Consider the following 144,179-nt stretch of genomic DNA (forward strand, 5'->3'; position numbering starts at 1 on the left):
GGCGTTTACCTAAAAATCTATTGAACTTCATTCATGGCTTCCCTCGGACGAAACACGGTTTTGACACTTTAAAAAAAACGATTAGATCGAAAGCACATTTCAGGCTATATATTCTGTTACGTCATACACCCACTACCATGCTTTCCACATTACAGGGAACTCGAGAAACAATCTTCCATAAAATTATTACATGGTTTGATACATTTTCCCTGGGTCTTCCAAACAAGCCTTAAATGAAAGCCAATGACTTTGGAGGGACAAGCTTTCACAGTGTTTCAAGTCTGTTGTGGTTGAACTGAAACCGTGCTTTCTCTCTCCCTCCAGGATGCATAACCATACATTTGAGCTGTGGTTGGTAGCTAGCTCCCCGGGGGATGGACTGTGGAGTTGGTGGATGAGAGGAATTGGAACCACAGCCCCATATTCGGTTGAGTTCTCTCCCTCTAGTCAGTCAGTCAGCTGCACAGCTGGCTGGGGGCACATGAGGTCTGTGTAGAGCTCGCTCTGTTCTGTCAGGGTACTATGGGCATGGTATGGAGAAAAAACAGAATCTGGAGAGGTAGAATTTCCTTTCAGGAGGCGGCAGAAATTAGTTCAAATCAAAATTACTTGTAGAATCAATTTGAACCCACTTCAACTACTATCAAACGTACAAGGTTTCATTGATTATAAATGGTGTAAAGGGAAAAGGTAAGAACTTCCCCTGATAATGTATGGTCCTAGCCATAGCCTATATGTGTTCTAAGGACAATGGTGCCCCATCAACCTCTGCCCCCCACATTGCCTCTGACCATGGCGTCATACTTAGCAGTGGGGTCTAATCTCCATCCCTAGGAGGACATGAATGTGAAAGCACTCTCCCTCAGGGTGGGGTATATGGTGGCATGGGGGAGGGACAAGGGTTACTCTGTTTTCAAATAGGAGCTTTTTTGATAGGCTACTTCATATAAAGGCATGTACAGTGTTGTTGCCCTCCTGCCCTTGTGGCTGTTCAAATTATGTATTGATTCCACAGAACAGGTACATCCCAAAAACAATTTTACACATAATGCGACATGGGCTGATTTTATAGGACAAATATTTAGTTAACAATTCAAAGTCAATTCAGATTGCAGTTCCTAATACTGGGTGTCTAGGCCTTAAGTATAGACTGCCAGATACTTTTGTTCAAATCAAACAATCAAAAGCAAATACATCAACGAGATGAATGCAAGAGAGAAAACAATGAGTGCCACTTTACCGGGGTAGCTCATTTAGTAAGTGTCAACAACCCAAGCCCTTGCCTATAGCTGACTCACCCCTCAAATAGACTGCCGAGTGTGGAAAGGACAAACAAACCTAGACCGCTTCATCATCTAGGCCAGTACAGTCTACCTTTTGGGATAACTCGAGGTAGAATGCTCTAATTTGACACTTGAAAGTTAATACCAAGAATAGGAGACCAGAATTTGCACACAAAGAGATTCACAAAAATGCTCGTTTTGAGTTTTGCCAAATTCTGACAGAATAAATCCCCTCTGTTTAGTGTGGATAATAACGGACCCATATTTGACCTATGTCGGATTGAGTTTACACCCCCCATCGTTCAAATGTTAAACGTAGATTGAGAAAGGGTTTACAATATTGCAGCATGTGTTACTTTTTGACCAACATGACCACAAAGGAATTCCGGATACAAATAGCATGGATACAATGACAAAGAGATACAATGTAACAATTCCTCATGTAGTAAGTTTATGGCACCTCTGTATGCATTCTTACTCAAGTTGTTTCCCTGTTTTCAAATAAACTCTATTCAAAAGACAAATAAGGGTTTGATCATTTCTGGATTGCTGTGGCGTTATAGAATTGCAGGACGAGAGCAATTACCGAACGTTACATGTTCATCTTAGTCTACTTACCGGGGGTCGATTTTGAGGAAACATTCTGGGCGCCGATTGCAGTTTTTTTTTTTTTTTATCTTCTTCCTCTTATGGGCAAAAATATTCGGACAGAAATTGAGAAAACTGTATATTGTCGCTTTCAGAGACGCATTTGGCCTGGTTTCAGAGGCGGTAATGACTAATGGGGCTCGGCTCGCTCACTCCTTGCTCAAGACTCCCTTTGTTCTGGTCTATCTCCAACCCACAGAAAAATAACACTCGATGTAGTAAAGATGCACCCAGTCCACGACTAGATGTTTAGAGTCCTCATGACTACGCACTTCGAATGAGTAGAATTTCACCTTTTCTTCAAGTAAATGGTCCCCTCCCCGGTGTATTCTCACCGTCTAGAATAAAGAGAAAATGTGGCTAGGTTGTTATATTATGTGGCTTCCGAGACGGAAACCATCACATTCAATGCAGTCTCTTTTGTCTCGTTGGTTGCTCTATAGCCTACTCCTTTCACTTCGCTTTCCTCTCACTCCCTCCTTCTTTTCTGATCCCTGCCTGATCTTCAATGGGACATAGCTACGAGTTGTTTTCTTGAGAGAGAAACATTTTCTAGACAGAATGATAAGGGAGTATATTTCTATTCCCATTGATCAAGCCAGAATTAGGCTACTTGATCAAGCCAGCCCAGGACTGGATCCAAGGTTTCTCATTTCTTTCCCTATTTATGAACAGCATTAATGACGGATTAATTCCTAACATTTTAAGGCCAAAACTGTTTGCTAGTGCTAAAACATTTAAGACCAATGACATACAGTTTGCCCATTGCTCTTGTATAAATAGTCTAATGATATTAGTAAAATAAACACCCTTGTTAATCTTCTCACCATGATTGTACATGTGCTACTCAAATCTGTTCATTCGTGTAGCTATATAATTGAAACCCCCTTTGTATTGTATTTTTTAGTAATTTGAGACTTCTATATTAACAATGCTATTATTTTATATACAGTAAGTGTACAATTGTCAATAGAAAGGGGGGATGCAATGGAATTGTTCAACGATTGAATGAAATCTCCACGTGGGGCTCGACCCATCCACAATCAACACTGATGCAAGTAACCAATGAGTATTCAGAATTCCCACGTGGGGTACACTGACCGTTTGTTGATTGGAGGATTCTGCCATCATAGTGCTCCAAACGTCAATCAAGTACACCGAAACGGCTGAGAGGACAATTTAACCCTTTAGACGTGATAGTGATAAAAAAAAGCAGAGTTGTTGGGGTAGACCTACAGGATCCAAATAGCTAATTTCCTCTCCCCACAAATCGTCTATTGTTGCACAAATCTTTAATGTTGCATAATATATCTATAATTGTATTCACACTGAATAGAAAAAAAGATTGGCAGGCCCTATGAGAAAAGTATATTCAAGTTCGGGGTCATGTTCATTTTTGGACATCTCAAATTAACAATGAACATAAGTAAAGAGCATTCCACCTCACAAACACATTTATTTAATCTAATAATTAGGTCATATTGCAAGTATTGTATTGTATTTATTAAGGATCCCCATTAGCTGCTGCCAAGGCAGCAGCTACTCTTCCTGGGGTCCAGCAACTTTAAGGCAGTTATATACAATTTAAGATATTACATGACATTACATTTCATAACACTTTTCAGAACACATTAAGTGTGTTCCCTCAGGCCACTACTCTCCTATCACATATATACAATACAAAATCTATGTGTACGTGTGTGTAGAGTGCATGTCTTATTATGTATATGTGTGTCTGTGCCTGTGTGTGTGTTTCTTCAAAGTCCCTGCTGTTCCATAAGGTGTATTTTTATCTGTTTAAAAAAATCGGATTCTACTGCTTGCATCAGTTACCTGACGTGGAATAGAGTTCCATGTAGCCATGGCTCTATGTAGTACTGTGCACCTCCCATAGTCTGTTCTTGTCTTGGGGATTGTGAAGAGACCTTTGGTGGCATGTCTTGTGGGGTATGCATGGGGGTCCGAGCTGTGTGCTAGTAGTTTAAACAGACACCTCGGTGCCCTGTAGCTCAGTTGGTAGAGCATGGCGCTTGCAACACCAGGGTTGTGGGTTAGTTTCCCACGGGGGGCCAGTATGAAAAATGTATGCACTCACTAACTGTAAGTCTCTCTGGATAAGAGCGTCTGCTAAATGACTAAAAATGTAAATGTAAAATTCAGCATGTCAACACTTCTTACAAAAACAAGTAGTGATGAAGTCAATCTCTCTTTTACTTTGAGCCATGAGAGATTTACATGCATGTTATTAATGTTAGCGCTCCGTGTACATTTAAGGGCCAGCCGTGCTGCCCTGTTCTGAGCCAATTGTAATTTGCAGAGGTCCCTCTTTGTGGCACCTGACCACACGACTGAACAGTAGTCCATGTGCGACAAAACTAGAGCCTGTAGGACCTGTCTTTTTGATAGTGTTGTTAAAAAGGCAGAGCAGCGCTATATTATGGACCGACTTCTCCCCATCTTAGCTACTGTTGTATCAACATGTTTTGGCCATGACAGTTTACAATCCATGGTTACTCCAAGCAGTTTAGTCACCTCAATTTGCTCAATTTCCACATCATTTATTACAACATTTAGTTGAGGTTTAGGGTTTCGTGAATGGCTACAGCAGGAGACCTATAGCCTATATACTGATAAGCTTTCATAGGCCGAATAATTTTAAACATGCCTCAGACAGAGATTTTAATCTTACATTATAAGATTTCACTGTGCATTGTTTGTTCCTTCAAAACTATTCTTTAAAAGAGGAAAAATCCTAGAGACATTTATTGGTATTCTGGTGGCATGACCCCTTTAGCAGGCCTCATAATTAGAGAGACAGATATTGAAAAAGCAATTTTCTGACAGTGGAAATCACAACCTGCCAGAGGTGGAAAATACAGAGAGAGAGAGAAAGAGAGAGAAAGAGAGAAAGAATTAGGGATGAAGGACGGGGGAGGGGGGGGTGCTAAGAAAGACGAGCCAGTGGGAGAGTTAGAGATTGAATAAAAGTGTGCAAGGGTGGTAGAAAAAAAAAAGAGAGTGAAAAAGGGAGGGAAAGAGAGGGAGGGTGGGAGAGAGATATTTTATTGCAATTTTTTCCCATGAATTTTTATGTAGCTTGCTGGTCTCCCTCCCAGGGTCTAGGATCACGTTTATTAGAAGAAAAAAAGTCATGAGGAATGCAATGTATTGCAGGCTGCTGCTTGGAGATGTTTCATGTAGGAGGCGGTAGGACGGGCAGCAGGGTGTATAGGTGGTTGTTTCGTGCTGGGGGAGGCTTAATAATAGATAATAGAATGTGATAAGTGAAGGACATATATTATTGCTATTGGCAGGTCAGCCCAGGGAGGGGTGATACTGACTGGGGTCTGATTGAGGCCTGCAGGTCCCAGTGCACTTTGGTCTCTAAAGCACAGCCCTCCTTTCACAAAAATGTATGCACGCATGACTGTAAGTCGCTTTGGATAAAAGCGTCTGCTAAATGGCATATTATTATAATTATTAATTCACATGTCCTCAGTCCTCAGTCACCACACCATCGTTATGGAAGAGGCTCTTTTGTTTTTAGGAAAATGTCTTGTTGAAAAGATACAAGGCTATACAATCAACTCAACAGCACTGCTTTTATATTACACGCACGCACACACACGCATACACACACACACACCTGTCTCCAAGTAATGGAAACTGCCTGCAGCATCCTTGTGGAACTGCATTTGGCAGGGCTTGTACCCAGCAGTAAAAGTAAGACAAACTACTACTTACCTATAGGCAAATATCAGCAGCCAAAAGAACATCAAGAGGGAGTGGTTGAATATGAGGAATTGTGAAGATGCAACAACCAGTTTTTTGTCTGCAAAAACACACATAAAATGACCTACAGATGATGTGAAATATATTGGCACCCTTGCACTTTACAATGGACTGCAATGGAGCATAATGTTCCGTTTTTGTATTATTTTCAAATGGATGAATGGCTATTTTTACCCTGTAGGCACATGTAACTTACCACAGGTTAGATAAATTACACAGTAAACGAGAATCATTGCCTCTAACCAAATTATTTTTATTTTTCTATAATTTAGTCCAGGCCAATTTTTTATTTTGAAGTGAAAATTTAAAAAAATTTGTTTTTATTTAATTATTGTTTGTCCTGTGCAGTTGTAAATAAAAAAATACACGTGTAAACACCAAAGGTGTGTTCAATTTCAACTTATTTTAGAATAAATAGTGAATTATGCAAGGGTGCCAATATATTTGACTGCATCTGTAGCTCACGTCACGTTTTCAACATCAAACTAGGCTGTTTTAGTACATCCCTCTCAAATGAATACAAATGATAAAATGAGATATCATATTGAACCAATGGGTGCTGGGTACCCCCCAATGCCCGCCACCCCCTCCCTCTCCTATTGTAGGACAGCATGGGGATGGCTTCTGCCCAGCATGGGGGTGAGTGACAGAGAGACAAGGCCACAGTGTTGTTGTGAGCCTCCCCCCAGCAGACAAGCCTGGTGTCAGCACAGAGACGGCACAGTGATTTATTGGTCTCTCCTCCCCTGGGAACCTCCCCCCATCCCCCCCTCCTCTCTCTCCTCCTGACCTCTGGGGGGAAAGAAGGGGTAATTACCCACATCAGCAGCCACACACACACACACACACACACGTTCATGCGGACACACACATACAGAGACACACGTTCATGCACTCATTAACACAAATCACAAAACACACACACACCTGACACAGGCTCAGGCACATTAACACCCGCAGGCATGTGTATCTGGGAACTTAGGAATTACACTGCTCTCCTTTCATGTTGCAGTCCCCACTCAACAGTTCCTCACATTTCTGATGCAGTACTGTATGTCCATACTACACTAGCAATTGAAACAGTAAACCACATCCACATCAATGACTTAGTTACATAAAGTCTAATGGTATGTTAGAGTGATAGAATGTAGGCTTTTTTTAAATATACTTGTTCGTTGTTCTTTGTGGATGTGAACACAAACAGCAGACATTGCTCAACCAAAAACAAGCTACGCATTTTCTCTTTGGAATAAACCATGTGCCACCATAAAAATATGATTCCCTTAGCTTAACAACACAATATTTATGTAATATGACTATGAAAATGTAGGCCTATTAAGATCTTTGAAGTGGTCATTGTCAATATCTGACATACTGTATTGCTCTCTTGAGCTCTCATGATGGCAATATTCTCTGTTTCTCTTGTTCTCTGTATGAACAAGATACCAGTGTATTTTTTCACATTGTAGCTTACCTTAATACAGTCCAGTGCGAAACAGTACCTTGGCATGAGCAATTCATATTGAATTCTAACACACTCTGCAGGAGGAGGATAACATTGACTTGCAAATTACATCAGCTTCACCCTACTCTGTCATTCATTACACACAGTAGTAGGCTTAGAGTGGGACCTGTTCTTTTCACACACCTAGAAAAACCTGTTCATGGCCATTCCCACCAATTGTGGTTTTAGGCTTATATTTGTCAAACCAATACAGTATCTCTTTATCTATGCACGTAGGCTACATTTAATATGTTTTTTGTCTACTAGCTACAGTAACAAGCAGATGAAAACACATTTGAAGATATAACATTTTCATTGCATTACCATTTGTCAAAGCTCCCAAATCATTCTGTTTTCACCTTGGTCACCACATGAGCATTCTTAGAAAGGAAGTCTGTCTTTGATGATGAGCAAAGGTTGCCGCCTCCCGTTCATTTGTGGCATTGCAATTGCATTGAAATGGAGGGGAAATGGTTTGTCAGCCACCGATAAATATTGGTTGGCTGGGTCTAACTACCCGCGCCCGCGCTGGGTAAGCGAATATAATAATCCGAAACAGATTTTTACATCTACATCATGTCCACATTTGATCAATACTATCATAGATCATCTTTATATTTCCTAATTTCGGTACACATGCGCAGCAAGGTTCTATGGTGTAATGGTTAGCACTCTGGACTTTGAATCCAGCGATCCGAGTTCAAATCTCGGTAGAACCTTCTTTTATGGAAAACGGCAACTTTGAATTTCCATGTGACGTGAAATATTATTAGAAGGCTAAACCATTGTTTTAAATACTATCCAGTTAGTAGATATCAGTTTGGTGTATGGTACACTATCCAAACACTGAATTATTCGATTGCTTGTTTTATATCTGTAAAGTTGTCTTATTTGTGATGTATAGAACCAAAGTATAAAAGCAAATTAAGTATAGCAGCACAAGTTTTAAAATCCATGCAACAAGCAGAATACCCATTCATTCTAATATGAAAATGTGACAGTTTTGCCGTTTCTCTGCTTCCCCTGCCTCAACAATATAGTACTTCCTAGCCAATACACACGAATACAACGAAAACGTATTATTTACTGGTGCTCACTATTATGCAAACCACATTTCTCAAACTGGCACCATGGGAAAATAATATATAAAGTATTGCAGTTATATATAAGACTGCAGTTATAAAGGTTTCCCACAAGGAGTCAGTATATTACAGCTGATAGAGGATAGTCTTCATTAGGCACAGGGCTTTGTTCACGGTCATCATACACACACAGCAGTGAATGTAAGAGAATGAACGAGAGAGATTAATACCCCAACCCAACCTCCTCTTTTACGCTGCTGCTACTCTGTTTATTATTTATGCATAGTCACTTTAACTCTACCCACATGTACATATTACCTCAATTACCTCGAATAACCGGTGCCCCCCCACATTGACTCTGTACCGGTACCCCCTGTATATAACCTCCCTACTGTTATTTAATTTTACTGCTGCTCTTTAATTTTTTCTTAAAAATTGCATTGTTGGTTAAGGGCTTGTAAGTAAACATTGCACTGTAAGGTCTACACATGTTGTATTCGGAGCATGTGGCAAATACAATTTAATGTACTCACAGCAGTAACCCTTACCTTAGCCCTAACCCTAGCCCATTCCCCCAGCTCCGTTCGAGACTATCCTATCAACAGGACCTGAAGAACTGTAATATCCTATGTTTCTCGGAAACTTGGCTGAACAAGTACATCGATAAAATACAACTAGCTGGTTTTGCTATGCATTGGCAGGACAGAATGGCAGCGTCCGGTAAGCTCAAGGGGGGTGGTGTGTGTCTCTTTGTTAACAACAGCTGGTGTGCGATCTCTAATATTAAGGAAGTCTCCAGGTTCTACATGCCTGAGTTAGAATACCTCATGATAAACTGTGTAGACCATACTATTTACCAAGAGAGCTTTCATCTATATTTTTCGTTGCTGTCCACCACAAACCGATGCTGGTACTAAGACCACACTCAACAAGCTGTATAGGGCCATAAGTGAACAAGAAAATGCGCAACCAGAGGCAGCGCTCCTAGGGGCCGGTGATTTTAATGCAGGAAACCTGAAATCCATTTTACCTAATTTCTACCAGCATGTCACCGGTGCAACAGAGGTGAAAAAACTCACCTTTACTCCACACACAGAGTCGCAAACAAAACTCTCCCTCGCCCTCCATTTGGCAAATCTGACCATAACTCTATCCTCCTGATTCCTGCTTACAAGCTAAAAATCACACAGGAAGTAACAGTGGTCCCATGAAGCGGATGCTAAGCTACGGGACTGTTTTGCTAGCTCAGACTGGAATATGTTCCGGGACTCATCCGATGGCATTGAGGAGTTTACCACATCAGTCACCGGCTTCATTAATAAGTGCATAGATGACCTCGTCCCCACAGTGATCGTATGTACATATCCCAACCAGAAACCATGGATTTACAGGCAACATCCTCACTGAGCTAAAGGCTAGAGCTGCCTCTTTCAAGGAGCGGGACACAAACCTGGGCGCGTATAAGAAATCCCAATATGCCCTCTGATGAACCATGAAACAGGCAAAGCATCAATACAGGACTAAGATCGAATCCTACTACACCGGCTTTGACACTCATTGGATGTGGCAGGGCTTGCAAACTATCATGGATTACAAAGGGGAACTCATCCGCAAGCTGCCCAGTGACGCGAGCCTACCAGATGAGCTAAATGCCTTCTATGCTCGCTTTGAGGCAAACAACACTGAACCATGCGTAAGAGCACCAGCTGTTTCCCGGACGACTGTGTGATCACGCTCTCTGTAGCCGATGTGAGTAAGACCTTTAAACCTCAATTACCTCGTACCCCTGCATATAGACTCGGTACTGATACCCCGTGAATATAGCCAAGTTATCTTTACTCATTGTTATTTATTTATTATTTATTATGTTTTACTTTTCTATTATTTCTCTATTTTATTTGATATTTTCCGTGTACAGTTATCGCCACACAGGGAGGATTGTTGGAAGAAAACAATGTTGGTTTGTTGGAAGAAAACAATGTCCTAAACATGATTTCATCATATCCATTCTTGCATATAAACATAATTAATTAGAGAGTGATCTAATGTATTCACATAGATTTGGGGTTTGTCGTTGCATTTTCCTTGCCATTCAGAAAAATCATTAACTAAACTATTACATCTTGACACTGGCATCCTGAGCCCAATTAGGGGGTCCTGCTGGCTGCTGCCTAGTAGTTCTCACCCAGTTGTCTCCTCCACAGTGTATCCATTCAGTGTGAATCCAACCTGGCACAGGAGCTGGACAATAAAGAACAACTACGTAGAAATATGGTAATGTCCTTTCACTCACTGTTTTCTGTTGTCTACTAAAACCAATAAATCCACACAGATACTAATAAATGAGCTGAGTCTTCTTGTCCCTCATCTTGATATCTAACTCCTCTCTGGACCCATGACGATCCTGGAGGTCAGGGGTGTCCCTTCTGACTGGACAAACCCAGTTCTGTGGACCCAAAGGGGCCCAAATATTAGTCCAAGTGAATCTGTATCAGTCAGCAATATTTCACATCCTTAATACGCAGAATGAATAATAACAAAAACAGACTAATGAAAATAATCAGTGGTAACCAGAGATTATCTGCTCGGCTGGGGAATGGATGGGGTCAGATCGGGTGATGAGAAAGTCAGTGTTATGATGTTGGACTAAACTCTTAAGTACAGTATCTCTCTCTGGCTGATGAAGGTCATTTTGACCTAAACGCCACCATCTTTATCTAAGGAGTACAGTATCTCTCTATTGAGAGAGTATCGTGTATCAAGCCTTTTGTTCACACTCAGCGGGCCTAGATGCGTACAATATTTTAGGAAGCACCTCTTCTCTATTATGGGAACTGGTCATGCTTAACAGAAACTGCAAACTACTTTGCTCTCTCAAGTATTTCTTCTTGGTGAGTTTGTAGTGTCTCGTTGAATATATACAGTTGAAGTCGGAAGTTTACATGCACATAGGTTGTAGTCATTAAAACTAGTTTTAAAACCACTCCATAAATGTCTTGTTAACAAACTATAGTTTTGGCAAGTCAGTTAGGACACATACTTTGTGCATGACACAAGTCATTTTTCAAAAAATTGTTTACAGACAGATTATTTCACTTATAATTCACTGTATCACAATTCCAGTGGGTCAGAAGTTTACATACACTAAGTTGACTGTGCCTTTAAACAGCTTGGAAAATTCCAGAAAATGATGTCATGGCTTTAGAAGCTTCTGATAGGCTAATTGACATCATTTGAGTCAATTGGAGGTGTACCTGTGGATGTATTTCAAGGCCTACCTTCAAACTCAGTGCCTCTTTGCTTGACATCATGGGAAAATCAAAAGAAATCAGCCAAGACCTCAGAAAAAATATTGTAGACCTCCACAAGTCTGGTTCATCCTTGGGAGCAATTTCCAAACACCTGAAGGTACCACGTTCATCTGTACAAACAATAGTACGCAAGTATAAACACCATGGGACCACGCAGCCGTCATACCGCTCAGGTTCTGTCTCCTAGAGATGAACGTACTTTGGTGCGAAAAGTGCAAATCAATCCCAGAACAACAGCAAAGGACCCTGTGAAGATGCTGGAGGAAACAGGTACAAAAGTATCTATATCCACAGTAAAACGAGTCCTATATCGACATAACCTGAAAGGCCCTCAGCAAGGAAGAAGCCACTGCTCCAAAACCGCCATAAAAAAACCAGACTACGGTTTGCAACTGCACATGGGGACAAAGATCATACTTTTTGGAGAAATGTCCTCTGGTTTGATGAAACAAAAATAGAACTGTTTGGCCATAATGACCATCGTTATGTTTGGAGGAAAAAGGGGGTTGCTTGCAAGCCGAAGAACACCATCCCAAACATGAAGCATGGGGGTGGCAGCATCATGCTGTGGGGGTGCTTTGCTGCAGGAGGGACTGGTGCACTTCACAAAATAGATGGCATCATGAGGAAGGAAAATTATGTGGATATATTGAAGCAACATCTCAAGACATCAGTCAGGAAGTTAAAGATTGGTCGCAAATGGGTCTTCCAAATGGACAATGACCCCAAGCATACTTCCAAAGTTGTGGCAAAATGGCTTAAGGACAACAAAGTCAAGGTATTGGAGTGGCCATCACAAAGCCCTGACCTCAATTCTATAGATAATTTGTGGGCAGAACTGTAAAAGTGTGTGCGAGCAAGGAGGCCTACAAACCTGACTCAGTTACACCAGCTCTGCCAACTTATTGTGGGAAGCTTGTGGAAGGCTACCCAAAACGTTTGACCCAAGTTAAACAATTTAAAGGCAATTCTATCAAATACTAATTGAGTGTATGTAAACTTCTGATCCACTGGGAATGTGATGAAATAAATAAAAGCTGAAATAAATCATTCTCTCTACTATTATTCTGACATTTCACATTCTTAAAATAAAGTGGTGATCCTAACTGACCTAAGACAGGGCATTTTTACTAGGATTAAATGTCAGGAATTTTGAAAAACTGAGTTTTTGGCTAAGGTGTATGTAAACTTCTGACTTCAACTGTACTGATGTTATTGACAAAGGAAGTCTGTTCACTCAATTGTCTTCCCAGTCTCTCTGTAACACTAGCCAGAACGTCTGCCTCAGGACAGCCACATAGAAAGCTATGATAACTATCCTTTCTGGCTCCATTCATCATCACTTTAATGAGGAAACAATCACTGTATTAAGTTACTCTACTCTTCCACTAATCCATCCTCTACCTTTTTCTATTCTTTAACTTCCATTTTCCTATGTGTTTTGTCTCCCAAATGTATTGTCTCCCTCTCCCTCTATGTGCCTCTCATCCTCTCTCCAAGCCTTTCTCCTTTTCCTCTGGGGTGCCAGAGCATGGGCACTGAACTACCCTACACTCTGCAGCCAACACACTCTGCAGCCAACACATTAGGTTTCCTCTCTCCCCTCCAGATTTCTGTCACAGGAAGGGACCTTGTATTTTCCAGGGGATCCCAGGTGGCTGTGCAGATTGCAGTAGACCCAGGCCTCCTGGTTCCCCATGTGGTCCCTCACTCACTCTGGAACTGGAACAGGCCCACTGCACCAGCTCAATAGAAACCAATAGAAACCCAGTAGATGTGATCCAGGCCTTTGCTACATGGAATTAGTCAAATATGGACAGAAGTAGCTAGTAAAGTCAACCATGATTTTGCCTACTGAGTTGTGGGGTTTGTGATTCTGTCCAGGGGCATTTCCTGTTAAATCCAGGGCAAAGTGTGATACTGCACCACAACCCACTGGGATTGACTATGATGTGTTAAGCAATATGATTTAGAAACAAGTCATACCATGGACTTTGGATTGTATGCAAGTTGTTAAAAGCAGATATTTTTAGACAGATCACTACTTTACTGAATATTGAGTAAGTGCTGAGTTTGTGTATTTGAATGATGGCATTCAATGAATGCTTACCCGTATGTCATTCCTCTCACCTCTCCTGCCCCAAAAGATAATTCTTCATAAAGCCAATCTAAATATAGTGTGACTTAAAGATAAACACATCTACATGATAAAATCTAGGTGGGTAAGTTCTCCTTTTCACCCATTTGGCAGAGACATACATCATGTCCCCACAGGATGAGATGGCTGAGATATGTATCATTCCCATACTGTATATCATCAGTATATCATTCACATGATGTTTGTGTACATTATTCTACATATAAACACATAGACAGCAACAGATCTGCTCATCATCATGTGGGATCAACAAATTAGGTATTATCCCATTAACCCGTGTATCCTTCCCTGTGAAATGACATAATCCCATTTCGAAACAGGGCTCTCTGCTGTATCCCTGCAGAGCCCCTGGATGTCTGTCACACATGGCCCTTGCCGCCGCAGGTCTCAGGTGCTGAACGTCTGCTTACCTCTCTGTGTCTGAGACGGTTGTTCCCAGTGACCCCGTAAGTCATCCACAGCTTTATAGATTTACGGGTGACAGCACACCCCACTGTGAAATAATAGTGCTTGGAGCCGCAGTCGAAGCGACAGTAACAGAGTGTGTATAAATATATTGTCAGGGCTGGGATACCTAGTCAGTTGCACAACTGAATGCATTCAACCAAAATGTGTCTTCCGCATTTAGCCCAACCCCTCTGAAGCAGAGAGGTGCAGGGGGCTGCCTTAATCAACATCATCAGCACCCATGGAGCAGTTGTTGTGGGTTAACTGCCTTGCTCAAGTGCAGAACAGCAGCTTTTTCCACCTTGCCGGCTCGGGGATTCAAATCAACGACCTTTCAGTTACTGGCCCAAAGCGCTTAACTGCTAGGCTACCTGCCGCCCCTGGGTGCCAGACGTCAGTGCAGCATTGACCAGTCAGGCCCCGGGCCTGGAGCACAACGCCTGTCCAAAGAGAACATGAACCTAGACTGAGACTGCTGCAGAACCCCTCTCAGACTGTTTACTCTCTCTCTCTCTCTCTCTCTCTCTCTCTCTCTCTCTCTCTCTCTCTCTCTCTCTCTCTCTCTCTCTCTCTCTCTCTCTCTCTCTCTCTCTCTCTCTCTCTCTCTCTCTCTCTCTCTCTCTCACACTAGGCCTGCTTGCTTGCCTGCAGACCGTTGCATGGTTTACTCTCCTTTCTCTGCTCTTCTCTTTTCCATTTTTGCTTATGGGGAAGGAGAAAACTCTCGCTCGCTACATTAGGGGACAGTTTGTATCTGAAATGGATGGTTTGTAAAGGGAAAGTCTGCAAATGCAATGAATGCTTCTGTAAAGCCTAGATATGAATTGAAAATACAAATGGGTCCCATGAGAATCAAAACATGGGTTAGTTTGCCCTATAAACTATGGAATAGATGGCTCCTGAAGTTTGGATGCATTCAGCTGTTTTACAGTCAAACCCAACTGGACGTGATAATAGGCTAAAGGATGTGATTATGCTCCATCACAGATGACTGAAATTCATTGAAGCTTCCTGAAATAGATGCAGTGAAATGGTTCAAAACCTGTTAATTAACATACTTGATAAAGAGCCATGTGGCTTTTCTGTTATGATAGTACATTTCTACTCTATTTCACTGGAGGTTTGATCAACTACTATTTGAGAAGGTCCGGTCACACACATTTCCTAGGTGGCAAAGGTACGGATTGATATTGTCTTAATCGGCCCCTCCCACCACCTCGCGACCCATGTGACCACAAACTGTTCACATCCCTCTTGTTGGCGAAAATAACATTTTGCAGTTTTTAAGCAAATTTCCTACAATCCTACACATTTTGCCATGGGGTGGCGAGAACATTTTGCAGTTTTAAAGCTAATTTCCTGCAATTCTAGAAATTTTGACATGTCTTATGTGTGTTTATATGATACCTGAGTGAGTCAACAAAATCAATGGGGGCCCCCAATGGCACATAATCCGGCCGTGATGAGTACAAGATTTAGATAGCTGGTTAGCCTAATTTACCTACCTAGCTAACATGGGCTAGTTAATCAACTGGACATTTCTGACAGGTTATAAATAGCTCTCTAATCTGTCAGTGAATGACATAACAAGAGGAAAACTGCCCATGCAATACCAAATTTCAAAATTGCACCTTGAGCGTTCTACTATTATATTTTAAATTAAATCGGGACCCGTGGTCCGTATTGACCTCGTTCTGGGTCCGGATCCGGACTGTGGTCCTCCTGTTGAGTATGGCTGGTTTAGAGAGTTGCAGAATGGAGTTATATGACAAATCGGTTTAAGGTCCAATGCAGCCGTTTTTTTAAAATCTCAATCTCAAATTATTTCAACTAAAATGGTCAAAAATAAACAAAAATAGCTTTTTAGCAAAGAGCAATTTCTCAAGCAATAATTTTGCTAGGACTGTCTTGGAGTGGTCTGAGTGGGGAGGGGAAACCTGAAAACTATCTGTTATTGGCAGAGAGGTTTGGAACTCTCTTTCTTATTGGTCTATTAACTAATTTACCCCCTGGTAATGTCACCAGGCAGCCAAAACTCCATCCCACCAAAACATGCTGAAATTTCAGGCGGTCTTTTCAAACAGCTCGTACACTAAAGGGGCATTATTATAATTCTCACAATTTCACAGTATTATTACAACCTCATAATGTGGAAATATATATAAAACACAGGAAAATCACGTTTCTGACTGCACTGGGCCTGTAATAATTGGATGATGGACCTAAAACTTGGTCAAATGGTTTGGAGAGAGAATACCCTTACAAAAAAAGATTGCAGTTTTGAAACTGCAGTAAAAGTGCAGTAACTGCAGTCGACTGTGGTATTTTGGACGCAGTAATTTCAGAATAACTGCACTTATACTCCACTCTAACTACAGTTTTTACTACAGTGTACTGCAGTTATACTGCACTCTGACTGCAATCTTTTTTCATAAGGGTAATACAATTTTATTGGATTAGAATACAATTTCAAGAGGATTTAAAGTATTGCCATCCATTACCAATGAACACAGAACATAACATAACAGTGAAAGGCTGCTATGGGGACAAGGCCACATGAGGGTGATGTCTTAGTGAGAGCCAGCAGTGAGACAGAGAGCTGCCTATAATAGTAGGTGGAAAACAACAGTGACTCAAGCAGTGGCAGCTCATTTTGTGGAGACATTGTAATTGGTAGAATGTGGAGCCAAGCTAAAAATGCCTCTATTGGATACAGCTTGAGAGAAGAAAGGATTTAACCATGACACCTATTGTCTACAGTTGGTGGTACATTCATTCTTAAATTTTTTGTATGTATTTATTTTTCCCAATTTGACCCCTTTTTCTCAAATTTCGTGGTATCCAATCCATAGTTACGACCTTGTCTGATCGCAGAAACTTCCAACGGGCATGCCCCGTCAAGCTCTGCTGCTTCTTATCACACTGTTCGCTTTACTCTTTTCACACCACTTCGAAACTGAAGTGACTTTTTCGTAGCAGGTTAGGAGAACTTATGCTGCATGTTAGGATAATTAACATAGCAGGTTAGGAGACTGAGGTTAAGGTTAGAAAAAGGTTTAGGGTAAGGGTTAGCAAAAATGCTCTCCTTACCCACATGACAAAATATTACAATTTACTATAGAATGCTACAGTTCTTACTATAGAATTCTGTAGTAAACTGTAGTATACTATAGAATACTATACTACACACTGTAGTATCCCTCGATAATGTGTAGTACTTACTATAGAATGTTGTAGTACACTGTAGAACGCTATCGTAAATACTACAGTATTATCCACACAAAAACCACTGTAGTAAATACTACAGTAATGTCCGCACAAACACTACAGTCCGCAAAAACACAACACTTTTCTAACCATAGTAAATACTACTGTATTTAATCTGCCCATTCCCCTCCCCCATATCGCAATTTGTGCCACCCATAAGTGAGAAACCCTACATGCCAAGTATAGACTATATACAGTGAGGGAAAAAAGTATTTGATCCCCTGCTGATTTTGTACGTTTGCCCACTGACAAAGAAATGACCAGTCTATAATTTTAATGGTAGGTTTATTTGAAAAGTGAGAGACAGAATAACAACAAGAAAATCCAGAAAAACGCATGTAAAAAAGTTATAAATTGATTTGCATTTTAATGAGGGAAATAAGTATTTGACCCCTCTGCAAAACATGACTTAGTACTTGGTGGCAAAACCCTTGTTGGCAATCACAGAGGTCAGACGTTTCTTGTAGTTGGCCACCAGGGTTGCACACATCTCAGGAGGGATTTTGTCCCACTCCTCTTTGCAGATCTTCTCCAAGTCATTAAGGTTTCGAGGCTGATGTTTGGCGACTCAAACCTTCAGCTCCCTCCACAGATTTTCTATGGGATTAAGGTCTGGAGACTAGGCCACTCCAGGACTTTAATGTGCTTCTTCTTGAGCCACTCCTTTGTTGCCTTGGCCATGTGTTTTGGGTCATTGTCATGCTGGAATACCCATCCACGACCCATTTTCAATGCCCTGGCTGAGGGAAGGAGGTTCTCACCCAAGATTTGACGGTACATGGCCCCGTCCATCATCCCTTTGATGCGGTGAGGTTGTCCTGTCCCCTTAGCAGAGAAACACCCCCAAAGCATAATGTTTCCACCTCCATGTTTGACGGTGGTGATGGTGTTCTTGGGGTCATAGGCAGCATTCCTCCTCCTCCAAACACGGCGAGTTGAGTTGATGCTAAAGAGCTTGATTTTGGTCTCATCTGACCACAACACTTTCACCCAGTTCTCCACTGAATCATTCAGATGTTCATTGGCAAACTTCAGACGGGCATGTATATGTGCTTTCTTGAGCAGGGGGACCTTGCGGGCGCTGCAGGATTTCAGTCCTTCACGGCGTAGTGTGTTACCAATTGTTTTCTTGGTGACTATGGTCCCAGCTGCCTTGAGATCATTGACAAGATCCTCCCGTGTAGTTCTGGGATGATTCCTCACCGTTCTCATGATCATTGCAACTCCACGAGGTGAGATCTTGCATGGAGCCCCAGGCCGAGGGAGATTGACAGTTATTTTGTGTGTCTTCCATTTGCGAATAATCACACCAACTGTTGTCACCTACTTACCAAGCTGTTTGGAGATGGTCTTGTAGCCCATTCCAGCCAAATAAACCTACCAATAAAATTATAGACTGATCATGTCTTTGTCAGTGGGCAAACGTACAAAATCAGCAGGGGATCAAATACTTTTTTCCCTCGCTGTATTGTGTTCCCTACGGGTTATAGGAAAGTGCTGAACTATCTGTTCAGACCCAGTCTTACGGAAAATGTGCTCTTTAGTATTTCTCCAGTCTGTTTCCTGAAGGAGAAGCCTCCACTTCTATGTCAAAGATAATAAAACAAAAATACTATAGTAAATACTACAGTAATGTCTGCAAAAACACTACAGTAAATACTATAGTATACTACAGTATATTACAGGTAGGTAAGTTAGGCTAACCAGCTATCTAAATCTTGTAGCTATCATGGTCGGATTATGTGCCCATGGGTGCCTCGACCCCCAGGGAGCCCCCATTGATTTTGTTGACTCTCTCAGGTATCATATAAACACACATAAAACATGTCAAAATGTGTAGAATTGCAGGAAATTAGCTTTAAAACTGCAAAATGTTCTCGCCGCCCCATGGCAAAATGTTTAGAATTGTAGGAAATTTGCTTAAACAAGAGGAATGTGAACAGTTTGGGGTCGCATGAGTTGCGAGGTGGTGGTAGGGGCCGATAAAGACAATATCAATCCGTACCTTTGCCACCTAGGAAATGTGTGTGACCGTGTTAACCCTTGCAAGGCTGCCGGCCCAGACGGCATCCCTAGCCGCGTCCTCAGAGCATGCGCAGACCAGCTGGCTGGAGTGTTTACGGACATATTCAATCTCTCCCTATCCCAGTCTGCTGTCTCCACTTGCTTCAAGATGTCCACCATTGTTTCTGTACCCAAGAAAGCAAAGGTAACTTAACTAAATGACTATCGCTCCGTAGCACTCACTTCTGTCATCATGAAGTGCTTTGAGATCATTTCACCTCTACCTTACCTGACACCCTAGACCCACTTCAATTTGCTTACCGCCCCAATAGATCCACAGACGATGCAATCGCCAGCGCACTGCACACTGCCCTATCCCATCTGGACAAGAGGAATACCTATGTCAGAATGCTGTTCATTGACTATGGCTCAGCCTTCAACACCATAGTAACATCCAAGCTCATCATTAAGCTTGGGGCCCTGGGTCTGAACCCCGCCCTGAGCACCTGGGTCCTGGACTTCCTGACGGGCTGCCCCCAGGTGGTGAAGGTAGGAAACAACACCTCCACTTCGCTGATCCTCAACACAGGGGCCCCACAAGGGTGCGTGCTCAGCCCCCTCCTGTACTCCCTGTTCACCCATGACTGCGTGGCCACCCACGCTTCCAACTCAATCATCAAGTTTGCAGACGACACAACAGTAGTAGGCCTGATTACCAACAATGACTAGACACCCTACAGGGAGGAGGTGAGGGCCCTGGCAGAGTGGGGCCAGGAAATTAACCTCTCTCTCAACGTCAACAAAACGAAGGAGCTGATCGTGGACTTCAGGAAACAGTAGAGGGAGCACGCCCCTATCCACATCGACGGGACCGCAGTGGAGAAGGTGGAAGCTTCAAGTTCCTCGACGTACACATCACTGACAATCTGAAATGGTCTACCCACACAGAGAGTGTGGTGAAGCAGGCGCAACAGTGCCTCTTCAACCTCAGGAGGCTGAAGAAATTTGGCTTGGACCCTAAGACCCTCAGAAACAGAGCTCTCTAGAGGGTGGTACGGTCTGCCCAAAGCATCACCAGGGGCACATTGCCTGCCCTCCAGGACACCTACAGCACCCGATGTCACAGGAAGGCCAAAAAGATAATCAAGGACATCAACCACCCGAGCCACGGCCTGTTCACCCCGCTATCATCCAGAAGGCGAAGTCAGTACAGGTGCATCAAAGCTGGGACTGAGAGACTGAAAAACAGCTTCTATCTCAAGGCCATTAGACTCTTAAATAGCCATCACTAGCCGGCTACCACCCGGCTACTCAACCCTGCACTTAGAGTCTGCTGCCCTACTGTATATACAGTGGGGAAAATAAGTATTTAGTCAGCCACCAATTGTGCAAGTTCTCCCACTTAAAAAGACGAGAGAGGCCTGTAATTTTCATCATAGGTACACGTCAACTATGACAGACAAATTGAGGAAAGAAAATCCAGAAAATCACATTGTAGGATTTTTAATGAATTGATTTGCAAATTATGGTGGAACTTAAGTATTTGGTCACCTACAAACAAGGAAGATTTCTGGCTCTCACAGACCTGTAACTTCTTCTTTAAGAGGCTCCTCTGTCCTCCACTCGTTACCTGTATTAATGGCACCTGTTTGAACTTGTTTTCAGTATAAAAGACACCTGTCCACAACCTCAAACAGTCACACTCCAAACTCCACTATGGCCAAGACCAAAGAGCTGTCAAAGGACACCAGAAACAAAATTGTAGACCTGCACCAGGCTGGGAAGACTGAATCTGCAATAGGTAAGTAGCTTGGTTTGAAGAAATCAACTGTGGGAGCAATTATTAGGAAATGGAAGACATACAATACCACTGATAATCTCCCTCAATCTGGGGCTCCACGCAAGATCTCACCCAGTGGGGTCAAAATGATCACTAGAACGGTGAGCAAAAATCCCAGAACCACACGGGGGGACCTAGTGAATGACCTGCAGAGAGCTGGGACCAAAGTAACAAAGCCTACCATCAGTAACACACTACGCCGCCAGGGACTCAAATCCTGCAGTGCCAGACGTGTCCCCCTGCTTAAGCCAGTACATGTCCAGGCCCGTCTGAAGTTTGCTAGAGTGCATTTGGATGATCCAGAAGAGGATTGGGAGAATGTCATATGGTCAGATGAAACCAAAATATAACTTTTTGGTAAAAACTCAACTCGTTGTGTTTGGAGGACAAAGAATGCTGAGTTGCATCCAATGGGCCAATGTGCGTCGCCCTATGGGACTACCGGCCACACTCCAGGACCTTGAGATGCTTCTTATGGAGCCACTCCTTAGTTGCCCTGGCTGTGTGTTTCGGGTCGTTGTCATGCTGGAAGACCCAGCCACGACCCAATAAAATGCAAATTAATTACTTAAAAATCATACAATGTGATTTTCTGGATTTTTGTTTTACATTCCGTCTCTCACAGTTGAAATGTACCTATGATAAAAATTACAGACCTCTACATGCTTTGTAAGTAAGAAAACCTGCAAAATCGGCAGTGTATCAAATACTTGTTCTCCCCACTGTACCTTTCTAGCTAATAGGCCATGTTAGAGTTGACACCTCTTCCAATTATGTGGGAAAGTCAAAATACTAAATAAATTGACTCTGATCAGGGTAAACACTGAAATGTTTTATTGTTACCCTAATACAGTGGCCTGAAACGCCACATTATGCTGGCTTGTAAAGTGATGTTTAATTCCTATTGGAATCCAGCCACTCTGGCTGTTAGGGTAACAATAAAACATTTCAGTGTTTACCCTACTCAGAGTCAATTTATTTAGTATTATGCTATGAGTCAGAATACATTTGTAATGACACTGGTAGGAGTAAACAACAATTGTAATTTTGATTCACCCGCAACCTGCATTCAGAATGACCGCCAGGGTTATTAGTAAGATTAATAAAAGAGACTACCTAAACCATCTAAACTGGAACAACCAGTGATGGGCATGGTTCTGAGTGATTTACTCTACACAGAGTGAAAATGACACAATCACCCTCAACTCTGGTAATTAACACCACCCCGGGGTTCTTATAAATCACTGTGTTAATTCCACTCTTTGCAGAGTTAATTTATCTCTTTCAGTAAAATAATAGAAAATCTGCTGTAATGACTCTCCATTATTTCATGTGTATCAGAAGTGAGGGAAGAAAGCAAGATCAGTAAGGAGTACTATAACTGCTATCAGTAAGTCAGACTACTGTCTGTGAAATGTTTGAAAGGGCACTGGTCTAACGGTCCTACTAAGATACCCTTTGAACTGGGCCATTTGATCAATACGGTCCTGTTTCAGTCTGATAGAAGCTAGTAGTTACTGAGTGTGTGTTGACAGTGTGAGAAGCACTCAATGACTTTCTCAAAAAGCAGTTTTCCTCGTCTTAAGCACTCAAACCATGAACTGCACGCATGGACATAAACAGAGACATAGCCCAATGAAAGCCGCAAAATAACAGCGTAGGCCAAGGCGAAGAGAGACAATATGAGGCTGCACTCTAACATGCTCCAGTGTTTGCCCATGCATTCCAGCTTGGGACCACATGGTCATCACAGTGTGTGTGAGTCTGACCAGAATGAGGTGTTCCGCAGGGTGCAGCCACAGTCCCAAACACTGCAGCCAGAGCCGATTCTCTATCTCAGATTTCTTTACTGCTTCCACAGCAGAGGTTTCTCTAACCCAGTGGTTCCCAAACTAGGGTTCATATGAAAATGGGGTTGAAGGGAGAATTTACTAAATCCTGAAAAAAATACATATACAGTGCATCGGAAAGTATTCAGACCCCTTGACTTTTTCCACATTTTGTTACATTACAGCCTTATTCTAAAATTGATTAAATAAAAACATTTCCTTACCAATCTACACACAATACCCCATAATGACACAGCGAAAACAGGGTTTTAGAAATTCTTGCACATTTATTACAAATAAAAACAGAAATACCTTATTGACATAAGTATTCAGACCCATTGCTAGGAGACTCGAAATTGAGCTCAGGTGCATCCTGTTTCCATTGATCATCCTTGAGATGTTTCTACAACTTGATTGGAGTCCACCAATTGGTAAATTAAATTGATTGGACATGATTTGGAAAGGCACACACCTGTCTGTATAAGGTCCCACAGCTGACAGTGCATGTCAGAGCAAAAACCAAGCGATGAGGTCGAAGGAATTGTCCGTAGAGCTCAGAGACAGGATTGTGTCCAGACACAGATCTGGGGAAGGGTACCAAAACATTTCTGCAGCATTGAAGGTCCCCAAGAACATAGTGGCCTCCATCATTCTTAAATGGAAGAAGTTTGGAACCACCAAGACTCTTCCTAGAGCTGGTCGCCTGGCCAAACTGAGCATTCGGGGGAGAAGGGCCTTGGTCAGGGAGGTGACCAAGAACCCTTCCAGAAAGACAACCATCTCTGCAGCAGTCCACCAATCAGGCCTTTATGGTAGATTGGCCAGACGGAAGCCACTACTCAGTAAAAGGCACATGACAGCCCGCTTGGAGTTTGCAAAAAGGCACCTAAAGACTCTCAGACCATGAGAAACAAGATTCTCTGGTCTGATGAAACTAAGATTGAACTCTTTGGCCTGAATGCCAAGCGTCATGTCTGGAGGAAACCTGACACCATCCCTATGGTGAAGCATGGTGGTGAGAGCATTGCTGTGGGAATGTTTTTCAGCGGCAGGGACTGGGAGACTAGTCAGGATCGAGGGAAAGATGAATGGAGCAAAGTACAGAGAGATCCTTGATGAAAACCTGCTCCAGAGTGCTCAGGAACTCAGACTGTGGTGACGGTTCACCTTCCAACAAGAAAACGACCCTAAGCATACAACATAAGAGTGGCTTCGGGACAAGTCTCTGAATGTTCTTGAGTGGACCAGCCAGAGCCCGGACTTGAACTTGATCGAACATCTCTGGATAGACCTGAAAATAGCTGTACAGCAACGCTCCCCATCCAACCTGACAGAGCTTGAGAGGATCTGCAGAGAAGAATGGGAGAAACTCCCCAAATACAGGTGTGCCAAGCTTGTAGCGTCATACACAAGAAGACTCAATGCTGTAATCGCTGCCAAAGGTGCTTCAACAAAGTACTGAGTAAAGGGTCTGAATACTTATGTAAATGTGATATTTCAGTTTTTCTTTTTTATACATTAGCAAAAATTTCTAAAAACCTGTTTTTACTTCTCATTATGGGGTATTGTGTGTAGATTGATGAGGGAAAGAAACGATTTAATCAATTTTAGAATAAGGCTGTAATGTAACAAAATGTGGAAAAGTCAAGGAGTCTGAATACCTTCCGAATGCAGTACCAGCCCAAAGTTTGGACACACCTTCTCATTCACAGGTTTTTCTTTACTTTTACTATTTTCTACATTGTAGAATAATAGTGAAGACATCAAAATTATGAAATAACACATATGGAATCATGTAGTAACCCAAAAAAAGTGTTAAACAAAAAAAAACATATTTTATATTTGAGATTCTTCAAATAGCCACCCTTTGCCTTTATGACAGCTTTGCACACTCTTGGCATTCTCTCAAACAGCTTCACCTGGAATGCTTTTCCAACAGTCTTGAAGGAGTTCCCACATATGCTGAGCACTTGTTGGCTGCTTTTCCTTCACTCTGCGGTCCGACTCATCCCAAACCATCTCAATTGGGTTGAGGTCGGGGGATTGTGGAGGCCAGGTCATCTGATGCAGCATTCCATCAAATCAAATCAAATCACATTTTATTTGCCACATGTGCCGAATACAACAGGTGCAGACATTACAGTGAAATGCTTACTTACAAGCCTTTAACCAAGAATGCAGTTAAGAAAATAAAACATTAAAATAAAATAAAATAATTTAAAAAAGTGTTAAGAAAAAAAATATAAAAGCAAATAATTAAAGAGCAGAAGTGAAATAAAATAACAGTAGGGAGGCTATATACAGTGGGTACCGGTACAAAGTCAATGTGCGGGGGCACCGGTTAGTCGAGGTAATTGAGGTAATATGTACATGTGGGTAGAGTTAAAGTGACTATGCATAAATAATAAACAGAGTAGCAGCAGCGTAAAAGAGGGGTATGGGGTGGGTGTGGGGGGGTGTGGGGGGGGCAATGCAAATAGTCTGGGTAGCCATGATTAGCTGTTCAGGAGTCTTATGGCTTGAGGTTAGAAGCTGTTAAGAAGCCTTTTGGACCTAGACTTGGCGCTCCGGTACCGCTTGCCGTGCGGTAGCAGAGAGAACAGCCTTTGACTAGGGTGGCTGGAGTCTTTGATAATTTGTAGGGCCTTCCTCTGACACCGCCTGGTATAGAGGTCCTGGATGGCAGGAAGCTTGGCCACAGGGATGTACTGGGCCGTACGCACTACCCTCTGTAGCGTCATACCCATATCACTTTCCTTCTTGGTAAAATAGCCCTTACACAGTCTGGAGGTGTGTTTGGTCATTGTCCTGTTGAAAAACGAATTAAAGTCACACTAAGCCCAAACCAGATGGGATGGCATATCGCTGCAGAATGCTGTGGCAGCCATGCTGGTTAAGTGTGCCTTGAATTCTAAATAAAGCACCCCCACACCATAACACCTCCTCCTCCATGCTTTATGGTGGGAACTACACATGCAGAGATCATCCGTTCACCCACACCGTGTCTCACAAAGACATCGCGGTTTGAACCAAAAATCTTCAATTTGGACTCCAGACCAAAGGACAAATTTCCACCGGTCTAATGTCCATTGCTCGTGTTTCTTGGCCCAAGCAGGTCTCTTCTTCTCATTAGTGTCCTTTAGTCGTGGTTTCTTTGCAGCAATTCGACCACGAAGGCCTGATTCAGGTCCTCTGTAGCTCAGCTGGTAGAGCACGGCGCTTGTAACGCCAAGGTAGTGGGTTCGATCCCCGGGACCACCCATACTCAAAAAATATATGCATGCATGACTGTAAGTCGCTTTGGATAAAAACGTCTGCTAAATGGCATATTATTATTATTATTCACACAGTCCCCTCTGAACAGCTGATGTTGAGATGTGTCTGTGACTTGAACTCTGTGAAGCATTTATTTGGGCTGCAATTTCTGAAGCTGGTAACTCTAATGAACTTATCCTCTGCAGCAGAGGTAACTCTGGGTCTTCCATTCCTGTGGCGGTCCTCATGAGAGCCAGTTTCATCATAGCGCTTGATGGTTTTTGCGACTGCACTTGAAGAAAAGTTTTTGAACTTTTCCGTATTGACTGACCTTCATGTCTTAAAGTAATGATGGACTGTCATTTTTCTTTGCTTATTTGAGCTGTTCTTGCTGTAATATGGACTTGGTCTTTTACCAAATAGGGCTATCTTCTAAAAGTGTACACAGAGAGACATTTGAGCGGCGAGAAAATGGAAGTTGTGCAAATTGCCCGGGATCTACTAGATTTGATGTACCTAGCAACACATAAAATAGGCGAGATACAGAGACAGAGAAGATGCCCGCTACAGGTTCACAATGGTGGATGTAGGGGCATACAGCCGAGAAAGCAATGCTGGAGTGTTTCAAGAGAGTTATTTTGGGTCAAAACTGCTGCAGACGACCCTCGATTTACCACCACCAGCTGTCCTGCCAGGTACCACAAAGCTAAGTCCTTATGTTTTCCATGCTTCATGTGCCGAACAAGCCAGCAGCAACATTTCTGGAGTAGCCTTTCCACCGGCATCTCCACTGCAGCCCTTGTTTCTTTTCTTTGCCTTGACAAACTTTTCGTGAATCCTACCCCACTTTTTTTTTTAAGTGGTTGGGTCGGACCCCAGTGTCTCCGCAATCGCCCTCAATGAATGGGCATTTACATGCCAGTTTTTATATAATGCATGGCTAGAATTGTAGTGATGAAGGTACTTCTGTACCTCATCGGTCAATCGATGCTCGAAGTTGTCGTTCGCCATGTTGAGTTTCGGGCTGAATCGAAAATAAGAACAACTTGAGTCACCCCTACAGTTGACCAATCATGGACGAAGGCCAGCTGAACCTTGGCTGGCCTAGAGAAAAAATGCTGTGTGCCCGAACAGCCGACAAAGCCGAACACAAACGTCACAAAATGTCATCATAATGTGTGCACAAACTGTTTCGGTTGGGAAGCATGCGGCCGCCTTTATGCTCTCCCAATGTGCGTGAGCTGTGAGGTCCGAGATGCCCATGCATTGACTTTTGTTTGCTATACAGTGGCTTGCGAAAGTATTCACCCCCCTTGGCATTTTTCCTATTTTGTTGCCTTACAACCTGGAATTAAAATGGATTTTTGGGGGGTTTGTTTCATTTGATTTACACAACATGCCTACCACTTTGAAAATGCAAAATATTTGTTATTGTGAAAAAAAAACAAAAAAAAAACTTGAGCGTGCATAACTATTCACCCCCCCCAAAGTCAATACTTTGTTGAGCCACCTTTTGCAGCAATTACAGCTGCAAATCTCTTGGGGTAAGTCTCTACAAGCTTGGCACATCTAGCCACAGGATTTTTCCCCATTCTTCAAGGCAAAACTCCTCCAGCTCCTTCAAGTTGGATAGGTTCCGCTGGTGTACAGCAATCTTTAAGTCATACCACAGATTCTCAATTGGATTGAGGTCTGGGCTTTGACTAGGCCATTCCAAGACATTTAAATGTTTCCTCTTAAACCACTTGAGTGTTGCTTTAGCAGTATGCTTAGGGTCATTGTCCTGCTGGAAGGTGAACCTCCGTCCTAGTCTCAAATCTCTGGAAGACTGAAACAGGTTTCCCTCAAGAATTTCCCTGTATTTAGCGCCATCCATCATTCGTTCAATTCTGACCAGTTTCCCAGTCCCTGCCGATGAAAAACATCCCAACAGCATGATGCTGCCACCACCGTGCTTCACTGTGGGGATGGTGTTCTCGGGGTGATGAGAGGTGTTGGGTTTGCGCCAGACATAGCGTTTCCCTTGATGGCCAAAAGCTCAATTTTAGTCTTCTTCCATATGTTTAGAGAGTCTCCCACATGCCTTTTGGCGAACACCAAACGTGTTTGCTTATTTCTTTCTTTAAGCAATGGCTTTTTTTCTGGCCACTCATCCATAAAGCCCAGCTCTGTGGAGTGTATGGCTTAAAGTGGTCCTATGGACAGATACCCCAATCTCCGCTGTGGAGCTTTGCAGGTCCTTCAGGGTTATCTTTGGTCTCTTTGTTGCCTCTGATTAATGCCCTCCTTGCCTGGTCTGTGAGTTTTGGTGGGCGGCCCTCTCTTGGTAGGTTTGTTGTGGTGCCATATTCTTTCTATTTTTTAATAATGGATTTAATGGTGCTCCGTGGGATGTTCAAAGTTTCTGATGTTTTTTTAGAACCCAACCCTGATCTGTACTTCTCCACAACTTTGTCCCTGACCTGTTTGGAGCACTCCTTGGTCTTCATGGTGCCGCTTGCTTGGTGGTGCTCCTTGCTTAGTGGTGTTGCAGACTCTGGTGTCACGGTTTCGGCCGAGGCGGCCCCTCCTCCTTGTTCGGGCAGGCTTCGGCGGTCGTCGTCTCCGGAGTACTAGCTGCCACCGTTCGATGTTTCATGTTTGATTGGTTTTGTCTGTTTGTCACACCTGTTTAGTGTTTAGTCTCATTAGGCACCCTATTTAGTTCCTTGTGTTAGGTCAGGTGTTGTGTGTAATTGTTTTTACGTCAGTCGTGTGTTTCGCTCGGTTGAGCTTCTCTCCACTGCGCTGGAGTATTTTCGCACAGGTTTGTGCGCTGTTACTATTTCGCCTTCGTGCGTATTTTCGCCTTCGGGCCAGTTGTCCTTTTGCCTTGGTTTTGGCTTTAATACAAGTCTTTGGATTATCGTTCTGAGTCCTGCGTTTGATTCCACCACTACACCTACAGCACGCCCTGACAGAATTACACACCTACCATGGAATCAGCAGGAGCCGAAGCAGGACAGAGCGAGACTGGAGGCCCAGGTTCGGGAACAACAGGACCAGATCCTGCAGATGGGGACCGCCCTGCAGGAGGTGATCACCACCCTCCGAGGCTGGGGTACGCCTCCACCGCCTCCCTCCCTGCCAGCACCATCGGCCAGTCCGCCCATTCCAGCGCCGGAACCTCGAGGAGTCCGACTCTCTCTCCCGAGGGCCTACGACGGAACCGCGGCTGGGTGTCAGGGATTCCTCCTCCAGGTGGAGCTATACCTGGCCACCGTGCACCCGGCACCTTCGGGGCATGAGAGCGTGTCCGCCCTGATCTCCTTCCTGGCCGGGAAGGCGTTGGAGTGGGCCAACGCGGAGTGGAGGAAGATCGACGCCGCGACTATTACCTACGACGAGTTCTCCCGCCGCTTCAGGGCGGTGTTTGACCATCCCCCCGGAGGGGAAAGCGGCGGGGGGAGCATCTGGTCTTCCTCCGGCAGGGGAGGAGGAGTGCCCAGGAATTCGCTCTCGAATTCCGTACTCTAGCGGCAGATGCAGGGTGGAATGATCGGGCCCTCGTCGATCTATACAGATGTAGCCTACGAGAGGACGTCCGTCGGGAGCTGGCTTGTAGGGACACCAGCCTCTCTTTCGACCAGCTGGTCGACATGTCCATCAGGCTGGATAACCTACTGGCTACCCGCGGACGTCCTGCGGAGGGTCCGTCCATTTCACCCTCCAGCGCCTCCGAGCCGTGTCCCATGGAGCTCGGGGGCGCTGGCGCTAGAGAGAGGAGGAGTCGGCAGGCTAGGGGGTCCATCCACTGCACCAACTGTAGTCGGGGAGGACACACCGCGGCTAGGTGCTGGGGATGGCCTCCTAGGGGAGATGACGACAGGTCCCGCACTGGGGATTCCCTCCAGGTGAGTAGGCGCCCCACTCACCCAGAGCTCACTGTTGCCCATTTTTGTATGCCTGTGCGTTTTCCACAGGTAGCACCTCATTCCCAGCATAAGGCGCTGGTAGATTCAGGCGCGGCTGGGAATTTTATTGATAAGAAGTTTTGTTTAGCGTTAGGGATTCCCCTTATTCCTGTTGATGTTCCTTTCCCCGTTCATGCCCTAGATAGCCGTCCGTTGGGTACGGGCTTAATCAGGGAGGTCACGGCGCCACTTAGGATGTGTGCGCAGGGGGATCATCAGGAGATGATTCAGCTGTTCCTGATTGACTCTCCTGCGTATCCGGTGGTGCTGGGCATGCCCTGGTTGAGTACCCATAACCCAGCTATTTCGTGGCAGGAGAGGGCTCTGGTGGAGTGGTCTGCTCAGTGTGTGGGTAGATGTTTGGGCGTTTCCGTAGGGGCTACCTCGGTGGAGAGTCCAAACCAGGTGCCCGCATTGCACGTTCCCCCTGAGTATGGGGATTTGGCTATTGCGTTTAGTAAGGCGAGGGCGACGCGGTTGCCACCCATAGGCAGGGAGATTGTGCGATAGACCTCCAGGCAGGAGCTGCGCTCCCACGGAGCCATGTGTATCCTCTGTCTCAGGAGGAGAAGAAAGCTATGGAGATTTACATAGACGAATCTCTGAGACAAGGATACATACGGCCTTCCACTTCCCCTGCGTCCTCGAGTTTCTTTTTGTGAAGAAAAAGGATGGTGGTTTGCGCCCGTGCATCGATTACCGTGGTCTCAATCAGATTACGGTGAAGTACAGTTATCCACTCCCGCTGATTGCGACCATGACTGAGTCGTTGCATGGGGGCGCGTTTCTTCACAAAATTAGATCTCAGGAGCGCGTACAACTTGGTGCGCATCAGGGAGGGTGATGAATGGAAGACAGCCTTTAGTACCACCTCGGGCCATTCACGAGTATCTGGTCATGCCATACGGGTTGATGAACGCTCCGTCAGTTTTCCAATCATTCGTGGATGAGATCTTCAGGGACATGCAGGGGCAGGGGGTGGTTGTGTACATTGATGACATTCTCGTGTACTCGCCTACCCGTGTCGAGCATGTGGCCCTGGTGCGTAGAGTGTTGCGGAGGCTGGTGGAGCACGACCTGTATGTGAAGGCAGAGAAGTGTCTGTTTTTCCAGGAGTCGGTCTCCTTTTTGGGTTATCAGTTGTCTGCGTCAGGGGTGAAGATGGAGGTAGACCGGGTGTCGGCCGTGCGTAATTGGCAAACACCAACCACTGTGAAAGAGGTGCAGCAGTTTTTGGGGTTTGCAAATTACTACAGGAGGTTTATCCGGGGTTTTGGACAGGTGGCAGCTCCCATCACGTCTCTGTTGAAGGGGGGTCCGGTGCGTCTGCAGTGGTCGGCCGAGGCGGACAGGGCGTTTGGGAGGCTGAAGGACCTGTTTACCTCGGCCCCGGTGCTGGCGCATCCGGATCCCTCTTTGCCGTTCCAGGTAGAGGTGGAGCGCGTCAGAGGCCGGTTTAGGAGCCGTGCTTTCACAACGGTCTGGCGCGCCACCTAAACTCCGCCCCTGTGCTTTTTATTCTAAGAAGCTCAGTCCGGCGGAGCGGAACTATGACGTAGGGGACAGGGAGCTGTTAGCCGTGGTACAGGCTCTAAAGGTGTGGAGGCACTGGCTTGAGGGGGCTCGACACCCTTTCCTCATTTTGACGGACCACCGTAACCTGGAGTACATCCGGGCGGCGAGGAGGCTGAACCCTCGCCAGGCAAGATGGAGTATGTTCTTGACCAGGTTTACTTTTAAAATCACGTACATCCCTGGGTCACAGAATGGCAAGGCAGATGCGCTGTCTCGGCGGTATGACACGGAGGAGAGGTCCGTGGAGCCCACTCCCATACTGCCTGAGTCGTGTCTGGTGGCACCGGTAGTGTGGGAGGTCGATACTGAACTCGAGCGGGCGTTACGCACCGACCTAGTCCACCACAGTGCCCGGAGGGTCGGAAGTACGTTCCGCTCGAGGTTCGGGATCGATTGATCTATTGGGCTCACACGTCACCCTCCTCTGGACATCCGGGTATCGGCCGGACAGTGCACTGTCTTAGTGCCAAGTACTGGTGGCCCACGTTGGCAAGGGATGTGAGGGTTTATGTTTCCTCCTGCTCGGTGTGCGCCCAGTGTAAGGCGCCTAGACATCTGCCTAGGGGTAAGTTGCTACCCCTGCCCGTTCCACAACGACCATGGTCCCACCTCTCTGTGGACTTTATAACAGACCTTCCCCTCTCCCAAGGGAATACTACTATCCTGGTCGTTGTGGACCGGTTCTCGAAGGCCTGTCGTTTGCTCCCCATGCCGGGTCTTCCTACTGCCCTGCAAACTGCCGAGGCACTGTTCACCCATGTGTTCCGGCACTACGGGGTACCCGAGGACATTGTGGCTGATCGGGGTCCCCAATTCACCTCCAGAGTCTGGAGAGCGTTTATGGAACGGTTGGGGGTTTCGGTGAGCCTTACCTCGGGTTACCACCCGGAGAGTAATGGGCAGGTCGAACGTGTCAACCAGGATGTGGGTAGGTTTCTGAGGTCATATTGTCAGGGCCGGCCGGAGGAGTGGGCGAGATATGTGCCCTGGGCCGAGATGGCACAGAACTCTCTCCGCCACTCCTCCACTAAACTAACCCCTTTCCAGTGTGTGTTAGGGTACCAGCCGGTTCTGGCACCTTGGCATGAGAGCCAGATCGAGGCCCCTGCTGTGGATGAGTGGGTGCGGCGCTCGGAGGAGACGTGGAACGCTGCACACGTCCATCTGCAGCGAGCCATCCGTCGACAGAAGACGAGCGCCGACCTCCACCGCAGTGAGGGGCCAGTGTACGCACCTGGAGATCGAGTCTGGCTCTCAACCAGAAACCTGCCCCTCCGCCTGCCCTGCCGGAAGCTGGGTCGGCGGTTTGTGGGGCCTTTTAAAGTCCTGAGGAGATTGAACGAGGTGTGTTACAGGTTACAACTGCCCATTGATTACAAAAATATTAACCCCTCGTTCCATGTGTCTCTCCTCAGGCCGGTGGTAGCTGGTCCACTCCAGGACTTTGAGATAGAAGAGACTCCTCCGCCCCGTTGGACATCGAGGGGGCTCCGGCGTACACTGTTCGGGCCATCCTAGATTCGAGACGCCGGATGGGGGTCTCCAATATCTCGTGGAGTGGGAGGAGTGCGGCCCGGAGGAGCGGTGCTGGGTGCCCGAGGAGGGACATCCTGGACCCGTCCCTTCTGACCGAATTCCATCGTGGTCATCCTACGCGCCCTGCTCCGCGTCCTCCTGGTCGTCCCCGGGGGCGGCGCACGGCTGGAGCCGCGCGTCAAGGGGGGGGTACTGTCACGGTTTCGGCCGAGGCGGCCCCTCCTCCTTGTTCGGGCAGGCTTCGGCGGTCGTCGTCTCCGGAGTACTAGCTGCCACCGTTCGATGTTTCATGTTTGATTGGTTTTGTCTGTTTGTCACACCTGTTTAGTGTTTAGTCTCATTAGGCACCCTATTTAGTTCCTTGTGTTAGGTCAGGTGTTGTGTGTAATTGTTTTTACGTCAGTCGTGTGTTTCGCTCGGTTGAGCTTCTCTCCACTGCGCTGGAGTATTTTCGCACAGGTTTGTGCGCTGTTACTATTTCGCCTTCGTGCGTATTTTCGCCTTCGGGCCAGTTGTCCTTTTGCCTTGGTTTTGGCTTTAATACAAGTCTTTGGATTATCGTTCTGAGTCCTGCGTTTGATTCCACCACTACACCTACAGCACGCCCTGACATCTGGGGCCTTTCAGAACAGGTGTATATATACTGAGATCATGTGACACTTAGATTGCACACAGGTGGACTTTATTTAACTAATTATGTGATTCCTGAAGGTAATTGGTTGCACCAGATCTTATTTAGGGGCTTCATAGCAAAGGGGGTGAATACATATGCACGCACCACTTTTCCGTTATTTATTTTTTAGAATTTTTTGAAACAAGTTATTTTTTCCTTTCACTTGTCCATTACATGAAATCCAAATTAAATTCAATTTAAATTTGTCACGATCGTTTACGAACGAGAAGGACCAAGGCGCAGCGTGATATGCATTCATATTTATTTACAGCTAAACACACGACAAAACAACAAACGAAACGTGAAGTCCAAGGTAGCATACAAACAACATACCTTACACAGAACAAGATCCCACAACTAACAGGTGTCAAAAGGCTGCCTAAGTATGGTCCCCAATCAGAGACAACGAGCTACAGCTGCCTCTGATTGGGAACCACACAAGCCAACATAGATCTACACATTCTAGATCTCAACATAGACAATCAACATAGCACAACACGACACAGAAAATACACACCCTGACTCAACAAATGAGAGTCCTCAGAGTCAGGGCGTGACAGTACCCCCCCCCAAAGGTGCGGACTCCGACCGCGCCACCTAAACATAACAGGGTAGGGGCCGGGTGGGCCTTCCACCTCGGAGGCGGATCCGGCTCCGGGTGTGACCACCACTTACTCTCCACCTCCCCGTTGCGCCCCTGGTCTGGTCTGGACCTCGGCGCGCTGCTTCCCCTCTCCTTCCTCCCACGAAGTACCAAGCCCTGTCTGGACCCTGGTGTGGGAGACCCCGAACCTGGAGAGGGGCTGACGTCTGGGTCTGGACTGGAACTGCTGACTGGAGCTGGACCCGACGACGGTGGATCGAACTGCTCTGGCTCCGGAGTGGAGCCGCTGACCGGAGCTGGACTGGACCCCGGTGGAGCGGATTGCTCTGGCTCCAGAGTGGAGCAGCTGACCGGTGCCGGACCAGGCACCGGTGGAACAGGCACGGGCCGTGCCGGACTGGACACACACACCACTGGCTTGGTGCGGGGAGCAGGAACGGGCCGGACCTGGCTGATGACGCGCACCTCTGGCTTGGTGCGGGGAGCAGGAACGGGCCGGACTGGGCTGACGACGCGCACCACTGGCTTGGTGCGGGGAGCAGAAACGGGCCATACCGGACTGGCGACGCGCACCACTGGCCTGGTGCGGGGAGCAGGAACAGGCCGTGCTGGGCCGGGCTGGCGACGCGCACCACTGACTTGGTGCGACGCGCACCACTGACTTGGTGCGAGGGACAGGAACAGGTCGGACCGGGCTGGCGACGCGCACCACTGGCTTGGTGCGAGGGGCAGGAACAGGCCGGGCCGGGCTGGCGACGCGCACCACTGTCTTGGTGCGAGGGGCAGGAACAGGCCGGACCGGGCTGGCGACGCGCACCACTGGCTTGATGAGAGGAGCAGAAACGGGCCGAACCATACTGGGAACACGCACCACTGGCTTAGTGCGGGAAGCAGGAACGGGCCGGACCGGACTGGCGACACGCACCACTTGATTGGTGCGAGGAGCGGGACTGGGTTCCTTCATTAACCCCCGCTCCTTCTGCTGCCTAACCAGCTCCTCTCGCCGGGCCTCTACACTTTCCTTCTGCTCCCTCTGAACCAATGGCCCCCCTAATCTGGTGGCCTCCTCTGCTAAACAGCGGAACCGCTCTATCGCGGCCTCCCACTGCCTCGTCGTCCACGGCGTGAGCCCCCCCCCAACATTTTTTGGGGGATTGTCTCTCCCCCGTGATCATGGCCTCCATCCCTCTTGCCAGACTCTCGCTCATCTCCTCCCAAGTCCATCCTCTCTCCTCGTCACGCTGCTTGATCCAGGATTGGTGGGATCTTCTGTCACGATCGTTTACGAACGAGAAGGACCAAGGCGCAGCGTGATATGCATTCATATTTATTTACGGCTAAACACACGACAAAACAACAAACGAAACGTGACGTCCAAGGTAGACAAATAACATACCTCAACACGGAACAAGATCCCACAACTAACAGGTGTCAAAAGGCTGCCTAAGTATGGTCCCCAATTAGAGACAACGAGCTACAGCTGCCTCTGATTGGGAACCACACCGGCCAACATAGATCTACACATTCTAGATCTCAACATAGACAATCAACATAGCACAACACGACACAGAAAATACACACCCTGACTCAACAAATGAGAGTGCTCAGAGTCAGGGCGTGACAAAATTACAGGTTGTAATGCAACAAAATAGGAAAAATGCCAAGGGGGATGAATACTTTTGCAAGGCACTGTACATGTCGTGGGATGCTATTCACAAGGACATATTGTTCTGTCTCACGATTCCCGAGCATGAAACGGCACAGGGGATATTCAGTGTGCTGCGTGGCTATATTGATGAAAAATAGATTCCATGGGATCGAATGGTGGGCTTTTGCACAGATGGGGCTCCATCTATGGCAGGGTGGCCGGCAGGCCTCTGCACTCTAACTGTCCCACACGAGTGATGACTGCTCACCTCCAACGCTTGGAAGAGCACTTTGACTGTGTTCCTGGCTCAGTTGACATGCAGGTAAGTGAAATCGAACAGCAGATCGAGCTGTCATTTGACCGAATGCATTCACGGGTCACTACAGAGGAGTTTTGGTTCCTGACTCAAAGGGAATACCTTGCCGTCTCCCTCTCAGCATTAATGCAGCTTTCAAAACAACTGGGAACTGGGAACTCGGAAATCTCTGACTTCCAAGTTCAGTGCGTTCAAGACAACTGGGAGCTCTGAAAAAAATGGGGAAAATCGTTTTTGAATGGTCAACCAACTCGGAATTCCAACTCGGGGCTCGGGCCTCTTTCTAGAGCTCCGACTTTCCAACTTGAAGATCACTGACGTCATGATTTGACCTCGTATTTTTCGGAGTTCCCAGTTGTCTTGAAAGCACCATAAAACTCATGGTACACTTCGCCAGCTCAAATCTGTGTGAAGCCAGATTCAGTGCTCTCGTCTGCATTAAAACCAAATATCGATCCAGGTTGGATATGTCAGCAGAGATGAGATGCGCACTGTCGACCACGCCCCCTGACTTTGAGAACCTCCAACATGACATGCATCATTACATTTACATTTTAGTAGACGCTCTTATCCAGAGCGACTTACAGTTAGTGAGTGCATACATTTTTCACACTGGCCCCCCGTGGGAATCAAACCCACAACCCTGGCGTTACAAGCGCCATGCTCTACCAACTGAGCTACAGGAGGCCCTTCTCATTAGTGGTGGTGAGATAAGATACATTATGTCAGACTAATTTGCAATTGACTGTCATAGCCCCATATTAAAAGTATGTGATGGTGAGTTGAGAAGACAATCAGAAATACTGTTAAAACGTTTTTCAATTGCCTGCCATATTTGAAGATATCAAAATGAGGTCATGGGCCAAAAAAGTTTGGGAACCACCGCTCATTTGAGGAGACACTTTTCACCATGTCCTGAGCCATTCACAGAATCCCAACTCCTGGACCATTTATGCCTTTGGAGCTAAGATGGGTTTTAAGGAATTGTGTGAATTGCTGTGTTATTAGTCATGAATTACTATTATGATGCCTGCATTTTGGATTAATATTGATATTTTTATAATAAATGCACACCTGCAAGGTTAGCACAGTCATATTTGTCGAGACGTTACCTCCAGTCAGATCTGTGAATGTTCTTATTACAATGCTGAATAAGGGGTTGAAATGTCGTAGCACTTCAGCTACAGGTCGGTAGCCTCTCACTCATTGCTCGGAAACACAAAACAAGTTAAAATTTAATTAATTAATATAAATTTAATATGCCATTTAGTAGACGCTTTTATCCAAAGCGACTTACAGTCATGCGTGCATTTTTTTTTTGTGTATGGGTGGTCCCGGGGATCGAACCCACTACCTTGGCGTTACAAGCGCCGTGCTCTACCAGCTGAGCTACAGAGGACCACTGTATATACATAAGCAGGACTTTCGAAATAAGTGACTAATATTGTTTTAAATGAGGGGTGACTGTGGTGTTCAATTGAGCTGCCAATAAGACTTGCAAAAATGTTTATTTAAATATAAATGTGTGTGTTCATTTTTATTGAGACGTCCCATTCTACAGTCCTTCTCCATGAGGGGGTAGGGGAGTCTTGCTCAACCTCTCCCAATCCCTGGCACTTGTTTTTAATTAGTCTTGTTGAAAAGCCAGGGCTAAGTCAAGGGGGTTTTGTACTGAACTTGTAAAGCAGGACAGAGCTGGGGCTATGAATCAGCCACGCGACAGGATGTCTCCAAGTAAGAACCACGTAAATCATGGATCTGCCCAGTTGAGCTATATTCACACCATGCATAGCATCCCATGCGAAGCTTTGGGCTCTCATACACTAATCACGCACAAATCAAACGGATAACCTCATATTGCTACTGCTATGTCAAAATGGTCCGAAAATGTCAGTTGAAGTGTCCTAAGGTGTCCTGTGAATAGTTAGCATCTCCAAAGCTGTACTCCATCACAAACAAAGATAACAGAAACCCAACAGACATTCATGATTGTGACGTCCCTATTCATCTCATTAATGTACACAGGATAAACTGCCTACAATGGCTAGTGAAAATACTAATGGCCAAGTGCACACAAACAGCGAAGAGGACACGGAATAATCTCTAAACAGACACTCCTCACACAAGAATAGGAAATCAGACAGGAGAACCATGGTAGTAGCAGAACTACTGGAATTCCCTTACTCGTGGAAGGAAGGATGTCAGGCTCATAGGGATTTTATTTCTATGGTCAGGCTTTTCCCTCTCCAAACAATAGACCCATTAAAGCAGATACCAATATTTTATCAATGGATGAAAAGGAGTTACTATGTACATCTGTGAATTAAACCAAAAGTTACATTAATTTTTCTATGTCAATTTCTGAGTGAGACCTGCCACCTCGTATGTCAGTGCAGAGGGATTGGAATAATCAAGAAGAGAACAGCTGGCAATCATGATTACTATAAACAAGCTAGCTGGAACATGTCCAGACTAGATGGCAATGATTTTCTACCCTCCTCATCACGATCTACAAATCACTCAGAAACAATGTGACATCAGTCACAAGCCCCACTACCTATCCCATACTTGTGAAATATGTGTTGCAAGAGTGAAACCAGCGTGGCATCTAATTATTTGATTACCTAATGACCGAATGAGTTCATTGGAATGCAAACGTATTTAATGTGGAATGGAATGTATGACAAATGATGTGTCAAGATTATGCATTGTATTAAGATTAAACCTTGATGAACGCTACCATGAGACCTTCCTGACAGGTCACAGTTTGTTTAACAGCTGTTTAGTTAATATGAAAATATGACATTGAAACATCTTCATGTATATTTGGTATTTATTTAGAATCCTTTTGTGTATACATAAACAGCTATGGGTAGATGAACAGAACAGCATAATGTTTGACATACAGAGAATGGCCAACCAGGATCTATTCTAAGGCAGCAATCCTCTAATGGAAATAGTTTGATTACATATGGAACACACACACACAACACCCAGAACAAGGCTAACCCAGAACATTGCCTTTTATGATGGAAACCTGGAGGTGACTCAAACACCATAACATTTTCATACTATTGTTTCATGGCTAAATTTGGGCTGGGGGATTCAGTAATACACAGGTGAGACATTAAACAACAACAACACTCCACTGAAGCTGCTCCAGGTGGTTCTCATTTCTAGAATTCAAAGCAGTCTTTAAAAGTCTGGAAGTCCATAGGGACCGTGTCTCCGCAGGAGGCCCTTGCCATTCCACTGTCACAGGTCACTTCTCAGAGTCGGCTCTCTGAGCCTCACAATCACTACCAGGTGAGCCTCTCTCTGCCAGAGCTGACTGATATGTCGTCAGTCCTCCTGTGCCAAGCAGGGCCAGGCCGGACATAGTCACTGTACAGGAGCAGTTCTTCACAAATTAGCTCCATCAGTCCACACAGGAAAGGAAAAATCTTTGAACTTTGCACAGAACAGCATTACCAGCTTGCAACAAACGACTCGAATGGTAAGCTGTATCATTACAACCCTTAAAGGCTCATGCTAAGGCATCTGGTTCGTGTTGTGAACTTGGAATCTGATCTATTTGTGGCAATCTTAAAGGGCACTAGTCCAAGGCGGCACTGGTTTGATATGGGCCACAGAACATTATGTACATGTGAGAAAAATAACAACATACTTATATGCATATTTACACACATTCTCCATGCAGTATGAAAAATGTCACAATATTAGCAGATACAGTATTTGTGGCTCATAGTGGCTAGCAGGGGTGATCGTGATTGCAAAATACCTGAACAGCGCTAGCTTAATAGACATTTCCAACCTTGAGAATAAAGTAATCTATAATTAAGCAATAACGCACGAGGGGGTGTGGTATATGGCCAAAATACCACGGCTAAGGGCTGTTCTTATGCACGATGCAACGCGGCGTGCCTGGATACAGCCCTTAGCCGTGATATATTGGCCATATACCACAAACCCCCGAGGTGCCTTATTGCTATTATAAACTGGTTACCAACATAATTAGAACATTAAAAATAAATGTTTTGTCATACCCGTGGTATACCACGGCTTTCAGCCAATCAGCATTCAGGGCTCGAACCACCCAGTTTATAATAGAAAATAAATTAAAAGGCCCTTCCTAATACCTTCAATTCTTATCAATGGAGCAATGTTACGGTTAAATCAGTGATTTCTTTATAAATTATATATAAAAATATAGAGAGGCCAGAATGTCCATAGCTAAAAGCTGAATTTCTCATTTCCAAATTCTAAAATCTTTATGCCAAACGTTTGCAGTGATTGTTTGTGATCTAGTGGTATATCACTCTTGAACATCCAAGGAAAGCTTACACAATCAACATCAACATTTCTAATTCTCTGCAGTCCATTTCACATAAGTGAAACATTCAACATATCAATCCAAAACTCCCACTGAAATTCAGATTACTCATACGACGAAGGTGCACGAAAATGGGACTAATCTAGACATCTCCGAGAACGGTCTCTTTCTTTCTTTGTAATCTGAATGTTTGGTACTCTCTCCTAATCTATTGTGTAAAAGAAAGTTTCAAAAAAACATATACAAAATTTTTTGTGAACATCAACCATGATAAACATTCATGATAAAAAAAAGTCCTCTCCCATTCATGGGGAGAGGGAGTCATGTCTTCGGAAGAGGGCTGGTGCACCCAGGCCATAGAGGGTTCTGGCATTGTGTGCTGCCCCCTCAGTCAGCCCAGTGGTTTGTGGGAGTTTGTGGTGAGAGTGGTTGACATAGTCTGGGGGCCCCTGGGTTGGCCCCTCTCACACAGGCCCTGGGTAGCTGTAATGATTGTTGTGCTCTGCACCTGCCATCTGCAGGCTGGGTTTGTGCTCCAGTTCCTCGCTCTCAGCCGTCTCTGGGCTGGAGCAGCGGGGAGGACGCTGCTTGAAGAAGTCTGATACGTAGCGCACCTGTAAGGAGAAGAGGAGGGAAATAGTGTTGTTCAGACAAAGTGAGAGGACCAAGGGCAGATCTGGAAAGTGTGATTGTATATGTCTGGTTGTGGAGGGCACCATGCAGCTGCTCCACATCTGAGAGGAACACACAGAGCGCTGCATAACCCCTCCAGCTCTCTAACCAGGCCAGAGACATCATAAAACATTGGGTCTGGGAGGGTCCCTAATTGCACACAGAAGTCTGAAATACGAATCTTGGCTTCGCTTTCCAATATGAATCACCCACGTCTCTGAGACTTCCAAAAGGCATTGCTGAAAGAGGTTAAATCAAAACAGGGAAGTAGGAACAATAAAAAGCCAGCAGGCAACACTCACGTTGAGGATGGCAATGAGAGCGCCTTGGAGGAAGCCCACAAGAACATCGCTCCAGTGGTGTTTGTAATCAGACACGCGGGTGTAGCCCACGTACACCGCAAAGGCCACCAGGAAGAACTGGATTGTGGGTCGGAGGAGTCTTGCCCACTTCGCCCTCAGCCTCGCCTGGACATACAACTAGAGTGAAAGAGAAGGAGGAGATATTTTAGTTCTCTCATTAGTAGAGCTGTTTCTGTAGACAATTTGCCTTTACTGCTGATTGAGGTCATTAGTGGTTTAACCATCTTACCAAATAAGGCAATGTTATTTGACTGTAAACTGGCCCCAGTTACACTAAGTCTACCATCATGCCTCAATGAATGTCTGAAACACAGCATTTGTTAGTAAATGTTTATTTCATGTAAACAGTGTGCGAGTCCATTCTACAAGTGGCTATGTAGTATGAAAATGTATGCACTCACTAACTGTAAGTCGCTCTGGATAAGAGCGTCTGCTAAATGTCTAAAAATGTATTTTTTTTTAATGAAAGCATGTTGTTTAGCTATTTCACAATGCTAGCCATCACATCATCAGTACATATAAATACAGTACAGTCGTCAAATAAAAATGTAAATGGCAAGAATGTATCTTTAAATCAACTCCCAAGCAAAAACTGAAATACGGTATGCTTAGAATCGCATAAAGCGTGAAAAGGTGTTGAATGCTGATCTAATTTATGCCTACGGACTGAAAACCCTTTTCACAGAAGAGGAGAGCTGCTGCCAGAATGTCTATCTGGCACATTCATTCCTTTGGGCTGCTACCAGGCTCCTCCTGTAGTAGGTGTGTAAGTTGGCATCCATGCATGCCCCCCTATCACACATACACTCAATCTCAGCATTCAACACTGTAGGACACTTGTAGGGAGCTGGAGATATGAATCACGCATACTAGGGAATATCAAAGGGCCTGTGACATGACTAAACAAAGCAGAGGGAATGAATGACTAATTGTTTTGATTGGCATTGAGGACCGGCCGTCTGCTCGAGGCGCCTGCCTGCTCTGTCTGTCGGTCCATAGCTCCATACACAATGACAAGGCCCAGGGCAGTTGAACTGGATAACTAGAAACAGAACACAGGCCTTCATCTCCGGTCAATAACAGTCCAGTCCAGCAGGGCATTAGCCTGTGTGTCCAAATTCCTCAGCTTAACCTTTGCCTTGCCCTTATATGAGCACAATCCCTCTCTGTGAATCCTGTCCTATTCTGCCTTTCATATACAGTGGGGAAAAAAAGTATTTAGTCAGCCACCAATTGTGCAAGTTCTCCCACTTAAAAAGATGAGAGAGGCCTGTAATTTTCATCATAGGTACACGTCAACTATGACAGACAAAATGAGATTTTTTCCCCCAGAAAATCACATTGTAGGATTTTTAATGAATTTATTTGCAAATTATGGTGGAAAATAAGTATTTGGTCAATAACAAAAGTTTCTCAATACTTTGTTATATACCCTTTGTTGGCAATGACACAGGTCAAACGTTTTCTGTAAGTCTTCACAAGGTTTTCACACACTGTTGCTGGTATTTTGGCCCATTCCTCCATGCAGATCTCCTCTAGAGCAGTGATGTTTTGGGGCTGTCGCTGGGCAACACGGACTTTCAACTCCCTCCAAAGATTTTCTATGGGGTTGAGATCTGGAGACTGGCTAGGCCACTCCAGGACCTTGAAATGCTTCTTACGAAGCCACTCCTTCGTTGCCCGGGCGGTGTGTTTGGGATCATTGTCATGCTGAAAGACCCAGCCACGTTTCATCTTCAATGCCCTTGCTGATGGAAGAGGTTTTCACTCAAAATCTCACGATACATGGCCCCATTCATTCTTTCCTTTACACGGATCAGTCGTCCTGGTCCCTTTGCAGAAAAAACAGCCCCAAAGCATGATGTTTCCACCCCCATGCTTCACAGTAGGTATGGTGTTCTTTGGATGCAACTCAGCATTCTTTGTCCTCCAAACACGACGAGTTGAGTTTTTACCAAAAAGTTCTATTTTGGTTTCATCTGACCATATGACATTCTCCCAATCCTCTTCTGGATCATCCAAATGCACTCTAGCAAACTTCAGACGGGCCTGGACATGTACTGGCTTAAGCAGGGGGACACGTCTGGCACTGCAGGATTTGAGTCCCTGGCGGCGTAGTGTGTTACTGATGGTAGGCTTTGTTACTTTGGTCCCAGCTCTCTGCAGGTCATTCACTAGGTCCCCCCGTGTGGTTCTGGGATTTTTGCTCACCGTTCTTGTGATCATTTTGACCCCACGGGGTGAGATCTTGCGTGTAGCCCCAGATCGAGGGAGACTATCAGCGGTCTTGTATGTCTTCCATTTCCTAATAATTGCTCCCACAGTTGATTTCTTCAAACCAAGCTGCTTACCTATTGCAGATTCAGTCTTCCCAGCCTGGTGCAGGTCTACAATTTTGTTTCTGGTGTCCTTTGACAGCTCTTTGGTCTTGGCCATAGTGGAGTTTGGAGTGTGACTGTTTGAGGTTGTGGACAGGTGTCTTTTATACTGATAACAAGTTCAAACAGGTGCCATTAATACAGGTAACGAGTGGAGGACAGAGGAGCCTCTTAAAGAAGAAGTTACAGGTCTGTGAGAGCCAGAAATCTTGCTTGTTTGTAGGTGACCAAATACTTATTTTCCACCATAATTTGCAAATAAATTCATTAAAAATCCTACAATGTGATTTTCTGGAAAAAAAATCTCAATTTGTCTGTCATAGTTGACGTGTACCTATGATGAAAAGTACAGGCCTCTCTCATCTTTTTAAGTGGGAGAACTTGCACAATTGGTGGTTGACTAAATACTTTTCCCCCCCACTGTATTCCCCATTACTCCTGTTTCAAATGGAGAGGTATTGCATCAGTTGACTATATTTGAGACTGCTGAATATGAGGGTGTGTGTGTAGTTTACTCACTGCTAGAAACAGCATACAGTACATCCCAAAGGATGAGTGGCCCGAGTAGAAGGACAACCTGGAAAATAGAAAGAAAACAAATATGTTGTTAAAACCTTTTTCTGTCATGGCTGTGTGGAGGCTACAGTTGATCTATTCAGTGTGTTTCTACCATAGCATAAAGCAGTAGTCACCAACCCTGGTTCTAGTGAGCTGCAGCATATGCAGGCATTGGTTCCAGTACAGCACTAACCACTGGCATTGAGCAATGCCCACATCAACAATATTTCCCTGACGCCCTCTACCTCAGTAACTACCTGGACTCAGTGACGTCCCGAGGATTGCCGGTGCAGTTGATCTCCAGCACGTAGCCTTTGCAGACCTTGGGGTTGCAGACGGCCATGAAGTTGGGCCGAGGGCGTCCTATGGTGAACTTGGCCAGGTCCGTCAGTGATTGGCTGACAGCTGCCCCGAACAGGAAGGTACCCAGCACCTTGTAGAGTGCCGCCACGTACCCATTGAACTCGGAGTTAGAGTGGATCCTCTTACTATAGACAAGGTAAGCCTCTCCTGATGATATCTATGGGAAGAGAGAAAGATGATTAAATTACATCCAACACTCCAATATGATATCTGGTTTGGTCCACTGGCTGCTTATAGAAACGCCTGTTTGTGAGACTGGTCTGGGAATCAGTGTAGACAGACGTTATTTAGCTCACCTATGTGTCAGAGAGGAAAGTATAGGGAGGGACTTACAATGATGACAGTGCAGGAGATGGTGACTGCAGCCAGCAAGCCGTGGGTGATGGTGTCAGGTTTGAGGGGGTACTTGATGTCCTCATCGTCACAGTACACACCCCTCTGGTAGGGCCGGAACACAATGGACATGATGAGGAAGGGCAGAGCGGCTATGAGAAGAGAAAAATGACAGGCAACTCGTTAATTCACTTCAACTGAGAGAATTTTATAATGCTCGCAACACTGATATGCTCCCATTGATGACATCATTTCATACACTTTTTTTCCATCCAGCACCTGAACCAGCAGGATGTGAATTTCATTTTCTTATTTTCTTCTTTCATTAATTCACTTCAACTACCAACATTGACTTTTCCTATAATAAAAGGTGATAAAGTACACCGGGAATAATTGATGATAATGCTGTTGATCCAAGCTAATATACAAAGATTTTATGGCAGCATTCCATCTGTGAAATAACAGATATTTTCAATTTCCAGAAAACCAGACATTACATCACTATTCAATCTGGGAGGTGAAATGTTTCTTCAAGGTTTTCTGAGTAGCTTTTTTCCTCCTTTCCTGAAGACCTGTTTCAGTGGAACAATGCTATCCTGAAAATATACCATATTCATAGCCCAGAAAGGCACAGCATACCGAAGCAGAGCTCAGCACACATTGATGTAGGTTGTGAAATGTCATAGTACATCTGCACAGTAAGGGATTAAAAAACAAACAGTAGACTCAGATGTACACACACACACCCTTCCCAGTGCACCTCCTTAGAAGACTGACTGATGTGGTGGTGTGCACAAACGAGCCCAATATAGCCGCTCAAGGTTACTGAGTGGATGGAAAATGTCCTTGAGACGTTCGGAAATGTCTTCAAAACCACACACACTCAGGACATGTCTGATGCCTGATGCAAAGCCACAAACACACCATGAGGAAGGCATTACACGTTCGTTACTGCAGTTCCTGTTGATAAACTTAATGGATAATGCTCTTCCTTGTCTGCAAATGAAAACAGATATGTAAAAAAATACCTCATTGGCACAACTGTTAGGAATGTGTTTTTTCTCTTCTCCTACAAGCCTGGAGCTCTTGTGTGTAAAACCAGGAGTGGAGCTAAGACCTAGGGCATATGTGTGAACTCTCTCCCCACCCTGAAACCCTCCAGTCAGCTCCCCTACCCAGCATGCAGGCAGCCTTGGGCGTATGGAAATGCCATGAGGCTGCATACTAAATGAAAGAAAAATACATACACTGAAAAATGTTGTTTCAAAAGTATACATTTCTCTTTCAACCCCATCCCGCCTCCCTTCTGAAGCACGTCTGTTAATGACATAATTCCAGGTCAGTTTCCAGGCAGAGTAACAGATAGAGAGCCAGGAGAACGATGCCACACTGAGAAACGAACTGATGAAAATAATGATGTTGGATCTTAGACAGTGCTAGTAAAGCTGAGGCTCTAATGGGCAGGGTTTCTCTGCTCTCTGAAGACATCTGTCTAGCTTATGGCTGTACAACTCTAGTCTTTAAGCATTGCAGTCCTTTTCATTTGTCCCTGGCAGGCTGGCAATCATAGATTGGTTTGCCGCCAAGAGGTCAACACACTTGCACCGCAAGGAATGTTCTGGACAAACTCAATTTAAGGTGGTGAGGACACATTCACTTGGACAAGGAATAAGCTTGAAGAAGAATAGGATATATCTATCTACCTCTATGTAGTGTGGTCTGGTTGACATGACTAATACCTCACGAGATGAGGAACGGCATTGTCTGGTTACATTTGCATGGCTACGCAGAAAATGTGCCTACTAACTAACTGACACCTTCCTCCTCTAAACAAAGAGAGACATTGGCTGTGTGGAGGATGCCAAGGACAACAGTAAACACTAGAGCCTTTGTGTTCCTCGGAGAATGAACAAATGGCTACAGGATAAAGACGTATCAGTGTACACTGTGTCAGACCGTCTAACCTTGCTAGTAGGTTTCAGACAAGACAAAACACACAATGAGACAGACATTGGAGAGAGAAACCTCAACTGGAGATACAAGCTGAGATTCACACAAGCTACAGTGCCTTCAGAAACCTTTTCCACATTTTGTTGTGTTACAGCCTGAAAATTGATTACATGGAGATTGTGTCACTGATCTACACACAATACCCCATAATGTCAAAGTGGAATTGTTTTTAGAAATATTTACAAATTAATAAAAAATGAAAAACTGAAATGTCTTGAGTCAATTCAATCCTTTTGTTATGGCAAGCCTAAATAAGTTCAGGAGTAAAGATATGCTTAACAAGTCACATAATAAGTTGCATGGACTCCCTCTGTGTGCAATAATAGTGTTTAACATGATTTTTAAATGACTAACCCATCTCTGTACCCCACACATACAATTATCTGTAAGGTCCCGCAGTCGAGTAGTACATTTCAAGCACAGATTCAACCACAAAGACCAGGGAGGTTTTCCAATGGGTCGCAAAGAAGGGCACCTTCTTGTTATTTATATGGGGGATACAATCTTCCCAGCTCTGCAGATTTTGCTGTGAAGAGACATAATCATTAGATCATTTGTTTTGGTTCTGTCCATTTGTAGCTTGTTTTTGGACACAGGTCCAGGAATGGCTAAAGGATTGCAATATTTACCTGGAGCTAACCTTGCAGATAGCATTACTGGGTGATCTGAAAAGTCATAGTCAATCGATCAATAATATAATAATACTTTTAGCAAAAATGTTTATTTTTAATTCACAATCTGTAGAAGCAATGAGAATAGAAAGGTTCAGAACTTTTGTAAAACATCACAGTACGGTTGAAATATATATGGCAAATAGAAATCCTATATGGATGGTGTTAAGAGATAGATGGGAGGCATTGAATGGAGTTGAAGGATGGGACTAATAACAAATAACAACAAGATAACTAATAATGTAAGCATACTGTGTCCATAATAAGTATATAGGTTGTATGTTGGGAGCTATTGGGAAAGAGCACAGTTAGAAAGATATGGCATATAGAAGCAAACCGGATGGACATCATGAAAATGATCGGAGAGGTTGAGAGTAGAAGAAGTTCAGGAGCAAAAACAAAAAAAAACAAATAAAATAGAATTATTGTAAAATTGACCGTGTCCATAAGGTGTAGATAGTAAGTATAGGCTGGAAGTAGAGGCCTGGGCATTGTTGTTCACTAATTTACTCCAAGTAGGGAAAGGATGGCGGGGTTGAAAAGTAATAAAGGGGAGTATATATATAAAAAACATGGGGGATTGGAAGTGATGCAGACAATTACATTGATAGAAGTTACAATCTATCTGCAATATTAAGCTGATCGACCCCCATAAAAAAAATATATATATATAAGGGCACCTACTGGTAGATCGGTAAAAAAAAAAGCAGATATTGAATATCCCTTTGAGCATGGTACAGTTAATAATTACACTTTGGATGGTGTATCAATACACCCAGTCACTACAAAGATACAGGCGTCCTTCCTAACTCAGTTGCTGTAGAGGAAGGAAACCGCTCAGGGATTTCACCATGAGGCCAATGGGGACTTTAAAACAGTTACAGAGTTTAATGACTATGATAGGAGAAAACTGAGGATGGATCAACAACATTGTAGTTACTCCACAATACTAACATAAATGACAGAGTGAAAAGAAGGAAGCCTGTACAGAATAAAAATATTCCAAAACATGCATCCTGTTTATATTAAGGCACTAAAGTAATATGGCAAAGAAATGAACTTTTTCTCCTGAATACAAAGCGTTATATTTGGGGCAAATCCATCACAACACATCACTGAGTAACACTCTTTATATTTTCAAGCATGGTGGTGGCTGCATCATGTTATGAGTATGCGTGTCATCGGCAAGGACTAGGGAGTTTTTTAGGATAAAAAGAAACGGAATAGAGCTAAGCACAGGCAAAATCCTAGAGGAAAACCTGGTTCAGTCTGCTTTCCAACAGACACTGGGAGATTCACCTTTCAGCAGGACAATTACCTACAACACAATGCCAAATATACACCGGAGTTGCTTACCAAGACGACGTTGAATGTTCTTGAGTGGCCTAGTTACAGTTTTGACTTAAATTGGCTTGAAGATCTATGGCAAGACTTGAAAATGGCAGTCTAGCAATGATAAACAACCAACTTGACTTGAAGAATTTCTAAAGAATAATGGGCAAATATTGTACAATCCAGGTGTGCAAAGCTCTTAGAGACTTACCCAGAATGACTCACAGCTGTAATCGCTGCCAAAGGTGATTCTAAACATGTATTGACTCAGGGATTGAATACTTATCTAACCAAGATATATTAATGAAAGGTTAGGATTTTTCTTCCTCTGACATTACAGAGTATTGTGTAGATCGTTGACAAAAAAGGACAATTTAATCAATTTTAATCCCACTTTGTAACAACAATGTGGAAAAAGTAAAGGGGTGTGAATAGTTTATAAAGGCACTGTACATCTACTAAAGGGTCTGTTGCGTTGCTAGCCTTCTGATATTAGTTCAAGAGGAATTTATGTTTATTACATGTAAATGCAAGCACCCACCATTATGAGCACCACAGATCAGACGGCATCACCACCAAACAGGTGCCACTTAACTAGCTGATATTCCATATAGGAACAAAGTGGCAACCCTTCGTTCCCAACCAGCACCAACCATTATCGTGTGTGTTTGTCAACACCAGCAGCTGTAACCCACCTGCCAGCCTCTCCATGTTTCCCACCAGTACAGGGCTGTTGTGGCAGTGTTTACACAGTGGTAGAAGGCTTTGTGAGGGAATAGAACCCCAGAATAAAAGTATCAGTGCCCCCAGGCCCTCAGCACCTCCATCCTGTCTGGTGGTGCCATAAGACAATGTGGCCATCCATAACATCCTGGGACATTGGACAAGTGTGATGAGGCTTTTGGATGGCAATTCATTGACCCTACATCCTGTCTCCAGCTGGCACGGGCAAAGTCAGACAGAATCACACCAGAATGTCAAGGAACAAATGTCTCTGGCTTCCTTTTCCTCCTCCAAGTCCACACAGTGCTGGAAGTGAATCACAGAAAGAGTGGAGGAGAGGAGGTTTGTGTTTCTTAGCTATTGTGACTATTCCTCCATCTCCGCCAGATCCAGTGTCCACAATAACATATGTTTGGTTTCTGGAGGAATATTTTGCCATTGTTTTGTTCCAAACATCTGAGCTGAGTGTAACTTAATCAGGATAGGCTGATGAGCTCTCTGGAGGACACTAACTATCATCACCATTTCACTTCTGAGTTCATCATACAAGTCACTTTGAACGTTTCTACATATTATTGATCTTTCATAATGTAACTTGCTTGGGATTAGCACCAGCTGTCAAATTCTCTGTAACATATTCAGAAAAACAATATTTACCCGGGAATATACATAGCCATAAATGTCTAATAAAAATAAACTTGAGGGCTACTGTGTGCAAGGCTGTCATTACTGTACAGTGGGAAATGTTTTAGACAGAATTACATGAACTCTGTCTCCACACACACACAGCCATTAAATACAAAATCCTATTTGGTAGGTATGTTCACATTTTGCAGGCAATTGAAAACAGAATGGAAATGCTGGCAAACTCAAGGCTTATTGACGCCTGTATCCAGTTTACCTAGCCCATATGAGTAAACTTAGAATACATACACCAAGTATTGTGAGCCTGAACACTGGTCTGGACCCCCAGCATGGTGGAAGTCATTTTTAAATGGTTTGTTTGTGCTTGATGCTGTGTAACAAACACCCTGCAGCAATTGCACTGCTTTTAACACAATCTTACAGAGTAGTCGGTCAGGACCATTAGTAGTGGCTAAGTGGGAGAAAAATGTGATGCAAATTATGATAGTAAATGTCAGTTGAAATACTGGTTCCTGTAAGCTGATAGATGGAGGGAATGTCAAAGATGGAAGGAATGTCAATTTAAAATAGATAAAAGGAGTAAAAATATAGTTTCAGGGCAGAGCACATTAACACATAGGAGGGGAGAGAGTCAGAGTTGAATCTGAGACAAGCAATCATAACTCAAATCTTTGTGCAAAACTCTTCCATTAATATCAATGCATGAACGTTGCATATAGGCTATCTCAAGTTTGGATCTAGCACTTCATTCGATAAAGAGGCAACCATCATTTCCTTCACGCTGCCATTAGAGTAGGTTGGGTATAAATCCCTGAATGCTTTGCCATGGTGAATGGTGTAGGCAGTGCACCTGGCCTAAAATGACACCCTCCAGGATTCTTAGGCTGTGTACATCTTTATTTTTGTACACATAACGCTGCATTTATACTGCAGACACATCACTTTAACAGATGAGACAAATCTAAAAGTCACTATGAAAATCTAGTCTGGTGTTGTAAAGTAGGGGTGTCTAATAAACCTCTACATAGGATATCTGACAGACTTCCAAGCCTCTGAGCCCCAAAAACATGCACACAGACAGACACAAACAAACACAGCCACACTGACAGGCAAAAATAGACAAAGAAATAGGTCTCCAGAATACCACAAGAACATTTCACCGCCCAAATTGACAGTGCTCAAGAACTGCATCTTTACAGGAGGAAAGAAGGGAACTATGTATTTTAACCGACCAAATGAAAGTCCTTACGGGAAAAGGTAGAATAATAGATGAAAGCAGGTTTGAAGGGGAGTGTATTCGCTCCATGAGGACCATGAAACACCTGACTCTACAGTTGGAAGGAAATTAGGCCCTGCTGGGAATGCTGCCTGTGAAATATCTCCTATTTGAGCCCATTATTAGGCCTTTTGAAGTCACAGGAAGCAGAAGTTCACATTTCCTGCCTCAGATTAAGGAACCCCATTTGAACAGCTTTTAGTCACACTTTGAGAAGCTAACACTCCCTTTTCTCCTCTACCTTCCATTTACAATAATCTACAATGCTTCTCCTAAAATAGGGCCTTGGGGCACAGAAATACAAGAGAGGGGAGGCAAATGACTCTTGAAGACAAGTGAGGGTTTAGACACAAACACATGGAACAAAAGCTTAAGTTAAAGCTATCCAGCACCTGCTCAATGCCATTGGATATGCATAAGAGATAGAGAGGGCTTAAGCTACCTGGCCTCTCTGAGCTGAGCAACATAAATTAATTAAATTCCATCACACCACTAATTCCTCTCCTCCTTTGTGCCCTCACTCTCTTATTCAGTCTCTCCATCCCATTCACTCTCGATCATTCCTTCAATTCAAGTGTCCTCCCACACTCTCACGCTCTGTAAATATAGAGGTCTGAATGGAGCCAGGCTTTTTTTAGACAGCTGATTACATGGGATGATTTGGGCTACAATCTTACTGGAAGCTGAGAGCCACTGAAATTCATCACATCCTCTCTCTCTCTCTGCACAATGGAGGGCAGGGTTGGGGTCAATGTCCTTTCAATTCAGGAAGGGAATACAATTTCCAGCAAAAGAACCAAAGAGTCTTCATTGAAAAAACATGGCTCTTTTCAAATCTTGCATTGGAATTTAAATGTATGCCCTGAAATGAGTGAACTAATGGAGGGGTCAGAGCCTGGAATCAAACACCTGGATCATTGTACTACCCAACTCATCTGGACCACTGATTTAATTAGAAAAGCATCCTCCATCTGATACTTCACTGACACCGCACTATAGACCGGGCCTCTACCTGCCCTTTACTCTGTGGCACCTGCACTGCTTTATGGACGCAGTCGGACAAAATTATTAAAACATCCAGCCTGGGATTTTACTGTACTTTGTGCGATTATTTTAGGCCTAGCTGATTCATCTGATGTGATATTCCCATGTGTGACCTGACTGGTTCAGACTGGAGAGAATGCATTCCTGCAGGGTCACAGCTGGGCCATGTGCTAGAACACTCTCTGCTTTATTTAGACTGGATGGTCTGTCTTTCCACACTGTGAGGGTCATCTTGTGACTCTTTCTCCAGCCGCTCATCTCTGTCTCTCAATTCAGTGCCTCTACTCTCTTTCTCCTTCCTCCAGTGCATCTCTATGCCCTTTCCTCTTCTGTCATCATGCCAATACTATCCTCTCGCTCTGTCTCTCCATTTCTCTCGTTCTTTTTTCACTCTCTTTCACACACTGTGTAGTGTGTGGACCAGGGCCCTTCTCCCAGCCCCACAGTCGACTCTGCTCTGTCCTCTCCACTGGCAGGCTAGACTGACTAATGTGGAAGGTATGTGCTGGGCGTAAAACCTCTGCATTTGGATCTGGAGTTCTAATTCACACGAGGAATGCCCAACTTCCCCAGTCAGTCACACCAAATCCTGCTACCCTTTGCTTTATAATGCCCCGGTTTCTCTCTCGCTCTCCTCATCATTTTACGCATTCTGAGCACCAAGTAGTGCGGATGGAGGGTAGTTAAATCTGGCCTGGGGAATAGTCAGACTTTTGTTAGATCAAACAAATAGATCAGAACACACATGTTTTGATTATATATCTGGGAGCTAAATATGTTAGTAGGCCCATGGTATAAAAAACGTTAAATCCCTAAAATGTAGATGTTTATATGGCCATATATTGTGAAATCTATGTTGTAATACTTCACCACACAAACCCATCTAAGGGTGTTCGTCCACCTCTTCTGTTTATTGAAATGTCTTCAGTTCCCATAACAGAACTGCCCTAGGATAACTATTTCCTGTGCTGTCACCAGTACATTTCTCAGTGAGTGGAAACAGTTTGAGAACTCATGACAATGCCTTTTCACATCCCAACTGGATGAGAATCCTGAATCCCCGGAGACAAGCTACATAGTTTCCTTTACAAGCCTCCTTCAACCACTTGAAACTCCAGGGCAGTCAGGTCAAAGAACATGGGAACATTTTATTGAGTCAAATATTTTCCCCAACATTTATTTAACATGAATAGATAAGCTTCCTTACAGATGGCACTAAGATTAAATGCTATAAAGTTCCCTTTGTGGCATTCATCAAAGGAGAAGGCACACTGTGAGTTATTCACTGATAGCACAGCATTTCCTACACTCACTTCCTTGGTACTGCCAGGGATACTCTGCTTTACAATGCTGTGTCTTTGAGTAAGCGAGAAAAAAACATGACAAATCTCCCCAAGTCCCATGGTAAACCAGATGATTCCTCCTCGTGTCTCCTCAGTAACCGTGTCAAGTCCCTGGGGGTCCAGTAGTCTGTATGTGGAGACCTAACATGACTGAGTCATACACTCACTCATATCCTCTCTCCTCTCAGCTGTCGCTGTGTTTGATTAGTGTACAACAGCAGAATAAAAATCACAGCAGGAAAAAAAACATAACCCTCTAGAGAGTGTGTGGTGAGATTAACCTCTGTCTTGCTGGGGAGGCAATTTAGTCATCATACATTGCTCAGAACACACTTTATTCAACAGAGTGCACAGAGTACAGCTATAAATGTAGACCATGTTATTCTGCTCTGCTGGCCTCTTTGAAGAGCTACCTATGAAAACTTCAGTCAGGGAGAAGTTAACCCCAGCCCTTCCTCTGTGCAATGAGCCAACACCCACTGTCTATTTGTGCTGAGTGTAGGTTTACACAGACAGAAGAGAGGGAGGGAGAGAAAGAGGGAGAGGGTGAGAGGGGTGGGAGTGAGGAGCCTATATTAAATGTCAAAATCAAGCCTAAAGTAGGGCAGATATTTGAGTATCCCCCAAAACAGGTAACTACAGATGACTTGCTAGCCGCTGAGGCCATCTAGGACATAGCCAGAGAAAGAAATCTCTCTGAAGCATAGCGTCTTGTCTGAGGAACATCTAATTCCACAGTGAAATCCTGGCATGGGTGTTCCCTGGTTGTAAAGCAGGGGGCTTGAGACCTCCAACTAGTGACTTTGAACCTGCCTCTTTGTCATTACTAATCACACACCTCACCTACCTTAAAACGTCCAATGCAGCCGTTTTTTTATCTCAATATCAAATCATTTCCGTGTAACAATGAAGTACCTTACTGTGATTTTTTTTTTTTACAATTTGAATTGAAAACAGAGAAGAAAAATGCTTCTTAGCAAAGAGCAATTTCTCAAGCAAGAATTTTGATAGGACTGTCTGGGAGTAGTCTGAGTGTGGAGAGGAAAACTGAAAACTAGCTGTTATTGGCAGAGAGGTTTGGAACTCTTTCTTTCGGGTCTATTAACTAATTTACCACCTGGTGATGTCACCAGGCAGGTCTTAACTCCATCCCACCTAAACAGGCTGAAATTTCAAGCAGCTTTTTCAAACAGTGCTTACACTAACAGGGCATTATCATAATTTTCACAGTATTATTCCAACCTCATAGTGTGGATATATATAAAACACAGGAAAATCTTGTTTTTGACTGCACTGGGCTTTTAAGAACACACCAGCTGTTGATAGTTTGACCTGGGCTAGGCACTGGGCAGGATAAGCAATTACCCACTTTATTGCTCTGTGATCACATCTAGCTTAGTGTAATGTCATTTAAATGTAATAACAGCCTACACTTATTGACACATGATAAATTGCAAACCTTCGTTTGAAATGGAACACTGAAGGTTCCAGAATATTCCTGAGTCCTGGTCTGAGAGCACACCTGCAGAGAGGCCATGCAGAGAGCTAACCCTGGAGAATGGATAGCACCTCTTTGTAGTTCTGGCTTGTTACCATTCATCCACACTTCACAGTAACCTTCTAATAATTAATCTTCAGACCACACCACTGCACACTCCCTTTATATCAACTTCAACACACCATGGTAGTGATTCAGTTTTATTCTTAATTCTAACAATGTATTTCCTACGGGAAAGCCAGGAAAAACATTGTTATCATAGTATTGCTATGGAATTGGGCAGTGGAGTGCATTTCAATACATTTTTGTGGTGGAACTAAGGCCACACCATAACTGGTGTGTTCAGTGCCTAAAAACACTTATTTGTTAGGATCAGAAGAATGGATTTGACTTACTTCTCCTTTCTTTGGAGGGTGCATGGGGTGAGGTGGGTCATCTAAATTTGACCTAGAGATTTTAAGCCAAGGCTTGTGACATGGTGGGCTTTAGAGTTGATTGGGGAGCCAGCGAGACTCTCTCTATCTAGCAGTCGGTCTGATGTTCTCACTCCTGGAAAATCCCATGGTGGGATAGATCATATCCTGAAAGCCTGGAGATGCTGCCCTGGAGCAGGTCCCAACAACATTACCCATTCTGCGCTCTCCTCTCTAGGGCCCTATAAAATCCACGATGCAGAGAATTTGGACGTAATCACGCATTAAAACGGAATTCAACAATATAAAAAACATGTATTGAACTTAGTAGGGAATCAACTAAATGTATTGAAAATGAATTAATTTGGCCAAGTTTATCATAAGACATGAACAGAATGCATCAGTGATTTGTATTTCTTGCAACTTTCTGAAGAGGCAAGGATCATTTCCCTTGTCTGTGTGGTGAGCGTGACTACCACTTTGTGTAGCCGTTAGCGATGATGCTAACAAAAAGTATTCTGGTAGATGGAAAGGCTTTCCCAAAAACCTTCTCAATTAAATGTTAACTACAATGTAGCCTATGCTTACTGGCAGAATGATATAATTATTATTTGCATCAATCCAGTGGTTATTTGTTTTGCAAACTCTACCATCACAAAACACTGCTAAACAACAGCCTCTTGCACACAATAATTAAAGGGTAACTACAGCCCAAAACAGAAATTGATCAAATTCTTCCAATACCTTAAAAGTAGTCTCCTGGTGTGGTCTAAGCATGGTTGTGGACTTAGAACATCCAATTTAGTTGTTTTTCTATTTATAAAAGTGTGATTTTGAGAGCGAAAACGTGAAAATACTGGGGGAAATGGAAACCTTGAAAAACAAAACGTAATCAGGCAAAATATTAAACTGATTTTATAGGCCCCTACCTCACACCACACCACACAAAAAAAAAACAATGCAGGAATGTGCCGCCAAAGGCCAGACCATTACGAAATCATAGTCTGCCAATTGTAAGAGAAGTTATCAGTTTACAGTTATCATAGCCCCCCATCAAAGGGACTGATTGGGCCTGGATGACATGGGCAATGTGCTAAATAATAATGGGGAAGTCAGAGTGGATGATTGTTGGATGTTGACAATGACAACAATCTATGTATTTATTTAGCTTCACCTCAAATACAGTGCCTTCGGAAAGTATTCAGACCCCTTGACTTTTTCCACATTTTGTTACGTTACAGCCTTATTCTAAAATGGATAAAAAATATATTGAATTCTCACCAATCTACACACAATACCCCATAATGACAAAGCGAAAAAAGTTTTTTAGAAATGTTTGAAAATGTATTACAACTTTAAAAACAGAAAAACCTTATATACATACACTACCAGTCAATAGTTTGGACACACCTACTCATTCAAGGGTTTTTCTTTATTTTTACTATTTTCTACATTGTAGAATAAAATATATTTTATATTTGAGATTCTTCAAAAACCCACCCTTTGCCTTGATGACAGCTTTGCACACTCTTGGCATTCTCTCAACCAGCTTCATGAGGTAGTCAACTGGAATGCATTTCAATTAACAGGTGTGCCTTGTTAAAAGTTATTTTGTGGAATTTATTTCGTCTTAATGCGTTTGAGCCAATCAGTTGTGTTGTGACAAGGTGGGGGGGGGGTATACAGAAGTTAGCCATATTTGGTAAAAGTCCATATTATGGCAAGAACAGCTCAAATAAGCAAAGAAAAACGACAGTCCATCATTACTTTAAGACATGAAGGTCAGTCAATACGGAAAATGTCAAGAACATTGAACGTTTCTTCAAGTGAAGTCACAAAAACCATCAAGCGCTATGATGAAACTGGCTCTCATGAGGACCGCCACAGGAATGGAAGACCCAGAGTTACCTCGGCTGCAGAGGATAAGTTCATTAGAGTTAACAGCCTCAGAAATTGCAGCCCAAATAAATGCTTCACAGAGTTCAAGTCACAGATACATCTCAACTTCAACTGTTCAGAGGGGACTGTGTGAATCAGGCCTTCATGGTCGAATTGCTGCAAAGAAACCACTACTAAAGGACACCAATAAGAAGAAGAGACTTGCTTGGGCCAAGAAACACTAGCAATGGACATTAGACCGGTGGAAATTTGTCCTTTGGTCTGGAGTCCAAATGTGAGATTTTTGGTTCAAACCGCTGTGTCTTTGTGAGACGCGGTGTGGGTGAACGGATGATCTCTGCATGTGTAGTTCCCACTGTAAAGCATGGAGGAGGTGGTGTTATGGTGTGGGGGTGCATTGCTGGCGACAATGTCTGTGATTTATTTAGAATTCAAGTCACACTTAACCAGCATGGCTACCACAGCATTTTGCAGTGATACGCCATCCCATCTGGTTTGGGCTTAGTGGGACTATCATTTGTTTTTCAACAGGACAATGACTCAACACACATCCAGGCAGTGTAAGGGCTATTTGACCAAGAAGGAGAGTGATGGAGTGCTGCATCAGATGACCTGGCCTCCACAATCCCCTGACCTCATCCCAAACCATCTCAATTGGGTTGAGTCGGATGGCAGAGTAAAGGAAAAGCAGCCAACAAGTGTTCAGCATGTGTGGGAACTCCTTCAAGACTGTTGGAAAAGCATTCCAGGTGAAGCTGGTTGAGAGAATGCCAAGAGTGTGCAAAGCTATCATCAAGGAAAAGGGTGGCTACTTTGAAGAGTCTCAAATATAAAATATATTTTGATGTGTTTAACACTTTTCTGGTTACCACATGATTCCATATGTGTTATTTCATAGTTTTGATGTCTTCACTACTATTCTACAATGTAGAAAATAGTAAAAATAAAGAAAAACCCTTGAATGAGTAGGTGTGTCCAAACTTTTGACTGGTACTGTACGTATTCAGACCCTTTGCTATGAGACTCGAAATTGATATCAGGTGCATCCTGTTTCCATTGACTATCCCTGAGATGTTTCTACAACTTGATTGGAGTCCACCTGTGGTCAATTCAATTGATTGGACATGATTTGGAAAGGCACACACCTGTCTCTATAAGGTCACACAGTTGACAGTGCATGCCAGAGCAAAAACCAAGCCATGAGGTCGAAGGAATTGTCCGTAGAGCTCCGAGACAGGATTGTGTCGAGGCACAGATCTGGGGAAGGGTACCAACAAATGTCTGCAGCATTGAAGTTCCCCAAGAACACAGTGGCCTCAATCATTCTTAAATGGAAGAAGTTTGGAACCCTTCCTAGAGCTGGCCGCCGGCCAAACTGAGCAATCTGGGGAGAAGGGCCTTGGTCAGGGAGGTGACCAAGAACTCCAGAGTTCCCCTGTGGAGATGGGAGAACCTTCCAGAAGGACAACCATCTCTGCAGCACTCCACCAATCAGGCCTTTATGGTAGAGTGGCCAGACGGAAGCCACTCCTCAGTAAAAGCCACATAACAGCCCGCTTGGACTTTCTCTAACGACTCTCAGACCATGAGAAACAAGATTCTCAGAAAAAAATAAACCTGCTCCAGAGCGCTCAGGACCTCAGACTGGGGTGAAGGTTCACCTTCCAACAGGACAACCACCCTAAGCACACAGCCAAGACAACACAGGAGTGGCTTCAGGACAAGTCTCTGAATGTCCTTGAGTGGCCCAGCCAGAGCCCGGACTTGAACCCGATCGAACATCTCTGGAGTGACCTGAAAATAGCTGTGCAGTGACGCTCCCCATCCAACCGGACAAAGCTTGAGAAGATCTGCAGAGAAGAATGGGAGAAACTCCCCAAATACATGTGTGCCAAGCTTGTAGCGTTATACCCAAGAAGACTCGAGGCTGGAATGGCTGCCAAAGGTGCTTCAACAAAGTACTGAGTAAAGGGTCTGAATACTTATGTAAATGTGATATTTCTGTTTTTCTATAAACTAGCTAAAATGTCTAAAAACCTGTTTTTGCTTTGTCATTATGGGGTATGGTGTAGATTGATCAGGGCAAAACACTATTTAATCAATTTATGAATCATGTGGAAAAAGTCAAGGGGTCTGAATACTTTCCGAATGTATTGTAACTGGAACATTTGCACTGCCCTATAATTGATATAAATTTATTCATTGATACAACCTGCACTTTAAAATGGCCAGCCTGAGTTCATATTGAAGTAATTCAGTATTGAAGCAGCTGGCCTGTCAAGCACATACAGTGAGGGAAAAAAGTATTTAATCCCCTGCTGATTTTGTACATTTGCCCACTGACAAAGACATGATCAGTCTATAATTTTAATGGTAGGTTTATTTGAAAAGTGAGAGACAGAATAACAACAAAAAAATCCAGAAAAACATATCAAAAATGTTATAAATTGATTTGCATTTTAATGTGGGAAATAAGTATTTGACCCCTCTGCAAAACATGACTTAGTACTTGGTGGCAAAACCCTTGTTGGCAATCACTGAGGTCAGACGTTTCTTGTAGTTGGCCACCAGGTTTGCACACATCTCAGGAGGGATTTTGTCCCACTCCTCTTTGCAGATCTTCTCCAAGTCATTAAGGTTTCGAGGCTGACGTTTGGCAACTCGAACCTTCAGCTCCCTCCACAGATTTTCTATGGGATTAAGGTCTGGAGACTGACTAGGCCACTCCAGGACCTTAATGTGCTTCTTCTTGAGCCACTCCTTTGTTGCCTTGGCCGTGTGTTTTGGGTCATTGTCATGCTGGAATACCCATCCACGACAAATTTTCAATGCCCTGGCTGAGGGAAGGAGGTTCTCACCCAAGATTTGACGGTACATGGCCCCATCAATCATCCCTTTGATGCGGTGAAGTTGTCCTGTCCCCTTAGCAGAAAAACACCCCCAAAGCATAATGTTTCCACCTCCATTTTTGACGGTGGGGATGGTGTTCTTGGGGTCATAGGCAGCATTCCTCCTCCTCCAAACACGGCGAGATGAGTTGATTCCAAAGAGCTCCATTTTGGTCTCATCTGACCACAACCCTTTCACCCAGTTCTCCTCTGAATCATTCAGATGTTCATTGGCAAACTTCAGACGGGCATGTATATGTGCTTTCTTGAGCAGGGGGACCTTTGCGGGCGCTGCAGGATTTCAGTCCTTCACGGCGTAGTGTGTTACCAATTGTTTTCTTGGTGACTATGGTCCCAGCTTCCTTGAGATCATTGACAAGATCCTCCCGTGTAGTTCTGGGCTGATTCCTCACCGTTCTCATGATCATTGCAACTCCACGAGGTGAGAACTTGCATGGAGCCCCAAGCCGAGGGAGATTGACAGTTATTTTGTGTGTCTTCCATTTGCGAATAATCGCACCAACTGTTGTCACCTTCTCACCAAGCTGCTTGGCGATGGTCTTGTAGCCCATTCCAGCCTTGTGTAGGTCTACAATCTTGTCCCTGACATCCTTGGAGAGCTCTTTGGTCTTGGCCATGGTGGAGAGTTTGGAATCTGATTGATTGATTGCTTCTGTGGACAGGTGTCTTTTATACAGGTAACAAACTGAGATTAGGAGCACTCCCTTTAAGTGTGTGCTCCTAATCTCAGCTCGTTACCTGTATAAAAGACACATGGGAGCCAGAAATCTTTCTGATTGAGAGGGGGTCAAATACTTATTTCCCTCATTAAAATGCAAATCAATTTATAACATTTTTGACATGTGTTTTTCTGGATATTTTTGTTGTTATTCTGTCTCTCACTGTTCAAATAAACCTACCATTAAAATGATAGACTGATCATTTCTTTGTCAGTGGGCAAACGTACAAAATCAGCAGGGGATCAAATACTTTTTTCCCTCACTGTATACTAGAAAATGCATTGAATGTGGAAAAGAGGCACATTCTTTGAGAGATTTTGGGCAGACCAAATAGAGGAAAATAGGGATTAAGGGGGCACACACATGCATATCAAACTTCCATAAAAAAACATTGAGCTTTCTGAAACTCTGTCAAATCATGCAAACACAGTCAGTACAGCAGGAAAAGGCCAATCATGGGAATGAGAATTATCAGTGAACAATGCAAAACCAATAACAACGATAACAGCCGTGGTGTGTGGGTGTAATCTGAGTTTGACAGTTGTCAAACTCAAACATCAAGCGCGTCACTTGTCAAGGGATCACTACAATATAAACCCAGCTACCTGGGGCGTGAAATCTTTAACATTCTAGAAATGGAGTTTATTCGCGTTGGGTCTGAATATGCAAACCTAAATGCTGCGATCACAAAATTCGGTGTCCACGTCACCAACAAACTATCATGGTCCAAACACACCAAGACAGTCGTGAAGAGCGCACAACAACACCTTTTCCCCCTCAGGAGACTGAAAAGATTTGGCATGGGTCCCCAGATCCTCAAAAGGTTCTACAGCTGCACCATCGAGAGCATCCTGACCGGTTGCATCACCGCCTGGTATGGCAACTGCTCGGCATCTGACCATAAGGTGCTACAGAGGGTAGTGCGTACGGCCCAGTACATCACTGGGGCCAAGCTTCCTGCCATCCAGGACCTATATACTAGGTGGTGTCAGAGGAAGGCCCCAAAAAATTGTCAACGACTCCAGTCACCCAAGTCATAGACTGTTCTCTATGCTACCGCACGGCAAGCGGTACCGGAGCGTCAAGTCTAGGACCAAAAGGCTCCTTAACAGCTTCTTCCCCCAAGCCATAAGACTGCTGAACAATTAATCAAATGGCCACCCGGACAGTGTTTTTACACTGCTGCTACTCGCTGTTTATTTGCTTACCGCCCCAATAGATCCACAGACGATGCAATCGCCATCACACTGCACACTGTCCTATCCCATCTGGACAAGAGGAATACCTATGTAAGAATGCTGTTCATTGACTATAGCTCAGCCTTCAACACCATAGTACCCTCCAAGCTCATCATTAAGCTCGAGGCCCTGGGTCTGAACCCCGCCCTGTGCAACTGGGTCCTGGACTTCCTGATGGGCCGCCCCCAGGTGGTGAAGGTAGGAAACAACATCTCCACGTCGCTGATCCTCAACACTGGGGCCCCACAAGGGTGCGTGCTCAACCCCCTCCTGTACTCCCTGTTCACCCATGACTGCGTGGCCAAGCACGCCTCCAACTCAATTATCGAGTTTGCAGACGACACAACAGTAGTAGGCCTGATTACCAACAATGACGAGACAGCCTACAGGGAGGAGGTGAGGGCTCTGGGAGTTTGGTGCCAGGAAAATAACCTCTCACTCAACGTCAACAAAACAAAACAAAGGAGATGATCGTGGACTTCAGGAAACAGCAGAGGGTGCACCCCCCTATCCACATCGACGGGACCGCAGTGGAGAAGGTGGAAAGCTTCAAGCTCCTTGGCGTACACATCACTGACAAACTGAAATGGTCTACCCACGCAGACAGTGTGGTGAAGAAGGCGCAACAGAGCCTCTTCAACCTCAGGAGGCTGAAGAAATTTGGCTTGGCACCTAAAACCCTCACAAACTTTTACAGATGCACAATTGAGAGCATCCTGTCGGGCTGTATCACCGCCTGGTACGGCAACTGCACCGCCCGCAACCGCAGGGCTCTCCAGAGGGTGGTGCGGTCTGCCGAACGCATTACAAACTACCCGCCCTCCAAGACACCTACAGCACCCGATGTCACAGGAAGGCCAAAAAGATCATCAAGGACATCAACCACCCGAGCCACTGCCTGTTCACCCCGCAATCATCCAGAAGGCGAGGTCAGTACAGGTCCATCAAAGCTGGGACCGAGAGAATGAAAAACAGCTTCAATCTCAAGGCCATCAGACTGTTAAATAGCCATCACTAGCACATTAGAGGCTGCTGCTGCCTATTGAAATCACTGGCCACTTTAAGAAATTGAACACTAGTCACTTTAATAATGTTTACATATCTTGCACTACCCGTCTCATATGTATATACTGTATTCTATAATATTCTACTGTATCTTAGTCCATGCCGCTCTGTCATTGCTTGTCCATATATGTATATATTCTTAAATTCCATTCCTTACTAGATTTGTGTGTATTAGGTATATGTTGGGAAATTGTTAGATATTACTTGTTAGATATTACTGCACTGTCGGAGCTAGAAGCACAAGCATTTCGCTACAACCGCAATAACATCTGCTAAACACGTGTATGTGACAAATACAATTTGATTTGATTTGATTACCCCACCTACATGTACAAATTACCTCGACTAACCTGTACCCCCGCACATTGACTCGGTACCGGTACCCCCTGTATATAGCATCGTTATTGTTTTGTGTTACTCCTACTTATTTTTTACCTTAGTTTATTTAGTAAATATTTTCTTAACTCTTTCTTGAACTGCATTGTTGGTTAAAGGCTTGTAAGTAAGCATTTCACGGTAAGGTCTACACCTGTTGTATTCTGCGCATGTGACAAATAAAATTTGATTTGAAGTATAAAAACTTTGGGAACCATGCCATTCTGAAGAGGTTTATTCTATCTGTAAGATTTATAGAAAGATTGTTCCATTTATATAGATCTGCATTCATAGTGTTGAGTAATGGAATAAACATATCTTTATACTGTATATTTGTTGTCACTTATTAAGCATCCTAAGCATTTAATATTTGTGTGGTCCACTTAAAGGATTGCTGTAGATGGTGAGTTTATATATATACACACAGTGGGGGAAAAAAGTATTTAGTCAGCCACCAATTGTGCAAGTTCTCCCACTTAAAAAGATGAGAGAGGCCTGCAATTTTCATCATAGGTACACGTCAACTATGACATACAAAATGAGAAAAAAAAATCTTTATTTGCAAATTATGGTGGAAAATAAGTATTTGGTCAATAACAAAAGTTTCTCAATACTTTGTTATATACCCTTTGTTGGCAATGACACAGGTCAAACGTTTTCTGTAAGTCTTCACAAGGTTTTCACACACTGTTGCTGGTATTTTGGCCCATTCCTCCATGCAGATCTCCTCTAGAGCAGTGATGTTTTTGGGCTGTCGCTGGGCAACACGGACTTTCAACTCCCTCCAAAGATTTTCTATGGGGTTGAGATCTGGAGACTGGCTAGGCCACTCCAGGACCTTTAAATGCTTCTTACGAAGCCACTCCTTCGTTGCCCGGGCGGTGTGTTTGGGATCATTGTCATGCTGAAAGACCCAGCCACGTTTCATCTTCAATGCCCTTGCTGATGGAAGGAGGTTTTCACTCAAAATCTCACAATACATGGCCCCATTCATTCTTTCCTTTACACGGATCAGTCGTCCTGGTCCCTTTGCAGCACAACAGCCCCCAAAGCATGATGTTTCCACCCCATGCTTCACAGTAGGTATGGTGTTCTTTGGATGCAACTCAGCATTCTTTGTCCTCCAAACACGGCGAGTTGAGTTTTTACCAAAAAGTTCTATTTTGGTTTCATCTGACCATATGACATTCTCCCAATCCTCTTCTGGATCATCCAAATGCACTCTAGCAAACTTCAGACGGGCCTGGACATGTACTGTCTTAAGCAGGGGGACACGTCTGGCACTGCAGGATTTGAGTCCCTGGCGGCGTAGTGTGTTACTGATGGTAGGCTTTGTTACTTTGGTCCCAGCTCTCTGCAGGTCATTCACTAGGTCCCCCGTGTGGTTCTGGGATTTTTGCTCACCGTTCTTGTGATCATTTTGACCCCACGGGGTGAGATCTTGCGTGGAGCCCCAGATCGAGGGAGATTATCAGTGGTCTTGTATGTCTTCCATTTCCTAATAATTGCTCCCACAGTTGATTTCTTCAAACCAAGCTGCTTACCTATTGCAGATTCAGTCTTCCCAGCCTGGTGCAGGTCTACAATTTTGTTTCTGGTGTCCTTTGACAGCTCTTTGGTCTTGGCCATAGTGGAGTTTGGAGTGTGACTGTTTGAGGTTGTGGACAGGTGTCTTTTATACTGATAACAAGTTCAAACAGGTGCCATTAATACAGGTAACGAGTGGAGGACAGAGGAGCCTCTTAAAGAATACGTTACAGGTCTGTGAGAGCTAGAAATCTTGCTTGTTTGTAGGTGACCAAATACTTATTTTCCACCATAATTTGCAAATAAATTCCTTAAAAATCCTACAATGTGATTTTCTGGATTTTTTTTCTCTCAATTTGTCTGTCATAGTTGACGTGTACCTATGATGAAAATTACAGGCCTCTCATCTTTTTAAGTGGGAGAACTTGCACAATTGGTGGCTGACTAAATACTTTTTTCCCCCACTGTGTGTGTGTGTATATATATATATATATATATATATATATATATATATATATATATATATATATATATATATATATATATAATTATTTTATTTATTTTTTCTATTGCCATTATTTAGTTTTTTTCCACATTCATTTTATATCCTGAGATTTTAGAGTATTCTGAACATATTTTTTAGCAAAGGGGAGATTGAGTTTACAATATTGGTCAGGTATATGAGGAGATCTGCAAAAAAGTTTAGTTTATATTCATGTTTACCAATAGTGATATCTGTTACGTATGGGTCCTGTCTAATTATTTTTGTAAGCGGTTCAATTGCTAGTGCAACAGGAGGGGGGAGAGAGGTCATTTCAGACTTGTGTCCCTTTCTAAAGCAATTTAATCAGATAAAGTATTTGTGTATATTTTTGCTTTAGGACATTTATATAATATTTTTATTAAATTAATTATTTCAGCTGAAAAGTTGAAAGCTTCCAAAGTTTTGAATAGAAAAGGCCATTCAAGACGGTCAAAAGTTTTTTCGGCATCAATAGACATTATTGATAAATCTATATACAGCTCTGGAATAAATTAAGAGATCACTGCAAAATTATCAGTTTCTCTGGTTTTACTATTTATAGGTATGTGTTTGGGTAAAAATAACATTTTTGTTTTATTCTATAAACTACTGACAACATTTCTCCCAAATTCCAAATAGAAATATTGTCATTTAGAGCATTTATTTGCAGAAAATGAAATGACAACTGGTCAAAATAACAAAAAAGATGCAGTGTTGTCAGACCTCGAATAATGCAAAGAAAATAAGTTCATGTTCCTTTTTAAACAACACAATACTAATGTTTTAACTTAGGAAGAGTTCAGAAATCAATATTTGGTGGAATAACACTGATTTTCAATCACAGCTTTCATGCGTCTTTGCATGCTCTCCACCAGTCTTTCACATTGATGTTGGGTGACTTTATGCCACTCCTGGCGCATAAATTCAAGCAGCTCGGCTTTGTTTGATGGATTGTGACCATCCATCTTCCTCTTGATCACATTCCAGAAGTTTTCAATGGGGTTCAGGTCTGGAGATTGGGCTGGCCATGACAGGGTCTTGATCTGGTGGTCCTCCATCCACACCTTGATTGACCTGGCTGGGGAACATTGTCAGAGCAAAAGGAAGCAAGTTTTCTTCCAGGACAACCTTGTACGTGGCTTGATTCATGCGTCCTTCACAAAGACAAATCTGCCCGATTCCAGCCTTGCTGAAGCACCCCCAGATCATCACCGATCCTCCACCAAATTTCACAGTGGGTGCGAGACACTGTGGCTTGTAGGCCTCTCCAGGTCTCCGTCTAACCATTAGACGACCAGGTGTAGGGCAAAGCTGAAAATTGGACTCATCAGAGAAGATGACCTTACTCCAGTCCTCTATGGTCCAATCCTTATGGTCTTTTGCAAACCTCAGCCTGGCTCTTCTTTGCTTCTCATTGATGAAGGGCTGTTTTTTGCCATCCAGCTGGTTCTATTGCAAGAGGATAGTGATGTCCACAGCAGTGGTTTTTATACTTTTCCTCGTTAAATAAGATTTGGTTCAGGTGATCACCTAATCAGTACCTAATTCAGTAGAATGAGGTGTGCCTGTGTTGGAATTCAACAGACACTGGAATGGAATGGCTGTCATACATGTAGAGATGCTGATTTAAGAATAATTTGCAGTGGTCTCAATTTTTTCCAGAGCTGTATATTTTTTGTGCGTATTGTATTAAACTGAAACAAGTTATTGTATTTGTAAGTGTCTATTTTTAATAAACCCTGTTTGATTTATATGTATCAAGTCTGGTAAGACGTTTGCCATTCTATTGCTTACAAGCTTTGTTATTATTTTATTGTCACAATGTATTAAACTTATGGGTCTACAATCAGTAGGGGACTCTCCAGATATTCCTGGTTTTAACATAATTGAAATAATCGTTTGATACATGGAACTAGGAAGTATTGAATTGAGTGACATTTGTGTTGTCATTTGTGTAAATAGGGGAAAGCAATCAATTCCTGGTGCTTTTCTCTGCGCTAATGTTTTAACAGTATCTAATATTTATTTTTGGGTGATCTCTTTTTAGTGATTATTTTTTGTCTGCTGATAATTGCTTCAGGGTTGTTGAGTCTAAAAAGGCTACAGGATCCGTCCAACTGTTGTTTAATTCTGATTTATATAAAAGTTAATAGAAGCTTTTAAAATTGTCATTAATCATCTTGTTATTTGTAATTACCGCATTTGTAGCTTTATCTTTTAAAATCGTAACTGGTTAAGTCAAATCAAAATCTGATCTGTGAATTAATTTGTAGTGTATTAGTTGATGATTTAAACTTCGGGAGGACATTGGGATATTGTTCCAGACTCTTTTCCAATATGTAGTTTGTTTGCAGTCTTTAAGATCTGTGTTTCATACCGTAACTATTCCCATTGTAGATTTTTTTATATAGATTAGATACAAAACTTCCACTTGTGTTCTGGCTACCTAAAAAGTGGCTGGAATGGGAGTGGTTGACTCCATAAGTGCGCATAGCGGTTCTTAACAGCAAATAAATAAATACAAATGACGAACCAGGTAAATTATAATTATTTTTTTTAGGTCATGAAAGGATAATAAACCTTCATCATTCATTATGTCTGAAACTTTATGAATTCCTTGTTCAGACCATTGTTTAAAAATAATAAGTTTCCCTCCCAAAAGGTAGGGTAATTTCTAAATATTGGTGTTTGGGTATGCCATTGCACTTCCCAATTACCCAGTTTTTTGATTTGTTGCCAGGTCTGTATTGAGTGGGCAATGATTGGTCCAAACTGAGTACAGCAAAACTTAGAGGATATAAGGCAGAGAATGGTACATCTTTCAATGTAAATGGTGACACAATATTTTCCCTATGTCCAACCAAGGAATACATTTATTTTGATCAAACCATTTCTTAAGTGGGCGGAGAACTAGAGACAAAGCATGTAACTTGAAGTTGGGTAAACCTAGATCTCCAAAACCTTTGGGTTGCTTGATCGTAGTCATTTTAAATTCTGGGACGTTTGCCTTGCCATATAAAATTCAAGACTGAACTTTGAATATTTTCCCAGTACCCTAATGGCGTGGGCAAAGGAAGCATGCTAACAAAGAAATCTAGGCTAGGCAAGACATTAATTTTCACTATCGAAATTCAACTTCATAAAGTTAATGTTAGATTAAACAATCTGTTGAGATCTGCTGTAATTGCAGTTGTGACTTGTTTGTAGTCCTTCAAACTATTTTATGTACAGAGGGAAAAATGTCAATGCCCAGATATTTAAAATGGGTCACAATTGGTATCTTCGATTCTATATTGAGATTGAACATTGCTTTGTTAAGTGGGAGCAGAGATGATTTAGTGAGGTTGATCTTATAACCTTATATACAGTCGTGGTCAAAGGTTTTGAGAATGACACAAATACTACATTTCACAAAGTCTGCTGCTTCAGTTTTGATGATGGCAATTTGCATATACTCCAGAATGTCATGAAGAGTGATCAGATTAATTGCAATTAATTGCAAAGTCCCTCTTTGCCATGAAAATGAACTTAATCCCCCCAAAACATTTCCACTGCATTTCAGCCCTGCCACAAAAGGACCAGCTGCCATCATGTCAGTGATTCTCTCGTTAACACAGGTGAGAGTGTTGACGAGGACAAGGCTGGAGATCACTCTGTCATGCTGATTGAGTTAGAATAACAGACTGGAAGCTTTAAAAGGAGGGTGGTGCTTGAAATCATTGTTCTTCCTCTTAACCATGGTTACCTGCAAGGAAACCCGTGCCGTCATCATTGCTTTGCACAAAAAGGGCTTCACAGGCAAGGATATTGCTGCTAGTAAGATTGCACCTAAATCAACCATTTATCGGATCATCAAGAACTTCAAGGAGAGAGGTTCAATTGTTGTGAAGAAGGTGTCAGGGCGCCCAAGAAAGTCCAGCAAGCGCCAGGACCATCTCCTAAAGTTGATTCATCAGGGCACCACCAGTGCAGAGCTTGCTCAGGAATGGCAGCAGGCAGGCGTGAGTGCATCTGCACGCACAGTGAGGCAAAGACTTTTGGAGGATGGCCTGGTGTCAAGAAGGGCAGCAAAGAAGCCACTTATCTCCAGGAAAAACATCAGGGACAGACTGATATTCTGCAAAAGGCACAGGGATTGGACTGCTGAGGACTGGAGTAAAGTCATTTTCTCTGATTAATCCCCTTTCCGATTGTTTGGGGCATCCGGAAAACACCTTGTCCGGAGAAGACAAGGTGAGCGCTACCATCAGTCCTGTGTCATGCCAACAGTAAAGCATCCTGAGACCATTCGTGTGTGGGGTTGCTTCTCAGCCAAGGGAGCGGGCTCACTCACAATTTTGCCTAAGAACACAGCCATGAATAAAGAATGGTACCAACACATCCTCCGAGAGCAACTTCTCCCAACCACCAAGAACAGTTTGGTGACGACCAATTACTTTCCAGCATGATGGCGCCCAAGAAAGAAACTGATTAAACAGCATGATCATTACATAGGCGCACCTTGTGCTGGGGACAATAAAAGGCCAATCTAAAATGTGCAATTTTGTCACACAACACAATGCCATAGATTTCTCAAGTTTTGAGGAAGCATGCAATTGGCATGCTGACTGTAGGAATGTCCACCAGAGCTGTTGCCAGAGAATTAAATGTTAACTTCTCTACGATAAGCCGCCTCCAACATCATTTTTAGAGAATTTGGCAGTACGTCCAACCTGCCTCACAACCGCAGACCATGTGTAACCATGCCAGCCCAGGACCTCCACATCCAGCTTCTTTACCTGCGGGATTGTCTGAGACCAGCCACCTGGACAGCTGATGAAACTGAGGAATATTTATGTCTGTAATCAACCCCTTGATGCGTACAATCACATATTTGTGACCATTGTTGAGTGGTCCGGCAGCGTACCATCGCAAATATGTGATTGGAACAGTAGCAACAGAACGTATAATGCAACAAGCGTGTGTAAACAGCATTGTTGTCTGAAAAGCATCTAAACAATGTTTTCTACAGATGGGAAATAAAGGTCTTCACAACTTTATTCCTCAATTTCACTTTTTATTGTAAAAGATAAATGCGAACTTCATCATCCAAGCATCACACAGAACACATCCAAACTCATTCCATAAAATCAGTCTAAATGACAGGTTGCGCTGACAAAAAACAAAACATAAGTTGTCGACCTAACAGCTAGACTTGTTTACAATGTACCACATCTCTGGTGAGCACAAGGGAGAAATGTAATATTGTTTAGAAAAGAGATGCGTGTCAGCTAAGCGAACAGCAGCTAAATTCTTTATGATGGGGGTTCATTTCATTTATGGGGGGTTTTCAAGTCCATGGGGGGTAGAAATGGGGGAATGTATCGTGGGGGATATGATGCAGGAAATATTACTATGATGGGCGATTTATCAATAAATGGGAGGCAAACACAGGAGAAGTTTATAAGCTAAATAAAAATAAAACTCCTGGAAAGGGGGGTCTGAGCTGGCAACAATGTGGTACTGTAGTTACAATCTGATGCCGCATTCAAAACAACTGGGAACTGGGAACTCGGAAATCTCAGACTTCCGTGCGTTGAAGACAACTGGGAACTCTGAAAAAAACGAGCTCCGACTGGGAAAAATAGTTTTTAATGGTCATCCGACTCGGAATTCCAACTCGGGAACTCGGGCCTCTTTCTAGAGCTCTGACTTTCCGACCTGAAGATCACTGCCGTCATGATTTGACCGCGTATTTTTCTCATCATAAATCAGTATAACCTTAAAAAAACTGGTGACCAAGAACCCGATGGTCACTCTGACAGAGTGGACAACCATCTCTGCAGCCCTCCACCAATCAGGCCTTTAAGGTAGAGTGGCCAGACGGAAGCCACTCCTCAGTAAAAGGCACATGACAGCCTGCTTGGAGTTTGCCAAAAGGCACCTAAAGACTCTCAGACCATGAGAAACAAGATTCTCTGGTCTGATGAAACCAAGATTGAACTCTTTGGCCTGAATGCCAAGCGTCACGTCTGGAAGAAACCTGGCACCATCCCTACGGTGAAGCATGGTGGTGGCAGCATCATGCTGTGGGCATGTTTTTCAGTGGCAGGAACTGGGAGACTAGTCAGGGTCGAGGCAAAGATGAACGGAGCAAAGTACAGAGAGATCCTTGATGAAAACCTGCTCCAGAGTGCTCAGGACCAGGTTCACCTTCGAACAGGACAACGACCCTAAGCACACAGCCAAGACAACGCAGGAGTGGCTTCGGGACAAGTCTCTGAATGTCCTTGAGTGGCCCAGCCAGAGCCCGGACTTGAACCCGATCGAACATCTCTAGAGAGACCTGAAAATAGCTGTGCAGCGACGCTCCCCATCCAACCTGACAGAGCTTGAGAGGATCTGCAGAGAAGAATGAGAGAAACTCCCCAAATACAGGTGTGCCAAGCTTGTAGCGTCATACCCAAGAAGACTCGATGCTGTAATCGCTGCCAAAGGTGCTTAAACAAAGTACTGAGTAAAGGGTCTGAATACTTATGTAAATGTGATATTTCCTATATATGTGATATTTCCGATATTTCATAAATTAGCAAAAATGTCTAAAAATGTGTTTTTGCTTTGTCATTATGGGGTATTGTGTGTAGCATGATGAGAAAAAAACAATTTAATCAATTTTAGAATAAGGCTGTAACGTAACAAAATGTGGAAAAGGTCAAGGGGGCTGAATACTTTCCGAAGTCACTGTACATACGGTATGCTACAGTATAAACGACAACACGATATACAGAAAATAAGGCACTTACTTTGATAGGAACGCACACACCAAAGTTATTATTTGTAAGGAAAACAACAAAGGCAATGCGGACACCAGCCAAGGGGAAAATGTTTGTGCAAGGCCTGTTCTGACTAGAGATGCACAAATGTCTTCATACTTGATCTGGGGAAACACTGGGGAAGTGCTGGGGCTCTCGTCTAAATTAAAAGTTCGTCCGGCTCAGTAAAGCCTCAAATATAAATTGTCCGCAACAGTGAAATGGGCTACTTCTTATGTGAATTAATGAGGAGGTGGAACACACCTCAATTCAAACTGTTGTTAGAAAATAAAACTTGTTAGAAAATAATTTGAAATTGACAAGTTGAAACATTGCCTATAGATAATTAGCAGGTAGCGTGTCTTGGTTTGAGGGCAGTGCGGGTTAACAGTCCTGTTGCGTAACAATCACATTTTGGAACAGTGAATGCATTCGGACATCACGCGCATAAAGAAAAGCTCACGCTGGGGCGAACATTAGAGGTACGTGGAACTCACACGTGAAAAAAGCCCTTTTGTGGGGAAAAACTCATTCTGATTTGCTGGGCCTTGCTCCCCAGTGGGTGGGCCTGGCTCCCAAATGGGTAGGCCTATGCTGTGTCCCTGCCCAGTCATGTGAAAGCCATAGATTAGGGCCTAATGAATTTATTTCAATTGACTGATTTCCTTATATGAACTGTAACTCAGTAAAATCGTTGAAATTGTTGCATGTTGCGTTTATATTTTTGTTCAGCACAGATGCACTAACTGTGATGAAAGTAATATGTAATCTATCCTTAAATGACCATTGATATTGCGTTATAGGTCTGAATAATTTGAATATGTTTGGAGGAGTGCATCTTTGGTAACCGGACAAGAGGCGCTCTTTGGAAATGGGGATGGATACAAGCCGAATGGAGTAGCCTTTGAAATCACTGCAACACTTAACAAAGAGCTGCAGTTCGTTTCAGAACGGTTGGCAAGGAATAAGTTAGTCCTAAATATTTCAAAAACTAAAAGCATTGTATTTGGGACAAATCATTCACTAAACCTCAACTAAATCTTGTAATAAATAATGTGGAAATTGAACAAGTTGAAGAGACTAAAACTGCTTGGAGTAACCCTGGATTATAAACTGTCATGGTCAAAACATGTTGATACAACAGTAGCTAAAATGGGGAGAAGTCAACAAGGCAGGTCCTACAGGCTCTAGTTTTGACACACCTGAACTACTATTCAGTCCTGTGGTCAGGTGCCACAAAGAGGGACCTTGGAAAATTACAATTGGCTCAGAACAGGGCAGCACGGCTGGCCCTTTCCGCACATCCAAAATAATAACAGGAGCTGGCAAAAATAATGTACAATAGCCTACATAGATAAAAAGGAGATGCCCCCAAACTTCTTTTAATAAAGCTTTGGTGATTAAGATTTATTTCTAAGCGGTCTCATGAGCCAAAACATTTATGATAGTCTTGACTCTTGGCGAATGCATTGGGCAGGACAAAAAAACCCAGCCTTCATTAAGAGGGGAGGCTATGCTTGGTTTTTAATCAAAAAAGTTGTATGTTTCTAAATATGAGATTTACGGGCACAAAAAGTAAATCTATCTTGTTCCATGTACATATGGGCACTGTGCATCACGGCTGGATAGGCTGCGCTTCCGCTGTCAAAATCCATGCCATAACCAACCGCGTTCCCGCTAAGACCAGCTTTTGGTTGGTCTTAAAATATCCCCACCAGCGCTGCCTGAAATTGGCACTTCGGTGCACGTTTTTAAAGACCCACCTCAGACATTGCCACCCATCCCACCTCAGCGCAAGCGAGCTCATTCAAGACAGGTAAACCCGAGAAGCCGGTGTTTGGAGGATATATTGGCACGGGTGTTCGCAGAGGGGCGGCAAACCGTGCCATTATCACTTTTACACAACGGGTTACCAACATATTCAAATAATGATTGACATATTTTCACTAAAAACTTTATTTTTATATATTTATTCATACTACAGTGGGGGAAAAAGTATTTAGTCAGCCACCAATTGTGCAAGTTCTCCCACTTAAAAAGATGAGAGAGGCCTGTAATTTTCATCATAGGTACACGTCAACTATGACAGACAAATTGAGAGAAGAAAATTCCAGAAAATCACATTGTAGGATTTTTATGAATTTATTTGCAAATTATGGTGGAAAATAAGTATTTGGTCACCTACAAACAAGCAAGATTTCTGGCTCTCACAGACCTGTAACTTCTTCTTTAAGAGGCTCCTCTGTCCTCCACTCGTTACCTGTATTAATGGCACCTGTTTGAACTTGTTATCAGTATAAAAGACACCTGTCCACAACCTCAAACAGTCACACTCCAAACTCCACTATGGCCAAGACCAAAGAGCTGTCAAAGGACACCAGAAACAAAATTGTAGACCTGCACCAGGCTGGGAAGACTGAATCTGCAATAGGTAAGCAGCTTGGTTTGAAGAAATCAACTGTGGGAGCAATTATTAGGAAATGGAAGACATACAAGACCACTGATAATCTCCCTCGATCTGGGGCTCCACGCAAGATCTCACCCCGTGGGGTCAAAATGATCACAAGAACGGTGAGCAAAAATCCCAGAACCACACGGGGGGACCTAGTGAATGACCTGCAGAGAGCTGGGACCAAAGTAACAAAGCCTACCATCAGTAACACACTACGCCGCCAGGGACTCAAATCCTGCAGTGCCAGACGTGTCCCCCTGCTTAAGCCAGTACATGTCCAGGCCCGTCTGAAGTTTGCTAGAGTGCATTTGGATGATCCAGAAGAGGATTGGGAGAATGTCATATGGTCAGATGAAACCAAAATATAACTTTTTGGTAAAAACTCAACTCCGTCGTGTTTGGAGGACGAAGAATGCTGAGTTGCATCCAAAGAACACCATACCTACTGTGAAGCATGGGGGTGGAAACATCATGCTTTGGGGCTGTTTTTCTGCAAAGGGACCAGGACGACTGATCCGTGTAAAGGAAAGAATGAATGGGGCCATGTATCGTGAGATTTTGAGTGTAAACCTCCTTCCATCAGCAAGGGCATTGAAGATGAAACGTGGCTGGGTCTTTCAGCATGACAATGATCCCAAACACACCGCCCGGGCAACGAAGGAGTGGCTTCGTAAGAAGCATTTCAAGGTCCTGGAGTGGCCTAGCCAGTCTCCAGATCTCAACCCCATAGAAAATCTTTGGAGGGAGTTGAAAGTCTGTGTTGCCCAGCGACAGCCCCAAAACATCACTGCTCTAGAGGAGATCTGCATGGAGGAATGGGCCAAAATACCAGCAACAGTGTGTGAAAACCTTGTGAAGACTTACAGAAAACGTTTGACCTGTGTCATTGCCAACAAAGGGTATATAACAAAGTATTGAGAAACTTTAGTTATTGACCAAATACTTATTTTCCACCATAATTTGCAAATAAATTCATTAAAAATCCTACAATGTGATTTTCTGGAGAAAAGAAAATCTCATTTTGTCTGTCATAGTTGACGTGTACCTATGATGAAAATTACAGGCCTCTCTCATATTTTTAAGTGGGAGAACTTGCACAATTGGTGGCTGACTAAATACTTTTTTCCCCCACTGTATTTCATCCTTCCACAAGATATATTCCTGACACAAATCTAGGGTTGCTACTCAAGGAGGCTGGTCGTTCGTTCTATCGGTTCCGTTGCCAGAGACGCGACCCAGTCGTTCAGTCTTTTTGTTCTGCATCTATGGACGCAACCCAGTCGTTCGTTCTAAAATGTTCCATTGCCATACTGGCTGCCAACATTCTTATCCCTTGCTTGCTAGCTAGCCAACTACGGCTAACTTACAGTCACATCAAACAGTGCAGCCAGAATAACAACGAAGTAGCTGCACTTGCATTTGTTTAAGCTGTTTATTTGGATACATCCTTAACAATGAGCTAATGATGCATGATTTCACCTGGCATAGAACATGTGCTCTCTCGTCAGGACACTGTTGTTCGAGAGCTAGCCAACAACACAGCTAACACAATCACTTCAAACTAAAGCTGGAAAGACTTCAAACTAGCTGCACTTCGTTTCGTTTGACCTGTTTTATATTGATAGTTCTTTGTATATATATCCATAACAATTATGCCGATTCATGACTTCGACTGGCTGAGAAAAGCTGCCTGCCTGTCTGTCTCATCCCGACATGTTCATCACTATAGGACAGCTGGAGATCGAATTTGAATATTGAAACAATGTTGTAAATGTCAGAGACTTACAGCAAGGTTTATACAAATCTCCGATATTGAAAACAAAATGTTAGTCTAAAAGAAATGTGAGACAATGTCTAGATGCTTTTTATAGTGGAGATCAAGTTTATAAATTGCCTGGCTGGGCTGATGAGAGAGTGGATTGCGCGGTCAGATGGAACAGAGTAAATAGGCATTTTAACGTCATAGATTTAGCTGGTGGTAACTTGTGGAATAGACACCTGCTGGAATGCAGTTTTAACCCACTAGCATTCATGATTAGACCACCCGTTGTATAATTGACAATAAAGGAATGGTCTCTTGGAAACATTTCTTGCACATCACTGGTACGTTCCTATGAAAACGTTAGGTAATGACCTGAGACTCAAAGGAAAGTGCTCTAACGTTGTGTGAACGTCTATTGTTAGCTGGGTGGATAACCTTTCTATTTTACATAAATTGGTACTTAATCTGTCCAAAACTCAAATCACTATGCTATCGAGGCACATACATAGGTCTGGCTTGTGTAGGCTATAGAATCGTTTCTATGTTCAAGCACAGTGTGAAATTGATGCACTGTAGCTACTGTAGGCTACTTACCTACTACCACGCACAGCACGTCCACCAAGACATACATCTTCTTTTTTCTCAAATCCATAATTGTTCTTCTGTTGATAGAGGCTGCCAGTTGATCAGACACGTGTTTGGAAACTTAGTTTACGAGTGCTGACATCGAGTCCGCTGAGTAAAAAACGTATGCAAACAGCCAACCTGTATTGCGAGTTCTTCCGGAATTTAAGCTACTTTCCTACCTGCCCACAGATGTTGACACCTATATGTGCAATTTTGAAGTCCGAAATATGTCTTCCAAACTCACACTAGTCATCTCAATCGGCGACAGTGTTAAAATCTTACCCTCATATGTTGGTTGTAATGACAGGCTTGAAAAAGGAACCTTTTACAGTAGTTGAGGCGTCCGACAAGCCAACACAACCCTCCACGCCACAGATCCCTCCTTCCCACTTCCTTGCAGTTTTTTACTCCCACAATCTGACGTCGAATAGTAGTCCTACATTTTCTGTGCCAAGTTTGAAAGTAAGAATTCACACTGACAGCAATAATAAAAGAAAGCTGAGCAGAAGTCAGCCTTGCTGGTGGTAAAGCAGTTCGTTTGTCAGAGTAGCTTACAGTGGACAGCAGGTGATTTGTGTGGAGGCGGATGTACTTCACTGTATACTGTGTATTGATTGATAAATGTGCCATACAACTTTGGGGATATTTAAGAGCATTTCCATAGATCAGTGTAAATTTACTGGGAATTTTGGGGAAACCCATAGCACTACATTCATATTGACACGTGTGATAAATATTTTTTTTATATCTTTAATGAGTTGTTATAGGATAATGCCTCGAGAGCATTCAAGGCAAGTAATAACTTACTGAATATATCACGCCAAACATGGCATTAACAATATCTTATATTCAATCATGACATAACCTAAATCTATCCACTCTAGCCAGTAGGCTAACGTTACAGACCTCAGCAGGCACCCATTGGAGCTGGGCGATATGAACAAAAATCCATATTACGATAAATTACCTGAATTTATGCAACAACAATAAATAGGATACGTTTATAACATGAATGTGCACCGGTTTTATTTATTTATTATCCTTTAAACTACTACTACTAGTTTGATGGTTGTAGCCATCAATTGTCCCATCACCCATATTACCAAACTTATTTCATTTAAAACTTCACATTTCTCTAGTATAGGCTACTTAACGTAAAGAACGATATCAGCAAAATGCCTACGATAAGTGATCGGTATGGTTGGTGTTGATCATTTTCGGTTTATCGTCCCAGCTCTACACCCCATGCATTGTCAATACTGCATACTTGGATAATATTTGCATATATTTCCATGCAGTGCCTGATCCTTAATTCAGTAGGCTATACAGTATTTAACAACATGCTATGCTCCAACTCCTGTAACCACTGCTGAAAGTGCAAAAAGCCCCAGGGATGCTGACTCACACATGACTGGAGTTGGCCGGTTGACGCTGGGTAGTAAAAATGAAATTGGGTCCAAATGTGACATTAGTTGTGGGCATTAATCAAAGGGGGGTGGACCCATGCTGAGTAATGGGCCTCAGTATGTGGAAACGTTAATACTCTGCGACAACAGGACAAAACTTCCAGTCTTACAAATGCAAAGGGGTTTTACAAATCCTGCTGGGATTGTAGAATTAACATGACCAAGCAACAGCAGGACTCCAAGGAGCTGGGATAACTTAAGTGTTTCTGTTTCTTCATTAGCACTAGACCTAGGAGTAGACTTATGTTCTAGCCTGGCATGACACCCTACTAGCCTCTCTTATAACACAGCAGCTCCGTAGATAAAAACTACAGTAGCTACATACCAGGAGTTAGACATGCATCAGTAGATGAGACGATATTTCAGCATATATTTGTAAAGTTTATATATAGAACATATGATACATATATTTTGAAGTACTTTGCATGTGGCCTTTGCCAGAAAGCACAGTAAGACCCAATGAAAACCTCAGTGTGTTATAACAGAAACAAACTCAGGACATCTGATAGAAAAACAAAGAACAGTAAAAACAGTTTCACAATATAGCAGCCTGGGATCAGACATCCTAAGAAATGGTACTATCACTTATACTGAAAAAAATACATAAATACAACATGCAACAATTTCAAATATTTTACTTCAGTTCATATAAGGAAATCAGTCAATTGAAATAATTGAATTAGGACCTAATCTATGGATTTCACTTGACTGGGCATGGGTGCAGCCATGGGTGGGTCTTGGAGGGCATAGGCCCACCCACTTGGCAGCCAGGCCCACCCACTGGGGAGTCAAGCCCAGCCAATCAGAATGAGTTTTTCCCCACAAAAGGGCTTCATTATAGACATAAATTCTCCTCAGATTTTTTTCTGCTCATGAAACCAACACTTTACATATTTTTGTTCAGTGTACATTCAAAATCAATAGGTTTCTGCCCCCTACTGGGTGAGTGGGGACAATGGGGCTGTATTTGAAATGGTGTTCTCTCCTCTTTGAGATTCTGAAAAATTAAAAGAATCACTTTAAACATGTAGTATTGGTTAGACTAACAATAGCATTAAAGTGCAATACAGAGTAATCACTTAAAATAATGTTTTCAAAAATGAGTCCTACTCTGTGTAGTTTTCTTTTGACTTCCAGAGATCTTCAATTAGAGAATTTGTCTACAGATATGTGCAGTAAATATGTGTTTTTCCATTTTGTAGTGAAGTCACATTTTGCTATCTGGCATATAAAAGTACCCACCCCCTCAGTGAAAAAGACTGTGGTGTATTTTGTCTCGGAGTTCCAGGTTGACAGGCTACTATGTGCGGGGTCAGGGACTTCAGAAAAGAGATTCTGCTTTATCCTGCAGAGAACAGACACTGTTATCAGACTCACAGACTAAGTGGAGGCCAGTCTGCAGTCTGCTGCTAATCAGCCAGGGAAACATTTGGGTCTGGCAGAATGCAGCAGGCTGATAAGACATGGGGAAGAGTTGCACTGCAGGCCATCTCGGCTGCTCTCTCTGTGGCTCTCTCACCTCTGTCTCCACTGTAGGCAGGTCAGCAGTATCAGGATGGTGAGCACAGCAGGAATGGAACACAGCAGGATGGTGTCCACTGAACCGATGCCCTCTGGATTGGAACACACACACAACATACAGACACACACACACATATGGATGAACACACACAAACACATGTACAAGGGCACACAAACACACACAAATGAATGCACAACTGTCCACTCCAATGGAGGTAAGTCAACAGAATAGTCGCTGCCTGTCTTAGTCCTTACCTACAGCCATTGGACAATCATGTGGATCCTACACAGTCCAGACAAACCACTCAACTGGTACTACAGCCGTTCTCCTGGCACAACTACAACCTCAGGATTTCCTCTTCAATCTGAACGTAGAGGCTGTAGCTGCAGCTGAAGCCATGCCTCTGCTCCAGAGGAACAGGCTCCCACTGCAGGACAACATCACTTCTGCTCAGGTCCTGCACCACTGGCTTGGGGCCAGCAGAGGGGGCTGAAGAGTCAGTGTAAGAGGGTGAGTATAAAGGTGTACAATACAGCCACATAAAAATATATTAATTATGGTGACAGCTATTGACAAATCAATGAATGAGCTGAGCTAAAGCCTAGGATATACAGTAGGCTTGTGTTGTGTGTGTATTTTACCTCCTTGCCTGGTGTATGCTTGTACTGAGAGCTTCTACCCAGTCTCTGCACCATACTCGCTACACCCGCAATAAATCAAATCAAACTTTATTTGTCACATGCGCCGACTACAACAGGTGTAGACCTTACCGTGAAATGCTTACTTACAAGCCCTTAACCAATAATGGGGGGGTGTCAATGTAAATAGTCTGGGTGGCCATTTCATTAACTGTTCAGCAGTCTTATGGCTTTGGGGGTAGAAGCTGTTAAGGAGCCTTTTGGTCCTAGACTTGGTGCTCCGGTACCGCTTGCCGTGCAGTAGCAGAGAGAACAGTCTATGACTTGGGTAACTGGAGTCTTTGACAATTTTTTGGGCCTTCCTCTGACAGTTTATAGGTCCTGGATGGCAGGAAGCTTGGCCCCAGTGATGTACTGGGTGGAACGCACTACCCTCTGTAGCACCTTACGGTCAGATGCTGAGCAGTTGCCATACCAGTCGGTGATGCAACCAGTCAGGATGCTCTCGATGGTGCAGCTATATAACTTTTTGAGGATCTGGGGACCCATGCCAAATCTTTTCAGTCTCCTGAGGGGGAAAAGGTGTTGTCGTGCCCTCTTCACGACTGTCTTGGTGTGTTTGGACCATGATAGTTTGTTGGTGATGTGGACACCAAGGAACATGAAACTCTCGACCCTCTCCACTACAGCATGTTCGGCCCGCCATTTCCTGTAGTCCACGATCAGCTCCTTTGTCTTGCTCACATTGAGGGAGAGGTTGTTGTCCTGGCACCACACTGCCAGTTCTCTGAGCTCCTCCCTATAGGCTGTCTCATTGTTGTCGGTGATCAGGCCTACCACTGTTGTGTCGTCAGCAAACTTAATGATGGTGTTGGAGTCGTGTTTGGCCACGCAGTCATGGGTGAACAGGGAGTACAGGAGGGGACTAAGCACGCACCCCTGAGGGGCCCCAGTGTTGAAGATCAGCGTGGCAGTCGTGTTGTTGCCTACCCTTACCACCTGGGGGCGACCTGTCAGGAAGTCCAGGATCCAGTTGCAGAGGGAGGCGTTTAGTCCCAGGGTCCTTAGCTTAGTGATGAGCTTTGTGGGTACTATGGTGTGAAACGCTGAGCTGTAGTCAATGAACAGGATTCTCACATAGGTGTTCCTTTTGTCCAGGTGGGAAAGTGCAGTGTGGAGTGCGATTGAGATTGCGTCATCTGTGGATCTGTTGGGGCGATATACGAATTGGAGTGGGTCTAGGGTATCCGGGATGATGCTGTTGATGTGAGCCATGACCAGCCTTTCAAAGCACTTCATGGCTACCGACGTGAGTGCTACAGGGCGGTAATCATTTAGGCAGGTTACCTTCGCTTCCTTGGGCACAGGGACTATGGTGGTCTGCTTGAAACATGTAGGTATTACAGACTCGGTCAGGGAGAGGTTGAAAATGTAAGTGAAGACACTTGCCAATTGGTCCACGCATGCTTTGAGTACACGTCCTGGTAATCCGTCTGGCCTCACGGCTTTGTGAACGTTGAACTGTTTAAAGGTCTTGCTCACATCTGCTACCGATAGTGTTATCATACAGTCTTCCGGAACAGCTGGTGCTCTCATGCATGCTTCAGTGTTGCTTGCCTCGAAGCAAGCATAAAATGCATTTATCTCGTCTGGTAAGCTCGCGTCACTGGGCAGCTCGCGGCTGGGTTTCCCTTTGTAGTCCGTAATAGTTTTCAAGCCCTGCCACATCCGACGAGCGTCAGAGCCGGTGTAGTAGGATTCAATCTTAGTCCCGTATTGCGCTTTGCCTGTTTGATGGTTCGTCTGAGGGCGTAGCAGGATTTCTTATGATCGTCCGGATTAGTTTCCCACTCCTTGAAAGTGTCAGCTCTAGCCTTTAGCTCGATGCGGATGTTGCCTGTAATCCATGGCTTCTGGTTGGGATATGTATGTACGGTCACTGTGGGGATGACGTCGTCGATGCACTTATTGATGAAGCCGATGACTGAGGAGGTATACTCCTCAATGCCACTGGATGAATCCCGGAACATATTCCAGTCTGTGCTAGCAAAACAGTCCTGTAGCGTAGCATCCGCGTCATCTGACCACTTCCGTATTGAGCGAGTCACTGGTACTTCCTGCTTTAGTTTTTGCTTGTAAGCAGGAATCAGGAGGATAGAATTATGGTCAGATGTTCCAAATGGAGGGTGAGGGAGAGCTTTACATGCGTCTCTGTGTGTGGAGTAAAGGTGGTCTAGAGTTTTTTTCCCTCTGGTTACACGCAGACTGTGTGGTGAAGAAGGCGCAGCAGAGCCTCTTCAACCTCAGGAGGCTGAAGAAATTTGGCTTGGCACCTAAAACCCTCAAACTTTTACAGATGCACAATCGAGAGCATTCTGTCGGGCTGTATCACCGCCTGGTACGGAAACTGCACCGCCCGCAACCGCAGGGCTCTCCAGAGGGTGGTGCGGTCTGCTGAACGCATTACCGGGGGCAAGCTACCCGCCCTCCAAGACATCAACAGCTCCCCGATGTCACAGGAAGGCCAAAAAGATCATCAAGGACATCAACCACCCAAGCCACTGCCTGTTCACCCCGCTATCATCCAGAAGGCGAGGTCAGTACAGGTGCATCAAAGCTGGGACTGAGAGAATGAAAAACAGCTTCTATCTCAAGGCCATCAGACTGTTAAATAGCCATCACTAGCACATTAGAGGCTGCTGCTTCCTATTGAAATCACTGGCCACTTTAAGAAATGGAACACTAGTCACTTTAATAATGTTTACATATCTTGCACTACTCATCTCATATGTATATACTGTATTCTATAATATTCTACTGTATCTTAGTCCATGCCGCTCTGTCATTGCTTGTCAATATATATATATATATTCTTAAATTCCATGACTTACTAGATTTGTGTGTATTGGGTATATGTTGTGAAATTGTTAGATATTACTGCACTGTCGGAGCTAGAAGCACAAGCATTTCGCTACACCCGCAATAACATCTGCTAAACACGTGTATGTGACAAATAAAATTTGATTTGATTTTGATTTGATTTGATGTGACATGCTGGTAGAAATTAGGTGAAACTGATTTAAGTTTGCCTGCATTAAAGTCCCCGGCCACTAGGAGCGCTGCTTCTGGATGAGCATTTTCTTGTTTGCTTATGGCTTGTTGAGTGCGGTCTTAGTGCCAGCATCGGTTTGTGGTGGTAAATAGACGGCTACGAATAATATAGATGAGAACTCTTGGTAGATAGTGTGGTTTACAGCTTATCATAAGGTACTCTACCTCAGGCGAGCAATACCTCGAGACTTCTTTAATATTAGACATCGTGCACCAGCTGTTATTGACAAATAGACACACCTCCGCCCCTTGTCTTACCAGAAGTAGCTTCTCTGTCCTGCCGATGCATGGAAAATCCCGCCAGCTCTATATTATCCGTGTTGTCCTTCAGCCACAACTCAGTGAAACATAAGACAGTACAGTTTTTAATGTCCCGTTGATAGGATATTCTTGATCGTAGATCCATTTTGTTTTCCAATTATTGCACGTTGGCCAATAGAATGGACGGTAGCGGAAGTTTACTCACTCGCCTACAAATTCTCAGAAGGCAGCCCGACCTCAGCCCCCTTTTTCTCCGTCTTTTCTTTACGCAAATGATGGGGATTTGGACCCGTTCCCGAGAAAGCAGTATCTCCTTCGCGTCGGACTCATAAAAAAAAATATATTTGTCCAGTGCGAGGTGAGTAATGGCTGTTCTGATGTCCAGAAGTTATTTTCGGTCATAAGAGACGGTAGCAGCAACATTATGTACACAATAAGTTAAAAAATAAGTTACAAACAATGCGAAAAAACTAACAAAATAGCACAGTTGGTTAGGAGCCTGTAAAACGGCAGCTATCCCCTCCGGTGCCACATCTGCTAAATATGTATGTGACCAATAACATTTTATTTTATTTGATACTCAGGCCTCACCGTCTAGCTGTAGCACAGCTCCGGCCACACGCCCTCTGACAACAATGGGTAGGTATTTGGTCCAGTGGAGGCTGGTGACTTAAAAAACTTAGGAGGATGGGAGACCCACAGTATAGGTGCGGAACGCACGGAGACGACAAAGCATGTTTAAAAAATCGAAGACTAATTATTTTAACCTAAAGCATTTACATTTACATTTTAGTCATTTAGCAGACACTCTTATCCAGAGCGACTTACAAATTGGTGCATTCACCAATTTGGACAACCACATTACAATATATATATATATTTGTTTTATATTTTCTTTAGTTTTTTTTATTTGTGGTGGGGTAAGGGGGGGTAGAATGATTATTTTATCTTATCCCAGGTATTCCTTAAAGAGGTGGGGTTTCATGTGTCTCCGGAAGGTGGTGAGTGACTCCGCTGTCCTGGCGTCGTGAGGGAGCTTGTTCCACCATTGGGGTGCCAGAGCAGCGAACAGTTTTGACTGGGCTGAGCGGAAACTGTGCTTCCGCAGAGGTAGGGGGGCCAGCAGGCCAGAGGTGGATGAACGCAATGCCCTCGTTTGGGTGTAGGGACTGATCAGAGCCTGAAGGTACGGAGGTGCCGTTCCCCTCACAGCTCCGTAGGCAAGCACCATGGTCTTGTAGCAGATGCAAGCTTCAACTGGAAGTCAGTGGAGTGTGTGGAGGAGCGGGGTGACGTGAGAGAACTTGGGAAGGTTGAACACCAGACGGGCTGCGGCGTTCTGGATGAGTTGTATGGGTTTAATGGCACAGGCAGGGAGCCCAGCCAACAGCGAGTTGCAGTAATCCAGACGGGAGATGACAAGTGCCTGGATTAGGACCTGTGCCGCTTCCTGTGTAAGGCAGGGTCGTACTCTGCGAATGTTGTAGAGCATGAACCTACAGGATCGGGTCACCGCCTTGATGTAGCGGAGAACGACAGGGTGTTGTCCAGGGTCACGCCAAGGCTCTTTGCACTCTGGGAGGAGGACACAACGGAGTTGTCAACCGTGATGGCGAGAGCACGTGGTGCGGAGACAGATTCTCGCCACACCACCTGGTAGGAGCGACCTGTCAGGTAGGACGCAATCCAAGAGTGAGCCGCGCCGGAGATGCCCAACTCGGAGAGGGTGGAGAGGAGGATCTGATGGTTCACAGTATCAAAGGCAGCAGATAGGTCTAGAAGGACGAGAGCAGTGGAGAGAGAGTTAGCTTTAGCAGTGCGGAGAGCCTCCGTGACACAGAGAAGAGCAGTCTCAGTTGAATGACCAGTCTTGAAACCTGACTGGTTTAGATCAAGAAGGTCATTCTGAGAGAGATAGCAAGAGAGTTGGCTAAAGACGGCACGCTCAAGAGTTTGAGAGAAAAGAAAGAAGGGATACTGGTCTGTAGTTGTTGACATCGGAGGGATCGAGTGTAGGTTTTTTGAGAAGGGGTGCAACTCTCGCTCTCTTGAAGACGGAAGGGACATAGCCAGCGGTCAAGGATGAGTTGATGAGCGAGGTGAGGTAAGGGAGAAGGTCTCCGGAAATGGTCTGAGGAGGATTCAGCAGGGAGGAGAAGGTGGCAAAGAGCTTCCTAGGGTTAGAGGCAGATGCTTGGAATTTAAAGTGGTAGAAAGTGGCTTTAGCAGTAGAAACAGAGGAAGAAAATGTAGAGAGGAGGGAGTGAAAAGATGCCAGGTCCGCAGGGAGTCTAGTTTTCCTCCATTTCCGCTCGGCTGCCCGGAGCCCTGTTCTGTGAGCTCACAATGAGTCGTCAAGCCACAGAGCAAGAGGGGAGGACCGAGCCGGCCGGGAGGATAGGGGACATAGAGAGTCAAAGGATGCAGAAAGGGAGGAGAGGAGGGTTGAGGAGGCAGAATCAGGAGATTGGAGGGAGAAGGATTTAGCAGAGGGAAGAGATGATAGGATGGAAGAGGAGAGAGTAGCGGGAGAGAGAGAGCGAAGGTTGCGACGGCACATTACCATCTGAGTAGGGGCAGAGTGAGTAGTGTTGGAGGAGAGCGAGAGAGAAAAGGATACAAAGTAGTGGTCGGAGACTTGGAGGGGAGTTGCAGTGAGATTAGTAGAAGAACAGCATCTGGTAAAGATGAGGTCAAGCGTATTGCCTGCCTGCCTTGTGAGTAGGGGGGGGGGACGGTGAGAGGGTGAGGTCAAAAGAGGAGAGGAGTGGAAAGAAGGAGGCAGAGAGAAATGAGTCAAAGGTAGACGTTGGGAGGTTAAAGTCACCCAGAACTGTGAGGGGTGAGCCATCCTCAGGAAATATAATAAAGACATTTATAGTACAATATTATGGGGAATGGGAATGAGAGGGCTACTTAACAGTGATGGAAAGGGATCCCAGCAGTGATTGAATGGGGGTATGAGGCATGAGTTGAGGTGTTCAAAGGCTTGACCAGTGCAGGACAGGATTTGACTGGGAAGACAAAAAACAATAACAACACACTACACAGTTAGACAAAAGAGTTAAGAATGAGTTGGTCCAAGCAAGGAGTAAAATAATTTATGTGTAATAATGTGATTGTGTATATGACTCTACATACAGTAATGAGGTAAAATTGATAGGGGTACTCACAGTGCTTGGAGGGGAAACATTAAATGTGCCAGTGGATGAGCGGGCACATGAGACGTGGCTTCAATTCATGTCAGGAGAAAGTTGACAATGGTAGTGGAGTGGAGTAGTCATCACCTCTTAAATCAGGGTACAGGAGGGGACTTAGCTGTAAATACAAATAGCAGATACATTCCATTACAGCTGCGCCCTCGTAGGTTTGGACAACAAGTTTCTCTATTAAGTTAAATTTAGACATCTCAAAATGCATAGTCAAAACACAGACTGCGGCACATCTCGCCCACTTGACACATCAAAGTAGCCAAGGAAACGTTCCTGAATAAAGCCCAGTTCATCCACATACCTGATGATAACTGACAACTGCAAGCAGACTGGTGGCAACATAGGTCCCAGAGCGGTGGGGCAATTTTTACCCTCTGGGGCCTGGAGTTTTTCCTTATATGTTAACCTAAGTAGGAAAACTCTGGACCCTATAAGGTCTGACAGTGATTAATCAGTTGTAAAATGTTTTATATGGGCTATGATGGGACCATTTTCCTAATCAGGTCACATGGCTTTAAAAAACTCCTGTTGTGAAAACCCTGTCAAACTGCAGCTACCTTATATTTGTTAATATAAATTATATATTTAGACTAGATCAGGAGGGTGATTCTCTACCCAGACACATAGACAACAACTGATAGACAATAGAACTCACAGGGCTGAGCTTGCTTTGTGCATGTTTGCATCATGCAGGCCTATGCAACTGTAGGCCTTATAAAAAATGTACTCACATCTGTCACCACTATTATGTCGATTGATTAATTCCAGTTAATCATTTTGGATTAAAAACGTACAGGCAGCCTAGCCTGTCTAATTTTGAATACAACCTCAATTTGATCACGTTCACATTTTCTCCTGACACACAAATGGACTATAAATACATAACGTTACCAATTAGTTTACCCTGACCAGATGGACAGGGCGCATAGGCTGTATGTAGATGCTCTTATTCGTAGCCTACAGTTGATCTGACTGAAAAAGAGTCTCGTTTTCATCCCATACAGCATGCCAGATTTGTAATGTTTAGGTGTAGCCTAGGCTGCTGCAACATTTATGTCATGAGTTTTTGCTTGTCTGACCGGAGTGATTAACGTTATGTGTTATCATCTTTGCTAAATAAATACCGGAGGAAAGTGGAAAGCCTACTTGAGTGCACGCGAAAAGAATGCGGTGCGTCAACCTCTCTCTTTAATCTAACTTTTAATGGATGATGCAATGGAAGCTATCTAATCATTCGGAATTGCTTTCGACATCCCAGAAAAGACAGTCGAAAGTTCGATATGTTCACCAAGTAAAGCATCGTAACGTGCAATTACCGCTGCAAGCTCCTTGTAGTTGCCCTTGTTGACAGAACTTTCCATCTCGTCGTGTCCTCTAAAAGCAAATTGTTGCATGTCCAAAAACGCAGTGGTGATGATAAGCCGCTTGAGAACATCCCCGTTTCGCAGTTTGAATACGCAGACCTTCGCTATAATCGATGCAGCTTTTTCCCAGAAGCTTGAATCTGATGTGGGCATTTATATTCTCCCTGCGTTTGTTTTGCCGTTTAGCTGAACGATAGATGATCTTCAGATCAACTATCACTCTTCACCTTTATCCAACAATGTCACCAACCTTCTCAACACATAGAACCCCCATGATGCTCTGTGGCACAATCCCAATACAACACACTAGGTTCGTTCTCTGATCCTAATTCTATGATTGGATGGACAACATATCAGTTCATAATGCAAAAGCTTTGATTGGTTGGAGGACGTACTCCGGAAATGGTCATAATTACCATGTATGTCTATGGAAGGGGGTGAGGTCTACGAGCCTCTTAGGTTTTGTATTGAAGTCAACGTAGCCAGAGGACGGAAGCTAGCTGTCCTCAGGCTACACCATTGTGCTACCCCAGACAGTGCTGTTGAAGTTGCTGTAGACCTTCATTGCAAAACAGTGTATTTTAATCAATTATTTGGTGACATATGAATATATTTAGTATAGTTTAATCTAAAAATGATAACTTTTTTAATGTTTCACTATTTAAATTTTTATGACATTTCTCTGAGGAGGATGTTCCTCCTCTGAGGAGCCTCCACTGTCGCACATTACTCCCACCCATCTTTAGAATGTCATTCCATGCAACAACAGATACTTGTCTGTCAAGTCTTTGTACATTCAACACATACTGTAAAAGGTAGGGCCCCGAGTTTTTCCTGATCACGTCAGCAAATAGGGCCTTGGGTGCTGGGAGATCATACCATCAGTAAGACATATGTATCATTGTACATAGCATACACATTGGACACAATACAACTAAAACTATCCAAGAGTTTCTGGGCATTTGTTCAACTTCATATCATGATATACACTCCTGCACAATGCTATCATCTTAATATGTTGCAATGGTATTGACGTCAATGGTCAAATATAGTCCAAGTCTGTACCTGTGTCTGTGGTGCTGGTGCTGAGGGTTGATGGTAGCTGGAGGAGAGATGTCAGCAGTGTTGGACATGCTCAGTGTGCAGGAGCAACGCTCAGGGGGTAGGGTCAGGTGACAGGAAGTGTCGGACACACTCAGGGCATTGCAGTCCCCTGTGTGCAGTGAATTCTGGAAACCCTCAGTACAGCAGGACATGATAAACCACAGGACTGAGCATTTCACCTGACTCCTGGGTGGGGACTGCAAGACACAAAGACAACAACAACTCAAACTGAATGTTTATAGAATACGCATATAGACACTTTACAATGAAATGGACCTGAGAGAGCAGAGTGACTAGCCCTAGCATAGTGCCACCTCACCTTCCACAGCAAAGTCACTCGTCTCATGTCTGCCCCACCTACAGGCTGAACGGTCCTCCAGAGCTGAGGGACAGTAGAGGGTGCTAGACGGGAGAACACAATCAGATGGTACAAACCTCACTAGTATCCACAACACACTCATAACCACATCCACTCATAAACCTCGCCACTCATGTATAAAATATTCATGCACACTAATGTGTTTATCTAAGCAGACCATTCCTGCTCTTATTTACATATGACGTATGGTCTGCCAGACTACATTTTCCATTAGCACGTGCAGTCAAGGAGGAAGCACCCTATGGCCGACTTTGCTTGGTTTCCAGCCTCACCTTACACGTGCTAAGGGAAAGGAACACTGCCACAGTGGAGGCTGCTGAGGGGAGGCGGCTCATAATAATATCTGGAATGGAGCGAATGGAATCCAACACATGGTAACCATGTGTTTGATGTTGTTGATACCTTTCCACTAATTCCGCTCCAGCCGTTAACACGTGCTCGTCCTCCCCAATTAAGGTGCCACCAACCTCCTGTGCACTGCCACTACCTCACTCTCCAACCAAGGATCATTCATCGATCATGAATTGCTGAGCAAACTGAAGTGAAGAGGAAATTCCACAACCCTTGAATTTCCTCTTCCTTTCCTTTTAATGTGCTAGAAATCAACTGCTGTTCTTAACAAGCAGAACGATACTACTTGAGTCATTTGAAAAGCCACACATCTATATGGGGTCAATAGTAGGGCACCTAGGGTTTATCAACTGTTTTGGATATTGATGTGATAAAAGATTTTCCCAGATCATTGTTCTTTGACCCTGAATCGTCCTAGTAACAAAGCACACTATGCTAACAATAGAATGTTATACTCTATATTCCCCCCTTTTTTTTTTTTTTTTACTAGAAGGCATATCAAACCTTCATGTCACATGTTTAACGATCCCTTTCCTCTCTTTCCTTTTTTCTGGGGCATTCGAACCCATGCTGCAGTGGTATATGTGTTATGGTCCGGAGGCAGCAGCTTAGAACACTAGAGGCTAGACAACCCTAGGCCACCCTTTCCGCTCTTTTTCCATCTCTCCCCCATTCTCTCACGTGCCACCTCTGTACACTGTTGTTGTGTCGTGCTCCAGTTGCTGAGGTTACTATGGTATCGATTAACTTCATGTCCTAAATACAAAGCGTTATGTTTGGGGCAAATCCAACACAACACATCACAGAGTACCACTCTTCATATTTTCAAGCATGGTGGTGGCTGCATCATGTTATGGGTATGCTTGTCATCGGCAAGGACTAGGGAGTTTTTTTTTAGGACAAAAATAAATGGATAAGAGCTAAGCACAGGCAAAATCCTAAAGGAAAACCTGGTTCAGTCTGCTTTCCAACAGATACTGAGAGATAAATTCACCTTTCAGCAGGACAATAACCTAAAACACAAGGCCAAATATACACTGGAGTTGCTTACCAAGACGACATTAGATGTTCCTGAGTGGCCTAGTTACACTTTTGACTGAAATTGGCTTGAAAATCGATGGCATGACTTGAAAATGGCTGTCTAACAATGATCAACAACCAACTTGACTTTTTAAAAGAATAATGGGCAAATGTTGCACAATCTTGCCCAGAAAGACTCACAGCGGTAAATTCTGCCAAAGGTGCTTCTACAAAGTATTGACTCAGGGGTGTGAATACTTATGTACATTATATTTTTCTGTATTTAATTTCAATAGCAATTAGCAAACATTTCTAAAAACATGTTTTCACTTTGTCATGATGGGGTATTGTGTGTAGATGGGTGAGAAAAAACAACAATTTAATCCATTTTAATATAAGGGTGTAACGTAACAAAATGTGGAAAAAGTCAAGGGGTCTGAATACTTTCCGAAATGCACTGTATGGAGGAAAAAACTGACAAAAACATAACGCCAACACATGAATTTAATTTATTTTTATTCATTTCTTGTTTCATTTAACATCGTTGTCATGTATTTGTAAGTTTTATGTGGACCACAGGAAGAGTAGTGTGCAGTAGCTAATAGGGATCCTAATAAACCTTTCAGATTCATACTGTCTATAAACACCATTATATACTGTATATATACAGTGCCTTCAGAAAGTATTCACACCCCTTGACTTCTTCCACATTTTGTTGTGTTACTGCCTGAATTTAATTTAAAATTGATTAAATTGAGACTTTGTGTCACTGGCCTACACACAATACCCCATAATGACAAAGTGGATTTATGTTTTTAGAAATGTTTACAAATTAATAAAAAATGAAAAGCTGAAATGTCTTGAGTCAATAAGTATTCAACCCCATTGTTATTGCAAACCAAAAAAAATAACTAGCTTAACAAGTCACATAATAAGTTGCATGGACTCACTCTGTGTGCAATAAAAGTGTTTAACATGAGTTTTGAACGAGTACCTCATCTCTGTACCCCACACATACAATTCTCTGTAAGGTCCCGCAGTCGAACAATGAATTTCAAATAGATTCAACCACAAAGACCTATTGGTCTATTGGTAGATGGGTAAAAAATTTAAAACACAGACATTGAATATCCCTTTGAGCATGGTGAAGGTATTAATTACACTTTAGATGGTGTATCAATACACCCAGTCACTACAAAGGTACAGGTGTCCTTTGTAACTCAGTTGCTGGAGAGGAAGAAAATTGCTCAGGGAGTTCACCATGAGACCAATGGTGACTTAAAAACAGTTACAGAGTTTAATGGCTGTGATAGGAGAAAACTGAGGATGGATCAACAATATCGTAGTTATCCACAATACTAACCTAAATGACAGAGGGAAAAGAAGAAAACCTGTACAGAATAAAAATATTCCAAAACATGCATCCTGTTTGCAATAAGGCACTAAAGTAAAACTGCTAAAAATGTGGCAAAGAAATTAACTTAATGTCCTGAACACAAAGTGTTGTTATGGGTATGCTTGTCATCGGCAAGGACTATGGAGTATTTAGAAACAGAATAGAGCTAAGCATAGACAAAATCCTAAAGGAAAACCTGGTTCAGTCTGCTTTCCAACAGACACTGAGAGACAAATTCACCTTTCAGCAGGAGAATAACCTAAAACACAAGGCCAAATATACACTGGAGATGCTTACCAAGGCAAGATTGAATGTTCCTGAGTGGCCTAGTTACAGTTTTGACTTAAATCGCCTTGAAGATCAATGGCAAGACTTGAAAATGGCTGTCTAGCAATGATAAACAACCAACTTGACAGAGCTTGAAGAATTTAAAAAAGAATAATGTGCAAATATTGCACAATCCAGGTGTGCAAAGCTCTTAGAGACTTACCCAGAAAGACTCACAGCTGTAATCAATGACAAAGGTGATTCAAACATGTATTGACTCAGGGGTGTGAATAATTATGTAAATGAGATATTTCTGTATTTAATTTTCAATACATTTGCAAACATTTCTAAAAACAGGTTTTCACTTTTAATCCCTTTTGAATTCCGTCTGTAACAAAACAAATTGTGGAATAAGTCAAGTGGTATGAATACTTTCTTAATGCACTGTACATATTATACACATCACACTGTATACATGATATAGTCCTACAGTAACTGACAGATTGGAAATGACAGTGGGCCACCCACCTGCTCCTTTGTGCTGTACTGTAGCTGGTAGACCAGAGCACCAGAGGAGATACGGTCCTTGGACACAGGGAAGCTGGAATTTGTAGTCCACTACAGCTCAGGCATCTGGGCCTGCCTTTCACTGCTGACAGACTGAAGCTTGAGAGGACTGGGGTGGGCAGCTTCACTGGGGGTAGAGAGAGATGTAAATATGTAAAGTAAGATGTGTGTTAAACATGTGTGTATAGACTATTGTATTTGACACTGTGTATTACCTGCGTCTATTGTAACGGCTGGAATGGAATAAATTGAGTGGTATCAAACACATAAAACATATGGAAACCACGTGTTGACCTGCAGTGTGTAGCGTGTGTCTGGGGGAGAGCCCTGTCCAGGTGTCCAGTAGCAGGTCACATTGGCCCAGGCCATGAAGACACACTGAGGCTTGCTAGGCCTGAGGGAGAACTCTGCATGGATCAGAGGGAAAAGAGAGGATATAGATGATTAAAGGTGTGTAGAAATAATGTTTCACTATTAAATCACAAATGGGAAGAGCACATTCAAAATCATCTGTTTTGATCTATATATGTTATTGCTTGCCATTGGCTGAACAAACCACAGCTCTCCCTTTAGAGAGAGCTCTCAAGAAATACCAACAAATTATAGCCCTTTCTGATATACTCCCGGATGTTACTGTGCATTCCTTACTAATCTATTTATCTATCTAGGCTATATCATTTATATATCCAGGAAGTCATATTGAGATTAGCTAATCTCTTTTCCAAATCAAATCAAATCCAATTTTATTGGTCGCATACACATATTTAGCAGATGTTATTGCGGGTGTAGCGAAATGCTTGTAACAAAGTTGTTTAGGAGCCAGAAACAGAGCGGCCATGTCTATCGGCGCTATCAAATGAGACCTATATCCTGAAAGGTCAAGAGATCAACATATGAAAAATAAAACATAAAAAAGCAATACATTACAAAATGATTAAAAAAACACACACACAATGAAAATAAAACAATCAAAAACAATTGCATTCCTCCACAACTAAGCTCTGAATTCATTTAAAGGGGTAATCTGTAGTTTCTACAGTACATCCTTTTTTAAAATTAATAATATATACCCATTGATTCTTGAAGAATATAACTTCCAGACCCAAAATATAACCTTGTTTTACTTGTTTGTTTGTGTCGTCAGTCCTTGTATCCATAGCTCTGTCCATGAGTTTGACATTGGTCACATTTCTCCAGCCCCATCCCTCAGCTGTTTACCAAATCAGTGACAGGGTGATGCTTCATTATTGTTTGAACTGCAGATTGGCCCTTTAAACTGTCCAATCTAATTGTGATCTTGTAGGTTATCGCAGAAGGGGAGGTATGGTGGGAGCTTCTGAAGAATCCCCTTATAAACATGGCACTATTATATTTTTGGGGTCGTTCCACGATGGACCAGAACTACTGTAATAAAACAGACTGCTGTAACCTAGCCTACTTCAGGTTAGTGAGGGTCCAGCCTACACTCTGATATAAGAAAAAAACAGTGTCAAGAGCACGTGTGGAGGTAGCAGCATGCTAGTCAATCAAGGGCTCTTAAATAGCTAGTCTTTTTTTTTTACTTTAATAAGAGAAGCAAGACTTGTTCCAACTCCCAATGTCTGTAGACACACCACTCTAAAATGTTATACAAACTCTCACCTGAAGTGGTGCAAATATGAAGTCCAACAAAAAGAGCCACTAGTGCCAGACTCCTATCGTCCATCCTGGAGCAAAGATGAATCCCTATCCCTCCAGCACCCCGAGTCTGCCTATCTGAACCCTCTCATTCACCTGAGATATGGGTCATAAGCAGCTTGTCTTGCCTGTGTAAACAAATCTCAACACGCCTCATTAGAAACGGGTCCGCTACCACGAATGGTGTCCTCTGAGAGTCACACGGCACAGAGCTCTGTGTAGAGATGTGTTACAGTCCCAAGAACATTACTAACTCATCCTGTTCCCTGGCTTTTCCCCACCCCCCAGTTATGACGGTGTCCTGTAGTAGCCTCTCATATAGTCAGCCAATAGCCTACACATGCCAAGTTCACTATCTCGTTTATCAAATTGTGGGTCACATATCACATTAGAAAAACAATGTATGGGAATTGGTGGATGCCAGATCCCTCCCTCATTTCCTAATGAATGGTTATTGCTCCTTGCTAGTGTTCACCTGCCAGTTACTTAATCACTTTCCAAGGAATGAAGAATAATTAATGAGTTTACCTTTGAGGAAGCAAGCCTGTAATTTCTTGCTTTCTGTTGCGTCAGTTAACCTACCGCAGAGTTCAAATAAATCAGACCCTATTTCAAAAGAATGTAATGCAGAAATGTACAGTATATCCAGTTGAATGTGAAGCCTGGTTATACCGTAGGCATAGTGTAAGGCCAGTACCTGAGTGCTGTGGAGATTTGTTTCAGTATGTGTTATTCAGCTACTGGGTTATTCAGTGAGTTCTGGGTTAGCCAATTTGCTGAAAAACGTATACCCAAATGGAGATCTCCACGGTGCAGTGGGTTATTCAGCTACTATACTGACACCTCACAATCACAGGATATGTACACCCAAAATAATGTGGGCCTATTTGGGTATAATCTTAGTTAACCCAGAATTAAAATCTTGCATAATTTGGTCAGATACATAGTCTGTCCACAAGAGATTAATGTGGGTACAATGTTCTTGTAAATTGAATTAAATACTGAAGTCTCTTTCAACAGATTTGCACACAAGACTAGGATTCAAGTACTGGTGTGTGTGTGTGTGTGTGTGTGTGAGCAATGACCTTCATTAATTGTCAAAATCTTTAATATTTCCTTTTGTATTTTTTTTTTTTACAAAATATAATAATTATAATTACAAACCAATATAAACAGAAGCAGTACGATATAAATGCTAAAAAATAATAAACAAAGGCAGTGCTCCTACTCCCCTTCCTGCCTCGATAGTCAACGTCCAGAACGGTTGAACAAAAACATAGACGGATCTAGAACAGCTCAGGTCAGAGCAGGGAGTAGAGGAAAACCCAACCTATAAAAAGAGAAAATGGGGAATAAATAAAGGCATGGAGTTTTCCTGCCGTCGGGACAGAGAGCACAGGGGACGGATTCTCTCCCCCTCAGTAGGGGGAACAAAGCAGGCAGGCAGGCAGGCTCTCTCTTCAGACGAAGTGACAGCCGAGGTCCTCTAGTGGCAGGATACTGTAAAGCATCAGTGAAACCTGGGGTCTGTTCAGGAGGGTGCAACGGTACGGAATTAGCAAGCGTGTTAGCTCTGTATATCACATTCTCCCTCTGCAACGTTCATAACGTTTCACCCTTCTGAACACACCCCTTTTGGGTCGATGTCCTTCAATGCGGTTGGGCTTTTTCAATGACTGTTGTCGGATGTGTGGTTCGGGGCAATATTCAACCCTTAATCACACAAAACCTGGAGTTGAAATACAGGGAAGAAGCCAGAGTCTACAGTACCTGTGTATTCAGTGACTTACCTACAGTAGCATGTACAATAATGCGCAAAACACAGGCTAACGTGCCTACCGTGGTTATCAGGCAATTGTGTGAGTTTGGTACTGTACAAGACCTTTCAAACGTCAACATAAACTGGAAAGAGAGAACACAAGTACCCCCTTCACAAACTCAGGTTTCTTATTGCAAACCTTCCAATGAATACCTGAACAACTGGGACCAAAGAACAAGAAAATAAAAACATTGTGACAATATCAAAAGCATTGTTTCATGGTATTCCTATACAGATCTTTCCTTTTAAACATACTGTATACAAAACCTTCTATTTCAGTTGTAGATGTTCAAGAGAGGTGGAACCTCTCACAGTGAACCAGGGAGGCTGATCCTACCTAAGAGGTCCACAGTCAGAGTGGTGATAAGTCATACAAGTGCAGACTGAACCCTGCTTCTAAAAACAGCCTTATCAGAACTGATAGAGAGAGGGAGAACATCTCTTGTGGACATACTGCTATAATACAGCATCAAGGACTCCAGGTCATGCTGTCTGTCTGATGCTCACTGTTCCCAGTAAACATTGGGAAATCAGTGAGGGAGGTTAAATCACAGTCTCTAGTTCTGCTCTGGACGAGGAGGAGGCCACTGCAACAAACATCAGGCTAACTGTTTTGGCCTTGGAGCCATCAACGAGCCTACCTGCTTTTCCAGTCCCAACATTATCGAAGAATTCTCTAAGAACTGGGAACGTCCCTGTAGAACTACTGCCTTTCCAGAACAGACAGGTAGGTAAGCCATTGTGCTTGCGAGCAGTGGGAGTCCCCCTAGTAAACACTCTGATACAGGTAAGCCCCATCGCCCCGCAAAAATATAGTTTCTCTCCTGGGGAGCTTCACACCATCACGTGTGAGCTCTGGTCCAAGTTAGCTTCAACTGGCAGTACTTAGAAGTACAGACAACCCAGGCATTATTGGAATGTTCTCAGGGTAAAGACATCCTTCTTCCTCCCCTCACTGAGTGAGAGAGCGGGAGTGCTGGACGGGAGGGGGGCACAGGGCCGAGGGACACAGGTAACTACTGATGGCCCCAAAGTCAGAAGTGACGGAGACGGATGGGGCGATGGCAGTCAAGGGTGGGGGCTGGGGGACGGAGGGCAGGGAGAAGTCCACATGCAGCCTCTGAGAGGCCCCACCCTCTGGCCCCATGGACAGGCCGTCTGGAAGGAAGGGCCCCAGCTGCAGCTGGTAGAAGCCAGAACCCAGGAGATGAGGCTCCGCTGGGGAGGATGTGGGGCTGCCGCAGGGCCAGGGGGAGGGGTGGAGCTGGGCAGGGGGAGAGGTGGGACTGCGGACCGGGCTGGGACAGTTCAGAGAGGGCTCCTGCTGCAGGTCCTTCAGAGAGAAGTGGCTAAACAGCTGCTCCCTCGGTGGGCTTGGGCTGGGACAAGGAGCACCACACAGCTCCAACACCTCCATCCGCAACTCAGCATCTAGACAAGGAGAGAAGAATTACTAAAGAGGGACTTGAACAAGCACTACCTTAATGGTAACCGACAGAGCATCACTGGCATTGACATTGGGCAGTGGTTCCCTTTTTCCCCCCTTAATGTTACAATCAGCTCTATACAAAATGTTAAGAGTTTCAGACAAAGTACAATTTAACAAAGCTGGTGAACATGGTAAGATAATTAGAACATTATAATTATTAAAATAATGTAAATAAACTATTCATCAATCATTTTAGGTTACAATTCAGAAAGTCTTGAGAAGAAGCCAATACAACATTTCTCAAATGCTAAGCCTCCAATAAAATACTGTTAATGTATTTTAGATTTCATACTTTCAACTTTCTGGCCTGAGAATCATAATGCCCTCAAAAGTATTTAGGAAAAGAGCCTCTAGTTCTGACCTCATGAAAACCTGGTCTCATATTTTTAATCAACAGCAAAAACAGGAACAGCAGAAATTGGAGGAACATGAGGATGTTTTGAAGGCACTGTAGCTGAGACGTTTCTGTGAAACTGTAAATAAATAAAAATCTCACCCTTACAGGAAATAGACTAAATGTAGTATGAACTAGACACAAATGTAGTATGAACTGGCTGAATATGTCTGCCTGTTTGCACTGTGCATCAAGGACTCCAGTGGGGTTAGTATAAGCTAGGTAGGTCAGACACAGTTTGGCCCAGAGGGTTGAGTTAGTGAAGCTTGTCCCCAGACCCCCCTAAACCCCATCCCTCTATCTCTCTGTCTGTCTTTACCTGGTGGCCCTGCCTGGTTAGAATCTTTACCTGGTGGCCCTGCCTGGTTAGAGTCTTTACCTGGTGTCCCTGCCTGGTTAGAGTCTTTACCTGGTGTCCCTGCCTGGTTAGAGTCTTTACCTGGTGACTCTGCCTGGTTAGAGTCTTTACCTGGTGGCCCTGCCTGGTTAGAGTCTTTACCTGGTGGCCCTGCCTGGTTAGAGTCTTTACCTGGTGGCCCAGCCTGGTTAGAGTCTTTACCTGGTGCCCCAGCCTGGTTAGAGTCTTTACCTGGTGGCCCTGCCTGGTTAGTCTTTACCTGGTGACTCTGCCTGGTTAGAGTCTTTACCTGGTGGCCCTGCCTGGTTAGAGTCTTTACCTGGTGGCCCTACCTGGTTAGAGTCTTTACCTGGTGGCCCTGCCTGGTTAGAATCTTTACCTGGTGGCCCTGCCTGGTTAGAATCTTTACCTGGTGGCCCTGCCTGGTTAGTATTTACCTGGTGGTCCTGCCTTTTTAGAATCTTTACCTGGTGGCCCTGCCTGGTTAGTATTTACCTGGTGGTCCTGCCTGGTTAGAATCTTTACCTGGTGGTCCTGCCTGGTTAGAATCTTTACCTGGTGGCCCTGCCTGGTTAGAGTCTTTACCTGGTGGCCCTGCCTGGTTAGAGTCTTTACCTGGTGGCCCTGCCTGGTTAGAGTCTTTACCTGGTGGCCCTGCCTGGTTAGAGTCTTTACCTGGTGGCCCTGCCTGGTTAGAGTCTTTACCTGGTGGCCCAGCCTGGTTAGAGTCTTTACCTGGTGGCCCTGCCTGGTTAGAGTCTTTACCTGGTGGCCCTGCCTGGTTAGAGTATTTACCTGGTGGCCCTGCCTGGTTAGAGTCTTTACCTGGTGGCCCTGCCTGGTTAGAGTCTTTACCTGGTGGCCCTGCCTGGTAGAGTCTTTACCTGGTGGCCCTGCCTGGTTAGAGTCTTTACCTGGTGGCCCTGCCTGGTTAGAGTCTTTACCTGGTGGCCCTGCCTGGTTAGAGTCTTTACCTGGTGGCCCTGCCTGGTTAGAGTCTTTACCTGGTGGCCCTGCCTGGTTAGAGTCTTTACCTGGTGGCCCTGCCTGGTTAGAGTCTTTACCTGGTGGCCCTGCCTGGTTAGAGTCTTTACCTGGTGGCCCTGCCTGGTTAGAGTCTTTACCTGGTGGCCCTGCCTGGTTAGAGTCTTTACCTGGTGGCCCTGCCTGGTTAGAGTCTTTACCTGGTGGCCCTGCCTGGTTAGAGTCTTTACCTGGTGGCCCTGCCTGGTTAGAGTCTTTACCTGGTGTCCCTGCCTGGTTAGAGTGGCTGTGTGCAGTGTGCTCAGGGCTTTAAGAGAAAGCGGGGCGTTCGTCTGCGACGGGGTCGGCCCTCCTCCTCTGCAACGCCATGTCAACATAGACAAACATACACACAAAGCAATGGGAAAACACAGACACATAAAACAATATATAAAAATGCTTCAAATCATATGTTAATAAACACCACCCATCAAACTGAGGCAAACAATGTAATCAAGACAATAAATTATAAGACTCAAGTAAGACAGAGAGACCAGTGGATATGGGGTGATTTGGCATGACGTATCTTTGAAATGGTACAGCAAGTGGGTGGATGCCTGCGACTTCAGAGGAGAGGGCATACGACTATCACTTATGGTTCTAGCTAACTTTTATGACCTCAGTCCTTCAAACAAGCTGTAGTGTTTGTGGTCTGTCGGTCTCAGTAAAATTATCTGGGGCAGGAATCAGGGCCGGGGCAGGAATCAGGGCCAGGGCTGAGGTATAGGACTGGGGCTGGGACTAGGGCTGGGGCTAAGGCTAGGGACCAGGGGTTACCTTGCTTGTCCAGGTCCATGACTGGTGGGGGTGAGTGGGGCTCAATCTGGGAGCACCCCTCCATCTCCCCAACCTCTCCATTCTGCTCTTCATCCTCCCTGGAAGACACAACATAGTAGGAAACTCATGTAAACAGTCCCAACTGCACATGAACTTGTCCAAGAAGAACACTAATTTCCGTTCTCGGTTTCAATCTCCCAGCATGATATCAGCTATACATAATAAACATCTCTAGTCTGAAAATAATGACAATGAGGAGGTTATATTGTTTACTTGTCTCTACACCTCTACACACATTCCTGTTCTGATAAAGATGATGCTGTCACATTCTCATCATGGTAAAAGACATGTCTGCTGTGTCCACATTGTGTTCGGATGTCCTTTTCCTGCGCTATATTTCAATAATATATTCTGAGAACAGTGCCATACCAAGGAGAAGATCACGACAACAACAACACGATGGGGGCATGTGCTAATTTAGCTGGCATTTAAATGCAGCCTGAGTGTCAAGTCTAGACAGGGTCATTGAGATAGACCGTCTCATATCTGCAGTGCTACTTACATGTTCCCTGACTGCAGACTGTACTTCTTGCGACCCAGCTTGGTGGTCTGCTGGGTAAAGTACTCATGGCGGTCCGACTTCTTCCACATGTAGTAATACTCCACACACTCCCCCACCGACCGTGTGCGTACCTGACACGTAAACACAGTTTGGTTTGATGTTTGCTGCAGTATGGAGATCAGTGAGTTTCCTGTCTGATCAACGCAGACAAACAGGTTTGCACAGGTACACCTCAGGTTATGTTGAAGCAGCTGTCAACATTTGCATTTAAGTGGTAATGTATGATGCCAGTCAAGGTCATGACAGAAAAACAGAGAATTTCAGCTTTGTAGCAAATCAGGTTTTCTCCCCAAACCTGACGCTAGAAGTTTCTGTTCTGCTCACCTTATTGGCCTGAATGAGGTGGAAGTTCTTCCCATGAACTCGATAGCCATGTTCAAAGTTTCGACACTCCTCCTCGCTCCAGGCACACAGCTCCTCTGCACAGAACACAACAGCAGTTAGGTGGGAATGGAACCTGAACAGACTTAAATTAATCGTAACTCATATTACAGCCATATTACAGTAGCCAACCATGTGAAATCTATTCACCCCATAAGCTCCACAATGTTTGAATGCAATGATTTCCATTATTTATATTATAATACCGCAAGACAATGAATCATTTGGCAGCCTACACAGGTGCGGGCTCAATAGGATACATTTTCACCTACACTCCCAGATTGGATGTGCGCAACGGAAATGCAGGATCAAAAACCTGACAGACCATGGCCCATATTCAAAAAGGGTTTCAGAGTAGGACTGCTGATACGAATAAGATAAGACTCTTTGTGAATACGAGCCCTGGGATTTAGCCTAAATATTTGACCTCGGCCAATATATAGTATGAGTGTATTTTCAAGTTGTTGGTAACATGGGTTCATGGTAGGTCTATCAAATAATTGCATTTCCAAGGGAAAGCAGAGGAAGTTCCAAAGAAACCAAAGAAGCTCCATGATCCCCACAAGAAATTTGGGACATCTTTTTTTAAATGCTCTGAAATTGAAAATACTAGCAGCATCCAGAGACTAAACAGCTGTAGAGAATTAACAACCCATTTTTGATTTACAGGGGTGGTTATTGAGTTGAAGAATCTACAGGGGTGGTGGTTGGTCCTCAAAGACAAAATTGTATTGAGTTGAATTAATCATTCGCTTCCACTAGTGAGTTATTATTGATATTAGTTTATAGAGTTGTTGTTACTAGTAAGGTATTGCAGTAAGATGCCATTACATACTAGATAGCAGTAATACATGTGTCGTGGACGGTCTTACCGCTGAATACTTTGACATTAAAGCGCAGTCTTCTCAGTGCCTCCTCTGCATTGAAGTTGCATTTCACCAACTCATACAGAGCCTGAAGGACAGAATGAGAAAAGAGGGAAAACAGTTGTGACTGAAATCTGTGACCTCGACCATAATGTGAACTGTGCAGAAATCACTCAACATGCAAACAAGTTAATTGGCTAACAAACGTATACTGGACAAAAATATAAACGCAACATGTAAAGTGTTGGTCCCATGTTTCATAAGCTAAAAAATAAGATCCCAGAAATGTTTCATACGGACAAAAAGCTTATTTCTCTAAAATGTGGTGCACAGATTTGTTTACATCCCTGTTAGTGAGCATTTCTCCTTTGCCAAGATATGCCACACCTGTCAGGTGGATGGATTATCAAGAAGCTGATTAAACAGTATGATCATTACACAGGTGCACCTTGTCCTAGGGACAATAAAAAGCCACTCTAAAATGTGCAGTTTTGTCACACAATGCCACAGATGTTTCAAGTTTTGAGGGAGCGTGCAATTAGCATGCTGACTGCAGGTATGTCCACCAGAGCTGTTGCCAGAGAATTGAATGTTCATTTCTCTACCGTAAGCCGCCTCAAATGTTGTTTTAGAGAATTTGTCCAACCGGCCTCACAACCGCAGACCACATGTAACCACAGCAGCCCAGGACCTCCACATCCGGCTTCTTCACCTGCGGGATCATCCGAGACCAGCCACCCGGACAGCTGATGAAACTTAGGAGTATTTCTGTCTGTAATAAAGCCCTTTGTGGGGAAAAACGTATTCTGATTGGCTGGGTCTGGCTCCCCAGTGGGTGGGCACCCGTGGCAGTGCCCCTGCCCAGTCATGTGAAATCCATAGATGAGGGCCTAATGAATTTATTTAAATTGACTAATTTCCTTATATGAACTGTATCTCAGTAAAATCATTGAAATCCTTGCAAGTTGCGTTTATATATTTTTTCAGTATAGATCGAGCCCCACTAAGTCCCACTCTGTTCCTGCTTTAGCCCCCAACCCGCTACAGTACCTGATCATTGTCTTTGATTATGTCCCCGGTGATAAGGGTGTCTTTAGCGCCCTCCTGGCCTCCCCATCTCTGGGCACTCAGTAGGAACTCCTCTACAGCCTGGCCTGACAGCATGTCTGGGGTCCACAGGAGCTGGTCCTCATTCTCATAGACTGGGAGCAGGAGATGGAGAGTTAGTGATAGAGACACAAGTATAAGAATGTTTGTGAGACTGAGGCGAGTCAAAAAGTGTCAACACACTAATCTAAAATATGCACTGATTCTGAAAGGGGAAATTGGGGGTTACCTCTCTCCTGGTATGAGTATGGGCTGAGAGGAGGGATTTTGGCTTGATACATTGAGCCCACCATGATGTCCTGGTAAAAGAACAACCACAGTTTCAGTCACACAGACACAGAAAACAGGTTTTTATATTTACCTAAAGAGTAATTGTAGAGGATTTGAGCGCTGTTCAGTAGTCCCCAGTGTCTCACCTTGCGTCCATCATTGGAGGGAATAGAGGTGTCGTCATCATTGTCTGAATCTTCTTCTGAGGTGCTGACTAAGGTGCCTTTGTCTCCGCCTGCCAGGGAATGGGCTGGAGAACACACATGGGAACATTTGTTACACCAATATGCAGTGGTGGAAAAAGTACCCAATTGTCATACTTGAGTAAAAGTAAAGATACCTTAATAGAAAATGACTCAAGTAAAAGTGAAAGTCACTCAGTAAAATCCTACTTGAGTAAAAGTCTAAAAGTATTTGGTTTTAAATATACTTAAGTATCAAAAGTAAATGTAATTGCTAAAACATACTTAGGTATCAAAAGTACAAGTAAAAGTATAAATCACTTCAAATGTCTTATTTTAAGCAAACTAGGCAGCACCATTTTCTTTTTTAAATGTACTGATAGCCAGGGGCACACTCCAACACTCAGACATAATTTACAAACAAAGCATGTGTGTTTAGTGAGTCAGCCAGATCAGAGGCAGTAGGGATGAGCTGGAATGTTCTCTTGATAAATGTGTGAATTGAACCATTTTACTGGCCTGCTAGGCACTCAAAATGTAACAAGTACTTTTGGGTGTCAGGGAAAATGTATGGAGTAAAAAGTAAATTATTTTCTTTAGGAATGTAGTGAAGTAAAAGTTGTCAAAAAATATAAATAGTAACGTAAAGTACAGATACCCAAAACATTTTACTTGAGTACTTTACACCACTGCCAATATGTAGCATTCTCATAATACTACCCAATAACAACAAATCAGTCTTGCCATAAAAGGGCCCTCAGACCATTGATATGACAGGAAGGGGATTCTCCTGAGTGGTGGGCTGGGTGGGTGGTGGGCTGTTTATGGAAAGTGGTAGCTTTGTTGGGAAGGGAGGAAGTGTGTCATACCCATTATATAGTATGATACTGTATATGACATCATTGGTCGTACCTCTTAGGTGGCGGCGGAGGAGGTCGGAGGCATGGGAGGTGACAGAGGGAGTGAGGTCATCAGCTGATGACTCCTCTTCATCCTCCCCTGAGAACAGATCCTTAGCTATCTGGTCCTGGAAGAACGGAACAGTCCATTACTGTCTCAATGGAACAGTCCACTACCTTCTCTAAGCATCACACACAGTGAAGTAAGTGGTACTTATGATACATGAAAGTGATTCTGTAATTGTCATGTTTTCTGAGTGTTTATAGACAAGACAGGCCATCAAGAGCCCATTTTAACTCATTTATTTACGGACCAAGTCATCATTATCCATTAAATAATCAATAGACATCATGTCAATGCCAGAACATGCATCATGTAATGCAGGAGTACACAGCTCCTTGACAGTTACAGCGTACGCTATGCTGGTTTTCCATCTTGCTTTTTAACTATTGATTGATTTATGCCTGGAAAACCAGGTGGGTGCACCAATAACAAATTATTAACAAATTAATCAATGAAGTACTAGGCAGAAACAAAAACTGTCTGGACTATGGAATTCGAGGGACTCGGCACCCCTGATCTAATGCTTTTCTGGCTGTGTTTTCAGTTTTATCTGTCTTAGGTATGTCTAGGTATACCCAGGTCTCACCTTGTCCAGTGTCATGTCAGGCAGACTGGCTGACAGCTCATTGGGCTCCCTGTCCTGCTGTAGGAGAGGGTCAGACACCTCGTACTCATACAGCGCCAGCAGCTCCTCCAGGGGCATCTCACTGCCCTACACACACACAGAGAGAGAGAGAGAGAGAGAGAGAGAGAGAGAGAGAGAGAGAGAGAGAGAGAGAGAGAGAGAGAGAGAGAGAGAGAGAGAGAGAGAGAGAGAGAGAGAGAGAGAGAGAGAGAGAGAGAGAGAGAGAGAGAGAGAGAGAGAGAGAGAGAGAGAGAGAGAGAGAGAGAGAGAGAGAGAGAGAGAGAGAGAGAGAGAGAGAGAGAGAGAGAGAGAGAGAGAGAGAGAGTGATCGCTCGGGGTCAATGTGGGATTGGGCGTGTTAATCTAGAATTATGGAATAATTGATAATCTATTACACATAATAATGTTATTCACTACTGGTCTGGAGGGATGCAGTGTGGTCAGGCTTTTGAGCCTAGTTGGTTTAGCCACGGAAAAATACAGGAACCTTCCCGCTAGCCATGATTGGCTGAGATAATGGCTGGGCTGGACATGCCGAGAGATGAGTTCGTATTGGTCTGCCACGTAGCACGCTTCTGTCTATAATATGAGCTGCTCAGTATGTGTAGGTAATCCTTTCTAACACTGCTTTTTTTAAAGAAATCACGAAGAACTGCAAAAGTGTTGCTAATTTTCTGGAGGACCGAGTTTTGAAATCAGTGAAATGTCCAGTGGAAGCAGAGTATGATAGCTAAGGAGATGGAGAAAATTCTGCCATTTGATTGCAAATATGCAGAGGGAGTCGAAAAGAGAACACACAGAAGGCTGTTGTATAAAACACCTGTCTCCGGATTACATCTTCAAACTAAGGGCAACCATGGCATCCGTGACAGAGAGGGAGAAGCGTTCATCCATGTTTACGGGTAAGAGAGTCTAGCTAGCTACATTTTCAGATATTATACGTTTCTAATTTTGTCAAAAAGTAATTTCATTGTAAATTAAAGTGTACTGTTAGCTAGCTAGCTAACGTTAGCTGGCTGGCTCGCTAGCTAACGTTACGTGTATGATCTGTGTAGTAATATTATTCGTATCTCAGAGGCATTTGCATTGCTAGTTATAGCCTGTTAGCTAGCTAGCTAACATTGAACCTAGTTGGTTAGTTTTAGCTACCTGCAGATTCATGCAGGGTAGTAACGTTATGAGTTGGGATTATGGCTAGCTACATGTCTAAACAAAAGACTCCACTATGCAAGTAACCCTTTCACTGTACCGTTTACACCTTCTGTATCCTGTGCATGTGACAAATAAACTTAGATTTTATTTGATATAGTGTGTGTTTACCAGAGACGGTAATGTGGAGAACAACATAACCTGCACCAAAGTCAAAATAGGATATAACGTTAGGCCAACGAGACAGTGTCCAAGTTCTAAAATTCTCCAGTAGAATGCCCTGCTTTTATTTCGTCACACTCACAACCGTAAGCTATTTTCTGTAATTAGCTCGCCATTAACTTGTAAATAATTATATTGATGTGAGTTTATTTTCCTGTAATAATGAATACAAATTAGCTAAATTTAAGATGTTGTCAGCTATATGATATGGTCATTATTTGAACTGGCTCTAGCCAGTTAACTTAACATTAGCTAGCTACCTACCTAACAAGCTAGAAACGAACCAAAACATTGTTTAGAAAGTTGCCCTTAGTCCTCTGCTGATGTCATGCAGCCTGTCGTTTTTGTGATTATACTTTTTCATAACGACAACGACAAGTTTGATGTCGGATGACAATAGAATGTTCATGATGTCACTGCGACAACTGTCTACAGACATGTCGATAGACGTAGTATAAACCAGCCTTTAGTCTTGAAATCTTTGGTTGTTTAGTACACTACCATCGGACTCACTCTGTTTAGCACATGGCCTCACATGTGAATCCTTAAAGAGATGGGTTGGGCTAAGGCTTAAGAGGGTGTGAACGATGCTGAATGGGTGTAGACAAAGAAGAGCTCTCATGTAGGTGTACCAAAACATTCAAGGGCCATTTTCTCAAAAGTGGGGTTAAGTTGATCAACTTTCAAAGCAGAATTACTTTCCCATTGTTCCTCAACTGTAGTGTATGATATACCATTTTCTAGCTCTGAGTCTCTACTTTTATCCAATGTAAAAAACACAATTTCAAATTTTACTACATAAGACTGAATCGAGCCGGTCGGTCACGTTATTTTATTTGTATTATATAGGCCTAAATCATAATCAATTTGCAGGACATGTCTCTCCTTTTCTGACATTACTGGTTTATTCGTGCTAAACAACAAATATTAGGCTACCATTTATCAATCGTTCAATCAATATTATAGCCAAGCATGCTCGAAAGTAAATAGACCGGTAGCCTATTTAAAATATTTTACAGTATGTGTAGGCTACAGTATTGCTGTGCGATAGGAGCACAACATCATAGCCTATTTAATCTCTGAGCCTATACCAAGGCAGGATATAGAAACAAAATAATCTATTGATAAACAAAATATTGAACAATTCATATTTTGCATTTACTTTTTAATTGCTTGAAAGGACAATCAATCTTGCAGAATGCGTGGCCAGTGTTTGGCACTCGCTATAGGCAGCATACGTTTTTAGTTTGAAAAAGTCACTGCAAAATATTAAAACATTCTGCCCACACCTCTACAGAAATGTAATCAAATTTGCCATTGCGCTTTCTTTTAGAAACTATCATGGCCCAGTTCCAACATCTCCAAATCATACAGCAAATGAGGGTGTTTTTGTTACCATAAAAGCTGAATGGAGGGTGTTCTCCAGGCGGGTTTGTAGCGCTCGTTCACAAGCACACAAATATAGTATGGCTCTGATTTATCAATGAAAACATGCGTATATTTTGCGACAGTTTGATCAATTTGTTGCGCACGCAAATCCTAGAATCTCCACGTACGCCAGAATTTACAGTAGTAAGACATTTGCACACGGTTGATAAATGAGGCCCCTTATGCCAGAGGAACTGTACTCACAGTGTGGGGGCATGCTGCCATCTTCATTGGGCGGCCCCCAGGCTCTTCTCCAGTTCCACTAGGGCCCTGGACTCCTCCTCCGGCCCCTCATAGCCCTGCCTCAGGATCTCCACTAGGCTGCGTCTGTGATCTCCAGAGCCCATCTAACCAGCTAAGACACACACACACGGAGGGTTAACATCGTGGAGGTTTAGGAGGTGCCTGTTCATCCCATTATAGATCAGCTGACTCTTGGCTTCTTCTGAACCGCCCTTTTTCAAATTAACTTGAGAGCTGATGACTGGCTCTACAGTGGACAGCTGGACACACCCACAGACTGAGGGCAACAGTACAGGTATAATGCCCACAGATATTACACTTTATTTCTGGTTGAAGCATGTATAAAGCATTTATCATGTCTGATTATAATGTTATGACTCTATGTAGCAAATTGTCAATTGTCAACTCAAAATGGCTTTTATTTAGTCAGGATCATTATGAGATGATATTAAGACATACGGCCTGTCATACTTGCTTATGACAAGTCCTCAAATGCATTATGGCGCTATAATAATGCATAGGCCTACCTCCCATATTAAGTAAAGTGTTACCAGTCTTTCTACTTGCCTTACAGCCACTCATTAATTAAAGAACAGTCTAAGTTTATCCAACAGTGGAAACTAATGGTATTACAAAAATGTGACTGTTTGGCCAAAAAGACAATCCATGAAGATAGGACGACAGTGGTTCTCAAACATCTCTTGGGGGACCCCCAGCCATTCCACCATGTATTTGATATATTCCAAAGCTAGCACGCCTGATTCAACTTGTCAACTAATTATCAAGCCTTTGACTTGGTCAATCAGGTGAGCTAGTTCAGGGCTACAACAACTAGCAACAGTCAAGAGTTACTTTTGACCTTAAGCAAATGGAGCAGTGGTCTACTTAAAACTCTTGGGCAGATACTCTCACAAACCATACATAAGTGACAGCCTGGTAGGCCTTCGTTTATGGCCACTAGAACTTTGTAAAGCTTAGTCCACTCCACTTCAGGACGCGTTGACCAGGGCCAGGGCGCTTTCCTGTAACTTGGTGCTGAACGTTCCTTCCTCTGACTCACGAATGACCCAAGAGAGAAGGAAATAGTTCTGGAGGTTGCGTTTTCACTCGAAAAGACACCGAGAGAGTATCTGAAATAAGTCGGACTTCTCTCAAAGTTTGCAGTCAAAATGTCTTGCTATAACGGAGCACACCTGGACCACTTCTTCAGCACCACCGTCTAACCGGTTTCCCATTGTTTTCTATAGCGCATGATCTGGAAAATTGGGAATGGCTTTTTAACGCGAAGAACGCGGAGAGGCGAGACAGGGACAAAAATACCCCCATTTTACTTCCTTAGTTATCAACCCATGGTTCACTCACAACCCTCCGTAACACGTTGATACAATTGCCAACATCGATATCTGCCGTCTAGGATGACAGAAGCTATCAAATGCGGAGCTGTTTCAATATCATTAGTCCTCATGTTCCTCCCCAAGCCTTTTTGCTCACTTACCTCCGCCATTCCGTTTCTGCGCAGGCTGAGGAATGCCCGGATGTTGTAGAGCTGTGCCTCTGTTGTAGCCTATGTACAGCCGCCCAGCCGCAGCTACAGCAGCCCTAGTTTATTGCTGCAAAGTTTCAGCAACAGTAATGACAGTAAACTACATGAAAAAATAAAGAAATGAGATAGTACCCCGTGTACTATTCACACATACGTCTGATATTGTTACAAGCTTTCATAAACTTGCCATCCCTCTTGCTCCTGATGAAAATAACGAACAAAGCACAATGATTGCAGTTCAGATGTTTGTAAAGTAGTCCTTTGAAACTGATATCACATGTTTGTTCACCTATAACCCTGAATAGCCAATGTAGCCAATCTGATTGTCATGGGCTATATTTGCCCATTAATTGAATTAACAGTTTCTAGTTTAGTAACGAATTATAGTCTACCCATGTGAGTAGGCTGTACCCTACTGTACCCTACTTTGGCAGACAAGCTATAAGGAACATCATGGTCACTCTATATAGCAGAAAAAGACAACAGACAAAATAAAACATTGTTTGACTCCCACATAAATGTTTTCTAGAGTGTGTGTGACCCGATGTTACATAGTCACTTCCTCAATCTCATTGGATGGGAGATGGATACTGTATGGGGACAGAAATGGTCAGAACTGATAAAGGTATAAGAGGGAATATGAGGGCTTCCCCAGTCCCTAGTGCTTCCATGTGATAAAGAAAGACAAATACATGTATGTGAATGTATGACATAGCAATATTACCCTTTTATAAGTCCTAAATGGTGACACTACACAAACTGAGAAAGTGAGAACTGCATTGTGGTGTATATAGAATGACATAGCCAACTAAATGAGATGAGCCACAGTAACTGGATGAAACGGCTGAAAGTAGACTACTTCAAACAATAACAAATGGAAAGAGGAAGAGCCTGTCACAAAGTGTCAACTTACTATGACCAGTCGGGATCAGATAGAAATCAGCAAGTCAAAAATGGCCAGGCAAAACCTTTGCTACATGCAAAAAAGAGAGAGGCAACCTGAAGAGAAATATGCTGAGGTAGACAGTGTGTTGTACATGATCTGTAAAGGGGCAAAACAAAACAAAGAGCAATGGGGGAGAAAGGAAGGGATTTCAAAGAGAAAGAAATGGAACACTAGTCACTTTAATCATGTTTAGATATGTATATACTGTATTCTATAATATTCTACTGTATCTTAGTCCATGCCGCTCTGTCATTGCTTGTCCATATATGTATATATTCTTAAATTCCATTGCTTAGTTAGATTTGTGTGTATTGGGTATATGTTGTGAAATTGTTAGATATTACTTGTTAGATATTACTGCACTGTCGGAGCTAGAAGCACAAGCATTTCGCTACACCCGTAATAACATCTGCTAAACACGTGTATGTGACAAATAACATTTGATTTGATTTGATTTGAGCATGTATTCTCGATTTGTCTCTTCTTTGTTTTTCTTCATGTACTGTAATAACTCTATCATTTCAATCATAACTTAGTAAATTGCACTCTGTGAAAGCCACAGATTGTCATTCTTTGAATGCCTCTGGTATAAGGTACCCTGATGTCCTCTATTTAAGTTAGCTGTGTGGGGCTGTGATGAATCTGTGTTTGTGTGTGTGTGTGTATGATGGAGGGCCACGAGCTGTCCTTTGTCACTGTGACAAGTGCTGACATGATGGGTTAAAAGGGTTAACAGAGGCAAAACGCAGTAACTACGTTTTTTCCCCCTGACAGACAGCAACACAATGTGCTTCACAGGAAAAAAATTATAAAAACAATGAAAATATTAACTACACAACAAACATAAGAAGATAAAAAACAAAAGAATACCAATAAAAACTGAACAACTTAAAAGCACCCTAAGGAAAAGCAAAGCTAAAAAGGTGTGTTTTGAGATCTCTTTTAAAAATGTCCACAGTTTCGGCCACCTTCAGGTTCTCTGGCAGGCTATTACAGATGCTGGGGGCATAGTAACTAAAGGCTGCCTCTCCATGCCTCTTGGTCCTAAGCTTCGGGATAGTTAAAAGGCCAGTGCCAGAGGACCTGAGGGATCTACTGGGTACATACAGTTGAAGTCGGAAGTTTACATACACTTAGGTTAAAAAAAAACTAGTTTTTCAACCACTCCACAAATTTCTTGTTAACAAACTATAGTTTTGGCAAGTCGGTTAGGACATCTACTTTGTGCATGACACAAGTAATTTTTCCAACAATTGTTTACAGACAGATTATTTCACTTAGGATTCACTGTATCACAATTCCAGTGGGTCAGAAGTTTACATACACTAAGTTGACTGTGCCTTTAAACAGCTTGGAAAATTCCAGAAAATGATGTAATGGCTTTAGAGGCTTCTGATAGGCTAATTGACATAATTTGAGTCAATTGGAGGTGTACCTATGGATGTATTTCAAGGCCTACCTTCAAACTCAGTGCCTCTTTGCTTGACATCATGGGAAAATCAAAAGAAATCAGCCAAGACCTCAGAAAAAATATTGTAGACCTCCACAAGTCTGGTTCATCCTTGGGAGCAATTTCCAAACACCTGAAGGTACCACGTTCATCTGTACAAACAATAGTACGCAAGTATAAACACCATGGGACCACACAGCCGTCATACCGCTCAGGAAGGAGACGCGTTCGGTCTCATAGAGATGAACGTACTTTGGTGCGAAAAGTGAAAATCAATTCCAGAACAACAGCAAAGGACCTTGTGAAGATGCTGGAGGAAACAGGTACAAAAGTATCTATATCCACAGTAAAACGAGTCCTATATCGACATAACCTGAAAGGCCACCATAAAAAAGCCAGACTATGGTTTGCAACTGCACATGGGGACAAAGATCGTACTTTTTGGAGAAATGTCCTCTGGTCTGATGAAACAAAAATATAACTGTTTGGCCAAAATGACCATCGTTATGTTTGGAGGGAAAAGGGGGTTGCTTGCAAGCCGAAGAACACCATCCCAACCGTGAAGCACGGTGGTGGCAGCATCATGCTGTGGGGGTGCTTTGCTGCAGGAGGGTCTGGTGCACTTCACAAAATAGATGGCATCATGAGGAAGGAAAATTATGTGGATATATTGAAGCAACATCTCAAGACATCAGTCAGGAAGTTAAAGCTTGGTCGCAAATGGGTCTTCCAAATGGACAATGACCCCAAGCATACTTCCAAAGTTGTGGCAAAATGGCTTAAGGACAACAAAGTCAAGGTATTGGAATGGCCATCACAAAGCCCTGACCTCAATCCTATAGAACATTTGTGGGCAGAACTGAAAAAGTGTGTGCGAGCAAGGAGGCCTACAAACCTGACTAAGTTACACCAGCTCTGTCAGGAGGAATGGGCCAAAATTCACCCAACTTAATGTGGAAGGCTACCCGAAACGTTTGACCTAAGTTAAACAATTTAAAGGCAATGCTACCAAATACTAATTGAGTGTATGTAAACTTCTGACCCACTGGGAATGTGATGAAAGAAATAAAAGCTGAAAGAAATAATTCTCTCTACTATTATTCTGACATTTCACATTCTTAAAATAAAGTGGTGATCCTAACTGACTTAAGACAGGGAATCTTTACTAGGATTAAATGTCAGGAATTGTGAAAGACTGAGTTTAAATGTATTTGGCCAAGGTGTATGTAAACTTCCGACTTCAACTGTAACTTAAAAGCATGGCTGACATGTATTGGGGTGCACAATCGTGGATTGATTTAAAAACCCATCTTAAAATTAATTCTAAAACTCACAGGCAGCCAGTGCAGAGACCTTAAAACCGATGTAATGTGTGCTCTCCGTCTGGTCTACGTCTGTACCCGTGCTGCAGCATTCTGTATGTTTTGTAGTTGACCAATGGCTTTCTTTGGTAGACCAGACAGGAGGGCATTACAGTAGTCAAGCCTGCTTGTAATAAAAGCATGGATTAGTCTCTCTGTTTCAGCCTGAGAGAGAAATGTCCGCACCTTGGCAATGTTCCTCAGGTGGTAAAAAGCTATTTTGGTCACATTCCTAATGTGTGATTCGAAATTGAGTTCAGAATCTAAAACAACACCTAGGTTTTTTAACCTGGTGTTTTATCTTTGTTGCCTGTGAATTAAAATGTGCGGCCAGATTCTCTCTCTGTGCTTTGGCTCCAACAATAAATACCTCGGTCTTGTCTTGATTTAGCTTTAGGAAGTTGTGAGCCATCCAAGTATTTAAATCACTAATACAATCTAATAATTCATCCATGGAGCTAAAATCCTCTAGTGACACAGAAATGTAAAGTTGTGTATCGTCTGAGTAGCAGTAAAAATCAATGCTGTGCTTTCTGATAACGCTGCCAAGGGGTAACATATATAAACTGAACAGTACCGGACCCATGATACTCCATGATATATTCTGATCAACTGGCTTGTTCTTGTGTAATCAGATAATATACCTGGCCATTACAACAGATCAAAGATTTTTGACCACATTCGTAGTTACTGTGTTTTGCCATTGTAGGGGAGTATAGGGCTGCTGATACTATACTGCCCATAGAACAAGGTCATAGTGACACACACACACACACACACACACACACACACACACACACACACACACACACATACACAGGTTTACACATAGCCGGTCCAATTAATCCAGCCAACAACAGAAAGGGTTAATTAATCAGAAGGAGTGAGAGATTTGCATGTTTCTCATTCATTTCTTTGTTCTGTACAGGACACCTACAGATTACACAGCTCTGCCAAATTGCCATGTATACAAACGTGAGTAAATCACAACAAGTATATGTGGCCCCTTTCCTTCCCTTCCACTCAGTCTCATTGCCCCTGTAGATGACTTTCATTAGTAATGAGCAGGACACAGGAGGAGATAAAGGAGGAGGAACAGAGACACGGCCAAATGTCTGCTGCCTTGATTAATATACATACCTAATTCTGTTCTTTTATATACGGCCGGCAAATTAAAAGAGCTAGCCACTTCATTCCGCTGCTCCGTGTTTCCATTAGCCAGAGTGTGGGGAAAGGGGAGGCCCAGGTTAGGGATGACGCTGGTGGCAGCCTGGCTGTGTAAATTAGTGGGCGTGTCCCGGGGCTTGATCAGTACAGTATGTAGAGTATTCATCAAGAGGCAATTCCTCCCTCACACACACCCTGGATGCTTTTAATTGCTCCTGGTAAAGTAACTTTAGGAGGCGTTACAGGGTGGGACATGAAGAGGCATCCTTTGCTTTGCCAGGGGTCCTTCATTATTTTAGTTTGCTTCATTGCGTGTGTGTGTGTGTGTGTGTGAGAGAGTGAGAGAAAGAGAGAGAGAGAGACAGGCTGTCGGGATCAATTTAATTTTTTGGTGCAGATGCACAACTGTTGGGGGTGTGTTACATGTGTATGTGTTGGGAGGGAAATTGCCCAAATTGGGAGGGAAATTGCCCACAGACACCAGCAACAAGTTTAGTGGTCCTGACCTATGGGGACAGATTCATTACGAGAGGGAGGATCCAAGGACAAAGCACTGCCCTAACAATAGAGACCATGCCTTCAGTAGCACAGCAGAGGTGCAATAGCAAAGGTGGCCTATGTGGTCCTCTGTAGCTCAATTGGTAGAGCATGGCGCTTGTAACGCCAGGGTAGTGAGTTTGATCTCCGGGACCACCCGTATGTAAAAATATATGCACGCATGACTGTAAGTCGCTTTGGATAAAAGCGTCTGCTAAATGGCATATTATTATTATTGTATTAGGTCTGAGAGCGGAGTTCCATTTGAAGGACTGTGTGACAGTGTAAATACTGCAGCACTGAATGGCGCTTGCTTGGTAGGACACAGATGTTTACAGGCTATATACGTTCCTGTAGGGATTTACCCGGACAGGTCAAATGGCCAGAAAACACCCCTGGAAAACTCCTGCCCCTGATGAAAGAGTAAAGTTTCAGTGGACCTTATTTAAAAAATCACCACTTATATTCAAAAAGAAAAGTATACATTTGAGTTAAGGTGCAAATCCAGGTGTGAAAATCATAATGAGCAGACGAAAGTGAAGTAATAGGGCAAAAAAAGAAAGACCTTGATTTTTCATCAGTGCGCAGGCTGGTACTGGTGTCAATGTTATCTGTGGTATGGATGTCCCCATCCTTCCCTCCCCCACCTCAGCCCATCTGTGCCCACCAGCCTCCTCTACTCAGAGCCCAGTGCAAATTAGGTCTGATTTTAATAACCCAAGGGGAGGGACTGTTGCATTGTTTTACTAATAGGGAGGAGGGGTATTTGTTGAGAGTTAATTTAATAGATTGCTTTGAAGACTAAGTATGTGTGCGTGTGTGTGTTTACCAACATGTGGTGGTTGTGTGGGTGTTGCGCATCTCTATAAAATTGAGAGGGTTGAGTGTTGCTCCAAGACACTTGTGCAGAGCCATGCTTTGCGACGGACCATTGTCAGGAGAGAGCCTACTGAATCCAGCTCAGACAGAATTCCACTCACTGGGGACGGTTGATGTCTTGTCAGAATACACCCTGATGTTACCGGAAGAAACCTTGGAGGACCACAGCAATACCAGCAAATGTGAGTTTGATAAACGTGTTGTAATTTACATAATCATAAAAAGTGCATAGGTTTATAATGTATCATGTACACATAATTATGTTTTATCATAATCATTGTCTTACGGTTGAGGTTAAAGTTTTGGTTGCTATAATTGGTTTTGAATACATCAGATTTAGTATTTACCTCATTCTTTATTAATACAAATAATGTTGCTAGATAAAACCTGTAACCTAAACACACAGTGAGATAAGAACGTTTTTGCTGAGAAATATAAAGATTAAACGTTTAATGTTCCCACATTGACTTCTTTTTGATTACTGTAATATTTTTTTTTTTAAACATATAAGTCTCTTATCATGAACAAGCTGTAAGAAAGACTAAAACTTCACAATGTTCATGTTGATGTCATGCAAAGGTAATTTTCAGCACAGTATTACCTGTAATTCCAGTGGGGCCAGGGTGCAATGAGGAGTCATGTCCACAGGGGGCAGTATGGCCCTGCGCTGGCTGTGGAGAGTCCATCAGAGACCCTGTGGTGCTACAGGTAGGGTCAGACCAGCAGTGGCATTCAGGGTGCCTGTACTGTGATGAGTGCCACTGTCCCCTGGGAGAGAGTGTCAGCTGCTTCCTGAGGGATGGGAGGACCTTGTGTAGGACAGATTATGCGCGGTGAGTCAGCAGCTTTGGTGGGACAGTAGAGAAGTTGTAGCGATAAAGATGAACATGTAAAGTCAACTTTGTGTGTATATTATGTATGCATTTTTTAACTCTTTGAACGTGTTTGTTGATGCTGTGTGTGTGTGTGTTTGTGTGTGTGTGTGTGTGTGTGTATGTGAACAGCTTCCAACCTTTAGTTTTGTAGTTTTTAACCATGAATGTCTTTGTCATTGTTTTGTGTGTTAGACTATTTGCAGAGAAGTGTGGAGGCTGCGGGGAGGCAGTACTGTCCTCTGACCTGGTTGTGAGGGCAGGAAGACAGAACTATCACCCTGACTGTCTGCAATGCTCGCTCTGTGGTGCATTACTCATGCCTGGGGATAGCTTCACCCTGGGGCCAGGAGGACCATGCTGCCAGGCAGAGCACACGATGCCAGAGCAACAGATCCAAAAAGCAGACACACTAAAAATAAGAAAAGGTCTGTGTAGTAGTCGCATGTGAAGTTTATATGCATAATAAAATATGGAGAATTTCTTCCTTTAGAGTTAATGATAATTATGAAACTGTCTCAAAGGTCTGTCTCATCTTTCCCTGCAATCGGTAAGTTTAATGTTCCTTAAGTTAAGTTGAATCATTCTCACCTATGTCAGGGTCAGGGAGAAGAGGAGGAGTTTGTGAGAGGATGTGGTTGGACAGGGGTAGGAGTAGAGGGGTGCGGGTGCGTACCGTCCTCAGTGACACCCAGCTGAAAGCCTTGTGCTCCTGCTACTCCCAGACCCCCCGGCCCGACGCGGCAGTCAAGCTCCGGCTGAGTCAGCTGACTGGCCTCAACAAGCGGGTCATCAGGGTGTGGTTCCAGAACAAACGCTGCAAGGACAAGAAGAGCCACGCCAAGAAAAGAGGCAGACCAGTGTCAGACTTGGACTTCACAGTGAGTAGTGTGTGTGTGTATGTGTGTGTGTGTGTGTGTGTGTGTGTGTGTGTGTATGTGTACACTGTTGATCGTCACTTACTATGTTCCAGGCCCTGCTGTGTGCTGCAGCCAGACCGATGGTGGTCCTCTCTCCTGAGCCCCCTGACTTTGCCCTCCAGATTTACGTCTATGAGTCATCATGGCAACCACTTGACGGCCAAATCAAGCTCTCAGCTGACCATGACGAACTGACCCTCACTCATATTTCTCAGGTAAATCAGAGTGCATATCAGGTAGTGTAATGTCCCTTTGTGTGACATATCAGACCCTGATTATGACTGCACTTATCACTCTACCAACAAGCTAACCTTAGACCTACACCTTATACTGTAGATTGAGACTATAACTGATTGGTATTAGCTACTCCTTTATCCAGTTTCATCAGTCAGCCCTAACTGTGGTGGCTAACACTCATAATTTCTCTTTCCCTTCCCCTCAGAGCACGTGTTTTTCAGAAGACCTGGGTTCTCCACAGCAGCAGAGTGATGAGCACTCCGTCACCATTCTGACTATCTAGACAACCACCATCCCAATACCCTCACTGAACTGTTCCTGTAACTATGCAGAGTTATCAAGAACCTGTGTCTAATCTGAAGGGGCTTCAAACAGCTGTCAATCATGTAATTAGATATTTAATGTATGTTATAATTATTAAACTAGTTCCCAAAACAGGAGAATGTTGTGTTGGGAAAAAAAGATGACATAATTTGGGTCCCAGTTCTGCATGTTCTGTTTTCTGTATGGGTAAATGAATTAAAGGTTATGGATCAATGAGACAAAACAAAATGTGGCGCCATGCAGCATACAGTGGTTTTAGACCATGAAGTTTCATCCAGACCTCCAGTCATCACATGAAGCTTTATCTTCTGGCAGACTATGGTGTGATCTGTCAACATGTGACTTAAACACAGTCCGTTTGTATAGTCACAGTCTGGGATTTTGCGTTTGGTAATTAATCAAATCCCCACAAAACCAAACAACAAGCGGAACCAAGCAGTCAGATGTCATCTCTATTGGAACATATTTCACTCCTAAGTGTGAAACTCGTATTCTGAACTGATTGATAGTCATGGAAATGATTATTCACTCTGTCTACTTCCTCATCCACTTTACAACAACTCTAGTGTGAAACCTATTATTGTAGCAAGCTTTGATTTATAATCTGTGATCTAAGTCAACTCTGAACAACTTGTTCCTTCTTACTGTTTAACTTATTATATAATGCCATTTAGCAGACGCTTTTATCCAAAGCGACTTACAGTCATGTGCACATACATTTTTACGTATGGGTGGTCCCGGGGATCGAACCCACTACCCTGGCGTTGCAAGCACCATGCTCTACCAATTGAGCTACAGAGGACTTGCATTCTAGCTTTAATAAAAAGGCATTTGGGGTTTGCAAACCTGTATCAGGCAGATAATGTGAATGTCCATATCACCCCACAAGGGGGCAATACAGTCTAAACCTTTTCCAGTTCTTCAATGGCAAAGGTGCAAGATCCAACAAGAAGTTAACACAATAGCACCCTAAAATCCATCTAGCCTGTGTAAAAATTGAAGACCGACATCTTCGAGGGACTCTGTTAGTACAATGTTTCTTGTCTGTGGGCTGTCCTTAAATAGAGAGATAGTTGGCTGCAGAGCAGTTGCAATTAGGTTAAATTTTGGCCTGTCTGCTTTGCATACCCCTTTGTACGAGCCCTCTCAATGTCACAGCTCCCACTACCACTGCATGCATTCTCCCATAATGTCTTTCAGCCATTTTATCACTTCCCACTCAAAACAAACAAACAAATACATGTTCACTCATTTTCATCTATAACTTTTTAACTCCTTCATACCCTTCTTGTATAAAGAATAGAGTGCTACCTCATCTCTCTTTGTCTCTTTATCCCAAAAGTCATTCTACAGCTGCACTATTGAGAGCATCTTGATTAGCTGCATCACTGCTTGGCAGTGCTTGACTTTGGATGGAAGAAGCACAGGAGCTGTCTTTTTCCAAGTCGGTCCATTAGACTATGTTCACCGAAATTCACAAATGACATTATGATATAGAGACCTCTGATTATTCACTGTTAACGGTCTATACACATTTTCCATGACTTCTGCATGACATTTAACCACATTTTCATGACTATTATTATAGCCTACATGAAAAAGTAAGCAATATTGACAATGGAAAGCTGCTGTGTCTGATCCCATGTAGACCTACCACCTCCTGCCGTTGTGCCCTTGATCAAGGCACTTAGCCCCCCACATAGAACTACACTGTTAGTCATATGTTGTCAACATGTGGTCAACCATCCATCTGGAGAGCTCCTGGGTGTCCATGCTTTTTCAACATTACAACCAAATCGTTTTTTCTTTATAAAATTATTCCCTCATTCAATAAATCAAGGATGAAATAAGGTAGGCTACTTCAAAGCAAGGTATCTAATTAGACATGTTTATATATAAGGCTAAAATATTCATGTTTGGGGGAGATCTATAGACAGAAAGTTATTTGTAAATTAGGCTATTCATAGAATATTTTTTACATTGTCACAATTACATGGCTACTGTTTAATAGAGGGGAATCCCAGCTTTCCAATGGTGCAGACTTATTTAGGCTCTACAGTGCCGGGGGAAAGGCAACAATGAAATTAATGCTTAGCTAGCTATAATTAACTAGCGAGATAACTGCTACAAGTTATGTTTTGAATTGGTGATCTATTTAGTCTGTCTGTCATTATTCTACACCTGCTGCTGAAATGTCGCGTTCTCTCTCCACGGGCAACGACCCACTCGCACTGGCACACACACAGCACCACAGACATGCACTGAAGGGTCATTCCGATAATGGCTGATATGTTGTTTTTTAATTGATTGATCATATTTAAAAGTGGGCTTTCATGAATTACATTAACAACAATTTCCATGACTTTTCATTACCTTACAAACCCTAATTTGACAACTTGGAACAGCATATCATGTCATTCAGGCTGGCACATTTTCAATCTGCGCAATCTCAAATAGCCTACTGTCACTCACAGATTCACAGACTAGCAGCAAATAAATTTGAACAAAGCGGAATCAGGAAATGAATGCCCACTTCATTCGGCTTTCATCAACCATTTTTGCCTCTGTGTGTGAATCTGGGCCAGCGATAGGCTACTTTGTTTTTATAGAGGAGCTGGTACGCAATTCCCCCAAAATTAGAAGTGCCTGTACAGCGTTCCGGACAGCTCCGGACCAAGTCAAGCACTGCCGCTTGGTACGGCAAATGCAAGGCACCCGACTGCAAGGTGCTACAGAGGGTAGTGTGTATGGCCTAGTACATCACTGGGGCCGAGGTCCCTGCCATCCAGGAGCTCTATACCAGGCGGTGTCAAAGGAAGGCCCAAAGAATTGTCAAAGACTCAAGCCACCCAAGCCATAGACTGTTCTCTCTTTTACCGCACGGCAAGCGGTACCGATGCAGCAAGTCTGGAACCAACAGGACCCTGAACAGCTTCTTCCCCCAAGCCATAAGACTGCTAAAAAAGACTGCAATTGCTCTCTTGCACTGACTCTATGCACACACTCACACACTCTTTACACTGTCACTCCAACACACACACATACACACTATATACAGTGCCTTCGGAAAGTATTCATACCCCTTGACTTTTTCCACATTTTGTTACGTTACAGCCTTATTCTAAAATTGATTAAATACATACAAATGGTTAGCAATCTACACACAATACCCCATAATGACAAAGCGAAAACAGTTTTTTTTAGAAATGTTTGCAAATGTATAAAAAATCTAAAACAGAAATACCTTATTTACATAAGTATTCAGATCCTTTGCTATAAGACTCGAAGTTGAGCTCAGGTGCATCCTGTTTCCATTGATCATCCTTGAGATGTTTCTACAACTTGATTGGACTCCAACTGTGGTATATTCAATTGATTGTACATGAGTTGATAAGACACACACCTGTCTATATAAAGGTCCCACAGTTGACAGTGCATGTCAGAGCAAAAACAAAGCCATGAGGTCCAAGGAATTGTCCGTAGAGCTCCGAGACAGGATTGTGTCGAGGCACAGATCTGGGGAAGGGTACCAAAACATTTCTGCAGCATTGAAGGTCCCCAAGAACACAGTGGCCTCCATCATTCTTAAATGGAAGAAGTTTGGAACCACCAAGACGCTTCCTAGAGCTGGCCGCCCGGCCAAACTGAGCAATCGAGGGAGAAGGGCCTTTTTCAGGGAGGTGACCAAGAACCTGACGGTCACTCTGACAGAGCTCTAGAGTTCCTCTGTGGAGATGGGAGAACCTTCTAGAAGGACTACCATCTCTGCAGCACTCCACCAATCAGGCCTTTATGGTAGAGTGGCCAGACGGAAGCCACCCCTCAGTAAAAGGCACATGACAGCCTGCTTGGAGTTTGCCAAAAGGCACCTAAAGACTCTCAGACCATGAGAAACAAGATTCTCTGGTCTGATGAAACCAAGATTGAACTCTTTGGCCTGAATGCCAAGGCCACGCCTGAGTGAAACCTGACACCATCCCTACGGTGAAGCATGGTGGTGACAGCATCATGCTGTGGGGATGTTTTTCAACGGCAGGGACTAGGAGACTAGTCAGGATCGAGGCAAAGATGAACAGAGAAAAGTACAGAGAGCTCCTTCATGAAAACCTGCTCCAGAGCACTCAGGACTGGGGCGAAGGACACTAAGGTGCCCAAGAACACTAAGGTAACCTGCCTAAATGACTACCGACCCATAGCACTCATGTCTGTAGCCATGAAGTGCTTTGAAAGGCTGGTCATGGCTCACATCAACACCATTATCCCAGAAACCCTAGACCACCATCATTAAGTTTGCCGACGACATAACAGTGGTAGGCCTGATCACCGACAACGATGAGACAGCCTATAGGGAGGAGGTCAGAGACCTGGCCGTGTGGTGCCAGGATAACAACCTCTCCCTCAACGTGATCAAGACAAAGGAGATGATTGTGGACTACAGGAAAAGAAGAGGACCGAGCACGCCCCCATTCTCATCAATGGGGCTGTAGTGGAGCAGTTTGAGAGCTTCGTTCCTTGGTGTCCACATCACCAACAAACTATCATGGTCCAAACACACCAAGACAGTCGTGAAGAGGGCACGACAAAGCCTATTCCCCCTCAGGAGGCTGAAAAGATTTGGCATTTGTCCTCAGATCCTCAAAACGTTATACAGCTGCACCATCGAGAGCATCCTGACTGGTTGCATCACTGCCTGGTTTGGCAACTGCTCAGCCTCCGACCGCAAGGCACTACAGAGGGTAGTGCGTACGGCCTAGTACATCACTGGGGCCAAGCTTCCTGCCATCCAGGACCTCTATACCAGGCGGTGTCAGAGGAAGGCCCTAAAATTGATCAAAGACTCCAGCCACCCTAGTCATAGACTGTTCTCTCTGCTAGCGCACGGCAAGCGGTACCGGAGCGCCAAGTCTAGGTCCAAAAGGCTAGACTTGGCGCTCTGGTACCGCTTGCCGTGTGGTAGCAGAGAGAACAGTCAATGACTAGGGTGGCTGGAGTCTTTGACCAATGTCCTTGAGTGGTCCAGCCAGAGCCCGGACTTGAACCCAATCGAACATCTCTGGAGAGACCTGAAAATAGCTGTGCAGCAACGCTCCCCATCCAACCTGACAGAGCTTGAGAAGATCTGCAGAGAAGAATGGGAGAAACTCCCCAAATACAGGTGGGCCAAGCTTGTAGCGTCATACCCAAGAAGACTCGATGCTGTAATCGCTGCCAAAGGTGCTTCAACAAAGTACTGAGTAAAGGGTCTGATTACTTATGTAAATGTAATATGTCCGTTCTTTATTTTTAATAAATTAGCAAATATAACTAAAAACCTGCTTTTGCTTTGTCATTTTGGGGTATTGTGTGTAGATTGATGAGGGAAAAAAAACAATTAAATCAATTTTTTTATAACGCTGTAACGAAACAAAATGTGGAAAAAGTCAAAGGGTCTGAATACATTCCGAAGGCGCTGTACGCCCACACACTCACTTTCACACTCAACACATACGCTGCTGCTACTGTCTATTAACTATCCTGTTGCCTATTCACTTTACCCCTAGCTATATGTACATAGCTATCTCAATTACATCGACTCGGTACTGGTACTCCCAGTATATAGCCATGTTATTTTGACTCGTTATTGTTATTCGTTAGTCATTGTGTATTTAATCCTCATGTCACTATTTCTATTTCATTTTTGTATCTTTATCTTTAACCGTAAGTAAGCATTTCATTGTTAGTCTACACCTGTTTACGAATTATGTGACAAATAAAATGAGATTCGATTTTTCATCACACGTCCCCCCATCTTCCTCTTTGTCTCCTCCTCTACCCCATTTCCTCTCCCCCCTCTTAGGTCCCCCCATCCCTTGTTCTCCCCACATGCAGCCTCTCTCGCTCTGACTGTGTTAGTATAAACAGGATGTTTATGCCTCTGTGGGCCGCAGTCAGAAGAGCACAACATTGATGATCTGATAGTAGCATAGTGGAGTAGAGAGCTCAGCTCCCGCTGTTCCCTTCCTCTCCCATTCCCAGTGCAGATTAACTGGGATTTAAAGGTTCCATTCTGCTGGCCACTAAAGCAACACACAGCCTGAGACAGCACAGGAGGTCACCCAGCCAACCACACGCTCATGCTTCCTCTGGCCTGGCCACTGTTGCCGTGACGATTGAGCCCCCCCGCTCAGATCACTATCGCTCATCCCATGTTTATAACAAACAGTGTCACAGCAGGTCAGGGACACACTGATACACATACCTTACATACAAACACTCGCACCAATACCAGGACTATCACCACTAACAATCACTTATAAGACTAAGGCATCCTTTGTGTAACTGGGAAAGTGATTTGACAGATCATTCTGTTGATGAAGAGACAAAGGTGATTAAACCTTTAGACATCTTACAAAAACTCAGTCATGCCCATTCTCTGGGAACCACATGTCATATGGCAGATCAGCTGCTTGTGGTTTTTGAGTCACTGTGCCACAGCAGAATTCATGTCACCATGAAATGCAGTAGACTCAAATAGTCAACAACCTGAGGGGGCATCATTAATGATTCATGGTGGCGATACAATTAAGCGGTTATGGGATCATTGAGGACCAATGATGAGGACCAATGATGAAGACCAATGATGATATTAGGGTGGTGCTTCTTGGCAGTACTTAGTGTATCAGTGTCGTATTAATAGGCTGTTTTTACTAGAAGAACCACTTGTGGAAACATTGGAGGGCATTTCCTGTGAGACGCAATCGGCTCAAATAAAAACACTGGAGGGGAAAGACGTATACGGCTCTGCCCTGTCCTGTTTTGCTCTTTCCCTCTCTCCTTCACTGTCCTCCCTGTGAGGGAGTTCCACTCCTCCCTCTTCAATATTTATTTTCCATCCACTCTGTTTTTTTCTACCCCCAAAACTCTCCACAAGCCGTAGGTTGAATTGGATTGAAAATGATCAATCAAGATGTGTAACACTTTTCACATTCCTGCTATGAAAACAGGCTAAATTAGTTTGATGGGATATAAGGATCAACTGAATTCAATTTTTATCGGTTCAAAAAAGCAAAAAAGCTCAAACATGCCAGTGAATGTATCCACTTCTACACTGAGTGACACAACGGATTCTGTGTTGGCTCAATGTCTATGTTGTTTTTTCAAACAAGCACACCGACCTGAGCGTGAATTAGAGAGTAAGTAGTGTCATTAAGCCTGTGATGCCCAGACACACATAGGGCTTTCACAAACTTTTAGAGGACTTGTGTATACACGTGTGTCATAGATACTGGACACAATCACACCCCTGTGAGGATCAGCCTAATCTAACATGACCGGATGTCTGTCCATACAATATTGTCGGGTTGGAAGTATGAGCAGTTAGAAATGTTACATCACTTCTCAACGGTTTTCTCTTCAAGAGTTCTCACTTCTCAGCAGCTTCTTTTAACCGCTCTTAAATGTGTTTGGCATTAATAACTACATGACAACTTGACAAAATAATAAGACTGGTTAAGATATATAGATGTAAATGTTCTGGGACTGGGTTTGCTTGTCAAGTAAGTAAAGTCAGGCCTTGGTCATAGCATAACCACATGATTGCGAGATGTTGTAAGCTGTAAACTAATCAACACAACAATGTTTTTTTCTGTTAAAGCAAGGTTAATCACCTTATCCTTTTCAAATCACTGTTGATACCTCAGTTCAAGGACAGACACGGTCAAGAACAGACACAAAATCCAAGCGAACAAACTAATTGAACCAATCATACTTTGTTAGATACATCATTGTGGGTATCAAATAATGTAGTGTTATGTGAAATTATGTTTTTGATGTTAGGCATTGATTACTTTTAGAATCCAAAAGGAAGTATTCTATACGGTAGGTAGTGATATTATAAGACCTTTATTATTTTAGGTAGGCGTCACTCTTCAAGTGGACCCTTTTCCTTTAAGCATATATGGCTATTTTTTAAGTGAAACATTTTAAGGCAAAAACAATGCAAAGCAAGTGCTGTGGTGGCCATCTGGTAAAACACAGTCCACTGAGAGCAGCTCACTCGCATCACTTCTTAATCTTTTGGATCTCATCCATGAAAACAATTCTTTAGGCCTGATGCAGTATGGAAACTTTTAGGTTCAATGACCCATTCGGAAACACAAATTTGATTTGATGTGAGCTATTCAGTGTTGATGAAGTCTTTCCTGATGGCCACGTCACCCGTGTTCCATCAGTGTGGTTGATTAGAAAATTCCCAAGTTATGAGGTGTGTAGGCAAATACTACTGGAGAGTGTTCAAGCGTGACAAGTTGAGATTTCAGAAATACTGTATCCCCATTCCTCAAAGTGATTTATGATGTAGATCTCCCATGTCAGTACTCACAATCCATATTAATACCATCAAAACATTATTACTTAGTTCTTCATCATTTCGTGTTGTGTTAGTATGAGCACATCCGCTGTGCATAGTGTAATGTTATATAGCATCAGTGAAAGCTGCTCTAGTCCAGCCCAGTCTAATAGGAAAGGATGAGCTCATGAAGATAATGCCTGTGATTACACAGAGGCCATCCAGCAGGCCGGTCCGGCTCTGACACACCATTGTTCCCTCCACTGTCTGCGGCCAGACCCGTTTATTTTCACACCAAATTCCGCCTCCAGTCCTCCTCTCCTCGGTCCGCATCCACCTCCATCAATAAACAGAGCAGCACCGTTCTCACTGCAGCTCTTTGTCATCATGCACTGTGGCGTGGCACCCTCTGTACCCCCAAAGTACTGACACATGTACACATGCCACATGTATAGACACCAACAGACATGTGGCTGCAGGGTGCTGGACACTGTAATTTCAACAATAACCGCTGCCTGCCATGCTGTCCTACTCTCATAAACACAGGTGGGCCACACTGGGCCAACACAGGGCCGCAGACAGGCACCGCTGGAGGTACATGTGCCACCCAGATGCCTCGGGGCCTCCATCCATGCCATCAACTCCTACATGGGCCCACAGGAGAGGGCATGGAACCAGTGAAATGGGTCATATAAAACACAACCTGTTTACATAGTAGAGTTACAAGCCTTGACATTTACAATAAGGTTTTATGAATCACTGTAGGCTACTGTAGAATGGCTGTTGTTGTATTTTCAGTTTAGTGTTAGCACACAGTTAGGCAACACACTCTACCAGGATACACTTCCACACTCCATCCCCGAGGTGGAAGCACCAACTGGCTCAAGGGCTGTGCTCTGCCAGGAAGCCTTGATAAGCACATCAGGTGCTGCAAATTAAGATGATTGTCAGTCAGTGTCCCAGCCGGAAAAAGCCAGTAGGCTACTAGTTTTTTGAGGCCTTTAGTTTGGGCATGCCTTTGGTATTTTTTCCTTTTTGTACATATTTAGGTTTTGTCACCATCTGAACAAATAATAATCCACTTGGACTGGCCGATCAAGAGGTCAAGAAGGAGCTGGACCTAAGGGGGCTGTCTCTTGGGTACATTCAACACCTGGTCGCATATGCTTACTTCTCACATTTATGCAAACATCAAATCAGGTTAGCGAACAGTTTCGACTAGGCCTAAGACCCCTAGACTTAGCGAGTGCAACAATATTAGCAGGCTAGTTATTGGTGACCGAACAGCAAGCACTTCCAGCTGATTGCGAGGATACGTGCTTCAGTCAACTACGTTCGGTTACATTCGGCTATTGTTTACATATTGTGCATCACGTGCAATGTGTCAAGAGATTGAAAATATAAGCGACAGAACCTACTAGCGCTGCAAAAAGGTCGGGTAAACAACACTTTCCGGTGGATCTCCACCTCCTACCGCCAAAAGTACCAACAGCACGGACAACCGGTAAAGTAATTGTAAATATCATTTTATTCAACATTCTGGCTTGTAAAGACTGAAAATCCATGGAGTCTGTTTAGGCAACCCTGCTCCATACCCAGTCTGTCTTATTCTTGTTGCGGGCCCAGCAGAGCCACTGCCTGCTACCTTGATGTGCATTGATGAAGTTGTAAGAGTTTGCGACGCATAGCCTGAAACCAACCGCTGCACAGTAATGAGTAAGGAGTGTAATTGGGCTTGGCCTGGGTCTAGCTGGTGGGTGAGCTCTTTCTCAGGCTCCAGCTGCAATCCCTGGGAGGTCCAGCTGGTCAGGCCCAGGGTGAGGGGGGTTCTCTGGTCCCTATGGAAAAGACAGGTCTGGAGCGACACACACTGGAACACTTGAGCATTTCACAGCCTCTTGGGACTATCAAGCTCTGACCTCAGCCTATGCGACAGCAGACTAGACATTGTACAGACAGCCAAAATATTTTTTTCCCCCGAGAGACGCAGTTGAACTATTTTTATGTCCATAATTGGCTCATTGAAGTCACATTTAAGTTATAGTTCTGCGCACAGACTAGATCCGTTCTAGTCAACCGAGTTACAGTTCACACAGACATACTGTACACTCATACACACCTGTAGATGCGGAAACACATCCCAGCAGAGATGGAAACACACGCACACACACACACGCACACACACGCGCACACACACACACACACACACACACACACACAAGAGTCTGGCTTATACAAGCATTCCCAGGCATCAGCGTAGCAGTGCTGAGAGAATCGGGCAGAATCAAAGTGCAGGCTTGTTTACATGACTGAGGTCCAAGTTATTTTTAAGTTATTTGGGAAGGCAAAGACCAGAACTTTATTTAGTGTTTAAGGCCATGATCACAAGGAAATTAAATAAATGCCACAAAAAATGTATGTTCTAACCGACAACAGATTACATGTGAAAGAAGATAATGATAGGTCAAATATGGGACAGTGATAATAAAACATCTTATTTTGATGTATTGTAGCACCATGTTCACAAGCACTTAATGTCAACTTTTGAGTAATAGGACATTTTACTATTATGTTTTGTTTTCTATTAAAACCTCCCTGCTGGGTCATTAAAGTTGAGCTCCTCAAAAGGGTCAGTTTCCACTGGTTTCTCACTACATTAAACTCCACATAGTAAACTCTCATCAGTACAATTATCTTCTGTTTTCTTTCAAAAAGATTTTTCTCCATTCCTCCGTCTATTGTGCAACGTTTACGAGCTAGTTAGAACTAGGAAACTTTGGAATTTTCGACTTGTCAACTGGTTGAACGCAGCACGTTTAGAACTACAACCAGTTAGACGGTCGGAAATTTCTGAGTTTCCTAGTTCTGACTAGCACATGAATGCGGCATTGTCACCGTAAGATCATCAACCAATCAATTGTCTTTGCTCACCTTGATTGTGCTTTTTATCTGAGGTCCGATAGTTTTGCTCAGTATGGAAATCTACACAGCTCAATTGAGTAAACTTTAATCCATATTGTCATCTGTTTCTCTAATCAGACTTCCTGTTAACTGATTACTTGTTTTCAGGAACGGGAAGTGACCTCGACAACCCACTTTCTCTAAGAAAATCGAATTTTCTCTGCTCTAACATGGCAGCAGTGACATTCTGTACCCATACAGAAATAGACTCACAAAAAGACCAAAAAGCACATACAGGCTTATAGTTACAATCTAGGGAGGCTAAGCTGATCCTAGATCTATACCACTGCCTACGTGCCTACAGGCAACTTCAACCTGCAGTCACGTACACATACCTCTCCATTATGTACCTTTGATGTTGCTATTTTCAACCAACCAATATAAAGAGCTATCTCAGGAGTGCAGCAGGACTGCTCCTCAGACTGTCTGTCACCTGGACCCTGTAGGGGCCACATACTCTCCAGATAACAGTTAGTTATACAGTTCCAGATAGACTATCAGCTCTCAGAGCTCTAATCAAGACCACCTATAGAGAGATATCAGACTGACTGAAATGTGATGGAGATACAGATGCTGGCCTCGCAGTGATCTGAAATAATACTGTTCTTTGATCAAATCCTCTATGTTGTGCTAATGTTGTGTTTGTCAGAGTTGCAGGACATCCTGTACAAGTCTGATGAAATCCAAACTCAAAGGGTAAACATTGAGAATGTGAGGGTTGAGAAGCATGTTTCATTCTTGTGTAATTGTTTCAGTGCGGAGCGGAGGAGGAAAGGAGAGAGGGTAGATTGGGGGGAGGGGAGGGAGGGGGAGGGCAGAAAGGTGAAGGCACAAGAAGGCCTCCCTTTCCACCACAGAACCACCCCCCCAGTTCCCACTAAACTTTAAATTCCAAACGAGCTAACTCACTGCCAAACTGTGCGTCAGCCAGCCTTAACTCACAGTGCCACACATGTACGCAACAAAAGCATAAGCGCACACACACACACACACACACACACAAGATTGTAAACCTAGACGCTCTAAAACCCAAAATGTTCTCTCTTGACCCATAGCTGTATTTCCTCTCTCCCCACGGCACCATACTGTATATCCAGGAAATCACTATGCTTGCAACAACAAGAGCTCTGGTGTGTTTTGATATGGTTATAAATGAGTTGTCAGAGTGTCTGCACATCTCTTGTCGATCAGGGTAAAGTCAACATTGCTGGGTGCCATTCATTCATCTGCAGGGCCTGGGGCTGATGTGTGAGAGGGCCAGACCGCCTGTAACTCTTCACACTCACTGACACAGCCAAATCTCACAGTCCCCTCAACCCCTTCACCCTCTCTTACCCAATCCTTTACTCTCACAGCCTCAAACACTTTCTCGCAGTCTCTATCCCCTCTTCTCTCAATCCCCCTCTCCTCCTATTCAGTTGTCCGCGCTCAATCCCCTCCATCCTCTCCTCCTCAGTTCCCTCTCTCAGTCTCTATCTCTCTCTCCTCAATCTCCCTGTAAGCCTATATCTCCCTCTCCTCCTCAAGCCTCCACTCTCAGCCTCTCTGTTCAAACCGCTCTGGACCCGTTGCAGAGGCCCGATAATGTTTTGGAGGGGTTTGTTAGCCAAGTATAGCCTCACGACCTACTGTAGGTCTAACTACTGTACGTATGTCACAGAAACATAGTTTGTGTTGTAGTAACTACCTTCTTGGATCTGAGTACTTTTGATGGACTTCATTTGATTAATGTTTACCCTAGGCCTATTGTAAACCTTTATAACATTAATTATGCAACCTTCTATGTATCAGGAACACTTTTGCAATGGTAAATAGTAGAACATTCTTACTGCTTTTCAGAGATTTCTTTAATTCAGAGAACAAGAATATAACTCACTTCTATAAAATGTTTGATTGCCATTTCGTACCATTTCCTCTTTGACAAACAGATAATGCATCATGTCTATTGATGGTTACAATACATATTTGTTGTGCCATTGCTTTGTGTAATGAATGATGAGATGACTTCATTAGATGACAAATTATACAGTTTTGATGGTTTAGAGGGTCTCTACTGAGAGAGTCTCTCTATTGAGAGTCTTGGATTTGTTTTTGGGGGGCAGTGTTGTTTTCAAAAGGTGAATACTGTACAGCTCCACCATCGACAGCTGCACCATTGCTTGGCATCCGACTGCAAGGCGCTACAGATGGTAGTGCGTACGGCCCAGTACATCACTGGGGCCGAGCTCACTGCCATCCAGGACATCTATACCAGGCAGCATCAGAGGAAGGCCCTAAGAATTGTCAAAGACTCCAGCCACCCAAGTCATAGACCGCACGGCATGCAGTACAGATGCAGCAAGTCTGGAACCAACAGGACCCTGAACAGATTCTACCCCCAAGCCCATAAGACTGCTAAATAGTTTGTCCTGGTAGCTATTGATTAACTATTTAACTATTTGCATTAACCCTTTTTGAACTGTTTTGACTCATCACATACGCTGCTGCTACTGTTTTATCTATCCTGTTGCCTAGTCACTTTATCCCTCCCGATATGTACATAGAGTATCTACCTCAATTACCTCGACTCAGTACTGGTACCCCCTGTATATAGCCAAGTTATCGTTACTCATTACATATTTATTCTTTGTGTTATTATTTTGCTATTATTTCTCATTTTTTCTCTCTGCATTGTTGGGAAGGACCCGTAAGTAAGCATTTCACTGTTAGTCTACACCTTGTTTACAAAGCATGTGACAAATATTTTTTTGGGGTTGAGAAATGTAGCAAGCAGTCGAGAAAATGGCATGCAATGGCAATCTAATTCTCCACTTAGCATTTTCCTGCCAGTGTACCATCTAACGGTCGTAATAATAGATTGGGCCACTTTCCCCTGGGGAATACAACACTATACTAGGAATGTGCTGCCTGGACTATCAACACAATATGGGAGCGAGCCCACTGCGAAGTGGAGAGGGGGACGGGGAGGAGGGAGGGGGGCTGAGGTGACAGGGTCAGACACAGCACTCAGAATGTCTGTCTCATGTTCCAAAATGTTCAGCTGTAGTTTTTCTGTGTCCCTCTGTCCCTCCTGTTTTGGTCATTCTGTTCAAGTCAGCCAGTTCATGTCACAATGTGTTAGGCCATGGAGCAACTTCTCATCCTGTAACTTAGAGAGTGTGAGTGACCGTACGATCCTGTGTGAGAGAATATGTGTGACTGTGTCACCTCATCTGCCCTTAGGCAGGCAGGGCAGTGGGAGAGGGGTGACCTATCCCACACACAGGAAGGGTCAAGGGAAAAATGAATTCTTCATTCTGAACATGAAAAACTATGTCTGATCAAAGCATGGATATGAAGGATCATAACTTGTTGTTTCTTGACCTGTCCGCTGGGAGAATATCTCAGAAGGCAAATAAACACCATCCGAGCATGAATGTTATTTTGTGTGAGTCATTTCAAAGTGGATTCGATGGTTGGGGTATGGGCGTACATTTGATTTGAGGAATGACTCACAAGGTGCAAAATACTTGTTGCAAAAAGTAGAGACAGAGAGAGGCAATCATTTGAATAGCAACAAATAAGTATGGTAGGCTACCAAGGACATGACACACAAGGAGACAGTTAAGTGTGTTTCTAGCCTAAAACTAGTAATTTATCTTGGCATTTACTGTGTAATGGAACCAAAAAAGTGCTAAAACAAACCATGTCATTTCAACCCAAAAAATCCATGAATCAAAGTGGAAAACTAATTGGATTTGCAAAAAGTCATAAGATCATTTCCTATTTTTTTTCACCCAACTTTTAACCTAAATCCAATGACATGGTGAAATTATTTGTTGATTTCACGTTGAATTCACGTTCGTTTGCAACTCAACCAAATGTATGAATGAATTTATAAAATAAAAATTAATAAAAATTAATGAATGAAATATAAATATCGTATCAAATCGCCAATTGGCAACCCATCCCTTATGGGATTAATTGACACATAAACAAACATTACAATAATTCACTGTGATAATTCAGTGATAATTCTTCTTCCGGTGTTCTCTGCAGTGCGCATCGCATGAAGAGTGATTTTTTTTTTAACATCAATACACAATAGTAAATAAGGTTATCCAAACAATAATTATATCCCTAGAGCAGTAAACAAATATACATTCATATTTATACACACACATACATATACACCCACATACATAACATATACGGATAAATAAATACAGAAAAATGAAACATTTGAACCCAGTCTGGGACAAGGAGTAGATTCATGTGGGATTCAAAACTAGATGTTGAACTGACGTCTCACATAGAAAACTACAGACACAGACTACCGGAGTCCAATTAAAAATACCTCCCCAGCCCAGCTACAGTAGGCGATACCTTGCTCTATTTATCTAGTCCAACTTCAGCATCCCACCAAACATTTGGCCTCTCATGACTCTCTTACAAATTGCTTGAGAATGGGTTTGGGAATATGGGATGAACCCGCCCTATTCCAGGTTGGAGAGAAGTGAGTTGAAAGTTTCCGAGAAGTCACTGAAGGACCACGAAAAAGTTTGACGGATGTGAGACGACTCTTTTGGAGTTGTGGGCTTTATCGGAATGAAACTTTAGCGCGAATTAGCCTACAATAACAGGCGTATTCATATAGCCTACTTTGAATGTCTGGAATAAAATATGTAATCGATGCCACGACGCGATGAATGTTTGGTTATTGAAGCACCGCTTTTGAAATGACCACATCTGTCAAAGAGCTATAGAAAATATACATATACTACAAATGATTTGCGATGGAGTTGTAAACTGTCTGACAGGTAAGATTGATTGATCTTTATAATTTGAACTAAATTAACCTTTTCACAACAATGATGAAAATACTCTTTCATTCCAGTGACATGTGTGGCACAGTGAGCGTAAATGTTTCAAACGTTATAATAAGGATTTAAAAGTGCCTCAAAGTAATTATGGAACATTCATTACATCTTCAATCTTATTCTATTAAGATGGGAAGACTGGGAGAAACACATTATTTTATGTTCTTAAATAACTTATTTGAATACAAATATAAATAATATTACATAAAAAATCTAATCTTAAATGGCATTAATGATTATTCATTAATGCCGTGGTCCTCTGTAGCTCAGCTGGTAGAGCACGGCGCTTGTAACGCCAAGGTAGTGGGTTCGATCCCCGGGACCACCCATACACAAAAATGTATGCACGCATGACTGTAAGTCGCTTTGGATAAAAGCGTCTGCTAAATGGTATATTATTATTATTAATTTATACATTACCATAGAATGTACATTTTAGGCTACTAAAAGTTTTCAAACTAACCTGAAATGTGACACAAAACTATCGAATCAGTGTATTATTATAATTATTTGACTAACTTCCCATGAGTTTAATCAACATATTTAATATTTCAATCAGAATAAAGTTCTTACTTAATTAGCAATACTCATTTTAACACATTTTATCCAACAGCTCCCTATAAAGAGTGTGATAACAACAGTGCCAGATGTCAGTAGATACTTTGTCTGCAGTCTGCTGTGTTGTGGCGCCCTCTGCTGTGTGAAGGGAGAAGGCCAGGGCCAGGCAGGATGGAGAATGTGTTTGAGGAGGGAATGAACCCTGTGATCGTGGCCCACTACAACCACTCTGGGAAGTGGGATCGGCCGAGGAGCAGTGGGGCCTGTAAGACTGCTGTCCTCCTCCTCATCTGTGTCCTCATCGTGCTGGAGAACGTTACAGTGTTGCTGGCGTTATGGAGGAACAAACGCTTCCACAGCCGCATGTACTTCCTCATCGGTAACCTGGCCCTATCTGACATGCTGGCCGGGGTGGCCTATGTGGTCAACATTTTCACCTCTGGCGGCAAGACCTTCTTTCTGACACCGGCCCAGTGGCTAGCAAGAGAGGGCAGCATGTTCGTGGCCCTCAGCGCCTCCACCTTCAGCCTGCTGGCCATCGGCATCGAGAGACACATGACCATGGTGCGGCTGCGTCCGTGCGAGGCAGCGGGGCGGGGGAGGTTACTGGGGCTGCTGGGGGCATGCTGGGCTGTGTCAGTGCTGCTCAGCGCCCTGCCCTCCCTGGGCTGGAACTGCCTGGAACACCTGGCCTCCTGCTCCACCGTGCTGCCCCTCTATGACAAGAGCTACGTGGCCTTCTGCATCAGTGTGTTCAGCGCCCTGCTGGTGGCCATTATCATCCTCTACATCCGCATCTACCGCTTGGTGACGTCCAGTGGGCGGAGAGTGAGCAGCAGGCCCTCGGAGCGCTCGCTGGCCCTGCTGAGGACGGTGGTGATAGTTCTGGGGGTGTTTGTGATGTGCTGGGCCCCACTGTTCCTGCTGCTGCTGCTGGATGTGGGCTGCAGCCCAGAGCGCTGCCCGGTGCTCTACCATGTGGACTGGTTCATCGCCCTGGCCGTGCTCAATTCAGCCGTCAACCCCCTCATCTACACACTGTCCAGCATGGAGATGAGAGCAGCCTTCTTCAGGCTGCTGTGCTGCTGTCAGCCTCACCTGGAGGCCCCAGCCCCCATTGCAGGCAACACCCACCTGGGGACAGTCATCCCCACGGCCGAGAACAGCAAATCCAGTGTGGGTGGAGGAGGGAGTGAGATAACGGGGGCTGCCAAGTCTCTGACCCGGGGGAAGGTGACCACACCGCTGAACTCTAATAACCAGCACGAGACCCCTCCAACCCCTCTGGGCTGGCCGACCTGGTGTCAGCGGTGCTGGTCAAGGCTGGTGCACTGCCCTCCCTCAGCAAGTTCTGACTTGACAGTTAATTCACTGTAGACTGGTCCTAGATCTGTATGTGCTCTAGTAGTCTAGCCAACTCCTCTGACTATCGGTGTCATGCCATGTCTGTCATAGTTGGCTAAAGCACATGCAGATCTGGGACCAGGCTAGATTCACACTGCATGGCTAACTGGCAACGCTGGGTGGGCATTGTACAGGCATGAACACTGGGGAAATGTCAGTATGTATTGGTGAAAGTATTGACTGAGTAGACCTTGGGTAGACACTCAGATGAGGTTTGTACTGATGAACTTGTTGTAAAGCAGGGGCTCCCACGTTTATTTGTCCCGGGACCTCTTTTTGATATATATATATATATAGATATATATATATGTTTTGCAACCACACAATGTAAAAAAAAAAAAAAGGTGATGTAATCAACGGCCAATGACAGTCTATTACAAATCAGTCTGACAGTATTTGTGACAGTATTTCAATCTGAAGTTCCTATGCAAAGCCCTCACTCTGTCACTCAGAATCTTATTCCAGCGTCTGCTTGCCAGCTGTAAAACTTTGCCAGTGGGTGTGTGTGTGTAGGCTATCTGCCCCTCCCCTTTGAAGCATAGGTTACTGTAGCATACAGACGACTTTACAAGCGTAATTCAGATATTAGAGAGAGATGTTTAATTGGAGAAGAATGGATTGACTTTTTCAATGCTAGTTATCGCATTTCACATTGGATTTATTAACTACAAAAAGGTAAGACGTGGTTTTAATTATTGCGCTGCTCTGTACACACAAGCTTGATAGCTTACTAACGTTTGCTCTGCTCCAACGTTAATAAACCAACTCGGAAGTTGAAAGACATTTAAAGTTCCTCCATAGAAGCCGCTCCTCCGTATGTATAATTCTGAGGGCCTAATTCAGATAATGCATGTCATAACAAGATGCCCAGCGCTTCAAGGCAAGCTTCCTCCATTCTCTCTCACCCTCAAAATTTCAATTGCGTCTCGTGCCCTACACTGAGACTGGCAACACATTGTGTGTTTGTGTTTCATTATGATTAAACCATGCTGTTACAGTAAAATAAAATTTGCTCTTAACGACTTTCCTATACAGATTAAATCGCTTACCCACTCCACAGCAAGCTGCTTTATCCGCACATATTGTTTAAGTAATTTAATGTTGAGCTAAATGTAAAAAAAGATATACACTACAAAAGTATGTGGACACCCCTTCAAATTAGTGAATTCGGCTATTTCAGTCACGCCCTTGCTGACAGGTGTAGAAAATCGAGCACACAGCTAAGCAATCTCCATAGACAAACATTGGCAGTAGAATGGCCCATACTGAAGAGCTCAGTGACTTTCAATGTGGCAACGTCATAGGATGACATCTTTCCAACAAGTCAGTTCGTCAAATCTGGGTTTGGCAGATGCATAGTGCCAACTGTAAAGTATGGTGGAGGAGGAATAATGGTCTGGGGCTGTTTTTCATGATTCGGGCTAGGCCCCTTAGTTCCAGTGAAGGGAAATCTTAACGCTACAGCATACAATTACATTCTAGATGATTATGTGCTTCCAACTTTGTGGCAACGGTTTGGAGAAGGTCCTTTCCTGTTTCAGTATGACAATGCCCCCGTGCACAAAGCGAGGTCCATACAGAAATGGTTTGTCGAGATCGGTGTATCAGTGCCCGACCTCACTAATGCCCTTGTGGCTGAATGAAAGCAAGTCCCTGCAGCAATGTTCCAACATCTAGTGGAAAGCCTTCCCAAAAGAGTGGAGGCTGTTATAGCAGCAAAGGGGGGAGCAACTCCATATTAATGCCCATGATTTTGGAATGAGATGTTCGACAAACAGGTATCCACATACTTTTGGTCATGTAGTGTATAACGTTGATGGTTATTGTCTTCCCATTTCTCTCAATGGCATTATGGATGATGCTATTGAGCTCAAATGTGAAATTCCTGTAGATACTCCTGCACTGAGTTGGGTTTTGTGTTCCCACAGAACAGTGCCACAATGAAAGATTATGATTCAGGAAGAATGCAAAGAATGCAAAGAAGAGGCTAAAACTGTGTTCTAGTTGACTTGAAGAGGGGGAGGCCATCAATGATAAATGATGGCCTCCCCCTCTTAAACCATTTCAGAGTTTTAAAAAATAACAGAAAGGAACAATATAAAACGGTACTGTTTTTGGTTTGAACCGGTTCAGAACTTTATTTTGCTGGTCGAAACATTGGAACGGAACAAAAAAAATTATGCTTCTGTTCAAAACTAAATGATTGGAAAATAATTGTGGTTTCTAACCCGTGGTTTGAGGTGACTAAAATGCATCAGAAAGGTATCTAGTTTAGAAGATCATCAGGCAATAATGTTGATGATGTATGATCTGTGTAGAACAGAACATCATCATTGAGGATGTTCTATCCCCCCCCCCCCAGTCTAATTTAGTGCCTGGTCCTGTCCACTCTGTTCTAACGGCTTATGGATATAGTACAGGGAAACAGTACAGTACGTACCTTCGTGTTCCTGAGAGTAGGAAGAAAACAGAAACCGCTCTGTTTATTACAACTGCATCTAGTGGCTACTGGAGTTTACTGACATAACCCCGGTTCTATGAACCAAGCGCGAATGCTTCATCAATAAGACCGCAAAGCAAAGGGCTGCTAAGGATCTACTCTTACCATAGCTCATCTAAAGCTACTATTTTGCAAATACATTCAAATGACTCACATTGAACCTTTGTGCATGCCTTGTACAGTAATTTACATCATATTTCATAACTACGGAGCATAATGCAAAATGTTCCCACAAGTCATGTAATAGAGAATAATATAGCTTTATCAACTATCTATAGTGTGGGAAAAGTGGATTAATTGTAATAAACTGTTTATATGTGTGTAATAGAGGATGGGTGGTTTGCAAATGAAAGTAGGAGCACTGTGTATTGCACATACAGTGTATATTGTATTTTCCAATTCACCTGCCTTTCTCTCTCTACGACAGTACAGTATATTTATTTTCAACGAAGACGTCTTCTCAGTATGATGAACTGTGTGACAATCCTTTATGTTTACGCCTTAATGGTACAGTGAGTCAAATATTGATTTTGTAATGATTTGAAGTTTGCTGTCAGAATAAAGAACATGTGTCAATGTTGGTTCTGGTTCCTCTCAGCAACATAGATACAAGTCATTCACACTTCCACCAACCACTAGAGAGTTTGGAGTGTTGTATTGGAATTATTTAGCCAACAATGGACTGTAAATTACCTTTACATCTTGGGTGCTGTGGTGTCTAAATACCAATTGAATAAAAACTACTCCTGCTTCATAAGCTTTGGTAGCTTGTCATGATTTTGTAGGTTAGGCTTTTACTGTTAGACGTCTTTTACTGGTTGAAATCTGGTCGGGACATCATATAACCAGATCACAACCAGATTAAGACGTCGTTTTCATGACGTCTTTTTGACATCATGAAAAATATGTCTTATTTTGGTTGATATCTGGTTTTTGGTTGAAATCTGATTGAACTACTGACCAGTTATCTACATGCTACTCAATTAATAGACACCAATCTATATAAACATGTGCATAGTGTTTGTGGGCCATACACCCATTGTATATAAGACACTGGAACCATTACAATTATTCAAATTTGAGTAATGTTCTTTTTCAGCAGGGTTTGCAATTTTCTAGCACAGTTGGCAAACAACAGCTGGCAGTTAGGGTCTCATGGCATACTGTATTTAGCTCAGCCAGTGATGCATAAAAACCCAAAAACCCAAATAGCCAGATCATTTTGGTTAATCAAAACCACAATTTCCAACCAATACTCGTTATTTGATATAAATAAACAAGTACATTTTCAATGTGGCAGAGAAGGTTCACGTACATTTAGGCTATCAATTTCTGTTCAGTCAAAATGCAACAATTCACAAACCACAAACGTTTCAACTTGAGAATTCATAATATGTTTGAGACGCTGGGAGCATAAGCCTATCAAAACAAAAACATAAATAAATAAATGTTATAATGGGCGAATGTATTTTCCTCTCTGACAAGCATTTGTGCAGCCATTTTGTAAGAGGGAAGAGTGGACTGTCCGTCTCGATGTCCTTCTGCTATTCAAAGATAGTCTTTGTGCTAGTAAAACAGTTTGCATAGGTTCTACCTAGTGGGCAAAAGCTGGTTGAAAAGACGTCAGTATGAAGTATTTTTATGACGTCTTATACTGGTCGCAAACTGGTTGAGAAAGGACAGTTTTTAAAAAAAGGTGTTTTTACTGACCAGAATATTATGTCTTTTTCTGAACACCATACGACCAGTTGGTTATAATTGTGACCTCCTTCTGACCAACTGGTCATAATTCTGACCACTATATTATGTGCTATATTATGTAGCCTACTGGTCATAGTTAAGACCTCATCATAACCTGGTAATGACCACCTGACTACAGCTTATTACCAACTCCCTTAGAAAAGGGTTCCAAAAGGGTTCATCGGCAGTCCCCATAGATTAACCCTTTTTGCTTCAAGGGAGAAGCCTTTTGGTTTACATGTAGAACCCTCTGTGGAAATGGTCCTACATAAAACCCAAAAGGGTTCTACCTGAAACCACAAGGGTTCTACCAGGAACCAAACAGGGTTCTTCAAAGGGTTCTCCTATGGGGACATCCGAATAAACCTTTTAGGTTCTAGATGGCACCTTTTTTTCTAAGAGTGTACTGTAAAAAGTATTGCAGATGATAAAGTTGGATATTGAAAACATTGTTCATTTACATTTTTATTTGTTTCCATAGTCACCAATTAAAGTTAATCTGCAACATATTCTTACATTTAAAATAGATCAAGCAATGGTGAAAACAAATCTACATCTCAATTTATTGCACATCTGAATACAGTAATTGTCATATAATTCACCCACAGAAATACTGGGAGTATATAAAGGCCCACTGTTTTATTTGGTTCATGATTAATAAGAGTGGTGTGGTTGGGTAGATCCTCATCAAGGACCTGTGAGCACAGAAGGCGATCTGAAGCGTAGTGGCCCTCTTGAAGAGTTGTGTGATGGGTCAGATCTGCAGTGAAGAGAAT

The 144,179-nt window shown here is 43.5% G+C and overlaps 4 protein-coding genes, 2 non-coding genes and 1 pseudogene across 14 annotated transcripts in view; 3 read left to right on the forward strand and 4 right to left on the reverse strand.

Annotated features, from left to right (window-relative positions):
* Positions 1-2,499, reverse strand: part of LOC121533505 (transducin-like enhancer protein 1) — a 51,654-nt gene extending 49,155 nt beyond the window's left edge. For all 4 annotated transcript variants that reach the window (XM_041839500.2, XM_041839498.2, XM_041839499.2 and 1 more), the window contains exon 1: positions 1,902-2,499. In XM_041839500.2, coding sequence (XP_041695434.2) covers positions 1,902-1,925 — 24 coding nt within the window. In that variant the 5' untranslated portion in view covers positions 1,926-2,499. The remainder of the gene's footprint in view (positions 1-1,901) is intronic.
* Positions 2,500-7,874: 5,375 nt separating this feature from the next.
* Positions 7,875-7,946, forward strand: trnaq-uug. The gene has a single exon. It is a non-coding gene; the product is annotated as a tRNA-Gln (tRNA).
* Positions 7,947-37,338: 29,392 nt separating this feature from the next.
* On the reverse strand, positions 37,339-37,414 carry trnat-ugu. The gene has a single exon. It is a non-coding gene; the product is annotated as a tRNA-Thr (tRNA).
* Positions 37,415-40,764: 3,350 nt separating this feature from the next.
* Positions 40,765-90,406, reverse strand: LOC121533506 (phospholipid phosphatase 2). Of its 5 annotated transcripts, none has more exons than XM_041839504.2 (8): positions 90,093-90,406; positions 88,738-88,882; positions 81,552-81,645; positions 45,725-45,876; positions 45,286-45,548; positions 44,990-45,047; positions 42,033-42,209; positions 40,765-41,672 (listed from the first exon to the last, which is right to left on the reverse strand). In XM_041839504.2, the coding sequence occupies exons 4-8, from the start codon at positions 45,854-45,856 to the stop codon at positions 41,523-41,525; spliced, it is 780 nt and encodes a 259-aa protein (XP_041695438.2). In that variant the 5' UTR covers positions 45,857-45,876; positions 81,552-81,645; positions 88,738-88,882; positions 90,093-90,406; the 3' UTR covers positions 40,765-41,522. The 5 variants fall into 5 exon arrangements, with proteins under 5 accessions (XP_041695438.2, XP_041695437.2, XP_045061454.1 ...); XM_041839503.2 differs by lacking the exons at positions 88,738-88,882; positions 90,093-90,406 and adding exons at positions 81,809-82,043; positions 85,562-85,604; XM_045205519.1 differs by lacking the exons at positions 88,738-88,882; positions 90,093-90,406 and adding an exon at positions 81,809-82,325.
* Positions 90,407-97,991: 7,585 nt separating this feature from the next.
* On the reverse strand, positions 97,992-113,335 carry LOC121533508 (mesoderm induction early response protein 2). Of its 2 annotated transcripts, XM_041839506.1 has the most exons (14): positions 113,276-113,335; positions 112,315-112,429; positions 110,781-110,931; positions 107,739-107,864; positions 107,102-107,216; positions 106,154-106,257; positions 105,967-106,036; positions 105,681-105,832; positions 104,637-104,718; positions 103,708-103,802; positions 103,324-103,454; positions 102,762-102,859; positions 102,206-102,302; positions 100,066-100,151 (listed from the first exon to the last, which is right to left on the reverse strand). In XM_041839506.1, the coding sequence occupies exons 3-13, from the start codon at positions 110,805-110,807 to the stop codon at positions 102,247-102,249; spliced, it is 1,056 nt and encodes a 351-aa protein (XP_041695440.1). In that variant the 5' UTR covers positions 110,808-110,931; positions 112,315-112,429; positions 113,276-113,335; the 3' UTR covers positions 100,066-100,151; positions 102,206-102,246. The 2 variants fall into 2 exon arrangements, with proteins under 2 accessions (XP_041695439.1, XP_041695440.1); XM_041839505.1 differs by lacking the exon at positions 102,206-102,302 and having other exon boundaries at positions 97,992-100,151.
* Positions 113,336-118,687: 5,352 nt separating this feature from the next.
* On the forward strand, positions 118,688-121,714 carry LOC121532707 (insulin gene enhancer protein ISL-2B-like). Its single transcript, XM_041838490.2, has 6 exons — positions 118,688-118,884; positions 119,316-119,535; positions 119,770-120,002; positions 120,175-120,455; positions 120,548-120,709; positions 120,937-121,714. The coding sequence occupies exons 1-6, from the start codon at positions 118,737-118,739 to the stop codon at positions 121,012-121,014; spliced, it is 1,122 nt and encodes a 373-aa protein (XP_041694424.1). The 5' UTR covers positions 118,688-118,736; the 3' UTR covers positions 121,015-121,714.
* Positions 121,715-136,849: 15,135 nt separating this feature from the next.
* Positions 136,850-139,436, forward strand: LOC121532708 (annotated as a pseudogene).
* Positions 139,437-144,179: the final 4,743 nt, after the last annotated feature.

The sequence above is a fragment of the Coregonus clupeaformis genome, chromosome 20 (genome assembly GCF_020615455.1).
Source record: "Coregonus clupeaformis isolate EN_2021a chromosome 20, ASM2061545v1, whole genome shotgun sequence".
NCBI lineage: Eukaryota > Metazoa > Chordata > Actinopteri > Salmoniformes > Salmonidae > Coregonus > Coregonus clupeaformis.

Coding starts and splice junctions, on each gene's coding strand:
- LOC121533506 (XM_041839501.2), bottom strand. CDS start 78,591: ATGGATTTGAGAAAAAAGAAGATGTATGTCTTGGTGGACGTGCTGTGC. Junction 45,877..78,533: donor CGTGCTGTGCGTGGTAGTAG/GTAAGTAGCCTA, acceptor CTCTTCTCATAG/CCGCTCTGCCCTTCCTCATC. Junction 42,210..44,989: donor ACTGTATGCTGTTTCTAGCA/GTGAGTAAACTA, acceptor CTTTCACTCTAG/TTGTATGTCCAGGCGAGGCT.
- LOC121533508 (XM_041839505.1), bottom strand. CDS start 110,807: ATGAAGATGGCAGCATGCCCCCACACT. Junction 106,037..106,153: donor CCTCCAATGATGGACGCAAG/GTGAGACACTGG, acceptor TTCTTTTACCAG/GACATCATGGTGGGCTCAAT. Junction 100,152..102,761: donor CATGGACCTGGACAAGCAAG/GTAACCCCTGGT, acceptor CTCCTTGTCTAG/ATGCTGAGTTGCGGATGGAG.
- LOC121532707 (XM_041838490.2), top strand. CDS start 118,737: ATGCTTTGCGACGGACCATTGTCAGGAGAGAGCCTACTGAATCCAGCT. Junction 119,536..119,769: donor TGTAGGACAGATTATGCGCG/GTGAGTCAGCAG, acceptor TTTGTGTGTTAG/ACTATTTGCAGAGAAGTGTG. Junction 120,456..120,547: donor TGTCAGACTTGGACTTCACA/GTGAGTAGTGTG, acceptor ACTATGTTCCAG/GCCCTGCTGTGTGCTGCAGC.